The sequence below is a fragment of the Antechinus flavipes genome, chromosome 3 (assembly GCF_016432865.1).
Source record: "Antechinus flavipes isolate AdamAnt ecotype Samford, QLD, Australia chromosome 3, AdamAnt_v2, whole genome shotgun sequence".
Classification (NCBI taxonomy): Eukaryota; Metazoa; Chordata; class Mammalia; order Dasyuromorphia; family Dasyuridae; genus Antechinus; species Antechinus flavipes.
In genome coordinates this window covers 40292878-40437056 of record NC_067400.1, presented here as the reverse complement: position 1 = coordinate 40437056, position 144179 = coordinate 40292878, and positions in this window count along the sequence as shown.

Sequence of the window (144179 nt, the reverse complement as noted above, 5' to 3'; positions counted from 1 at the left end):
TGGATAAGAGTTAGAGATGAGTCTTAACCCACTGGCTACTTCCCCATTATTACTAGAAATGAAAGCTCTTTAAAAACCTCAAAAGGTTTGACACTTCCTTTAGAGACCGTGTATCCTTAAGAAATATAGCCCGTAAACCCCAAGATATCTTGCAGAGTTTCAGTGATCAAAATTTACATTCTTTTGGGTATGGCACCCACTGGTAAGGGTATGATACCTTACTGGACAGAGGCAAGGGAAAGGAAAGAAGAGAGAAAGACACAGAGAGATACAGAGAGAGAGAGAGAGAGAGGTGGGGAAGAGAGAGACAGAGAGATGGAGAAAGAGACAGAGATGGAGAGACAGAGAGATAGAGACAGGAGAGGGAGAGGGAGACAGAGAAACAGAGACAAAGATACAGAGAGATAGACATAGAGAGAGAGAGGAGAAAGAGACACACAGAGACAGAGAGAGAGAAAGAGAAAGAGACACAGAGACAGAGAGAGAGAGAGAGAGAGAGAGAGAGAGGAGAGAGAGAGAGAGAGAGACAGGAGAGGGAGAGGAAGACAGAGAAACAGAGACAAAGAGACAGAGAGATAGACATAGAGAGAGGAGAAAGAGACACACAGAGACAGAGAAAGAGAAAGAGAGAGAGAGAGAGAGAGAGAGAGAGAGAAAGAGACATAGAGACAGAGAGAGAAAGAGGAGGTAGGCAGGCAGAGAAAGAGAGAGGAGACAAGAGAGGGGGAAACAGAGACAGAGACAGACAGAGGGAGACAGAAAGACAGCGAGACAGTGGCACAAACTTAAAGCTACAAATCTTCATGAGATGAAACTAAGTAGGGATAAATATAAAGTCTTAAAACTAGGTTCAAATGATCAGTTTTGAGTGCAAGAATGAGAAAATCAACCAGTGTTTGTTAAATGCTTCCCAGATACTCTAAGTAGATAGTGGACATTCCCTTAGTAGAAATCTTCAAGCATTGTCTGGGCAAATCAGTCTGTTAATCAAGAAGCTTTTACTTAGTGTGTGCTAGACATTGTGATGCTTCTGGGGATACAAAGTAGGACAGTCTCTTTCCTTGGTGAGCTCTGCTGTGGGGCAGGGCTTCCTTTTCAGGAATTCATAGTCACTCAAGAACTTTTTCCTGCAAAAGGTCCTTCTTGATCCTCCTTTCCATTGCCTCAAATTACTTTCCTTCCAACTTTAAAATTCTGTGACTCTTTCCACCAACCAGGAAGGAAGGAAATAGCCGTGATTAAGCACTTACTACATACCAGGTATTTTGCCTAGCAGTTTATAAATATTATCTGATTTTCACAACACCTCCGCGAGGTAAGTGCTATTATTATCTCCAGGGGAGAAAATTAAGGCAGACAAAAGTTAAGTGATTTGCCCAGAGTCACACAACTATTGTGGACTTGAACTCAGGGCTTTCTGATTCCGGGCTCAGCACTCCATCCACTGCACTATCACTGCCCCTGGAAAATGATAACTACCTCCTTTTGTACTCATGTACACTGGTGATTCAGTATGGATGGCTTGGTTCAGTGTGAGCAGCCCAAAGTCCTTTAACTCCCTGGGTCTTAGCTTTCTTATATGTAAACGGAGAGAAGTGGGGTTAGATGGTCTCTGGAGATTTCTTTCAACTTTAGTTCTAGGATTGGATGATTCTGAGCTAATCCTGATAATGCTGGAGAGCTCCTAGCATTGCCTGGCAAAGACAAAGGAATACAAGTCTGGGTGTCAAGAAAAGCTCAGAGACGTCTTCATGAACAAATTCCTTGGGAATAAAGCTTCTTGTAACAAAATCAGCTTGGGGAGAGTGAGAGGGAAGTTCTATAGCTGGGAGAGGGAGGAGGAAGCTAGCATGATCTCAGAACTAGGACTCCTGGGGTGGAGAAGGATCAGAGGAGCCCAACTCTAGTGTATGAGAAGCCAGACTAGCAGTCATAGGACCAGCTGTCCAATGTCTGCATGTGCCCTCAGGCTTGGTCCTTCTTTACCATCTCCATCCAAGAGCATCCTGCCTTACTCCACAGCCAAGATTCTTCTTGGGAGCCTCTCTGAACACCTTCCCCCAATTATTGCACCTTCTTCCTCCTCACGTTGTCATTCATATATTTATTTAAAGGAGATCTTTTTTGGTAGCTCATGCAGGAATTGGGAATGTGTTTTCCTTGACTATGAATATTTGTTTTAAATCTTCCCTCTTTCCAAAGATAGAGGTGGTGGGGGGAGGTGTTATGAATAGAAAGTAGATTTTTTTGCTTATTGAAAAAAAATTTAAAATACATATTGTTCCTGAGGCAAATAGATGGTGCCGTGGAGATTGAAGCAGTCCTGAAGTCAGGAGGACCTGAGTTCAAATGTGACCTCAGACACTTAACATTCCTAACTGTGTGATCCTGGGCAAGTCATTTAACCCCAATTGCATGAGTAAAAACAAACAAACAAAAAACCTTATTGTTCCCCCTAGTAGAATGTAAGTATTTTGAGGGCAGGGATAGTTTTTGTTTGTTTGTTTTGCCTTTGTAGTCCCAGAACTTAGCTGGCTTCAAGATAAGACACAATAGTTTAATAAATATGGGTGGATTCGATTAGACAGGAAGGCTGCACCTGAGCCTCTGTGCTGCATTCTAAATCACTACTAAAGGATCATTATAGGGGAAGGGGCTACCACTGCCAAGCAGGGGAGTGCTGGTAAATGGTTAACAACTGGCTCTCTGGGAGGGAAAGCAATATATGTGACACACTTTCCAGTTTAATCCATGTAAACATTTTTAAACTCGCTTTCTTAAGTTTAAATTAACAAAACAATAAATCAAGTCTTACTTTGTAGCATTTATCAATTTAGAAAATGTAAATGTTCACAATGAAAATTTAACAAGTGACTGCCAACACCCCTGGGGTCACTGTAGTCTTAGAGAGCCATGAGAGTGTAGTTCTCTGAAAAGAAGGAAGCAGATGTTGCCAAGGTCCAAGGAGAGGAAATTATTCAACAGGCATTTACTCAGAGCCTTCTATGTGTCCTACTGGGCCCTTGAGGCACAAAAGTGAAACCGGAACATTCTTTTTTTTCCCCCACACTTTTTTTTCTTTATTAAAGCTTTCTATTTTTCAAAACATGTGCATGGATAATTCTTCAATATCAACTCTTACAAAACTTTTGTGTTCCAATTTTTCCTCTCTTCCTTAATCCCTTCCCCTAGGTGGCAAGTAGTCCAATACATGTTAAACATGGTAGAGATATATGTTAAATCCAATATATGGAGATATAGATATATATATACATATATATATATGTATATATTAATACAATTATCTTACTCTATAAGAAAAATCAAATCAAATCAGAAAAAACCGAGAAAGAAAATAAAATGCAAGCAAACAACAACAACAAAAGTGAAAATATTATGTAGTGACTCACACTCAGTTCCCATAGTCCTCTCTTTTTATCACAAAACCATTGGAACTGATCTGAATCATCTCACTGTTGAAGAGAGCCGTGCCCATCAGAATTGATCATTGTATAATCTTGTTGTTGTTGTTGTTGTTCTTGTGAGTAGGAAAAGAAAAGAAAGAAAAGTAGGTTTGGAGCCAGGTCATGAAAGATTTTAAAATTCAGGCAAAGGACACACACATAGACATGTGCATACACACATATAGATACATAAACACATGTGTATATGTATGTCTCTGTGTGTAACATGGGAACTTCTTGAGCCTGGGAATAAAAAACTTCTCTGTGACTTCTTCATATTTCTTTAGGGTGTTGGGAAGCTTGATTTCCATGTCAGTATCATCTTTATTTTGTGAATGAGAAAACTGAGGTATAGAAAACAGTGAAAGGGTTAAGGTTTCTGAAGATCTAGCCCTTTATTTTGAGTCTTTTTCTCTTGTTAATTCAGCTATTCTATTATTGTGCTTTTAATTAGTATGTTTATTGGTTAATTGGGTACTAAGGTGCCAATTAAAAGAAGAAAAGTCCAGGCCCTTATAGAAAAAAGCTACTGATTCAATTTCCTACAAACTGAAGCCATGTGAGACGAGGGGAATCCCCATCTCTCCTGTTCCCCAGAGCATTTACTCAGGTTTTATGTTCTCATAGGCCCAAGGAAATGGAGATTGAAAGTCAGGGTGAAGTTACCTTGAACAGAGAAGGGAAATACAATAGAGATTAATTCAGCTTCTTTGGCTCCAATTTTCCAAACTGGTGACACTTCTCTAATTCTCTGAGCCCTCATGCAGCTGGCACAGATGCCCAGAACCCATGTTCCTGAGTCCTTTTATCTTCCCCAGGACCTAACCCAGTGCTGGCATTTGAGCAGGCCTTTTGCAAATATTTGTTGAAGGAGTTAGATCAGAGCCAACTCGAGGTCTTATGTCTTATGTCCGTGAGGGAGCTTGCTCTCCACAAGTCCCATAAGAAAATCAATGTGTCTAAACCACTCATTTTTCAGACAAAGTGGTCTATCAAGATTAGATGATTTATTGAAGGTCACACAGGTAGGAAGTATCAAGAAACTGCCCTTGTTTCCCTTCCTATGACCTTCTGTGCAAGGCTCTGGGAGGCACTCTGCTCTCTGGGTTGGAGTGTGAAAGGGAAGAGAGATGCGAAGATGAACTGAGGTAACTCCTGCCTTCAGGGAGCTAACAGCCAAATAACATCATGGAAGAAGGCAGAGATGGTCTTGCTTCCCTCCTTAAGGTTCTGTCCCCATTCAGAATAGTGTGTCCAGTTCTGGGTGCCACGTCAGCAATCAGAGAATACCAGAGGAGGGTAGGCAAGATGGCAGAGGGCCATATGGAGATCGCCAGAAGGAATATGGAGCTAGGAGAAGGATGGTGTTGGAGGCTGGGGGTAGGGAAGGAGAGAACTTAGTCATCTTTAAATATTTGAAAGGCTAAGGATTAGACTTGAATTGCTTGAGCCCAGAATGCAGAACTGCAGCAAGTAGTAGAAATTTTAAAGACAAATTTCAGCTTGACATCAGGAAAATGTTCCCAAAAACCTGAGCTGTTCAAGATGGGTTGCTTTGGAAGACAGTGAGCTCCCCCTCACATCTTCAAGAATAGATTGGGTCACCTCTTCTGGGAACAAGATGAAAGGGATTGTTGTTCTAGGAAGACTTGGATTAGCTAGCTTCCAAGATCCTTTCTGGCTCTAAAATTCAGTGATTCTGAAGTTAGTAAATGTAAACGAATTCAGTGCTGAATCTTGGAAGAATATAGATAACTCTGCCTGTCACTTTTTTTTTTTTAAAGGGCTTATTTAAATGTGGGCATTTTAAAGCAATATTTCAAAGTGTGCCAATTCATTTCATTTTTTTTCCCCAACATCTTTGGGATGGGGGTAGTTGAACATGCAATTGTCTTCATTTTATAAAAGAAGATATTAAAGAATGAAAAGATTCATGTACACCCTCACACCCAGTGAGTCAGTGTGTGCGAATTGGCAACAGACCAGCTTAATTTCTTCCTGGTTCAGGGTCAGCTAATTCAGTCGTACCTTTTGACTATATTAGGAAGAAAATTAGACACATTGATGCTTTTTTCTTTCCCATCTAAAGTAATTTCATGGAGGAGATCGGGGAAAGGAGGGGAAAGTTTAGAACACAAGGTTCCATATCCATGCATATGTTTTGAAAATAAAAAACTTTAATAAAAAATAAAGTAATCCTACTAAGGAAAGAACATTAATTCTGTATATACACAATATGCATTCATATGCACATATATTTCCAACACAATACACATACATACACACACACACACATATACTGCTCCACCTAGGAATTCCCTATATTAACAAAATCGTAAATCTAGTTCCTATCCTTTGATGCATATTATTAAAAATGAAATAACATTTTAAATCAATGAACCTCAGCAACAAATTAAATGCAACAGGATCAAATGTTGTACTATTATCAGACTGACTACTATGTTTTAGCGAAAACCACATTTTAAATGGAGAACATGTCATAAATAATTATAAATTTAAAACAAGTTATTTTATTTGAAATTTTCTAGTTGTAACTAGAATGAATCAAAATTTGGAAGATCCTGACTGTAGCAGGGAAATGCCCGAATTTAGCATTTAATGAGAATAATGAAGATAGACAGCTTGTTTCTTTCCCCCATTGGCCATATCCCAAATGATTTCTAGTGGGGTCCTATTCTTTTCTGTGGTACTCTTCATCAGCAGCCTGCAGTGCATCCCCATAAAAAGCCTTATGTGCTGGGCTTTCTTTCCCCCACCCCCATCCCACAAAATGAATTAATCATTAGTATTAAAAAGTTTATTTGTGGACATAGTTTCTTGTGTGCTCCTGGTGTCCAATTTGTTAAGTAATGGCTCTGGTTATCTGTGTTGTGGTTATATTCTAGGATCCAAAAATGGTTGAGATTTAATCTTGGCCAATTTTCAGATTCAGAGTTTATTAAATGCTTAGTGCATTGGCTTCCAAATTGAGGTATATGGTTCTACTCCAAGGTGTGTGGGATCAATCAAAAGGAAGACGGAAAGATGGTTTGCATTTCATGCTCCCTTTGACAAACAACCATGGGGCTTGATCCCAGAATATCCTCCCCATGTTGTCCCCTCCTTCCATGGTACAAGCTCCAAATCTCCCCTTCCTCAGAGCTCCTCAGAGCAATTATAGTCCACCCTTTCCAGGAATGAAATTGACCCAAGGGAATTTCATCCCTTCTGCCATGTTTTGCTCATGGAAGTGAATAGTGAAATGGCAAAAAGATGATAGAGAAAGAAACATGAAAGGATCAGTATAATTGAGGCACTCTGAAACCCCAAGTTTGTTGCTGACGGCAGTGGACAAAAATGTCCATTTGAAAATCCTGAAATACTGGCTTAGTTTTGCTCAGTAGATGCCTTATCAGAGTTAAAGTGGAGCCATCAGTGAATATTTGGGCTATGTTCCCATTCTGATTGAAGTTTTTGACTTTGAAACACACTCACTCTACCAATGTTTCCAGCGGAGAGTAAAAATATGAAATAGAACTACTGGATTGTGTATATCAAAAGAGCTAACTCCTGGTAAAGCTTTAATAAAGTCACCTAAAAATCAGCTACTCTTGTTCTTATTGATGAATTTTGATCATAGGTTAAGACCTGGAAAGAACCACAGAGGCAAAGCCATAATAAAGACGGAGAGTCTAAGATTTTGCCCCAGAGTGCTAAGGAAATATTCTTTCCCTAAGAATCCCTAGCATTGCTGAGGAGGAAAGTTCTAGTTCAAGTTAATATAATGGTACCTCAATAAACTAAGAATAAGTAAGAAATTGATATTGTAGTTCCTAAAAAATTAATAGCATATATATTTTAAACTAGCTTCTGCCAAGAACTAATCTGCTTCCCCGCACTAAAACCACTATACCTGAGAGCTGCTGCATCCATACATAATATACACTGGTGTAAGGCACTGTCCTCTTTATACAGGGACATTTTATTTTCTAAAAGGGAAAGAAAAAGGATATTGGTGTAGGAAAGGTATCTTGACACAATTCTGAAGACCTGAGAAGGGAAAAAAAAGCCTCTCACTAAATTTATTTAAGGGACCTGAAATCATGTTCATAGATAAAATTATTGAATTATTGACTGAGGTAAAAATGGTTATAAGGAATTGTTATTCATAGGCTAATTTACATGTAATTATGTTCAGAGTTTTGAAAAATGTAGCTAGGAAACTATAAATTCAAAAATTCTTTGTGGTTTATGAGAAAATTCGATAGAATAGTAGACTTAGCTTTTTCAACCTGAGTTAGAGGTTGGTCACTCTTCAGGAGAAGTAATCTGATCTGAAGTATTAGAAGACTATAGCTATAGGAGAAAAACCCATGAGTAATCAGAAGAGGTTGGAAATACAAGACACAGAGGACATCAAGAGAAACTTCATAATCAGAGGTGAAACATCAGATGACAAAAGAGGATGAAGAAGAAGAAGCAGAAGGAGGAGAAGAAGGAGAAGAGAAGAAGGAGGAGAAGAAAAAGGGAGGAGGAGGAGGAGAAAGGAAGAAAAATAACGAATACTGAAAGAAAATAGCAGCTGATTTGATCTGAAATAGCTGACTGAAGACTGTCTTTTTAACTGCTTTGCTGGGAGTTGTGCTGATTGAAAGAGAGCCATGGCTTTGCTGAGAAATGATTGACTAGAGAGAGATTATACTGTATTGGCAACTGTGTATTTGTATTGTTTTTGGCAATATCTATAATTTGAGAGAGTGGAAGAATCTCCTGGGATACTTACAATGATTTTTATGGTCTTCTACAGCAGTAGTTTTAAACTCTTAATTCATGTTTTTCTAAGTCAATATACAGCTTGAAGGGATCAATTTCTAGTTGTTTAATACCACTGTTCTACAGCTTTTAAGAAGGGAAAGGAGAAGGCACTAATGGTTCCTCCTCTAACGTCTATTTTGCTTTTGATAGCTGCCTTCTTTCGTCTGTTCTTCCTTTTATTACTACCCTCCCCCTTTCTCTTTTTGCCTTCCCTTTTTACTTCCTCTTTGGGTAAATAGATTTCTACAACGTGTGTGTGTGTGTGTGTATGTACATAATACACACATAGAATATCTCTCTTTCTCTCATTTTTAATTTGAACCAATTTAGATGTGAATGAAATTCAAGCATTGCCCATTTCCAACCTCCTACCATTTCCCCATTTATTGTAAAAGTTCTTCCTTGCATGTCTCTTTCATGTGAGATAATTTCCCTCATTCTTATTATCCCTTCCCCTTTCTTTAAGATATCTCTCTTTCTTGCCTATCTACTTGAAATTTACATCATTTTAACATAATTGACTGGCTCCTGTACCCTCTTTCTATGTAGAAGTCTTCTAGCTATCTTAATAATCATAAAAAGTTATTAGATTAATGTAGCCTCTTCTCATTTGGAAAGGGATAATTTAACCTTATTGAATCTCTTAATGATTTCTTTTTCCTGTTTACTTTTTAATGCTTCTCCTGAGTCTTGTATTTGAAAATCAAAATTCTATTTAGCTTTGGTTTTTTTCATTAGGAATGCTTGAAAATCCTGTATCTCATCAAATATCTACTTTTACCTTAAATGATTATACTCATATTTGCTGGGTAGATGATTCTTGGTTGTAATCCTAGATCTTTTATCCTCTAGAAACATCATATTCGAAGTCCACTATCTTTTAAGTGGTAGCTGCTGAATCTTGTATGATCCTCACTGTGGCTCCCTGGTATTTGAATGGCTTCTTTCTGGCTGCTTGAAGTATTTTCTTTTTGACCCGGAAACTCTAGAATTTGATTACAATATTCCTGGGATTTTTCATTTTGGGATTTCTTTTAGGTGGTGATTGGCAAAATATTTCAGCTTCTATTTTACCTTTAGTTTTGAGGATATCAGGGCAGTTTTCTTTGATGATTTCTTGAAATACAATGTCTATGCTCTTTTTTTTTTAATCATGATCTTCAAATAATCCAATAAATCTTTAATCATCTCTCCTCAATCTATTTTCCAGGTCAATTATTTTTCTTATAGTATATTCACATTTTCTTCTATTTTTTTCATTCTTTTGACTTTGTTTTGTGGCTTTTTAAATGTCTTATAGAATTGTTAGCTTCTATTTGTCCAATTCTAACTTTTAAGAAATAATTTTCTTTAATAAACTTTTGCATCTCTTTTCCATTTGGCTGTTTTTTTTCATTTTCTTTAGTATTTTTTGTATCTTTTTTAAAAATCAAGATGCCAATTATCTTTTCACAAATGTCTTTCTTTGCTTTTATGTCTTTACCTAATTTTTCCTTAACCATTCTTATTTGATTTTGAAAATAATTGTTTTGAACTCTTTCAGGAATTTTTGTGGGCTTGTGCCCAATTGATTTTTTGGGAAGCTTTGCTTAAACATCTCTTTTGACTTTATTAATTTCTCAGTTTGTTTCCTGATCTTCACTGTTATCTTACTAATTTTTTATGGTCATTTTTTTTGTCATTCGCATCACTCTACTTCACTCCATTGTCACTTTTCCATTCTATTTTTTTGATTTCAAACTTTATTTTAGTGTTGGGCTTTGTTTCCAAAGTAAGAGTGGGGAGAAACTACCTCTCAAGCTTCTGTCATTTTTGAACCTTTTTTTGGTTGTTTCTTTGTTTTTTAATTGTGGGTGGGTTTTGTTTTTTTTTTTTTTTTTGAGCTAATTCTAGAAGTTTAGAAATTTTTGGTGCTTCTAAGGTGACATGGTCTGGAGAAAGGTATAGTAACTAATTTCTTGATCTGTACTCTGGTCCTTATCCAGGAAGGGCCCCTGATTCCTTGGGATTGCAATCTATACTGCTTCTCAGGGTCCTTCTTCCCGTGGGACTGGAAGAGAAGCTGCCTCTCAGGGCTTCCACTCTCTTTTGACCAAAAATATTTCTCCCCACTCTTGAACTATGACCAAAAAATGGGTGTAGGAAATGGGGTTGCCAAACAGTTGCCCTCCCACTCCTTCTTGACCAAGGGCTTCTTTCTGCCCTTGAACTAAGGCCTGGAAGCGGGTGTAGGCAATGAGTTACCAAACAGAGCCTCATCCCATATTTATCACAGGGATCCCCTGCAATCTCTTTCTGACCAGTTACCAGGTGCCCCTCACCACCTCTGGTTTTGGAGTTCCCAAATCTGCTTCTGCTATCACCTTTTCCTACCACTGGTACTTCATCCATGTGACCTCCAGACCAGCTTCTTCCCTGTGTCACAAATCTCTCTTTTTGTCTACCTTTGTCATCTTAGGCTTCAAGAATGTCTCACTTTTGTTACCTCTGCCACACCAGAATTTGATTCGACGTTGCTTGATTTGAGGTTTAAAGTTGTTTACAGGAAATGTTGGGAGAGCTTAGCTGAGTATTTTTATTTTTTTATTCCAACATCTTGCTTCTACTCCCAGAAGTCAGTGTTTTATGTTTAAGGGTTAATGGTATCATGTTGACTGTTTTGAATAAATAAAAAATATATTTTGGGGATTCATGCTCTATAGTGGTGAGTAGTAGGGCTGTATCCTCCTTCACCAGGGTTACCTCTAAAAATGACTAATAGCATCATGACTATTGCTGTGGCTGGCCCCCACTGTGGGAACTTCCCCACCCCCAGACCTGACAACATGATTAATCGTTAGTGTGAGTTATCGAGTCCCCAGAGAGACAAAGGGGATTGAGATGCTACAACCAGGCTACACACTGCTACAACCCACTACTACTCTTGGGGGTAATATTCAATGGAAGGACATGATTTCAAATCACACAGAATAAGAAGATGTGGATGGGCTGCCATATATATGTAATAGTAGAGGAAGTGCCCTAACTAATAACAACTGATACTGAGATATAAAAATATCTGAGGTTTTCTTTATTTAACTTTGTTGAACTTCAGTTCCTCAATTTATAAAGTAAAACCAGTAAACATTTTCAAGCTTAGCATGAGAATTAAATGAGAAAATGTGGATGATTGTAAAGTGCTGTACAGAGCTAAGTAACTACTTCTACTATCATTTCTACTACTACTATTCACTACTACTACCATTACTACCAGCTAACATTTACAAAACTCTTCAAGGTTTGTAAAGTGCTTTATCTACATTACTTAATTTGATCCTCACTAATCTGGGAATAAAAAGACATTATTATTCCCATTATTCAAATGAAAAAGTTGGAGCCGAGAGCGGTTAAGGTTTTTCCAGAGAGACAGAATGTCAGAGATGTGATTTAAATTCAGATTTTCCTTGAGTTCTCTACTTGGACTCCAAGTAGAGACCTCATTCACTGTGCTGTCTAGGTGCTACCCAGTTATTAATGTCACTAAGTATTATCATCATATTCTAATTCTTAACCAAGGCTACTGAACAAAGGCAAAGGGCTAATTTTTTTCTCTATTCCTCTGTTCAGATTTATTCTGGTTGCTTAAAGTACAACTGACTTTTAGGCATAGAGTTTGAAAAATATTTTTGTCATCTTAGTTCTTATAGAGACCTTAAATAAAGCTTATAACTGTGAAAAGTTTGGAGCCTAGCATTGTCAGAGAGAGCATTTTACATATTCTATAAAAATACAAATTTTCAGCATCATGAAATCTCCAAGTTAGAAGGACTCTCATGGAACCTCCCAGGGGTCCTCAAACTTTTAAAATAGGGGGCCAGTTCACTGTCCCTCAGACTTTTGGAGGGCCGGATTATAGTAAAAACAAAAACTTTGTTTTGTGGGCCTTTAAATAAAGAAACTTTATAGCCCTGGGTGAGGGGGATAATCATCCTCAGCTGCCACATCTGGCCCGCAGGCCGTAGTTTGAGGACCCCTGCTAGAACATCCTGTAATTCCCCAGTATTATTTGGCATCTCTGATAAGGAACTCAACTCAACTTCTACTAAAAGACATTGTATGTGTAGGAAATTACTATCTCCTAAGGCAACTCACTGAGATTGGGAATTTTTTCCTTCATATCAAGTTTAAATTTCCCTCTTTGCAACTTCCACCAGTGAATTGCAGCTCTACCCTTCAGGGTTAAGCAGAATAAGCCTAATTTCTCTTTGATCTGTGAATCCTTCAAAAACTTGGGGAAAAAAAAAAAACAGTTCTCATACTTCCTCAAATATTCTCTTCTCCAGACAAATGTATTCGGTCTCTTCAATTGATCTTCATATGAGTATGGCCTGCAGGCCCTTCAACATCTTCCTCTGGATGCTCTCCAGTTTGTCAATGAATGTCCTTTATAAAATGTATGACTGTGATGGCCTTCATCCTTCTGGACAAAGAATATCTTAGGGGTCACTTATAATTTTATTAGTGTTTTTGTGTGCCAAGTTACACAGATTGTTTATTTGCTCATCATGGGCTTCTCCAACCCTAACTTGCCCCCTCTTTCTATCAGATGTGGCTGCTGGTTCGCCCAGAAATGAGATAAACATACCTTCTCTGAATGAGTCATCTCCTCGATGTGGTTTCTTGCTACCCGCCTATTGGCTTCCCACCAGCACTTAGCATCCAAATGAAAAGTGTCAGTAAGTACAGAATGAACCTGGTTTGGGGTGTGCTGTTTTCTCATCTATCTATGATATTTCTAATCTCAATGTTTTTTTAACAGCTGTGTGGTTGTAACTGGGTGTCACCTTGTGAAAGAATGGTTCATAAGATCAGAGATTTAGAGCTAGAAGGGAACTAAACATTTATCTGTTTTACAGATATAGGCCCAGAATGGGTAATTTATTTGACTCGAGTCACACAGGTTGGAAGTGGCAGAGATGGGCTGGTTTCAGTAGTGTGACCTGAGGAATCCTGGGAAATCCTCATGTACCACTGTACTTTTGCTATTGAAACCTGGAATTCCATCATCAGTGATATATCCCTTTGACTTCAGCTTTTCCTTGTCCCTGGATTCTGTTTCAGGTAAATAAAGACGGCAGCCTCTTACACCTTAATATGAATGAATTTGTCAGATCCTTTTCCTGTTAAGGAAAAGATGACTTAGCATTTCTAGAAAATGGGAGGTCTGAATGGAAGGGAGGGGCAATAAATAAATAAAAATAGTTCTGAAGAGACTTCCTGCCTCCAGGAATAAATAAATAAATTTTATTTATTAATAAAGATAAATAAAAAACAGATGTATATGGGAAGATGGTAAGAAGTCCCTTTAATAAAATTGGCCAATTTCACCTTTTTGTTCAGAATTGGTCTTATTATCACAAAATGGACAATTCCTCCTCTGCTGGCTGCCTTCCCTTCTCCATCCTGATCCCAAGGGGCTCCCCCTCCACCTCTACCCTTTCAAGCCATCCAACACTGGTCCCTAGTGGGAACCCTGGCTTGGACTCTTGAAAAAGGGGATGTCACAAGAAGGGTCAGATGCTTGTTGTTTGCTTGCATTTCTTTTTTTACTCATGGTGTCCAAGGTCCATTCTGACCTTAATCACCTTCCAAACAGATGCTCTTCCTGGACCTCCTCATATCTAGCATCCGTGACTCTGTACTCCTTGATCAAGAGATGAGTTTGGTTCAAGGACAGAATCACAGCATTTCAGACTTCAGATGACTTCAAAGCTCCAGAATCCAATCTATTCCTGAATGAGAATCCCTTCTACAGCTTATTTAACTAGAAATTGCTCAACTTTTGTTTAAAGACTTATAGTCATGTAGATATGGTCTTCAGGCCATCTGTACTTATTTTGGATGATTCTCATTGTTATGAGTTTTTTTAAATGACACCAAACTGAATTTGTCTGTTTTCAACTTCTTTCCATTCACTTTAATATTGTCAGATCATAGATTAAGAGTAGGGATGGGCCTTAGAATCGCCTAATTCAATGTTCTCACTCAAGCTCAGAGATATTAAGCTCACAATAGGTAGTAAATATCAGAAATGGGATTTGAACTCAGGTCCTTGGAGATTCCAAATGCTCTTGGTTCTTTCTTCTGGGGCCAAGTAGAATAAATCTAATCCTCTTTCCACGTAGCATCCTTTCAAATATGGGAAAAGAGTTAGCAGGTATTTTCCAAGTCTACCTTTATAGGTTAGTCACCTCAGTTTCTTCAACCAATATTTGAATGAACCAGAAGCTTGGGAGGGATTTACTCTTGCAATACTCAGATATTTTGGCTCTGTAAGTGTACTTTGCAAAGAGAATATCAACACCTTTAGAAATAGCACAGGATTATAGATTAAAAAGCTAGACTAGACCTTAGAGATCATCTTGCTCGATTGCCACAGTTTTTATTTTATACACATGTATGCATATGTCTTTAATAATTCCTTATCTTAAAATACCTATGACCTCTTTGATATGAATATTCTCTCCAGCAATGCACAGGTGGGGAAACAACTTACCTAAAATCACAAGGTTTTAATCAAGCAATACCAGTCAATTTGTTTTTGTTGTTGTTCAGTCAATTTTTAGTTATGTCTGACTCTGTGATCTTGTGTAGGATTTTCTTGGCTAAGATACTGGAGTGGTTTGCCATTTCCTTCTCCAGCTTGTTTTGCAGATGAGGAAACTGATGCAAACAGTATTAAGTGATTTACTGAAGAACTTACAGCTAACAAATGTCTAAGCCTAGATTTGAACTTACGAAGATGAGTCTTCCTGATTCTCAGTTTAGTGCTCTTAAGTGACTAATATATGTTAAGCTTTGTACTATGTATTGGGATAAAACAGTATCTTTGCAGGATCTTTGCCAAGAAAACCACATGAAGAATATTGTTGTGCTGTGATCCATGAGGTCATGAAGAGCTGGCTCAACTCAACAACAACAAAATACTTGTGTCCACCATATGTTTTTCTCTTGCAAGTTGGTTCTTTGGAGATGATGGTATTTTGACACTAATAACCATCTCTCAACATTAGGAGAGAACACTCAACTTACCAAGAAGGGATTTGGTTCCGGGAGACATTTTTGGGACAATTAAATGCACCACACAGTTTCCAAGTGTAATCAATTTAGTCTTCTTTTTTTACTATAATCAGTTCTGGGTTTAGCTAATTGTCCATTTGCATTGCCTACTCTTGATATTTGCACTGATTCACCAACTTTATGGATTGTTGATTGATGATTTAGTAATTGACTGATCATCCAGTTACGTGTCAGAGTCTAGACAAATGGAAGTTTTTTCTCAATAGATTATTAGGCTGAGTAATCATGGATCACATCAAGGAGATAAAATAATGTTCTGGGTAGTGATGCAATTGATACAATATCATTAATAACCAACCAATTAACAAGCATTTATTAAAATTCTGCTATGGATATAAAATTAATCTTGAAGCAAGGAAGACCTGGGTTCAAATCTTGCCACTGATATGGCTGGCTAATCACTTAGTGTTTATTTCTCCAGGAAATCCTCTAAAATTGGAAAGTGCTGACCTGCATTAGGAGAACTTCTCACCCAGCAGTCTTGTTTCTCCTCTATATAACAGGCACTATGGCGGCTTCTGGGAATTCTAAGAAAAAAATGAAAGAGTACTTGTCCTCAAAGATATTCCAACAATTACAAAAAGGGGCATTTGGAAGACTTCATCTTCCATCTTCTATTTGGACCCTGCATAGAATATCCCAGTGGCAAACATCTTTAGTAAGCACATCTCTTCCAGTTTCAGGCGTTCCTTGATGTTATTAATCATTCCCTCATAGATCACAGTTATCTCTCTGTTTGCATTTAATAAGCAGTTTGTATGATTTTAACAGATGCACAAGAAGCTCTATCAGAAGAGAGCTCTTAAGGCTGCTTTTTTGTTTATATGTTTGTATATATGTATGTGTGTATGTAGGTAATCAATAAACAATATGGTAGGATTTTGTGTCCCCCACCACTTTCAATGAATTATATGATTATGGTCTTCTATGGTCTTGTCTGGTCTTTATTTACAAAAGCCTGGCTCTGAAATGGTAATTGAGAAGACATAAATAAGTGCCTATCCATGTGATAATTTTTTCATCTACATAACATTTTTTATGATATTTGTATATGAACAAAATATGTCTTTGATAAAACAGTAAAATTATATATATACTGTGTCCTGTTCCATGACCCCCTGATAATAAATAGTAGGCAAGCATAAAACAAAGCCATGTATGCTCATCAAAGGTATTCACTGCTACCATGGAGAGGATCCAGCCCATAATCCAGCGTAATTTATAGATGATGAGATTCTCTAGATCCTTTTATTTGTGAGTGCTGATTGCATTAAATCCCAGAATACTGGAAAGCCTCCTGGAGATCTGCAATCTCTCAAAGGAGCAGGGTTTAGTTATCCACAGAAAACACAATGGATTAAGAATATCTGTTGCTTATACTTTAACATATTTAACATGTATTGGTCAACCTGCTATCTAGGGAAAGGGGTGGGGGAAGGAGGGGAGAAGTTGAAACAAAAGGATTTGCAATTGTCAATTCTGAAAAATTATCCATGCATATATCTTGTAAATAAAAGTTATAATAAAAAAAGAATATTTGTTGCTCAGATTTTAACATGCACGTGAATGGGAAACTTATAGGACTTGTTCAACATCATGTGTCCATAAGTACAGTAAGTACTGATAGTGGAGTGAGTCTAGAACTAAAAAAGGGAAGAATAAGCTAGGTGGGTTTCAGAAAATTTTGAAGCTCCTTTATATAACTCCAAAGTCTCCATGAATATAAAAACCCACCTTTGTAGTAACCCTTTTTATTTTCAAAACATATGCATGGATAATTTTTCAACATTGACCCTTGCAAAACCTTGTGTTCCAAATTTCCCCCCTTCTCCCCACCCCCTTCCCTAACTAGTAAATAATCCAATATATGTTAAATATGAAACCCATTTTTTCAACACTAACGTTTTACTAGTGTTGTTCTATGATGACAAGAGGTGGAACAATAGCCACTTCTGTAATATCCCACAGCAGGCAATGGTAGTTCATTCAAGGTCTATACATGCAGACTGTAATGTATAACCAATGGCAAACTTGGAATTATAGTAATAAAGGCTGTCATCATGAAATTGTATGACAGAAAAACAAGAGGGTTTGGTCATGTAGCAAGTGCAAGTCTGACAGGGACAGCCAGAGTGCTCCATTATCCCCAAGATATTAGGAGAAAATCAGGATAGTCTCTAGTATATCGAGGAACTTTTTGTGGCAAATTTTGGGATTACTAGAGGTCAGTTCATCTAGGCTAGGCTGCCATGTATGGGTGGAAAACTGCATCAATGGAGGAAACTTCTGAAATAATGAGAAAACAGGTCCAAAACTGATAAGAAAAATTTACCAAAACTAGGTTAAAATTTTTTTTATACATTTATATATGCGTGTGGAGATCTAATTCTGAAAAGAAGAATCTTAAATGCTAGTTAGCCCGCTACTATGACCTAGCATGTTGAGATTAAAAGGGTACTAGGACTTGACAATTGGGTTTGGAGGCTAGTTAGCGAAGAATAATTTGTTAAAATAGGAAGCTACCAGATTGATCACCGAGGCCACTCCTCAAGCTAGATTCTCATTGCTTTATTCTGTCCTTGTGGGTTTGATGTATCTTATTTATCCAACCATGCATCCATGCATCCATCCACCTATCCACCCATCCACCTATCCACCACCATTTAAGTGCTTACTATGGATGCCAGGCATTCTGCCAGGCTCTGGGGATACAAAGAACACAAAAATAAGCTAAGGAGTTTGCATTCTTCAGGAAACACAATCTGTACATAAATAGCATTTCCCCAAAGTCTTAGTGTAGTTTTAAGCTTAATAACCCAAAAGGTTGCTAAAGAGAAATACTTCAATATTAAAATCCAGCAAGATATATAGAAGCAGGATGGGAATGAGGGGCGGGGAGAGATTTAATAGTTTAAAATGGCACTGAGGCTTTGGAGACATCCTGTATAAATATATAAAAAATAATAAATACAATGTTGTTTAAGGAAGCAGGGAATTGGTAGGAGAAGAAGGGGCTTCATGTGGAAAGTAGTGGTTGGGCTGCATCCTGAAAGAAGTAGGGCATCTATGAGGCAGAGATGAGGAGAGTATCTTGGGCATGAAGGCCTGTATAAAGACATCAAGAGAGGAGATATTTCTGTTTCTTCCTTGTGGGGTAGAGATCCAGAATCTCTTCCCTTTTAGCAAAGGTTCTTACTCTTGGTTCCATGAATTTGTTTTGAAAAATCCTTGTATTTTGATAGAATTAGTTTCCTTTGTAATCCTGTGTATCTTTTTTAATGCATTCTTAACCGTCTCTCTATGACACAGAAAAGGTTCAGAATCCTTACATTTTGCAGAGACTTGTGTCCTGAGGTCTAAGATCTCTGGAAGGCTTCTAACCCTCCCCTTCCTAGACCGCAACAGCTGCCTGCCTCAGATACTGACCAATGGTATCACTTAACCCCTCTGAACTTCTGGTTCCTTATAAAATGAGGAGATCAGACTGCATGGCCCCTGATTTTCCAAGCTTTGGGATTCCTAGGTAGGAATTTATAGGTGGGAACAAATGGGAAAAAAAGAACAGGTTTTGTCCAGTTTTGTCCGCAGTCGGCCATTCCCATAGCCCTTCACCTTGGTAGACATGCCAAAAATTCAGATTTGACCTTTTAAATTCTTCAGGTTACGATCCTCTGGAGGCATGTAGATTCATTCTGGCAGCCTGTTAATAACTGATTCCTATCTGAGACTTAAATCAAATGCAGACCTGGCATTATATAAACACACAAGTAACCTTAATCCTAATCCCCTTTCTGCTGTCTGCCTTTCTCCATTTAGTAAGTACAAGAGTGATAAGTGGGGCACTTCCAAATTTAGGGATGTCTGTCTCCCTGTTTTTCCCCTCAGGCCTTTTCTATCTCTTTCTTATCTCCCACCTTCTCCCAAGAGGGTGAGAGCTGCTGATAATGTCATTGCACATTAAATTCAGGGCATTGAATACAAAGAGGCAGACCCTGTTTCCCTCCTGAACAGCAGCCACGAGGAGCCAGGGTGCAGACTCCAGTCGAGGTGGGCCCAAGATAGAAGGCTTGACTCACATCTCTGCTGGTTCTCTGCATTCGAATACGGTTAGCTGGTGGGAGCTTGTAGGGGAAGAGGGAGGGTGACAAGCCAACAAGCTGTTTGTTTTACCTTTTCTTCTGCCAGTCTTGCTTCTGTGTCATTCTGGGGAGGCTATTTTTAAATTCTGGCTCTTCCTGGATGTGAGGGAGATTACTGCTGCCTGAGCAAGACAAGGCTGCAGGTCTCCAGGCTTAATCAGAAACAAATGGCATCTCTGGCTGGCCCACATGGCTTGGACAGCGTCCTGCCTCTGTTGGACTCTGGCCAAGTATTGCTCTAAAGCTCGAGGTACATGGGCAGTAGAATGTTGGATGTGGAGCCAGAGGATGTGAATTTGAATTCTGCTTCAGTTGCTTACTAGCTGTGTGACCCTAAGGAAGGTAGAGAAATTTCTGAGTGAGTTTTCTCATCTATGAGATAGAAGAAATTGGCTTGTATTTCATAAGATTGCATAAGAATCAAATGTCATGTCGTATACATATACACACAGACATAAATATATGTTTTTATATTATAAACATCAGTTAGGTGACACAGTGTGGATAGAGTATCAGCCCTGAAGTTAAAGGACACTCATTTTGGGTTCAAATTTGGCCCTAGATACTTTCTAGTTGTGTGAGTCTGAGCCAGTTACTTAACCCTACTTATCTTGTTTCTTCCTCTGCAAAATGAGCCAGAGAAGGAAATGGCAAGCCACTCCAGTATCTTTGCCAAGAAATCCTCAAAAGGAATAACAGGAAGTTCGATATGACTGAAATGACCAAATGACCAAAATAAACATATATATATACACACACACACACACACACACATACATACACATATAGCTAGCATTTATATAGCACTTTAAGGTATACACAATCACCCTCCAAATGTTCTCTCATTTGATCCTCACAACAATTCTGGGAGGTGGTGCTATTATTATAGCCATTTTATAGATGAGTAAACAAGCGAAAACAATCCAATGAAGAAAAACAACAAATAAAAGGAAGCTGAAGAAGAGAGAGAGATGCGAGTCGTTGTGTGGCTGATATAACACCAAATGATGTTATTTAGGTACCAGATGATGTTAGAGTTTGATCACGTGAAGAGTTCCCAATGGTCACTCTCTCTGGTGAAAGGTAGGTTTATTTAGGAGAAGACATTGAAGACAGAATGAAGAGATACAATAAACACTGGGAAAAACTCATAACAAGGAAAGGGGTTTTAACAATTAATGATAGAAAGAGCAAATTTCCTAGTGGAATTTATAATTAGCCAGGAGAAAGGAAATACCCTGAGAGGATGGGACGTGTCCTTAGCCGGCAGACTAAATCCAAAAGGGATTTAACACCCTAAAAGAGTTAGTTAGCTACAAGGAGAGACACCAAAAGCTGTGGTGGGGGTTGAGGAGAGAGACACCATGAGGTAAAGTGTCATGGAGGACTAACCCAAAGGAGACTTCCACAGAAACTCTGCTGATTTCTATTAGAGCTTTTCCCCTGCCTGCCCCAGGGAATAATTCCAGCCATAGTCCAGTTTCTCTCTGCCAACCCCAACTAGCCATCCAGGATCTCATCACTTGGTGTGGGGCAAGGTGGGAAAAGTCTGATGAACTTGGAAAGAAATGAATACATGATGATCCAGGGAATCCTCTTCAAAATGGACAACTTGGAAGGGTACAGTCAATTGGAGGGAGACGGTCCTGGAGCAAGGAGTGTTTCCAGTGTGTGAAGTCCACTAGTAGTGGGGGAAGGTTTCTATAACACAAGTAGGCAAAGTCAAGAGAGTCAGGATTGCACCTTGAAGAAGTAATAGGCACTTATTTCTAATTGAAGCAATCCAATAAGCTTTTATTAATCACCTATTCTCTGCAAGACACTGTACTAAGAATGGAAACCGTGAGGACAAAATGAACAAAGAGCCTATCCCTGCCCTCTGTGTGTGCTTACCTGGTGGGGATGGGGCAATGTAGAGGTATGTTGGGGATTAGAACATGTACAAGTAGAAAAATATTCATACACTCACTAGAGAAGGAGGAGGGAAAGATGATTTATAACTAAGAGGATCAGAATGGCCATTCCATAAAACAGGAGCTCACTTATTTTTTTTTAGAAATGAATATTTAATATGCAGATATAATTACTTACTTTAAATGCAAATAATTGTAAAATATGTTTAATCAGTTGCATTAATACATAATATTGTGTTTTTTTAAAATAACTTTTTATTGACAGAGGGAGCTCACTTTTGAAGGAAGCTAGAGGTTCTCAAAGGCAGAGGAAGAGTATTCCTGATGTAGGGAGACACATAAGCTGGGAATGACAAGCCATCCAGAATGGGAGCAGGGAAGTAATAATGGGAACTCTAAACCAGCTTAGAATTCTAAACCTGTTTATTCTCTAAAACTGCTAACACAAGCCCATGCTGTTCCTATTATTAGTCATAATCAGGTCAGTTTTCCCAGACTGTTTTGTTAGCATATTTGAGATGAGCTTGCTGAGAACTCAGTTTTCCCATGACTGTCTTATTAGCATCTTTAAGGCAGTCTCAACATTTCATTACATATCCCTGTCACTCTAGATCCCACCTTTATTCCCCTCCCTCTGAGCTATAAAAAAGCATATTGCTTAATTACCCGACTCTGCCTTGCCTAGTTGTGGCTGATTAAGTCCATGAGCTATTTCATGTTAATAAATGGCAAACCTTTGGAATTGATGATGTATATCCATGTCATGATTATTCCATGTTTCTAACCACTATGCTTTCCCAAATCTAGTTCATATTTCTCTTTCATATTATCACTTCATATGGTGTTTTTATTTTCACTTCAGTAATATTCCTAGAAGGTTGGAAAAGACTTGGATTTAAATTCCCAGCATACTGAGTAAATGAAAGAATGAATGAATGCATGAATGAATGTATTAGAGGCAGAAAGAAATTTGAGACAAGTGAGCAGTTTTGGGGTGGGGGAGGAGAATGGTTCATTTGGAAGTGAAAAACTCCTTCTATTAGGCTAAATAAGTGGTAAAAATAGAATTCTAAATCAAGCTTCCAGACTCTCACTATGCATGTGAGACCTAAGTTTGGGTCTTCTAAAAAAGGCTGAAGATTAGGTGTGATCCTGCTCACACAGCTAAGGTTGGGGATGAAGCAAAATTCAATTCAGCAATTCAACAAGCACTTATTAAGTGCTTACCATGTACAAGACACTGCACTAGGGAAGAAACCAAGTCAAAATGAAATAGGTTAAGGACATTCAGGGACAGCTAGTTGGCCCAGTGGATAGAGTACTGGCCCTGGAGTTGGGAGGACCCGAGTTCTTGACTAGCCTCAGACATCTGACTTAATAGCTTAAAAGCCGTGTGATCCTGGGCAAGTCACTTAACCCTCAAAAAAATTAAATTAAATTAATAAGATGGTTAACAAAACAGTTTGAGGAGGAAGTAAGAACTAGCAGCTTTAGGAACTTCTTGCTACAACTCCAGGGAATATTAAGTATAATTGTAACTATAGCAAGTTACATTTATATAACATTTTGAAAGTTATAAAGTGCTTTCCATATGGTATTTCTTTTGATTGTCACAAGGACTTCCCCATTTTTTTTTTTTTTACTTTGGTGAATTATTTTATAGTTGAAGGAGTAAAAATTGATGGAAAAGTATTTCTTAGGTGTTTTCACTAGGCTAAGCACTAGAGATACAAATAGAAAAGTAAGATAGTTCTTGCCCTCAGAGAGCTCACATTCTAATGGGAGAGACTACATCAAGTCAGAGGGAAAAACCTCATGGTTCTTAGGGTACAGCAGTAAAACAGGTAGTAGTACTCTTCTTTAAGGGTCACAAGGACCCTTTGAAATAATAATAGTAGCCAGCATTTATATAATGTTTATTTAAAGTTTATAAACATTATCTATCTCGTTTTATCTTCACAACAACTCTGGGAAGTTGGTGCTTTTATTACCCCTATTTCACAGATGAGAAAACTGATAGACAGAAATTAAGTGGCTTATTCAGAATCACACATCTAGTATTTAATTCTAGATTTGAACTCAGGACTGCTTCGTGTCATAGCTAGCAGCTATGTATCCAATATACCAGCTAGCTGTTATCCTGACATGTATCTAGAAATATAGGTAAGTTTTATGTGTATTCTTATCCCCAAGTTAAGGTTAAATGACTTGCCTAGGGTCACCTGATACAGATGAAAATTCAGATAATTCAATGCTTCATATAATTAGAAATTCAGATAATTCATTAATTCATAGAATTAAAGGCAGGGTACATGTGATAAACAATATTAGCCAATTTAAATAATTTAAATAATAATAATAATTTAAATAATAATAATAACCAATTAAAGCAGGATATAGATAGGTGATAAATAGAACATCTATTTCAACAGGATATGTCTAAGGGCTAAAACTCAGAAAAGGGTGGATAAGAAAGCCTGAGTGACTCCTGGCCAGATTCGTGTGCCCATTCCTCTCTCGTCCGCAAAGAATAAAGATCAAGGACTTTGCTGATCCTGATTCCTGCTGATTCTAAAGTATCCAGGGTACTAACGTGGTCTTCACAGATATGGGCTATAGGGAATTCTTCACAGATAAGCATGCTGTGCCTTTTGCTTTTCCAGGATACTTCTAGTCCTCTTAAAAACAAACTAGAGCTATTTAGTCTCATAGTTAAACTCCATTTCAGTAGACGACTTAAGAAAAGGGACTGATTTTGACCTAATTTGGTACTTTACTCAGTAGGTTCTAGAATTTACCTCAAGTAAAGTTTTATTAGTCTGTCATCCTGAAACAAAGTTTTTTAAAGTAAGTATGTGTTCCATAACCACAATCTCGGTCTCCTTATTGTTGATCACTTCAGTGGTGTTTGACCCTTCTTTATGCCGTTTGCAGTTTTCTAGGTAAATAAATACTACAATAGTTTGCCATTTTCTCTCCAGCTCACTTTACAGCTGAGGAAACTGAGGCAAACAGGGTTAAGCGACTTGCCCAAGTTTACACAGCTAATAAGTGTTTGAGGCTGGAATTGAATTGAGAGAGAGAGGGGTCTTCCTGACTCGGGGCCAGGCACTTTATTCACTTCCTGCTCCTGCATGATGCCAGTCTAGAGTCTATAAAATCAATAGCATAGAGATTACATCTTCTCACAGATCTTAAATAGCTCGTTATAGTCCTTTGGATAAAACATAGAATCCTCTGCCAGGCATCTCAAGCCTTCCACAATGTGGATACCTTTCCACTTTAATCTTCCATAGCACTGGCTTTGGATTCAGGATGATCTAGATTCAAATACTTGCTTTCTACTCACTTATTAGAAGATCACTTAATCTTTCTGTGCCTCAGTTTCCTCCTATGTTGACTGAGGAGGTTGGACTAAATAATCTCTAAGGTTTCCTCTAGCTTTAAATCTAAATTCTTATGATATTAAATTGTTTCCTTTCATGTGGTCTCTGAACCAGTCAAATTAGTCTTTAGTCATTCATCAATTATTCCATCTCTAGCCTCCAGACCTTTCCATAGGTGGTCCTTCATGGTTGGAATATACTAGCTGATTACTTCTGCTTTCTTCAGTACTCAACTGTGAGTGTACATATGTGTACATGAAGGGTTTTCTTAGTCTCTGCATTGGTTAGCATTGTCATTCTCTCACTCTTTGTTACTTTCTCTGTCTCTCTCTGTCTCTTGGTTTCTGGCTCTGTCTTTATTTCTATTTGTCTCTGCTTCTTTCTGTCTTTATTTCTCCATCTGTTTATAGTGTTATTATGTGTGTGTGTATATATACAGATGTGTATATATGGAAAGAGGGAGAGAGACAGAGAGAGACAGAGACAGAGACAGAAACAGAGCCAGAGAGCTAGAAAGCCAGAGAGAGAGAGAGATACACACACAAACACACAGAGAAATACACACACACACAAAGAAAGAGAGAGAGAGAGAGAGAGAGAGAGAGAGAGAAAGAGAGAAACACACATACACACACACACACAGAAATGCACACACACAGAAAGAGAAAGACACAGAGACAGAAACAGAGAAAAACAGAGACAGAGACAGAGATAGACACACACAGAGAGAGACAGACAGAGAGACAGAGACAGAGACAGAGACAGAAACAGAGCCAGAGAGAGAGAGAGAGAGAGATACACACACACACACACACACACACACACACAAAGAGAAAGAAAGACAGACACAGAGACAGAGAGAGACAGAGAAAGACAGAGAGAGAGAGAGACAGAGAGAGAGACAAAGACAGAGACAGAAACAGAGAGACACAGAGAGACAGAAAGAGAAAGATAGAGATGAGACAGAGAGAGACAAAGACAGAGACAGAAACAGAGAGACAGAGAGATTGACTGATTTATGTATTTACATAGGGTACCTCCCCAGGAAAATGCAAGCTTCTTGAGGGTAGGGGTTTTTTCCCCACTTTTTTCTTTGTATCCTTAACATTTAACATAGTATCCTGCACACAGTAGGAGGCTGAATAGGTATTAAATTGAATTGTTTGGTGCCTTGGAATGAGAGCTCCTCAACAGCATTTTTTTTTCTGGTCCTGTGACTCTTCTGGGTTAGCCTCTGTGGAAGCATTGGACCAGATAGACTCTGGGATCTAGTGCCTATTGGTTCACGCAATGTAGGACCCAGATTAGAGAGGAACTTGCCTCTAGTTCATTATATTTACATCGTCCTCCTTAGAAGTACTTGACTTTCCTTCTCCTGACCCCTTTTCCTATTTCCTCAGGTTTATCTTATCTTCGTAACCATAGAAACAACTTTTTAAAAGGTGAGGCTGTCCCAGTTATTTTTCTCTGATTGGCTGGAATGCAAACCCTCCATGACAGCTTTATCAAAGATATGGCAGACATGGCAAAATATTCACTTATGAATGTAGCTTCTGTGTGGGTTTGGGGGGTGGGAAAAAGCAATGGAAGAGAGGAGGGGCTTGGGGTCCATCACAGCTTCCCATGTTTATAGCATCCTCGTCATGCCCATTTCCATCAATGCCTATGGCAGCCTCTTTGGCCCATTTGGGGATGGGACATAATTTGTTATAATAGCCTTAACAAAATCAAGATTTACAAAAGCATTAAAAATTATGCAATCTGGAATTTAGACTGGATCCTTTTTCTCCCCCTCCTCCATCTTTCCCCAGAGGGTCATATTTTGGAACAAAAGAATACTGGCTCTCTCATCACTTGAGTTCATATCCAAAGTCTGGTGTTTTACTATACCTGTGATCTTGGACAAATTATTTGCTTTTCTCTGGGCCTAAACTTCCTTATCTGTAAAACAAAGAGTTTAGACTAGCTGGCCTCCAAGTCCCCTTCTGCTCTAAGCATATGAGCTAAGCCCCTTTCAGCTCTAAACATATAATCCAATTGTTCTCCATTTCAGTGATTGGACAGCAGAGAGGTACATGGGCAAACAATCGGGCCAGGAGAGAAAGAAGGGAGTGGGGGAGGAGTATCCATCAGAGATCCTCAGACTCAAAAAGGAGGATTTGGTGGGAGTGTTGCCAGCAAGGGCATATTCGACACGATTTTTTTTTTATTTGCTTTTAGGAGTCTACTGTCAAATTTTCAGTGTGAAAGTTTACAACTTAGAAATCAGTAAATGCTTGATTTATTTTTTTGTTGATTGTCTAGACTTAAGAAAATAACATGCAGTTTTATGTAAAAGTGTGTCAAATCTACATACATCTATATAAATCCATTCATTCATTTGTATTTACAGACATACATTTATATATTTCCCCCATTGAAATTAGATTGTTAAATTTATAAGCACATTTGGGTTGGGAGAACACATATTCCTTATCAGAATCTGGAGGGCAGTCAATTTCTTCATGTCTTTAGAGCCAAATGGAGATTCTTTAACACTGATCTTAACTTCCTTTCCATCGTTCCTCTCCCTTTCTTATGGCTTGGAAAAAAACACCTAAAGGGTCTAACATTGGTCTTCTAATATCATGTCCAGTTCTTTAATTCTCAGAATTCTAACCTTTCAGTTCTGGGTACAGAGAGAGAATCTGTAACTGAAACTCTTTCTGCAGTCAAAGTGAGATGGATCAGCACGATGACATTCATGGTCAGAGACAGTTGTCATCAATAGTCAAAGCTTCATTTTATTGTTGACATTTAACTAAAAGTCTCGATTTCATGCTTCTTCCTCTTTGATTCTTAGTGTGCAAACACTGAGGAGGTGCTTTCCTGGCAAAATGTTTGCATTGTGTAGACTACAGTTCCCCTTAGATGACCTGTCTTAATTCAATAAAGCTTGATGTCATTTGGAAAATTTTCTAGCCACACATGCTCAGTGTTGCTTTTGGGCCCTCCACAAAATGGGGCACCCATGAAATGCTTTCAGGTAATTCTCATCAAGTTGCTCAAACCAGATTTTTGTATGAGTGTATTAATCCTGGGCCCCTGAAGTCTTTCAGGGCCATTTCTTACCTTCTCTTGTTCAGACTGATTATTCAATAATTGGTCATTAAAATCGTAACCTGTGTCACATTCTCTTAATATCCTGGAGCCACAAATTCAATTCCTAGGGTGGTGGATGGGGGCAAAAACCTTGGAGAAAACATAGAGGAGGGGAAATTCCCTCAGTGCATATGCAGAGTAAGAAAACAGTAGTTTTTCCAATTCCTCTCTGCATACTAAGAGCTTGATGAAGCTCTTCTGTAGTTCTTAAGCTGGTCTCTAGCTCCTTTTTCCTCTATGTGGAATTAATCCTCTGGGTTTTTCTCCGTTGAATTTAGACTATATTTGGCATCTTCCGCTCAGTGGATCTCGTTTCTTGATGTCACACTGCTCTTGTTATAATCCTTGTATCCCAGTATAAAAGTTCCCCAAGGAGCCTGACCTCCTGGAGTTCCCTTATTTTGCTTAGTCTGAGTACTTAAAGCCCTGCTGGAATCATCCACTAAGGAATATCTGGGGCACCCTTTTACAAATGCAATATACATCTTATGATAGAGTAGTAATATATAATTGCCATTTAACTGTCAAGAATTGCCAACCATTCATATACATTTAATTTAATGTGTATTTAATATTTATATTTTATTTAAAATAATTAATTAATGAAATCTATTAGGAGAAGGGAAAGGAATAGAAAAAGCATTATAGGGTCTTTGGGGAGGGCTCACCGAACTCCTTTGTGGGCTGCTCATCCACATTTGGTGTTCAGTCACCATCCAACTCTCACCAGTGGTTCCAAGAAGCTGTAACATTTACAGCAGCAACAGTCCAATAAAATCACCTCAATAATCAGACTAAATCAAGTCAAAACCAAATGAAGGTAACTGACAAGCCTCAAAGCCATTGGCCAGTTAGGGGGATGTCTACTCCAAGCATGTGAAGACTCCTGTAGAATAGATGGATAAGAACATCTTCCAACAGCCACAAAAGCAGATAAAGCTTAGAGCTTAGTCAGACACTGAACACGTCAAAGTCATCCACTGCATCCTGGGCAATCACCAGTCACCCTAAATTTTGTCCTGCCACTAGACTTCAGTGACTCTGGAAGAAAGAGTGGGAGGGATGATTTGATATAACTCTGCCTCATTTAATTACAATTTATGCTTAAGGCAGGACATCACAAGATCACTGCTCTTGTTTGAATGTGAAGGGGGCAGCTGCTTAGTGCAGAGCCCTGAAGTCAGGAGGACCTGAGTTCAAATCTGTCTCAGACACTTAACACTTCCTGCTGTATGATCCTGGGCAAGTCACTTGCCCCCAATTGCCTCAGCCAAAAAAAAAAAAAAAAAAAAAAAAAAAAAAAAAAGGAAAGAAAAGAAAATGAAGGGCAAACAACTATGGGTACAGGACTTATCCCCAAAATTGATCTTTACAACAACCCTGGGAGACAGATGTTGTTATTATCCCTATTTTACAGTTGAGGAAACTAAGACAGACAGATGAAATGAGTTCTCTACACACTCAGTAAGAATCTGAGGCTACTTTTGAACTCAGGTCTTTCACCTCCAGCCCCAACACTGTGTATCATCCCTGGCACATAATAAATAGTTAATATATTCTTATGATTAAATATGAGATATGTTTTATTAAAACATAATTATTATATACACCTCTAGTTGCCCAGAAGGTTTTGCTTTGTGCCTCTATCATTCATTGATAATTCTCCACTTTTAAGTTTTTCTCTATGCCTGTGAGCACACCAGCTTGCTTCTGAAACGAAGAATCACATTGAATTTCCTGCTTACAATCATATAGTAAAACAGACACCAGGGCTTTACTCTTGATTTGCCTTTGAGTGTATTAGATTTATGATCCACCCCTGCATTCATGCAGGGACATGTTCCTTTTCCCTCAACATTAGCTGTAATTAGAAATACAAAGACATTTGTGAGTCAGTGATATATCTAGATGCCATCTCCACCAGGGGTTGGGAAAATTAATTTGTAATCTTTGAACTTATTATGGGGTTGATTTCCTTCCTTCCTTTCCTCCTTTCTTACTTCCTTTCCTTTCTTTTTTTCCTTTCCTCCTTCCCTCCCTCTCTCCCTTCTCTCCTTCTTTCCTCCTTTCCTCCCTCCTTCCCTCCTTCCTTTCTTCCCTCTCTCCTTCTCTCCCTTTCTTCTTTCCTCCCTTCCTCTCTCCCTTCCTTCCTCCCTCCTTTTTTAATTCCTTTCTTCCCTTCTTTCCTCCTTCCCTTCCTCCTTCTCTCCCTCCCTACTTCCATCTCTCCCTCTCTCCCTCCTTCCATCCCTTCTTCTTTTCCTTCTTCCCTCCCTCCCTCCCTTCCTACCTTCCTTCCTTCCTTCCTTCCTTCCTTCCTTCCTTCCTTCCTTCCTTCTTCTTCCTTCCTTCCCTCCCTCCCTCCTTCCTTCCTTCCTTCCTTCCTTCCCTCTCTTTCTTCCTTCTCTCCCTCCCTCCCTTCTTTCCTTCCTTCCTTTCTTCCTTCCTTCCCTCTCTTTCTTCCTTCTCTCCCTTCCTCCCTTCCTTCCTTCCTTCCTTCCTTTCTTCCTTCCTTCCCTCCCTCCCTCCTTTCTTCCTTCCTTCCTTCCTTCCCTCTCTTTCTTCCTTCTCTCCCTCCCTTCCTCCCTTCCTTCCTTCCTTACTTACTTACTTTCTTCCTTCCTTCCCTCCCTCCCTCCCTTCTTTCCTTCCTTCCTTCCTTCCCTCCCTCCCTTCTTTCCTTCCTTCCTTCCTTCCCTCTCTTTCTTCCTTCTCTCCCTCCCTCCCTCCCTCCTCCCTCCCTTCCTTCCTTCCTCCTTCCTTCCTTCCTTCTTCTTCCTTCCTTCCCTCTCTTTCTTCCTTCTCTCCCTTCCTCCCTTCCTTCCTTCCTTCCTTCCTTCTTCTTCCTTCCTTCCCTCCCTCCCTCCCTTCTTTCCTTCCTTCCTTCCTTCCCTCTCTTTCTTCCTTCTCTCCCTCCCTTCCTCCCTTCCTTCCTTCCTTCCTTACTTACTTTCTTCCTTCCTTCCCTCCCTCCCTCCCTTCTTTCCTTCCTTCCTTCCTTCCCTCCCTCCCTTCTTTCCTTCCTTCCTTCCTTCCCTCTCTTTCTTCCTTCTCTCCCTCCCTCCCTACCTCCCTTCCTCCCTTCCTTCCTTCCTTCCTTCCTTCCTTCCTTCCTTCCTTCCTTCTTTATTTCCTCACTTCCTCCTTTCCTCCTTCCTTCCTTTTCTTCCTTTCTTTTAAAAAATATGTATGTTGCTCCCCAAATTATATGTTAAAATATTTTTTTTAACATTTGAAGTTTTCTTTTTTAGTTTTGAATTCCAAATTTATCCTTCCTCTCTCCTTCTCTTCCTCTTTCTCTTTCCTGAGATGAGAAGCAATCAGATATAGGTTATATGTGTGCAATTAAGTAAAACATTTCCATATTTGTCATATTGGGTTATTTTGTACAAGAAGTCTCAAATAAAAGAAAAAGAATTGAAAAAAGAAAGTGAAAAATAGTAGCTCTTAGTCCATATTAAAACAATATAAATTCTTTTTTCTGGAGAGGGATAGTTTGCTTCATGATTAGCCCTTTAAGATTGTCTTGGATCATTGTATTGCTGAGAATAGCTAAGTATTCACAGTTCTTCAATCATCAATCATCAATAATGTCCCTGATTTTCAATCAAATTGGAGGCGGAAAGGAGGATGGCTTAATACTTTTGGGGGTCAATTTTCCCCCATGTGATGAAATGTCCTAAGACTATAGGATTTAGAGCTGAAAGGTTTAAAGAATCTCAGAGTTGGAAGAGGCCTTGGAGGCCATTGAGTCCAACCTGGATCTGAATAAAAATATTCTTTAATACACACTCAGTGAGAGATCATCTAGGCATATTATATAGTTTCCTGGTGTATGACTCATGCTCCTGTGACCCTAACGCTCTGTGGCCACGGGACCTGAAGATAACCAGTAGGGACTGCAATGAAACCTCAACTCATGCTATTTCAAAGATGGGGAAATGGGCAGCTAGGTGGTATGGTGGTTAGAGCACCAGCCCTGAAGTCAGGAGGACCTGAGTTCAAATGTGACTCAGACACTTAACACTTCCTGCTGTGTAATCCTGGGCAAGTCACTTAACCCCAATTGCCCCAGCAAAATAAATAAATGAATGAATAGATAAAGATTGGGAAACTTTAATATATGTAGAGTGCTTTGGAATACAATTGGAGAGTCTTTAACTCAAAGGCATTGGTCCTCCATCTGTTGATCTATGATTCTTGGGGGACCTTTTGTAAAGTTATAACCAGAGGTCTTTGCAAAATAGGTAACACCATTCAGATTTTAATTAACCTCCCACAAAATATATAGTAAAAATAATGAGTATTGTGAATTTCTCTATAGGAATCTCACTAAATGATTAAGTATAATAAGCAAACCTACCTTTTGGAGGTGTAATTATTTTGTCTTGCACATTAGCCATTCTATTAATCAATTAGCAAGCATTTAGTGAGAACCTACTATATGCCAGGCATTATATCAAGAACTAGAAATACAAAACAATGTATTTCTTGCTTTTAATGACCTTATCCTCTACTATGAATTATAACACGTCCATCGGTATAGAAGTACAAGTTGATAAGGGAGGGAGGGGGTATGAAAAGGGGAAAAAAAGAATAAAGTAAAAAAAAGTACATAGCAAAGAACAAAAGAACAACCTATAAGGAAGCAAAGAAAAGATGGACACTCATGAATGTAATTTCTTTTGTTACTATATGTCCTTTTTTGAACTGGAAATTTATTATTATATATTTTGAATCTTCTCTGATATTCTGCTAGGCATATGGCAATATTCCCTTCTGTTTTGTTTTGCTTTGTTTTCCTTTTCTGTCTTACTTTTTATATTCTTTTTTAAATAAGCAGAAAATTTAAAAAGAAGCATTTCTTATAAATTGTTGAATTTGGACAAGAGGAATCCAGTTTGGGTTGGAATGGAGAGTTTATGAGCTGGAAGTGGTATGCAATGAAGTTGGAAGGATGGGTAAGAATTAGATTGAAGAAGGCCTCAAATGTAAATTCATTTAAAAGCGTTACTGAATTTATAGTAGCCTTTTGTCATTATGTATTTTCTCATTTACTGGCTACTATGCATATAGCTACAACCAGGCAAGAAGGCGCAGATTTATTAAAATACTATCATATTTGTTATAATAATTGTATTTATTATAATATTTATTAAAAAGGAGTTCTTGTACTTGAAAAAGATAGGAAGCAGAGGCCTAGAAAGTATAGCCATATCTAGTTTTTTTTAAAAATCCTGATCTTAATAATCACCAAGTTAAATAAATATTGTAGAGCAGAAGGAACGGTTTGTACATGCAACTTTGAATCTTAATTACTTAGAGCTAGCTTTTTCTTTCAAATATATATTAAATTCTCCATGTTATTTTCAAAGCTATCCTGTTTGTGATTTTTCTTTTTCATTTTTTATTTGTTTGGAAACCCTATTTCTCCCCAACCTCCCTATTCGCATCTCTTTAATTTGGCAGGGCCTGGTATCACAAAATACAAACTGTGGTAAGGATGGAATGAAAATTAGGATCATGGAAGGAATACTGAATCTGAGACTTGGTTATGGTTAGCAGACTTTGATTTTTACTTCTTTCCAAATCTGATATTCTTTTTTTTTCTTTTTTTTTATTATAGCTTTTTATTTACAAGGTTATGTATGGGTAATATTTCAGCATTGACCCTTGCAAAACCTTCTGTTCCAACTTTTCCCCTCTTTCCCCCCATTTCCTCCCCTAGATGGTAGGCAGATCCATACATGTTAAATATGTTAAAGTATATGTTAAACACAATATATGTATACATATCCATACAGTTATTTTGCTGCACAAGAAAAATCGGTAAATCTGACTTATTCTTCTTCCTTTACTTGGCAACAGTAATGAAAATATAACCTGTGGCTCTAATTTTTTTATGTTTTTTTCCTAACAAATATTTTATACTCCTTAGAAATATGCTTTAGAATCTTGGGAGTATCATTTATAATCCTGTAAATTACCAAAAGCAAGGAGTACATTTGAGTAGAGGAAGAAAAAGGGATGGGGAAGATGAAAAGCAAATGAAAGAATATATAGAAAAGAGGAATGAAGCAGAAAGGGGAAGGAGCTTTTAGAAACTACTTGCACCTGCTTAGAAATAGAAATTAGTGAAATTAAATCTACTAAAGAAAGGATTGAAACTTCATTCCCCCCTTATTTTCCCAAACTGGAAGCATCAAGTAGAACGTCATTTCTACACAAGAGTTAAGTGTTCTCAGTTCTTCTGTCCTTCCATCTTTATTACTCTCTTTTCCTTCTTGGCTCCTATGCTACATGTTCATCATTAACTGGGAAAATGCATGCGATCTGCCTAAACAGAGTAATCAAGCTTTGATTATCTGCTGAGTCAAAAGGAGATCAAGGCACTCAATGGAGGTGTGACTGCTGTCTCTTTGACTGTGTGGGAGACTGCTTTCCAAAAGTGAATACTGTACAAATTACTTTTTGATTATCCATTCTTCTTTCTGTCATTAACATGGATGATCAGGAGTTGACTATATTGCATCTGTACGCTATTTACTGGCTTTTTAGTAAATAGACACCTTCTCTGATGCCTGGAAAATGAGGGTTTCAATTTGTGCTGCTTGGCCCCAGAGAGCAGAATTAGGAATGTTGGATAGAATTTGTATTGAGGTAAATTTAGGTTTGAGATCATTAAAAAAACCACCCTAATCATTGGAGACGCTTCATAGTAGAATGAGCTGCCTTGGAAAATATTGGATTATCTCCCCCCTTCCCCCCCTTCTGCCCCCCATTGTAGGTTTTTTAACAAAAGATGAAGGGTTATTTGTCAAGTATGTTATAGAGAGGATTCTTTTCCAGATATGAGGTGGATTTGATGGCTACTGGGTTCCCTCCAACTTCGAGATTGATTATTCTATCATTTTAAGTAATAGGGATATTCTGCCAGATTGATTTGTGAAAAACTCACATATATACATCTCTGCAAATTCTATTTTATAGTAAGTGTCCACGGGAGTGGTTTATTCATTCATTGCCAATGGTGAGAGTCTTTGTAAAATTAGAAAAAATTATGCTGCTGGTAACTCTGAGAGGAAGTGACTGTTCTCTCCTAGAATTTGTGGCAGGAAAGAAGAAATCCATTAAAAGTAGGACTTGTATCTTGATTTGAGAAAAGCAAATTTCCCTAGGTTCAGAGGAAAATGCTCTGGACTAAAATCCTATAAGAATAGTCCACGCAATAGGGATGGTTGATATTTAAAAATGAAATTCTGAAGAAACTATTCTGAAGACATAAAAGGAATTGATTTCAAAGAGGAAAAAAAATGGTATTTATCTGAAGATACAATGTGGATGTAGAAGGATCTTACTAATCAAGTTAGATTTTGAAAAAAATGTTTAGAAGATATAAGTTGGGCTAGTTAACAGGAAAAATGTAAAACTGTGTCCTGATCTTATAAAAATAGTTTTCAGATTTTTAATGCTCAAAATGAGCTAGGGCTAGAAAGGGAAGCTATATTCAGAAAAAAAGGGCTTTTTAAAGAGGCACTTTTGAAAAGGAAAAAATGATTAAAGAGAAGGTAAGACTTTTGCAAATCTAGATGTGTCACTCAACTAGCCATGTCAATCAACTCCAGTGATGTCCCATTCTCTCCAGGATTAAATTCTCTATTAGACTTTTAAAATCTTCTATTACTCACCATCTTCCTACTTTGCCAGTTTTCCCAAACTTCTAGGATCTGGTCTCTCTTTCCTGGCCTGGAACCCCCAGACAAGAACTCCACCCTCCTGCAAATGCCTGAAGGTAGCAGTGTCCTTGATCCACTGCTTCTACACTCACTGGGTGTTCTAGTTCCTTTTCACCCTGGGCCAAGTCTCTGCTGCACAGCTGGGTCTGACATTCTTTTTTTTAATTTAAGTTTTTTATTTTCAAAACATAAGCAAGAATAATTTTTTCAATATTGAGCCTTGAAAAACCTTGTGTTCCAATTTCCCCCCTTTTTCCTCTCCCCTTTCCCCTAGATGACAAATAATCCAATATATATGTAAATCCAATATAGACATACATATTTATACAATTATCTTGCTGCACAAGAACAATCAGATCAAAAAGTTAAAAAAAATGAGAAAGAAAATAAAATTCAAATAGACCACAACAAAAAAGTGAAAATGCTATGTTGTAATCTACTCTCAGTTCCCACAATCTTCTCTTTGAGTATAGATGGCTCTCATCATCACAAAATCATTGGAACTGGCCTGAATTATCACATTGTTGAGAAAAGCCATATCTGTCAGAATTGATTATCACATAATCTTGCTGTTGCCCTGCACAGTGTTCTCCTGATTCTGCTCACTTCATTCAGCATCAGTTCATGTAAGTTTCTCCAGGCTCTCTGAAATCCTCCTGCTGATCATTTCTTACAGAACAATAATATTCCATAACATTCACATACCATAACTTGGTCAGCCATTCTCCAAATGATGAGCATCCACTCAGTTTCCAGTTTCTTGCATACGAAAAAGGCTGCCACAAACATTTTTGCACATGTGGGTCCCTTTCCCTTAAGATATCTTTGGGATATAATGGACCTGGCATTCTTGATCAACAGAAGTTCCTGGACTTCTTCTTGGACTCATACCCCTAATTCCCTGATATTTGAGAAGTGAAAGTTTTTGTGGTTGGGACCCAAGCTCCTTCAGAACCTAACCAGCCTCAAAGTTTCCCACTTGCTGCTTCTGCAAAACTAGCTTAAAGATGTTTACACTTCATGCAGGTTAAACCCTAATCTTTGGGTCTTCCTTCAGTCTTTTCAGGTTAACCCAAAAGGACCCCTGATATGACCAAAGTCTTATTTGTTTTTCACTTGTGTATGCTCACTCTAAGGTGCAATTTTGTTTTCTTTGTTTGGGGGAGGAGAATTGTAATTTTCTGATCTACTCTGCCATCTTCCCAGAATTCCCTCCTCCCATCTGATATCTTTTAATGCTCTCTATCTTGTCTCGTTTTAAATTCCTCTATCTAACAGGTAAATTATTCCATGTTCCCCTAATTAGCTTATGGCATTATCTTTATTTTACTTTATTTTATTTATCATTTATTTTCTTTTTAACATTTCCCAGGATTCCAGTTGCCTTAAATATATGTTAAAAGTGGAGACAGGGTGATCTTTATTGTGGCTTGGAGCTTCTTAGTGGATGCTTTGATCAATAGCAGAAGAAAGCTCTAGTGGAAAGGTATAATGTGTACTCTTATCTCTCTCATCCTTTTCTCACTGTGCTCTATCCTTTTTTCCTTTAATTGTTCTTATTAAAGTTATCAGGCATTTTCTTGGAAGGCTTATCTTCATGATCCCAGCTGCTTCTAGACTTCTGAGAAAATAATGAATCTCCATTTGAGAAGCATTTGGAATTTTTGCCTGCCAGAAACTCTGGAGACCTAAATCAAAATCAGAGAATCTTGGAGTTGGAAGAAAGGGTATACTGTACAACAAATTTGACAAGAGGTCATCTAGTCTTCATTTGAAAATTTCCATTGGAAAGAAGTCCACTGCCTTTTGAAGATGGCCATTTTTACTTTTGGCTAGCACTTACTTTTAGGAAATGCTTCCCTTACATGGAACCTGAATGTGCTTCTCTGAAGTTCAATTCAATTGTCCTTTGGAGTTAACCAGAACTTTAATCCCCCTTCCCAGGGTTTTTTTTTTTTAAACATCTTTGAAGGGACCTACCATATTTTCCTAAGTCTTTTACATGAATGTTTGTCTAGTCTCTGCATGAGACTTCCAAGGAAAGAAAATCTCTGAAGGAAGCCCATTCTACTTTTAGAGTATCTGAAATAACTCCAGTTTGTTCAAGTAGTGCTCCTGTGTCTGGTTTCTAATCTTTGTCCATCCTGCTAGTTTTTTCCTCTGGATATAGACTAGTTTGTCTCTGTCTTTCCTAAGATGTGGTGCTCAGAACAGAATACAAAATCCCAAAGGCAGGAGATCAGAAACTTTTACCTGCTTGATTCTGGATGTTGACTCTCAATGCAGCCTAGAAAGACATCACCATTTTTCATTGTCTTGTCATATTATTGACTCTTGGAATTTGCAATCCATTAAAATCCCTTGATTTTTTTCACATAAACTTTTTGTCCAGGCATTCCTTCCCTAGCTTGTTCTTGTGAAGCTGCTATTGTTGAATTGTAAGGGACTAAAGTTGTGATAACCATGTTTAGCACCCAGGGTATTTTAAAATCAGCCGGAGGGAGGGTAAGCAAAAGTCCTTGATCTTTATTCTTGTGGAGATAAAGGGGAATGGCGATATGAAGTGAGAGCAGTCGAGACATGAATCTGGCCAGCAGTGCCTCTGGCTCTCACATCCTACCCACCAAATCTTCTACCCAATCTCCTATACAACACATCAAATTTGCACAGAGAATGGGTGGGGCCATTCTTTCTCCAAGCATATATTAATAGAGTATTGTCCAATTGGTAATTAGCCTTAAGTGCTCGGACCTCAGTGTATCTGCTCAGCTTCAGCCCATTATATCTCCCACTTTCTTTTGTTTTAGAACACAGGTGGTCACACCATCCCTGACCTCTCAGGGAGGTGAGAGTCCCCAAGGGGAGGTGATCACACCCTCCCTAACTTCTCAGGAAAAGAGGTGAAAGCACTAAAAAGGAGATGATCACACCCTCCCTGACATCTCAGGAAGGGAGAAGAAAAGCACCAAAGGGAAGTGGGGATTGTTAGCGGGTTTCTGGGCTGAAGGGTCTTATTAGAAATAGGTATGCATAAACCCATCAGCATGGGAGGTATTACACAAACACATAGCAATAACGCACAGGCTATTAGTGGTGACTCTCCCCATAGCCAGTGCAGGCTCAATGTGGTGTAAAAAACATGAATTGTACATGCAAGTAGTGATATAACAAAGAATATGAATCAACATGGTGTTGTAAAAGATTTCTAGAAGTCCTAGAAGGAGGATATGTAAACAACAGTCACACATACGCCTTCTTCAGCAGCCAAGAGATGGTCCAAAATCAATCTATTGTCCACTGTTTCACGTATCAGGGAATCCAATGATCCCCACAAGTTTTTGAAGTCCTGCAACAGTCTTTTTATGTGTTAGGGAATCCAATGATTCTAGCAGATTTTGAAGTCCTGCAACAGTCTTATCATCTCTCAGCAAATCCAATGATTCCTGAGAGGTATGAAGTCCTGTAACAGTCTTATCATGTCTCAGAGAATCCAATGATTCCTGAGGATTTTCAAGTCCTACAACAGTTTTATCATGTCTCAGAGAATCCAATGATTCCTGAGGATTTTCAAGTCCTACAAACAATCTTATCATGTCTCAGAGAATCCAATGATTCCTGAGGGTTTTGAAATCCAACAATTTTTGATGTCCATGAGTCAAACGCCATAACTGCCATGCTTTCAGTGATGGGCACAGTCAGCAACGGAACCACCCAATGTTTCTTGGGTCTTCTCCTTCATTTCAAGGGTCTGCTCTGTCTCTCTCCAATGGACAAGATGAATACGGCTCATTGGCACCCATCTGATTCCTTCTTAATCTGTGGAGATACAAGCAAACCCTCTCCCCCAAGCAGTTAACCTATCTGGTCCCTTCCATTCATCACTTTCTGGGTCTCTCCACATCACCTGGCGATTATCTAAAGATAGTGAGCTGCTCACACTGGACACTGCCCTTCCGGTGGGTTATAAAACCTGTCTGCTGGAACCAGTACATCTTTGTCAAAAATCAAGTAATTAATAGTATAAAAGAGCTAGGTTTAGAAGTTCTCTAGGGTTATTTGTGGCTCCCCCTTTCTTTTGTTTTTGAAGGAATGTCTTAATGTCTCTGTTTCTCCTCTCCACTATTGCCTGTCCGTGAGGATTAAAGGGTATGCCAGTGGTGTGTAAAATCTTATACTGTGCACAAAAGCGTGCAAAATGTTTAGAAGTATATGCAGATCCATTGTCTGTTTTTATGACTTGTGGCATGCCCATAATGGCAAATGCTTATATAAGGAATTCAGTGACCACTCGGGCTGTCTCTTTTGCTGCTGGTATTGCAAAAGTGAATCCTGAAAAAGTGTCTACCACAACATAGATACTTTTATCTACTTTTACAGATGACCAAAAGATTTATAATGGGTCACATCCCTTTGCCAAATTTCAGTGGGTCTCAAACCATGAGGGTTCTTCCCTGGAGGAAGTATAGGAGCATGGAAAGGAAGACAAGCTGTACAGGCTTTTATTATGCTTCTTGCTTTCTCTCTTGTTATTCCAAAGTGCAAATGTAAAGCTAGAGCAGCCTGATGATATTTAAAATGTGATTCTTAGATTTCTTGAAATAAAGGAGTATTGGCTAGCATAGTTAGTCGGCTATCTGCCTTTGAATTACCATCAAAAAATAGGACCTGGAAGTCCACTATGAGAGTGCACATGCAAGATTTAAATCTTACCTGGATGCTTTATCATTTGCTCTTGAAGTTCCTTAAAGAGTGGCTATATATTAGAGGCTACAAATTTTATTTGGGCTGTGGCAATTCTTTGTATCACACCTACTAAATAGGCCAAATCAGATATTATATTTATATTTCCTGGATAATAAATAAGAACTAGAATGATTGCATACAATTCATTCTGTTGAGTGGACTGAAAAGAAGTTCTGACTACTCTCTTTATAGTTAAGTCACGAGAGTATAGAGCACAAATATTATGTTTGGATGCATCTGTAAAAATAGTTGGTCTTTTAAGAGGAACTTTAGAAACCTTTTCTTCAAGAATCCATCATCAATTATGTAATAGTCTGGTTAACTTTAATGGAGACCTGTGTGTAAAATTTGGAGCCATGGCTAATAAAATTTGCCACTTTGGGATGGTTTCACAGCAGACATTAATTTGTGCATTAGCATAAAAGGTGTATATCTTGTCAGGTCTTATCCCAGATAATTGTACTGCTGGCTTAATAGTCTTTAATAAAATTCTAGCCACAAGCACTGGGTAAGGAGTAAAGCTTTGTTCTGGTTGTGGCCGGAGGTTCACCCACTCTATCACACTGTCTCCTTGATGAAGGACTGCTGTGGGTGTCTCTTGTGTAGCAAAAACTGATATTTTCAAGGGTTTTTGAGTGATTCTTTCAACCACATTGGATAAAACCAGTTCAACTTCTCTCAAAGCTTCTTGAGCTTCTTTTGTAAGCTGCCGTGGTGAATTTAAAGCACTGTCTCCCCTTAAAATGTCATATAATGATTGTAATTGATAGGTAGTCAAGCCTACCACTGGTCGCATCCATTGGATATCTCCTATCAATTTCTGAAAGTCATTTAAGGTGTTTAGCTTTTCTGTTCTTAAAGACAGTTTTTGTACTATAAGCATCTTAGGGTATACTTCATATCCTAAATATTGAAAAGGAGCATGTCTTTGAATTTTTTCTGGAGCTATGTACAATTTGTAGTTTCTTAGTGTTTCTATGGTCTTTTGTAGATATGCTTCTAACATTTGTTCCTTAGATACACATCCCAATATATCATCTGTATAATGTAATAACATTACTTTTGGAAATGCTTTTCTTACTGGAGTATGAGCAGCAGCAACATACATTTGACATACAGTAGGGCTGTTTTTCATTCCCTGTGGCAAAACTGTCCATTCATATCTTTTATAAGTCTCAGCTAAGTTAATGCTGGGCACTGAAAAGGCAAAGCTTTTGGTATCCTCCTTATCCAGAGGGATAGAATAGAAACAATCCTTAATGTCTATAACCCAAAGAGGCTATTCTCTAGGCAATTGAGTAGGAGATGGAAGTCCAGGCTGAAGAGTTCCCATAGTTTCCATCAGTTCATTTACCCTTCTTAAATCAGTCAAAAATCCTCCATTTTCCAGATTTCTTTTTTACAACAAATACTGGGGAATTCCAAGGACTTAGAGAAGGTTGTAAGTGTCCTTGGTCACATTGCTCCTGTACTATATCTAATAAAGCCTGAATTTTATCACTACCTAAGAGTCACTGTTCTATCCACACTGGTGTATCAGTTTTCCATTGGATAGAAAAAGGTAAAAGTGTTGGCAGGCCTTCAACAGCAGCCTTGTCTAAAAAACTGAAGTACTCATTTTTAACCCTAATTGTTGTAAAATGTCTCTTCCCCACAGATTGATGGAAATTTTTTCAGCTATAAAAGGAGTAAAAATTCCTGTTTTGCCTTTGAAAGTTTCATAGAAGCAGCACTAACTTCAACTGCTATTGATTCTCCTACATCAGACATGTAGGTGTCTGCTTTAATCTTTGGCCAGTGACTGGCCAGTTGGCACCTCTAATGACTGTACAATCTGCACCAGTGTCTACCAATCCTTCTAATGGTATGCCATTTATATAGTGAGCATAGGTCGATCAGCTGTCATAGCTGCTGTCCAGTATATTCCTGGATTTTGTTGCTTGGAGTCAGAATCTGGGTGATTATCACCAGATTGCTTATTAGGAGTCTGTATTAGTAAACCTGATCCTACTACTTCTCCTGGTTGATAAGTCACACATTGTCTGCTTGTATTAGTGACTGGGATGTTATCTACACATTCCCCAGTTTCCCACATCAATGTGTGGATGGACACTGTTTTATACGTACAAAAAGGAAGTGAAATGGTGAAGCCTACTGTGCCTGGAGTCAAGGAATCCATAGGCTAGAGAGGAACAGATTTCACTTCTCCAGGGGGTATCTCAGTTGTCTCAGCTGCATACAACTCTATTCTCCCCAGTTGTAATTCCTTTCTCCCATCAGGTTGCTTCCTGGCTGGTTGATTGTGTAATCCCTTTTTCCCATCAGATGGCTTCCTGGCTGATTGGTCATGTCTGGGTACTGGACTTCTAGGCACTCTCTGAGTGCACCACTGGCTGCCATCGTGCCCCAAGTGTTTTTTTGCCTGGGGCCCTGGAACTGGGCCCCTCATCCCATTTCCATGAATCAGTCTACATTCTGAGGCCCAATGGGAAGCCTCTGTTGCATTTTGGACATGGGGTATTGGGTCTTGTTCTCCCACCCTGTTTTCTCATTCTGTCTCTATACCAACGATGAGCTTTCAGATGCACTACTTTACCACATTGAAAGCATTGACGAGTATCCCTGGAAGTCCCTTGCCAAAAGGGACCCTGTCTTTCCATGTTGGTATCTTGAGAAGTCTGCATCATAGCCTAGCTATAAAAGGCATTTATGCCCACTGTGGCATAGCCTCTTATGATCTCCTTTAAAGGAGCATCCTTGTGCAATCCTAGTATAATTCTTCTACAAACCTCATTAGTATTTTCTTTAGCAAGTTGCCTTATCATAATGTCTGTTACTGCATTTTCACCATTAGTTCTTATGATAACAGTCTGCAAACTTCCCACAAAATCAGCAAAGGGTTTATTTGGCCCTTATGTTATTTTTGTGAAGGCCTCACTCTTGTCATTTTTATTGTGGAGAGAATCCCACGCTTTGATCGCAGCAGCAGCAGCAGCAATTTGCTCATATGCTGCTATGGAGTAATTAATCTGTACTGAAATGTCTTCATAAGAACCTATATTTGTTAGTTGGTCATAGGTGATTGGAGTATGAACTCCACTTTGACTATTTTGTTGGGCTTGTATCCTACAGAGCCCTCTATATTCAGAAAGCCACAAGAAGTTTTGTCCAGGTTCTAAGCATACCCTTGCTATAGCTTTCCAGTCACTAGGGGTTAAGACTTCATAAGCCAAATTCTGTAAGATGTTAATCTTAACATAAGCTGATGTAGTCCCACAAAGAGTGCAAGCCTTTTTCAGGTCTTTGAGGATTTCTATATCAAAAGGAGTGTATTTTCTACTTTCTTGATCTGAAGAGCTAAACTGTTGAATCACAGGATAAATTTGTAGTTTTAACTAAGTTACATCTTTCCCTTCCTCAGTGGCTTTCAGTAGTGCCTTTTGCAATGTACTTATAGGAGGGGTTGGTTGCTGGGGGGAGGTGCTGGTGGTGTCACTACCCCTCCCACTACTCCTCTTTCCTCCATCCCAGATGGTGGAATTGATGGAGGAGAGCCAATTATCTGCTCCATGGGCTGGGTTGAAGCTTTCTGGTGGGATGGAAAGTCACCACACCCTTGAGCCTCACTTAAATCTCCATGTCCTGTGGGGATATAGTCATTAATCTGTTCATTGTCTTCCTCTTTTTCCTCAGGCTTTTCTTTTTTCTATAACTTGCAGGATTCTTTAAGACCAACTGTATTATGTTGTGTATATAGAATGCTTCGATGGAAATTGAACCAGGACTTTTTTCATTGTAGTATTCACAGAGTTGTTGTCCTATTAATCTCCCATTGTCTGGAGAGATTTATTCTTCCTCTAAGAACCAAAGGAATGTACATTGTAATGTACCCAGGAGTCTAATGATCTGTTCCCAAGTTATAATTAAGCCTTATCCCTCGATCAACTTAACCATGCTTTCTATAGCGCCCCTTTGGGGTGGTGGTGGTGGTGGTGATGGGGATGGAGGAGAATCTTTTCCTAACATCTGCCCCATTTCAGCCAGAAAAGGTTACTAGTTTAGCCCTTAACAAAGTAAGTTCCCTGTTTATCTATTAAAATATTCACCTAATTTCCTGGTCACTGGAGACTTCTTCAATGAAAGTAGAGTCCTTGGTTCTATGATGGGTGCCAAATGTGATGACTGCATTTAGCACCCAGGGTATTTTAAAATAAGTTGGAGTCAGGATAAGTGAAAGTCCTTGATCTTTATTCTTTGGGGAGGTGAAGGGGAATAGCAACACGAAGTGAGAGCAATCCTGACACAAATCCGGTCAGCAGTGCCTCTGGCTCTCATACCCTACCCACTAAATTTTCTACCCAATCTTCTATACAACACATCAAACTTAAACAGAGAGTGGGTGAGGTCATTCTTTCTCCAAACATATATTAATAGAGTATTGTCCAATTAGTAATTAGCCTTAAGTGCTCGGACCTCAGTGCATCTGCTTAGCTTCAGCCACTACATAAAATAGTAGACCTTTACATTTATTCTTGTTAAAATCCATTGTCTTAAATTTGGACCAATATTCTTTGGATCATGGATCATTGGGCAACTATTTTAAAAATTAATGAAAGAAAAAATTAATGAAAGAAATTAAGATATGGAGAGGCTACAAAACTTTTCCATGATCATACAGCTAGTATTTTGGCTGCACCAAAATTTAAAATCAGGTCCTCTGGCTCAAAATTCATCACTCTTTCCTCTACACTGTTTGTCTCCAAAGGAGGGGCCATTGTATGACTCCAAAGAGCATATAAGCAGCCAGTTAAAAGGTGTAGAGAAAAATTCAACTTTCCTTTCTCTGAAAGAGTCACTGGTGAAGCTGCTCTCTAACACAACTATACTCAGCCTTCATTTTAATACTTTCCATTCCACTATGCCCAAAGGGGCTATGAAACTGTGCATACCCTTTGATCTAGCAGTGTCTCTTCTGGGCCTGTATCCTAAAGAAATCTTAAAGAAGGGAAAGGGACCCACATGTGCAAAAATGTTTGTAGTGGCCCTTTTGGTAGTGGCAAGGAACTGGAAAGTGAGTAGACTCCCTTTAGTTGGGGAATGGCTGAATAAGGTATGGTACATGAATGCAATGAAATATTATGATTTCAGAAAAGTCTGGAAAGACTTACATGAATTGATGCTAAGTGAAGTGAGCAGAAACAAAACAACCTTGTACACAGTAGCAATAAGATGATGTGATACTCAACTGTGATGGAGTTGGCTGTGTTCAACAATAAGGTGATTCAAGGCAATTCCAAAAGATTTGTGGTAGAAAGTGCCATCTGCATTCAGAGAGAGAAATATGGAGACTTAATGTGCATCAAAGCATAGTACTTTTACCTTTTTCTTATTGTTGTTTGCTTGTTTTTTGCTTTTGATCTGATTTTTTTCTTTTCTTTTGCATAGCATGATGAATATGGATATATGTTAGGAAGAATTGCACGTGTTTAACTTATATTGCATTACTTGCTATCTTGGGGAGAAGAAACTGGAGGGAATGAAAAAAATTGGACCACAAGGTTTTGCAAAAGTAAATATTGAAAATTTTTTTTATGTATATGGAAAATAAAAAGCTATTAGAATTAAAAATTATATTTGCCATTCCATCCTCTCTAGCTACTGTATAAATATCACACTTCTCTTCAGCCATGTGTTTTGATCTTTGAAAGCAGATATAACCTCAGGGTACCTTGACATTCATAGCAGCAATTGTGGAGGTACAATTGGGAAAATCCTGATGATATACCTTCCCCCTTTCCTTCTCTCAACACTCCTTCCTACATTTTCCATTACAATATACAGGCCTAAGTTACTTTGTGCTTATAGTAACCTTCTCTGAGAAGGTGGGCTTAGTCCTCAAGACAAAGCTCATACTATGTGCTCCTCCCCTTGTTTTGAATGGGAAAGAAAAAGTTGTCTATTAGTGCCTTATATAATTTATAAATCAACAAATAAATAAATGAACATCTTGGAAGGAAATGTTCATTTTTTTTTAACTAATTTTTTTTTACAATTTTAAAAGTTTGGAGCCCACTAGTCTATACCAACCTGACATCTCCTTAGTATTTTGTTTGATGTGTTTTGTTTGATAGTTTTTTGTTTGTATGATGACTCTAGATATCATTTCTCTGTTTATCAAAAAGATAAAACATTCACTAGGATAAGTTAATTTCTAAACTATTCTGGACTCCTCGTGGCAATTGTTATATAGTTAAGTTTCTTTGAGAAATAATGATAGACAATAACATTATTTTTATACATTTTTTATGTTTCAGGGTCAACAACCATTTAATCTATGGTTATTTATTAAGCATCTACTTTGTATCAGACATTATGGTAAATTTAGGGATACAAAAAAAAAAGTTAAATTACCTCTGCACTTGAGTATCTTAGATTGTGCCCTTCATTTGGGATTGTAATCCTATGCACGGACACCTCATTTTATTCTTTCTTCTAATTTGGTGTTGACTTTGACATGTATTTTAACCAGGTCTTTATTTGATTATACATAGACAGCTAATGCTGAAGTGATTCTCATTTGTTTCTTGCTTATCAGACTCAATCTCACTTTTTTGTGATGTTTGTTGACACTCTCCATGCCATGAATTTCTTCTCAAAAAATCATGAAATACAGAAATCAAGGTTCTAAGTTGTCTATAAATCCTTGACCTCTAATTTCTTGATCTTGGGCCATCTTTTCTGACCTTTATTATTTTTTTGGTCTTACTTAATGTTTAACTTTATGTTGAGGTAAAAGAGTCTCAAGATATCTATCAACCTGTTTTAAAATATATTATTGAATTTACCATAGAATTTCTTTACTTCTTCAGCTTCAGCAAAAACTAGTGGAGTATAAGCTGACACTATCATTAAAGCAGTTTGCTTGTCTATTCTTTATTGTGAATGATGCAAGTTGAGACAGGATCCAAAGCATAAAGTATTTCTACCAACTAAATGTCATCCCAGATTTGCTGTGCAAATCTGATAAACTTGCTTCCTGTGACTTCCTATGACTTCATCCTAAGCATCGATAACAATGTTGGTGCAATAAGAGCCATTTTAATTTTATTTTTAAATAGTATTTTATTTTTTTTCCCAATTACATGCAAACAGTTTTCAACATTCATTTTTATAAAATTTTGAGTTCCATTTTTTTCTCCCTCCCTTTTTTACTTTCTCCCTTCCCAAGACATCAAACAATATGATATAGGTTATAGACATACAATCATTTTAAACATATTTCCATATTAATGATATTGTATAAAAAATCAGAACAAAAGGGGAAAACCATGACAAAGAAAAAGCGAACAAAAAACTGAAAATAATGTGCTTTGATTTATATTCATTTTCTATAAATCTCTCTCTCTGAATGTGGATGGTATTTTCCATTCTAGGTCTATTGGAATTGTCTTGAATCCCCACATTGCTGAGAAGAGCCAAGTCCATTAAAATTGATCGTTATATAATCTTGCTGTTACTCTGTACCATGTTCTGGTTCTATTCACTTCACTCAGTATCAGTTCATGTAAGTATTTCTAAGCTTTTTCTGAAACCAGCCTGCTTGTCATTTCTAATAGAACAATAATATTCCATTACATTCATATACCATAACTTATTCAGCTGCCATTCCCCAATTGATGTGCATATATTCAGTTTCTAATTCCTTGTAAAGGGATCCCTATTTTATTCAGCAACACTAATGGAAATATGGCTACCATTGTCTAGCTGGGTCCTTTCAACTCTAGATCTTTTGTCCCATGGCTCTCTTGATCTCTGTGATCTTGAGACCTCTACTTCACTTTTGAAATGTTATTTTCTAACTGGTCCAGTCAGTAGTAGGCATGTTCCCTTGAGCTGTACTTACCTTTGGTCTTTGATAAAACATCTTTTCTGTTCCCTAGATAACATATCTTTTGGACCTTTGAAGTCAGTCACAAACTGATGTATCAGTCATCCTTGGACAGAGTAGCCATACTAAGGCAAAATAGCTAAGAAGAAAAAAAAATCAGGTGAAGTGTGAGATCCTTGCTTAAATCCCAGCTCTGCCCTTAACTAGCTGTGGGACCCTAGAGAAGTCAGTTAATCTCTCTGAACTTCCATTTCTTTATCTATAAAATGATGAGCCTAGATCTGATGGCCTCTAAGGGCTGAGTCATCTCTAATGGCTGCAGTCTCTGTTAACTTGAAATTCCCAAATTTTTTGAATTTTTTTTTTAACTTTTGAATTGTTATTTTCATACTTTATGAGCTGTGTGACTCGGGTGGTTCATGTAATCTCTCAACTTCAATTTCATCATTTGTAAAATGGTAATAAATGACAGTACCTCCTTGTGGGATTGTTGTGAGCATCAGAAACCATAAAGCACTTTGAAAACCTGAAGTCATTATATGCATATGACTTTTGTTGTTGTTGCTGTTGCTTCCCCACTTCAAGATTTAAACTTTGGGGATTTGGGGCATCATAAATGGTTGAGAGGCTAAAAATGGGGCTGGGTCAGCCTGTGGCTGGGTATTAAAAAATCAATTTTAATATTTCAATTAAATAGCTTTTACTTTATCTCTATTTTTCTTCCTCTTCCTTCCCCCATTGAGAAAGAAAAATACAACTTTGTAACAAATCCTGACGTTGATCACATTCCCAAATACAGGTAATGACCTAACAGCATATGTTTAGGGTGGGGGTGCACTTAGATGGTTTCCTGGGACCCCTTATCCAATATTAACACAGCTCTCTATGATGAATCTCATTTATAGCTAGGCTGTAATATAACTAACAGGCAAAAAGCATACAACATACTCTATTAAAATAATGTAGAAATATTTCAACCTCTGCTTATGATCATTTGGACAAGAGTATTACTCTCAGAATTATATCACTCATGATAAAACATCTATTATAATGATGAAAACATCTATGGTAATGATGAATCTATGAATAATAAAAACTAACTGAGCAGTTACTTATGTGAGCTATAAATACAATCACCTCCCTCAGTATAGGATTTTCAGCTCTGAGCACAATGTCTAGCACATAATAACATTTAATAAATGTTTCTTGAATGACCTGAGCACTATAGCTTTTATTGACAAAATAGCCATTGCAAGACTAATGGAAACTTGTCATTGCCATACACACACACATACACAGCCATTTATATGAGATAGCTCGGCGTTACCTATACAGAATAAAAGGACAAGCTGCAGTGAATCATCAATTAGAATTAATTGGTGACTCAATATACTGCCTAGCAGGTTCTCTGGGATACCACTTTCCACAGGAGGATCCCAATGCTTATTGTCAGGTTGGGACTTGTATCTCTTTAGCAAGGCACAAAATCAAGGAGGGAGGAAAATGACTTGCTATAAGTGAGTGACAAGAATAGGAAGTCAAATCCGGTCTTTTCTGGCTCTTTCCTCTGTGTCCAATTAGCCTACAGAGAGGTTAACAGGTACAACCTGTTTGGAACTCAATGGAAGTCAGACAGGGCAATCTCTGACACACTATTCGACTTGAACTGTCTTGCCATACTGTATTTAAGAAAATTGGACTAATTTGTTTTTTTATCAATGTGATACACTTTAGTTTTATATCATAGTCTTTTGTTAATATATCCAACCCTGCCTAGGCTTCCCTTGTAACAAAGTAAAAAACCAGTTAAGAAAAATCAACCAATATATCCTTTGTTTCATGGAAGCCTATGCAACATTATATAGCAAAGCTCCCCTTCCATTCTTAAAAAAATAGATTTTTTTCAACAGCAACACATAAAGAATTTGTGAAAATAAATACCCAGTGATTTGGAGAATCCTGCTATTTCTTGTGTCATTTTTAATATGTTAGAGCTTGGGCAAGTATTCCAACTTCTCATCCTTCAGTTTATTAATATGTAAAACGGAAGGGGGAGTGGGGAGGGTGGAATTAGAGTAGGTAGACTCTAGTTCTAGATGTATCATCATCATCATCATCATTATTCTATCAGTTCACATTAGATGCAGATCTGGTGTCTTCTGTCTGCTCAACTCAGCCTTGCTGGTATGGGCATATGAATTGTTGACATCCTTCAATTTAACCCTTCACAGTCTAGATATGGCCCTGGAGCCATCCTTTTGTACTTCTCTGTATCATAATATATTAGGGTAACCAGTGCAGGTACACAAGTAGAGCAGTCACCCTGAAATGCCCAGATATCGGGACAGAGGAGAGCAATATTCATTTTCCCAGGAATTGCATTTCTTTCTTCTTCTTCGATGTTTATTTTTAATTTAATAAGGAACACATCGGAAAGTGTAAATAGAAATGGGAATTATCTTGACCAAATTCTCCCAGAGTTCTTTTTTTCCTTTCTGATGAGGTAACAGCTTCAGGGAAAGGGACTAGACTAAAATGTTTGACTCATGCAGAGACAGGGAACTGTTGGGAAATGTTGGGAAATGTCAGCTTTTCTTGGCCAATCAGCTGATGAAACTGTCAGTAAGTGTGTGGCTATTGCTAATTGGCAGTGAGAAAACTGTTGAGAAAATGAGAAAGCTCCATCAGCCTCGTGGGCTGGATGACTCAAGAGGCACGGAGAACAGAGAATGTATGCTCCCCCAGCTCATAAGGAAATTAAATTGGATGGACCTCAGAGCATTTCCTCATACTAGGCTTATTTTCAGGGTCCTGCTAAATTTGACCTGCCAAAATCATTTTTTAAAAATAATATCACCCTGTGTGCTTGGATATTGTTTAACTTCAAAGTCATTTTTTCATTTAAAGGATAATCATAACCATATCAGAGGAAACACTATTCTCTAGAAAATAAAAACAGTAAAAATATGGTGATTTAGTTAAATTCAACAAGCATTTATTAAATGCTTATTATGGTCCAGATACTATTCTACATCCTGGAAAGATGAAGATAAAAAATATAATTGTCCCTCTTCTCAATGTATTTACATGAGGTTGGAGTAGGGAAGGAGCTATAAATAAACACAAAATAAATGCACAGTGATTTATTTGATAGAAAATGATAGACACTAGCATAGGAGAGATTAGGAAAAGTCTCATATATCATGGGGCCTTTGAGTTGGGTTTTGAAGGGTCCAATTGGTTTCAAAAAGCTGATGTGCTTAGAGAGTGTCCAAAGCTTGGAGACAGAAGATGAAATGCAAATTATGGCTTTCTTTTCCAGCCCCAGTACTCTCATGGGGAGTGTTTCCAGTTCTGCTACTATTTCAGTGTAAGCAGTGAGACTAATTTAGTTATAATGTAAAGTATATGTGGAGGAGGATGAAGGAATAAGTCTGGAAGCCAGATTACATAGGGCATAAATGCCAAGCTAAGAATTTGTGTCTTATCTTAAAGAGAATTGGGAGCACTGAAGTCTCTTGCATAGGAGGCTAACATGTTCAGATTTGTGCTGTGGAAATTTTACTATGGCTGCTATGTGTTTCCCCATCTGTTTATTTTATTTTATTTTATTTAATAATAACTTTATATTGACAGAATCCATGCCAGGGTAATTTCCCCATCTATTGGATGGGGAAACAATGATCTAGGCAAAAGGTGATGAAGGCCTTGATGAGAGTGGTGGTGAAATAAGTGAAAAAAACTGTTCAGATGAAGGGACATTTTGTAGTGGAAAGAGTGCTGCTGTATTTGGTTTACAAGCCAAGTTTCCAAAACATTTTTGACAGTTCCTGGCTAGTTACTGAGGATGTCACATAATCTCTCTATTCCCCAATTGACTCTTGTAATGATAATCAGGGGTAATAGTGCCCAAACTAACCATCTTCCCTCAGAGAGCTGTTGTGAAAATCAATGAAGTCATTCATTATTCAATAAACATTTAGGTGTCTATGGTACTGTATGTGGGGGTACTATTCTGGGTGCTTTGAATGCTAAGTAAAAACCAATCTAGTCTCTGCCTTCTAGGAGTTTATACTCTGAGAGCTAAAGCAGATAAAGGGCTTTGTAAATTGTACAGCACCATATGGTGCATGCATAACCACATATTAGTTTTAAAATTTCATTTTGGAAAGTACATTGTACTAAAACTGGCACATAGATGACAAGTCTTTAAAATAGAATCCCAATAAATGGAGGGTAATATATACTACTTTAGATAAGAAATGATGGCCTTGTGTTTTCAATGTAATTGCTTGATGAGGAAAATCAGTTAATTTTTAGAATGTATAAATGAAGCCCTAAAAGAAGTGATCTTTGATGGTGGTAAATTTTACTTTTTAATTAAGGTTAAATTTTGATACATGATGAGATAGACACTTAGTAGTCCCCTGAATTATCAAGAATTATCCTCCTCCTCTTCCTCTTGCTCTTCCTCCTCCTCCTCCTCCTCTTCCTCTTCCTCTTCTTCCTTCTCTTCCTCCTCCTCCTTCTTCTCTTCCTTCTGCTTGTCTCTCTCTGTGTGTCTGTCTCTCTGTCTTTGTTTCTCTGTCTGCCTCTTCTTTGGTAGCTTTCTGTTCTACTTTGTCATTGGGAATGTTTCCAACTCTGACACTATTTTAATGGAAGAATAAGAATCTGGTTCTATGAATGCTAAGTAAAAACCAATCTAATCTCTGCCTTCTAGGAGTTTATACTCTAAGAACTAATGCAGATAAAATGCTTTGTAAATTATAAAAGACCTTTCTGATGAGTGAGCTGTTCCTTGGGTGTAAAGCATTTTGAATGGGATTCAACCCTATTAGGTAAGTAGAAATCCTCGAGAATTCACTTACTAAATTGTATCCTATTTTGATGAATCCAGTAAAACCAGGGATTTTGTTGATCAGTCATTTTTCAGTTACGTCCAATTCTTTGTGACCCTATTTGGGGTTTTCCTGCCAAACATACTGGAGTAGCTTGCCATATTCTTCTCCACCTCATTTTAATGATGAGGAACAGAGATACACAAGGTTAAGTGATTAACCTAGAGTCACACAGCTAGTAAATACCTGAAGTCAGATTTGAACACAGGAAAATAAGTCTTCTTGATTCCAGGTTTGGCACTTTATGCACTATGATATCACCTAGTTGTTCCAATAGACAAATGATAGATATGCTAAATACAATAGATATGCTAAAGACATCTTTACCTCAATCTATTCCAATTAGAATTAATTATCTCCTTCAAAAACAACAAAACCCTGACTTTTTTTCCTTTACATTTCTCTATTTCTATTGAGGGCAATACCATTTCCCTTTCTACTGCAACTACCTCTCCCCTATCCCCATCCTAGTTATAGAATAGTTGTAGGATTTAGGTTCATAATCTTAAAAGTCATTTTTGCCTCTTCCCTTTCCTTATTCAATCAGCTATCAAGTTGTGTCTATCAGACCTTCACAAAATGTCTTAGATCTCTTCTTCCCATTGGTGAAGTTACTCCTTAGTTTAGACTCTTATCACCTCTTATCTGGATCACTGTAGCAGTTTTCTTTTTTTAATTTAGTTTTAATAGTGTTTCATTTTTCCAAATATGTGCAAAGATATTTTTCAGCATTCACCTTTTCAAAATCTTGCGTTCCAAATTTTTCTCCCTCTTTTCCTCCCTTCCCCAGACAGCAAGCAACCTTCTTCTAATTCAATTCTTCTAAATATATTTCCATATTCATCACATTGCACAAGAAAAATAAGATCAAAAGGAAAAAACACAAGAAAGGAAAAAAAAAACAAGTAACCCCCCCCAAACAACAACAAAAGGTGAAAATACTATGCTTTGATCCACATTCAGTCTCCATAGTCCTCTCTTTGGGTGCAGATGGCTCTGTCCATTACATGTCTATTGGGATTACCTTGAATTACCTCATTGTTGAAAAGGGCCATGTTCATCAGAAATGATCATCGTGAAATCTTTTTGTTGCCATGTACAATGATCTCCTGGTTCTGCTCATTTTACTTAGTATCAGTTCATATAAATCTCTCCAGACCTCTCTGAAATCATTCTGCTGATCATTTCTTATAGAACAATAATATTCCATAACATTCCTATACCATCCCTTATTCAGCCATTCCCCAACTGATGGGCATCCATTCAATTTCCAGTTCCTTGCCACTATAAAAAGAGCTGTGTAGCAGTTTTCTCATTGGTCTTGTGCTTCCTTTCTCTCTTCTCCAATCCAGTGCCAAAATCATCTTCCGAAGACAAGTATCTACCATGTCACTCTCCATTTACTGATATGGTTCTTCTTGTCTTTCCAGTGTCATTTTATATCAAGCCCCTTCACCTATATTTTTTTCCCCTCCTCCTCCTTGCCTATTATCTTGTCACTCTAGAGAAAACTCAGTCCTAAGACTTGGTTTTCCTTATTGTTGACTCCTTCATCAGGACCATCATTTTAGGGAGCATGAAACAGAAAGGTTAAACTTCTGGCTTCTCTTCTGTCTCTTTCCTTGCTATCATGTCTTCACATGGTCCAATCCCTCCCCCTTCAGGATTTTTTTTTCCCCCTGAGGTAATCGGGGTTAAGCAACATGCCGAGGGTCACACAGTTAGGAGTCTGAGTTAAGTGTCTGAGACCAGATTTGAACTCAGGTCCTCCTGACTTCAGGGATGGTGCACTATCCACTGTGCCACCTAGCTGTCCTTCCCTTCAGGATTTTCAACTCTTCTTACTTATTGTTTTCCCCTGTAGAATGTAAGTTCCTGGAGGACAGGGGTTATTGTCCAACTTGATTCAGACAAATTACACTGTTGGCTATTCTGCAAACTCTGTTTCCTATTTTTTATCTCTATTCATTCACACACATCATTGCCTCGGTTTAGAATGTGTCCATCCTCATGCCTGCCTCTCAGAGTCCTTATCTTTTCAAGTTTAGCTCACGTGCCATCTCATCTGTGAAGCCTTCCTGGATCCCTCCCAATTGTTAGTACTTTCTCTGTCCTTAAAATTCATTGTACTAAATTTATTTATGTACAAGTTCTTTCTTCTGCCCAGTAGAATGTAAACTCCTTGAGAGCAGCGACTGTTTCACTTTTATCTGTGTCCCTTCAGTGACTTGACTAAAAGTGCATGTTTCTGCTTTATTGCAAGGGACCAGGTTAGCAGGATGGGTAGAGTGCTGGGCTTGAGTCAAGAAGCCTCAGGGTAGAATCCTGTCTCTGAAATTTACCATCTGTGGGACCCTAGGAGCCACTTTCCCTTTCTAAGCTTTAGTTTCCCTATTTGTATGGTGGGGATGATAATGTCCTTTGTGCAGACCTCATAGAGTCATTGTGAATTTCAAATGAAACAATGAAAGTAGAACCCTTCATACACTTTAAAGTGCCTTGTAAGAACCAATTATTTATGATTATTCTAAAAGAACTGGCATGATGTTAGTGAAGTAAGAACGGGGTTTGTTGTCAAAAGTCTTGGGTTTGGTTCCTGGCTCTGACACTGACTTAACTATATCATTCCCAAATGAACTACAAATCATTTTATGTGTCCGGGCCTCTTTAACCTCATCTATAAAACAGAGATATTAATATTTCATACTAATTACTTCATAGGTTTAATATTCCTTCAAGGCTACCTCTCTAGTATGGCACTAGAACTTTCAGGTTGGCTTGTTCAGGTTGGGTCCCTGAAAGGGAGCTGCTACTCTTAGGTTCAACACTGCTTTTGTAGTATTATTCTTTTAAAACTATAGTTCTTGAGTCCCTATCAGAGTGTTTTTCATTAATAGTAAGCCAATAGACATAATTATTTTTCCCCAAAGGCATTTATTAATCTGGCATAGTGAAAAAACAATAGCAACAAAACATTCTCCCCATAAAAGTCTTCCATTAATATGCACAACATTGATGGCAAGAAACGATACAGGCTTGGAGCAATGGTAGTAAAACATACATGTAAGAACATATATGATTGAGGCTACTAATTCCAGGTATTGTTAGGCCCCAAAATTCTTCCTTTCCTGTGCAGTCCTCATAAGACATCTCTTGGTTCAGTTTATCTGTTAAATGAATTATTCAGCTAGCTTTTCAGTGCTTGGTCTTCACAGGGCATAGTGATTCTCAAGAGTCCATAGATGCTTCTCTTCTGTTATCATTGTTTATATTTCTCAAAGCTACTTTAGGCTTTGAGTAACTAACTACTTTTCAGCTAATTTACATATGACTATTATGTGACTGAAGAACATAAGGGAAGGAATTGAGACTGTTTCCTGTTGCCTGAAAGGAGCTAAGCCCAGCTGAGTCCAGGAGAGCAGATGGCTTACAGGAAAGTAGCCAAACAGATCTGAGAGAAAAGCTTAGCATTTGCTTTGTTCCTCCTACTCATATACTTTGGTCCCCCCAATGAGTTGATTGTAGGGAAATAGGCTCTGTCTCTGATGCTGGGAGATGAGTGGATTGGATGAAAAGCTTTGCTACTAGAAGTCAATTGGAGGAAAGGTGTTGTTTCTAGGGAGAAAAAAAGAAGCCTTTGTGGCTCAACAGAGACATATTCCTTGTCCTATGGTTTAAAAGGGGAAAACCCTTCAGAGCACTGCCAAATGTGCAGATTTGAAAAGCTCTGGAGATCCCAGGCTAGGAGGAAATAATTGCTAACATAATGTAACTGCCTTAGGACCTCTGCCAAAGAGCATTTAGAGAGGGGATAGACAGTAAAGAAATGGCTTCATTTTAGCAGGTGACCAAGGAGACCAAGGATATCAAAGCCTATGACGTTCCTTTTTTTAAATGGGTTTCTGTAAGTTTATGCCAACTCTTCCCCTATGATTTCTTTGTCCATTAATGAGAGAATGTGACTCAGGTTTTTGTATACACTATTATTATTATTATTATTGCTTTGTGTTCTGTTTAGTAAATGTTTCATGACTAAGAGTTAATAGTGTCATTGTGTCTGCTTTGTTTAAATAAAAAGCATGGTGGTGGGAAGTTAGGAGCAACAGTTGTGAGGGGGAGATACAGAAATAAGTATCAGAGGTGGAATTTGAGCTGAGCTTTGCCTGACTCCAAATCCAGTGTTCTTTGAACTCCATTGGAGTGGGCCCTAGAATGTCTTTGTTAGTTATTGTGTGGGCAGCTGATTGCAGGGGAATGCTGTTGCCCACTCAGCCAGGTGTAGGAAGTTTAGGATGTGTTGAGTGTTTCAAGGTTTGGAGCCCCAGCAGAAGCTTGTTCGTTCCAATCAATGACTGAAGGGTTATCTCCCTTGGGAAGAGACAACCCTTGTCTTCTAAATATCAGGCAAGCCCCTCACACCAAGGAGTTCATTGATGCTGCTTGGTTGTTTTTCTGATATTAAAGCCCTCTTCCTCAGTGAAACAAGTCCGGGTCTCTTGATAATTCTTGCCTATCAAACCTGCTCTCCTACTGTATATACCATGCTGCCTCATCCTTTCTTTGTGGAGGTGACACTACTGACCTATTCCATCATGAACATCATTAAATTAACCAGTAAGTATCTATTAAGCATCTACAACATATCAATACAAATTCTGCCTCTGATACTTGTTAGCTATGCAACCTTAGACAAATCTTTTTCACAGATTTGTAAAGTGGGAATCGTGATAATACCTACTTCCTTAGGGTTATTATCAGCATAAAATGAGATAATAATTGCAAAATACTTTGTTAAAGCTCGATGTAAACCTAGTTATTATTACTAAGTAGTAATAAGCATTAGGGACAGGATTTTAACTGCATTCCTTTAAATATTATATACCCCTATTCCCAACTTAATTGCTACATTTGACCTTCACCATTGTTTCCCCCATCTTTTTCTCATATACTAGTGGATCAGGAAGGCTTGCATTTAAATCCTATCTCTGATATCTATTATCTGTGTGACCAAATCACTCAATCTCCAATGAACCTCAATTTTTCCAAGTATTAAATAAGGGAGGTGGTCTCGAAAGTGCTAAAATTTCTTCCCACTCTAAATCTAGGGTCTCAGAGCTAGAAGGATCCCCCTTTTTAAAAAATAACTTTTTATTGACAGTACATATGTATGGGTAATTTTTTACAACATTATCCCTTGCACTCACTTCTGTTGCGATTTTTCCCTTCCCTCCTTCCACCCCCCTCCCCTAGATGGCAGGCAGTCTTATACAGATTAAATATGTTACAGTTTATCCTAGATACAATATATGTTTGCAGAACCGAACAGTTCTCTTATTGTACATGAAGAATTAGATTCAGAAGGTAAAAATAACCTGAGAAGAAAAACAAAAATGCAAACAGTTCACACTCATTTCCCAGTGTTCCTTCTCTGGGAACTGATTCTGTCCATCATTGATCAATTGGAACTGAATTGGATCTTTTCATTGTCGAAGATATCCACTTCCATCAGAATACATCCTCATACAGTATTGTTGTTGAAGTGTATAATGATCTCTTGGTTCTGCTCATTTCACTTAGCATCAGTTCCTGTAAGTCTCTCCAAGCCTCTCTGTATTCATCCTGTTGGTCATTTCTTACAGAAAAATAATATTCCATAACATTCATATACGACAACTTACCCAACCATTCTGTAATTGATGGGCATCCACTCAATTTCCAGTTTCTTGCCACCACAAACAGGGCTGCCACAAACATTTTGGCACATACAGGTCCCTTTCCCTTCTTTAGTATCTCTTTGGGATATAAGCCCAGTAGTAACATTGCTGGATCAAAGGGTATGCACAGATTGATAACTTTTTGGGCATAATTCCAGATTGCTCTCCAGAATGGTTGGATTCATTCACAACTCCACCAACAATGTATCAGTGTCCCAGTTTTCCCATATGCCCTCTAACATTTGTCATTATTTTTTCCTGTCATCTTAGCCAATCTGACAGGTGTGTAGTGGTATCTCAGAGTTGTCTTAATTTGCATTTCTCTGATTAATAATGATTTGGAGCATATTTTCATATGTCTATAAATAGTTTCAATTTCTTCGTCTGAGAATTGTCTGTTCATATCCTTTGACCATTTATCAATTGGAGAATGGCTTGATTTCTTATAAAATAGAGTCAATTCTCTATATATTTTGGAAATGAGGCCTTTATCAGAAACTTTAATTGTAAAAAATGTTTTCATAATCAAAAATTTCTATTTTGTGATCAATAATGATCTCTAGTTCGTCTTTGGTCACAAATTCCTTCCTCCTCCACAAGTCTGAGAGGCTTGTGTTCTCATAGGAACAAGTCCTATGTTCCTCTAATTTATTTATAATCTCTTTCTTTATGCCTAAATCATGGACCCATTTTGATCTTATCTTGTTGTACAGTGTTAAGTGTGGGTCCATGCCTAATTAGCTAGAAGGATCCTTACAAATTTCTCTCTTTACTTTCCAAAAATAACCTTATTTATACTTTTATGTTGAAAATACAAATTATTTTTATGCCATGAGCCAGGAAGGGTAAATGAAGACCCAGTTGGATTGTTTCCCTTCTGGATTGGAATGAGAATGAAGGTGATGTTAGCAAAGGATGTTTCTGTAATGCTTTATCTTCAAAAAAAAATTGAGAAAACATTTTTGTTTAAAGTTTTGAGTTCCCAATTCTATCCCTCCCTTATTTTCCCTTTTCCCTTCTCCTTTAGATGGTAAGGAATCAGATATAGGTTATAAATGTGCAGGAAGATTCAAATAAACAAGGGAAAAAGTAAAAAGCATGGTTCAGTCTATATTCAGTCAGTATCAGTTCTTTCTCTGGAGGTAGATAGCATGCTTTATCATTAGTCCTTTGGAATTGTCTTGGATCGTTGTATTGCTGAGAATAGCTCAATTCTTAATCATACAATATTGCTGTAATTGTGTATGATGTTCTCCTGGTTCTGTTCATTTTACTATGCATCAATTTAGGTTAAGTCTTTCCAGATTTATTCTTTTTCTCCATTTCATTCCCCCACTACTCCCAAGCAAGCTATAGTTAAGAAAGAATCTATCTATCTATCTATCTATCTATCTATCTATCTATCTATCTATCTATCTATCTATACACACATACACCCACATATATACAGATCTCCACATACCTCTTTGCTATGTCTGCTGATCCTTTGCTTTAATTCTGCTCCTAACTTGCCTTGCTACTACTTAATTTTCCCACTCTCCCCCCCATGGATTCCTCCTTCTCTCCCCCTTATTTCTTTATAGATTTTATAGGGTGCTATATCCTTCATGACATATATATATATATATATATATATATATATATATATATGTCATGAAGGATATAGCACCCTATAAAATATATATATACACACACACACACACACACACACACACACACACATATATACACATATATGTATATAGTGTTACCTATTTAACAATTCACGATTTGAGTAGGTTTTTAGAACTATGAACTCTCCTTTTCCCTCTCTAGCAGGGGTCCTCAAACTTTTTAACTAGGGGCTCAGTTCACTGTCCCTCAGACCGTTGGAGGGCCAGAATATCGTAAAAACAAAAACTTTGTTTTGTGGGCCTTTAAATAAAGAAACTTCATAGCCCTGGGTGAGGGGGATAAGCGTCCTCAGCTGTCGCATCTGCCCCATGGGCCATAATTTGAGGACCCCTGCACGGTCTAGAGCCTCTGTGTTTTTTCTTCCTCTGTACCTCCTTTGTATAATATGATTGCTATTTTTACCTTAACTCTGCCCCAATCTTTCTTTTGAGCTAGCCTATTGTTGATATCAATCTTAAACATATGCAATACATTTCCCATGTAAATAAAAAACCATAATCAATTTGTTCATGTTGAGTTCCTTGAGAATGATCTTTGATATTGGCTCTTATATGTTAAATTTTCTGTTAAGTTTGAGTTTGGTTGATAGAAAGTCCTGAAAATCTGCAAGTTCATCGAATGTCCATTTTTTACCTCATTCAATATTACAGATAATTTTGCTGGATATGATGTTTTTGATCACAGGCCTAGTTCTTTTGATTGTCGGTAGAGCTTTACCATTTTTAAAGCACTTTAAATTCATGACTTTCTGCTGGATTCTCTGAATGAAAAATAAGAGCCATAATAAGATATTCTACTCCCACCTAGTGGTGAGCATAGGAATGACATCACCTAGGAAAAATTGGAAAGAAATATGAGGGAAAATGCTGTGTTTCCATTCTCAGTGAGCATTATTTTTTTTCCTCCTCATTGCTGTCACTTTCTCTGATATTAATGGCAGAATTCTAGTTGGGTTAAACACTGCGATCAGGCAGAATTAATCTGGGGAGGGGGCGTTGTGGTACTTAAGACTCAAATTCTCATTCATTACTAGCTGATTGTTGGGCCTCAGTCTCCTGCTCTGCAAATGACTTCTAAGATTCTCTCCAGATATTATGTCCATGAATTGAGACAACATATTCTGCTTCCGACCCTTCCTTATTCCTTTGCAAACTGGCTTTGAGAATACCTTCATTATCTATCTCAAGGAGATTTAACTGGGGAAAACTTCCAGTTTTAAATCTATCACTCTCTGGGAGCGAAGTGGAAAGTTTTTTGTCTGTTTTTTAAATTAAAGCTGTTTATTTTCAAAACATATGCATAGATAATTTTCAACATTCACCTTTGCAAAATCTTGTGTTCCAATTTTTTTTCTTCCCTTCCCTCCACCCCCTCCTCAAGATGGCAAGTAATCCAATCTATGTTAAACATGGGCAATTCTTCTGTACAATTATCCTGCTGCACAAGAAAAATCAGATCAAAAAGGAAAAAAAGTGAGAAAGAAATTGCTGTCTTTTTTCTCTCTTAAGGTATTTTAGTTTAAAAATTGAATGTGAACAATAAAATAGTATGTATATATTGGGGGAGCAGAGGGCAAAATGACTGTTTCTTGGGCAGGACTTGGGGCAGGACTGGGGAGTGGAAATAGCATTTGACTGAGAAGAGGGAAGCCTGCTCTTTAGGACAAATTCTGCCAGTAATTTAGTCTTTAACTCTTGGTAAACCATTTAATCTCTCTGGGCCCAGATTGCTCATCTTTAATCAAAGATGATTGTGTCTCTTCTTCAAAATTGTGACATCACATGAGATGATGGATGTTCATAGGATCATAGCTCCAGGACTATGTTCAACTCCATCATTTTACAACGGGGGAAACTGAGGCCCAGTGAGGTAAACTATCCACCAAGATTCCATGGAGAGGAAATGGGGTAAGCTGGATTTGGTCCCAAGGACTCTGAATCCCAACCCACTACTATTATTATGTACCAAACTGCCTCTTTAGAAATATGAAGCACTCAACAAATACAGAATATTCAATTGAACATTTATTAATAGATGGCATTTGTACAAAAAGGATTATATTGTCATTTGAGCTTCACAACAGTCCTGAAAGGTAAGGACTAGTAATCTAAATAGTAAGATATTTCCATTTTACAATGAAGAAAACTGAAGTTCAGAGAAATAAATTAATTCATTCAATGAGCACATATATTAATTGACTACTATGTAATAGGCACTATGCCTGTTTATCCAGTTTACTCTGTAGGTATCTTGTATGTACACAGTTGTATATGCACATGTTGTTTTCCCCATTAGAATGTAAGCTTCTTGATGGCAGGGATTATTTTAGCTTTCTTTTGTATCCCCAATGATTAGGACAGAACCTGGCACATAATAAAAAAAAGTATATTTAATAAATGTTTGTTGATTTAATTTGACTTGATGGGCTAAGTGCTAGAGAGACAAAGACAAAAATTAAAGTTTCTATTATGAAAATGTTTTGCCTAACTATATATGTATAACCTATATCCAATTGACTGCATTTTCAAAGTTGGGGGATATGAGGAGGGAGGAAGGGAGAGAATCTGGAGCTCAAAGTTTTAAAAATGAATATTAAAAATTGTTTTTACATATATCTGGGGAAAAATAAAATACTATCTATAGTTATTTTAAATGAGATTTCTCTTTTTATCTTTTGTTATCTGGATTTGTTGGTAGTATATAGAAACATTGATGACATGGCTTTATATCATGCAACTTTGCTGATATAAACTAACTTTGTTAGTTGTTTCTAGTAGGTTTTTAGCTGATTCTCTTAATCATACCATCATATCATGCAATATACAATAATTTTGTTTCTTCATTACCTTGCAACCTAATTCTTTCAATTTTTTCTTCTTATTGCTAAAGCTAACATTTAAAAAATTTTTTTTTATTCAAGCTTTTTACTTTCAAAACATATACATAATCTTCAACATTCACTCTTGTAAAATCTTGTGTTTCAAATTCTTTTCCCCTCTCTTCCCCTCATCCCTTTCCATAGAAGCAAGTAATATAATATATGTGAAACATGTGCAATTCTTCTACACATATTTCCACAATTATGTTGCACAAGAAAAGTCAGATAAAAAAAAATGAGAAAGAAAACAACATGCAAGCAAGCAACAATAAAAAAAAATTAAAATACTATGTTGTGATCCACACTCAGTCCCCACAGCCCTCTCCCTAGGTGTAGATGACTCTCTCCATCACAAGACCATTAGAAATGGCCAGAATCACCTTGTTGTTGAAAAGAGTCACGTCCATCAGAATTGATCATTGTAAAATCTTGCTATTGCTGTGTTCAATGATCTCCTGGTTCTACTCACCTGAGCTTAGCATGAGTTCATGTAAGTCTCTCCAGGCCTCTCTAAAATCATCCTGCTGGTCATTTCTTATAGAACAACAATATTCCATAACATTCATATACCATAACTTATTCAGCTATTCTCCAACTGATGAGCATCCACTCAGGTTTTAGTTCCTTGCCACTACAAAAAGGGCTGCCACAAACATTTTTGCACATGTGGGTCCTTTTCCCTTCTTTAAGATCTCCCATGAGTGTAATTTTCTAGTCATTTCAATCGTGTCCAACTCTTCATGATCTTACAAGGGGTTTCCTTGATTAAGATACTAGAGTGGTTTGACATTTCCTTTCCCAGCTCTTTTTTACAGTTGAGGAAACTGAGGCAAACATACTCCAGGGCCAGTGTTCTATCTACTGCACCATCTAGCTGCCCCAATCATTGATAGTATTCAGGGTACCATGCTGCATACTGGGGGAAAAGCAAACTTTGGAAAGATAATCTCTGTTCTCATGAAGTTCACAGGCACATGGAAAATAAATGCCTATTAGGAATATATAAACAAATTATCCTGTGAGGTCCAAGAGGAGACAATTCACTCTTAGCTATGGGGGAGCAGAGAAGGTTCCATGAAAAAGAAAACATATAATTCGATAAGCCTATAGAAAGTAAGAGTAAAGGCATGGAAATGGGATAATACAGGACATGTCTTAGGGGAAAAGTTATCCAGTTTGGATGCAGTGTTTTGGGGAAGGAAGCAATCTGAGATGGGACTGGAAAGATTAGGATGGCACCAGGAAGATCAGACAAAGGATGTTAAACTTCATTGGCTAAGCAAAAGGGAATCAATCCTTGAAGATTTTTTTTTTTTTTAATCAGGAAAGACATAATTAACATGGCACAAGGGATAGAGTACTGGAGCTGATATTAGGAAAACTTGAGTTGTAATCCTATCTAACACTAGCTGTGTGATTCTGTGTGATTTAATTTCTCTGTGCCTCAGTTTCCTCATTTGTCAAATAAGGGTGTTGAACTCAATGGCCTGAAACATTCCTTAGTAGTTCTAAATCTATGGTCCAACAAGGATCTGGATCTCTAGAGGCTTCTAAGGGTAACTCTGAGGGGACAGGTTTCTAGCAAGCTTACAAATTCCCATGAGTGCCTTTTTCCAGTCACTTCAATTGCATCTTTATGACCTCATTTGGGATTTCCTTGGCTGAGCTATCTCCTGGAGTGGTTTGCCATTTTCTTTCCCAGCTCTTTTTACATATAAGGAAAAAGCGCTGAATGACATGTCCAAGATCACACAATTCCTAGCTATCTGAACTCAAGGAAATGAGTGTTCTGATTTCAGATCCAGAACTCTATCCATTGAGCCACATTTAGCTGCCCACAAAGTTGCCTATTAGTGTGCTACCTAATGATAATGAGACATTTCATTTTTTTTTTTTTTTGAAGCAAAGGGTATTTACTAAGATAGTCTAGTAAGAATACTTGTTAAAACTGATTCCTGGGGCAGCTAAGTGGTGCGATGGATACAGCACCAACCCAAGTCAGGAGTACCTGAGTTCAAATATGATTTCAGACACTTAACATTTCCTAGCAGTGTGACCCTGGGCAAGTCACTTAACTCCAATTGCCTCAGGGGAAAAAAAAAGCCTCTTAAACTGGGAGTGCATTTTCCCTTAAATACACAAGGTCCCTGGAGCGAGCATGCTCAAACCTAAATTGTATAGATAATTGAGTTATACATACAGAGAACAAATATACTATAAAGGAGTACCTTTTGACTCCTAGTTATTAGAAAGCTTTTCTCCCTTTGCAGAATCCTCATGAAGTTCCTTTTATTTGTAGCTCCTGCTGGATGTGTGGCCCAGTTGGACCTGAGGATCAATGCCTCTGTTGAATCCACGCTGGCACTTCTCGCTCCCAGGAGGAGGTCTCACCTTGTGACCCTGCTTCCTCCCTCAGATACTCATTTCTGCAAACTTGTTTGTCTTCAGGGTGTTCTTGGTGTGGCTCCCTTTGCTCTCAGCTGGATGCCTTGTCTCCCACTGATTCAGTCTTCCTGAAAGCACAGTCATAGAGGAAGGAGAGGAGAAAGAACAAAACATTTTCTCCCTCCGAATTCTCTCTTGGAGCTGGGCAGCAACTCTGGTTCATTTGGCTGAGAAACTTTGAATTGGCTTGTTTTCTTATACACAGATCCAAGGTCTGATTCTTTAACCAATCACACAATATTTTCTGTCTTCATCCAAAGATCAAAGAGTTCATTTCTCTTAACTTGATGAAACATATTTAGTTTATGCTTTGATTGACTCATAAGAACTGGAACTTTTGTGATAACCACAATTGAAGTAGAAAGCTCTCTCTTATACTTATATGATTGTCTTGTAAAAATGACCATTAGCTTGGTCTGATGAGTTCCTTTCCATTGTTTCCCTCATGCAATTCTATGTTGGCCATGTATTCTAGACCATAGAGGCTCACTGTATATGTGTCCATTGGATTTCAGATGGGTAGTAGATTTCATTTTTTTCAGATACCCTGCTATTATTTGATTTAAAACTGGAAGAATTTTGATTTTTTTTTTTTAAAGAAGGGGACCCTCAGGGGACTACTTTAGGCTTTAAAAACCCTGGTTAGTTTCCCAAAGTAAATCTAACCTACTCTTCTCTTCCTGTTCAATTTATAATCAGTCAATTGTTTGATTTCAGTATTTTCCCCAAGATCTATGCTTTGATGGACCAACTCTATTGGTCAGTCAACTCTATGGTTTTAATTAAAAAACCTCTATGGTTTTAATTTTTAAAAATTATTTAAAAATTTTTTAATAAAGTTCTCTCATGTAATCTATCTTAAAATACCTTGTGTGTTAGTGAGATATTAGACCAGGCTCTCCTGGTGACTGAAATAATCCCCGATTGCAAATGAGTTACTGGGGAAGCTAAGGCCACAGATTTCCCTCCATAAATCCAGAGACCTTAATTTGCATAAGCTCATACATAATTTACTCTAATCTACATAACCGTTTACTTGGTAGGTTTAAATGGCTCTAACTTAACGTATGTGTTTAATAATCTGTGTGATTCAGTGACCCTGGTGGATTTTCCAATTCATGAGTCTTGATTTAGAGACCTGGTTGTCATTAAGCTGGAGGAGTTGAGACTTCTGCACATTTACATGATGATGGGACAGCTTTTCTTCTCTGTGCCAAAATGAGGATTTTTCTGCTATTATAGTCTGGACATTTTGTTGTGTTGTTGGTTTATATCCAATTCTTGGTGAGCCTTTTTAGGGTTTTCTTGGTAAAGGTAGTAGAGTGGCTTGCCATTTCTTTCTCCAGTTCATTTTACAGATGAGGAAACTGAGGTAAATAGGGTCAAGTGATTGTTGCACCATTGTCTGAGGCCAGATTTGAACTTGTGAAGATGTCTTCCTAATGTCTAGGCCAGTGTTCTATCTATTGTGCAGGGTCCCTGGTAAATAATAGGTGGATTATTAAATACAAGTTGATTATATTCATTTTATGGGGCAGAAAGAGTCAATGGAACTTCCAAGGCTAGACATAATTTGGGTACTGGAAGAATCTACCCTTGAGTTTGTGTTAAGTTTGAGCTCCTTGGGGAGATCCTGTTGCATAATGGATAGAACCACAGACTAGAATCCAGAAGAACTAGTTTCAAATCCTGCTTTAATCATGTGACATATGGGGTTAATAACTGACATGTCACTTCATTGCTCAGGCTCTTAAGCAATTCCTCAAGTCTTATTTAATAAGTTAAATGCTAGTTTTGATTTGTATTGGTGAAAGAAATTCTCATATCCAAGGCAAATCACAAATCCTAGATGGACTCATTTAAATCACCAGGGTCCTTGAAAGAAAGTAAAATTTCTAGCTGCTTGTCATAGAACCTAAACTTTGGTCTTCTAAATTTGTCCTCCCTGATTTTGAGGTCTCTTGGAGGCCTGGAAGATTTTGTCACAGATTTTGTGGGAAATTCTTGTATTTTGGAAGTCTCACAGGAAGCATCTAATTATAGGCTATTAAAGTTGGAAGCGATCCAAGTCATGTGTCTGTGTCTGATCCTTTCTGCTAGATTGTAAACTCTCAGAGGGTAAGGAAAATCTTTACAGAGCTTTAATTAAGGATAAAGTAAAGCTTTTCTTCAAAGCACTAAAATTTTGAAGATCTTTATTGTACTTCCACAGAGAGAGACATGTGAGCTTAGTAGATCATAGGCCAAAATAATCAATTAAAATGGCAACTTCCTGGGGGCTTTTTCCTCCTGATAATCCTTTTCTTCCAGTAGTCCCATGGGTACCATTCAGGTAGCCAGAGTCAAGATTCTCTCCTCTTGTCAAAGGCTGATATCTGGCATTTTACTTTTGTGGAGCCTCATATCACAAGGTCCAAGATCTCTACAAGCAACCTCTCAATTGCTTGCTCCAGGCATTTGTTTTTATTTGTATTTTATTTTGCCATACTTGCCCATGGTATTAACATGGCTAGTTGTGGTTGGCTTCTCATTTATCTATCTATCTATCTATCTATCCTGAGCAAGGAAAATAGAATGTTGCACAAAACTAAATCCAGGTTAAAATAGATTTAATTTTTTTATTATTATAGCTTTTTATTGACAAAACATATGCATGGATAATTTTTCAACATTCAAAAACTACTGTTCCAACTTTTCCCCTCCCCTAGATGACAGATAGTCCTGTTAAATACATGTAAATATGTTAAAGTATGTGTTAAATACAATATATGTATACATATTTATACAGTTGTCTTGCTATACAAGACAAATTGGATTTAGGAAGAAGGTAAAAATAACCTGGGAAGAAAAACAAAAATGCAAGCAGACAAAAACAGAAAGAGTGGAAATGTTATGTTGTAGTCCACATTTCTCAGTGTTCTTTCACTGGGTGTAGCTGGTTCAGTTCATTACTGCTCTATTGGAACTGAGTTGGTTCATCTCATTGCTGGAGATGGCCACGTCCATCAGAATTGATCATCATATAGTATTGTTGTTGAGGTATATAGTGATCTCCTGGTCCTGATCATTTCACTCAGCATCAGTTCATGGAAATCTCTTCAGGCCTCTCTGAAATCATCCTGCTGGTCATTTGTTACCGAACAGTAATATTCCATAACATTCATGGACCACAACTTATTCAGCCATTCCCCCACTGATGGGCATTTATTCACTTTCCAGTTTCTGGCCACTACAAAGAGGGCTGCCACAAATATAAAATAGACTTAATAATAGACACTTAACTTGTTAGGGGTCATAAATGCCTTCCAGCTGGTCTTCCATTTTCTATGTGAATACTTTCAGCAACGGGGAGTTTATTTTATTTTTAAATAACTTTAATTGTTTAAAAGTTCTTCCCTTTATTGAATTAGAATTTGCCTTCCTACAACTTCACCCACTTGTAATGCTCTCCAAAGCAGCACAAAACAATTCTGTTTTCTCTCTTACATGAAAGCCCTAATAAGATTTTAGAAGATCAAGTATGATGAGCTCAGCTATAGAAACAGAAAGGACTTTAGATACTATCTAGTATAACCTTTTTCATTTTATAGACAAGGAACCTGAAATTCAAAGAAATTCAATAATTTGTCCAAAATCACACAGATGGTAAACCTCAGAGTCAGGGTTTGGTTTATTGGGTCCCTCTATTGCACTGTGCTGCAACTGAGTGCCTCCCAAAACAGGGATATTGGTATTGAAGGATAGATCACTTCTATCACAATTTGACCTAGCTCTAACTCTAACCCTAAATGTGCCTCTGTCTCTAATCCTCTCACTAAATGTGCCTCTGACTCCAACCCTAACCCTAAATATGCCTTGGACCCTGAGGAAGCTGTCTCTCTTCACCCCACTCAGGAAAGGGCCTTGAATAATATTAAAAACCCAAATTTCTGAATCATTTAAAAGTTGTAATTTAATTCTTCCTTTCTTTAATGATCAGCTCAAGTGCTACTGCCTCCTACTTGGCCTTTACTGGTCCTTTCAGGTCTTATTGCTATCACCCTCCTCCCTGTATTATCTTATATTTATCTGTGTATATGTTCTCCTAACCATCAGATCTCCAATACAATACAATTAGTCATGTTTGTGTCTCCAGTACCTAGCACACGGCCTCACACTTTGGAGGGATTGGATGAATATCTTTTGAATGTTGAATGTTGAAATGGCATATATAGGAGTCATGCTTGGACTGAGAGTTTAGAGGTAAGAAAATTAGTTTTAGAAAAATGAAAAGACTTGTCCAAAAGCCCACAGGGAGGGAAAGGGAAGTGGATGAATATTTATTAAGTGCTTACTATATACAAAGTGAGATTTAAACCCAAATCTTGGGCTCTTGTGTTCTTTCTGCTATACTATATACCCTCTCACAGGAAATTTAGTGTTTTTATTTATATTTATTTATAGTGTATTTATTTACATTTATAGGATTTAGTAAATACCCATTACATATCAGACACTATTCTAAGGGTTTTACAATGAATACAATCATTCTGGAAGATAAATATTATTATGCCCATTTTATAGTTGGGGAACTGAGGCAGATAGTAGTTAAGTAACTTGCTTAGAATTACCTAGCTAGGAAGTATAAGTACCTAAGTTCAGATATGAACTCAGATTTTACTGACCCTAGTTGTATCCACGCTGAGTCATAGAAACACTCTTGAAAGAGATTTTTGGTTGAGTCCAATAAGGATGACTCTTTTTTTTCTCTTTTTAAAATAATAGCTTAAAATATTTTTCAAAATATACACAAAGATGGTTTTTAACACTCACCCTTGCAAAACCTTGTGTTTCATATTTTTCTCCCTCCCTCCCCACCTTGCTCCTACAGCAAGTAATCCAATATAAGTTAAACATGTGCAATTCTTCTACACATATTTGCACATTTATCATGGGGCACAAGAAAAATCAGATCAAAAAGGAAAAAAGATGAGATAGAAAAAACAAGCAAGCAAAAGCAAAAAAAGTGAAAATGTTGTTCCCACAGTCCTCCTTCTGGATGTAGATGGCTCTCTCCATTACAAGATTATTGGAATTGTCCTGAATCATCTCATTCTTGAAAAGACCCATGTCCGTCATAGTTGATCAAGGGATGAAACTCTTGAGGAAGATCAAATTCAATCAGTATGGGACTGATTCCATTGGTATAGGCTGATTGCATTAACTTGAGGGTAAATTCTTAGGACGGCAATTTTAAAGTTTTTTGGTCTTAAGACTCCTTCACATTCCCTCCTCCCACCATGTGGGTTAAATCTTTTGATATTTACTATATTAGAAATGAAAATATTCCATATTATTGTTCTCTAAGAAATGATGAACAAGCTGATTTTAGAAAGGCCTGGAAAGATTTACATGAGCGAAACAAGCAGAACCAGGAATACATTATACAGCAAGAATGTGTGATGATCAACTATGGCAGAGTTGGTTCTTTTCAGTGGTTCAGTAATTCAAAGAGGTCCCAATAGATAGAAAATGCCATCTGCATACAGAAAAAGAACTATGGAGATTGAATGTAAATTCTATGTTCACTTCTTTTTTTTCCTCTTCTATAGATTTTTCTGTTTTGTTCTGATTTTTCTCTTCCAACATGATTCATAAAGTAATGTGTATTAAAATAAAATAAATCGGAAAGAAAAGAGAAGAAATTAAAACATTCTAGTATTATTATGCAAACAATTTTGACCTGTGAAAGGGTCTTAAGGATCCTCAGTTGCCCCTGCATGACACTTTGAAAACCACTAGCTTAAACCTGGGTTCAAATCCTGATGTTAACACATGCTATTTGTGCAACTTGGTAAGTTAATAATAACAGTGATAGCTAACATTTGTATATCACTTTAAAGTTTGCAAAATGCTTTAAATATATTATCTCATTTAATCCCTTTCTGAACCTCAGTTTGTATCATTTCTATAATGAGGCAGCTAGGTGGTGCAGTGGATTGAATGTCTAGAGACTCATTTAATTAAATATGGCCTCAGATTCTTTCTAGCTGTGTGATCCTGGGCAAGTCATTTAACCCTATTTACTTCAGTTTTCTAGTCTGTGAAATGAACTGGACAAGGGAATGACAAAACCATTTCAGAATCCTTGCCAAGAAAATCACAAATGGAGTCACAAAGACTCTTTGACAACATGACTATTGAATAACAACAAAATGAGTATGGAGAGTATGGAGTATGTGATGTAGAGTACAGAGAGTTGATTCTGGGTCAGAAAGAATTCAGTTAAACATTTGTATTATATGATAGGCACTGTATTAAGTATTGTACACATATTATCTCATCTCTCATATCTTTTCCAAGATCTTGATACTGTTGAACCTGAAAGTCTTAGTTAAAAAAAAAATAACCTAACAATATGCCTCAAAAATGACATGTTTGGTGAGAAAGCTTGACTAGGGAAGTCACAATATTATTTATTTTATAAGGCACTTGGGGTTACATGACTTGTCCAGAGTAGTGTCTGAAGCTGTATTTGAACTCAGATTCTATTGACTTTAGGGATGATGTCCCAGTCTTTGAACCACTTAGCTACCACAATAATTACATTTTATAAAATGATTTTGAAACTATCAATACTCCTAGAAAAGTGGAAATCTAGAAAGTTACAAATGATGCTAACAAACTAGACATCTGCCTAGAAATTTATGAAAAGAAAGAAAGATTCAAATACATCTAGAAAGATGAAAATCTAGTAAAAAAAAAACCAAACAAACTAGAAATCAAGATGGAAAGGTGAAAATTTATCTGGAAAACTGTAAATTCAACTAGATACTTTTATACTGCATTGATGGGGAATGATAGATAAGGAGGGATAAAAGAAAAAAAAAACCATTGATGTTAATTTAACCACATAGGGCTACCAAGCAAGATTGTGTATTGATGTTAAGTTTTCAGCAAAACATTCAATTTTTATCTTTAAAAGAAATTAAACTGAGAAGTTACAAATATGGCTATAAGCTTCAAAAATTAAAAAGTAATAATAATATGTAACATTTGCATAATACTTTCTAGATGGTAGGTGTAGGTACCCTACCTAAGCTCTTTACAATGATCTCATTTGATCCTCACAACAACCCTGGGAGATCAGTATTATTATCCCTATTTTACAGATAAGGCAACCGAGGCAAACAGTGTTTAAGTGACTTGCCAGTAAATGTCTGAGGCTCAATTTGAACTCGGGTTTTTCTGAACCCAACCTCGGTGTTATATCCACTTAGCTATCTGTCTTTAAAAATAATAAAAATACCTGGTAATCCACAAATAAAAATAGAAAGGTGAAAATTTCACTAGAAATCCAGATAGAAAGGTACAAATATAGCAAACCAAACCAGAACAAAGAAAACAAACCCTAAAGAGAAGGTAGAAGAAACAATATCTCATAGGAGATGAAAATAATTAATTGGGATATGGTTTGATGACTATGTTCAAGCCAATGGACAGGAGTTCATACTTGGTTGATTGCAGGTACCTGGATATAAGAAATTATTTGAAAGATATTTGGTTTAAATGATGATTATTTTCCTTAGTAGAAGTGAGGGTCAAAAAGTTATTAAATTGTGCATACCCTTTGATCCAGCAGTGTTTCTATTGGGCTTATACCCCAAAGAGATACTAAAGAAGGGAAAGGGATCTGTATGTGCCAAAATGTTTGTGGCAGCCCTGTTTGTAGTGGCTAGAAACTGGAAAATGAATGGATGACCTTCAATTGGAGAATGGCTGGGTAAATTGTGGTATATGAATGTTATGGAATATTATTGTTCTGTAAGAAATGACCAGCAGGATGAATACAGAGAGGCTTGGCGAGACTTACATGAACTGATGCTAAGTGAAATGAGCAGAACCAGGAGATCATTATACACTTCGACAACGATATTGTATGAGGACATATTTTGATGGAAGTGGATTTCTTTGACAAAGAGACCTAACTGAGTTTCAATTGATAAATGACGGACAGAAGCAGCTATACCCAAAGAAAGAACACTGAGAAACGAATGTGATCTATCTGCATTTTTGTTTTTTTTCCCGGGTTATTTTTACCTTCTGGATCCAATTCTCCCTGTGCAACAAGACAACTGTTCGGTTCTGCAAACATATATTGTATCTAGGATATACTGCAACATATCTAACATATATAAAACTGCTTGCCATCTAGGAGAGGGGGTGGAGGGAGGGAGGGGAAAAATCAGAACAGAAACGAGTGCAAGGGATAATGTTGTAAAAAAATTACCCTGGCATGGATTCTGTCAATATAAAGTAATTATTAAATAAAAATTAAAAAAAAAAAGAAGTGAGGGTCCCAATTGTCTGTGAAACACTCCCTCTCTCCCTCTACTTTTTAGACTGTCTACTTTTTTCCAAGTGCCATATATATATCTCCTCCCAGCTGCTAGTGCTAAAATGATTTTGCATTTTTTATTGTATTGATTTGTATGGCATACATAATGTTTATCGAATAAAATGTTATATTACTATATGCTATATTATATTATAAATATAACATATCATATCCATATAATATTATATCATATCATGCTATAAGAATATAATTTATATGATAGATATGAAGTTCTCTTCATCAGAATATCTGTAAGCCCTTTGAAAATAGGCCTGTTTCCCCTTTGGTCCATATCTCCAGTGACTGACAGGCACTTAATAACTGCTGGTTGATGAAAACATTATTTGTCACCATCATTTGTTTCCCTTAGAAAATTCATCTTTTTTTTTTTTCTGAAACTATTTTGAAGGTTCCATATGGAAAGAGGCACCATGGTGCAATGGGTGATGAGGTGCCATACAGTTTGAAAGACCCAAATTTAAGTATTGCTTCTGAAACAGACTGGCTGTGTGACAAATCTATCACCAAAGAACTAATGTTTTATTTTTTTCATTTAAGCTTTTCATTAAAAATGAATTTTGTATCACTTACCCAAAAACTTTGGAGATCCAGAATCATTCTCCTTTACTCCTGACTTTCGGGGCTTTTTTTTTTTTTCTTTAACCATTTGGGTACTTTCCTCCAATCAGATGAGATAATATTGGTAAACTGCTTTGCACAATGCCTGGCACATAGTAGGTGCTTAATAAATGCTTCTCTGCATTTAGTTCTGTTTTATATAATGCTGCCTTCTCCCATTAGAATGTAAACTCTAAGAGAGCAGGGGCCAACTTTTTGGCCTGTATTTGTATTCCTAGTGTTAAGCCCAGTGCCCAACATATATTAAGTGCTGAATCAATGCTAGTTGACTTGAGAGATCACCAGATAGGTAAGATTTGATTATTTTCCCATAGGTAATGGAAGAATGTGACTGCATCCTGACTCTTACATTTTTCATATGATGTGATTTGACTTGACACTGTAATTTCATCAAATGTGAAAACTTCTAGAATGGAAATTTCCTTCAATGATTCCACTGTGTATGTGGAATTTGATGAAATGAGAGAGATCTGAGTTGAAATCTAGATACTTATGAGTGATATGACCCTGGGCAAGTAACTTAATATTTCACAGTCTCATCTGTAAAATGATTATAATAATTATAACAATTATTATACATTACTATATATAATAATGCCATATTAATAATTATAATTATCATAATATTGATACAATTAATTATAATATATTAATATTTATTATAATTATAATTATTTTATATTATAATATAATATATAATTATAATTATATTATAATAAATGATTATAATAACATTTATTTAACAGGTTTGCTGCAAGGCTCAAATGAAACATCCCATGTATAGTACTTTCTCATACGTACTGTCTATAGGACCAGGCAATTGCAATCGTCTAAGACTACAAGACAGTTGCTAATAACAGTACTGCTAATAATGACAAATTTATATCACATTTTAGGGTTTGTGCAGTACTTTACATGCGTTACCTCATTCTCTGTAGTGATTTGGTCCATCTTAAGGAAAAAAAAAAACCACAAAGCCATAGAATAGACACAAAACAGACTTTTAAAAAGGTAACCCTAGGATGCTCCAGACTCCATTCACAAACACCCAGAGGGATGGGAGTAGAAAGAAAAGGATTCTGGAGGTCCAACTCGGGATATTTAGGCTTCAGTGGTATGGGTGCCTTAGGGAGACATAGACCAGATTGAGCAGCTCTGATCAATATCGATGGATGGAGGGTGCAGTTCCAAAGTAGAGCACTGAAGGGCGCTCCAAGCACATCTCTGAGCCTCAGCCGTTGCTAGCTTTAATTTCCAGGACCCTTTCAGGTTGCTGGAACATCATGAAGCATATTGGATTAAAAGCACATTTAGGGAGTTCTGGATGAATGAGTGAAAGTCAGTTAAATCATAATTCACAGGGTCAAACACTTGTCAATTGATCCTTTCTAACTGTAGAGATTTCACTGGAGAAAGAAACTAAAGTCAGCCATCAATTTCATTTTAGGTCTGTTTGTCTCCCTTATACAAAAGAGGAATAATTGAGGAGCACAAGATTGATATGTAAAAGTCTATTAGAGTTATAGATTTTTTTCATTGTTTGAATGCTATCTTTTGGTTAATAAAGTGTAAAAATGAGAAAATATAAATATTCTTAATTCAAATATTTAATGGGTCATTTTTCTATAATATAAAATACTCTTTTTTATTTTCTTGGTGAGGCCATTGGGATTAAGTGACTTGCCTGGGTTCACACAGCTAATAAAGGTTACATGTCTAAGTCAGATTTGAATTCAAGTCCTCCTGACTTTAGGGCTGGTACACTGTTCCATCTAGCTGCTTCCAGTATAAAACACTCTTCAAGAGCTGATGTTTTCTTCACTTATCAGACCTTTTTGTTAAAAAAAACAAACAAACCCGGGACAAGTCATAATTATCGTAGAGATCATTTTTTACATTAATATCTCAGCTAGTTTCTATGCTGATTTCATCACTTTTAAAACAAACATTGTCAAAAAGTTTAATTGCATAGATATGTGGCTCCTATGTATATATGTAGCATAATTCTAGATAATATATGTTTAAATTAATTTTTTCTCAGATTGATTGTATTGATTGTATAGGTGTACATTTTTGACACTATGAATGGTCCATTTAGATCACATGAAGTTTGATTTGCAGACATTTCTAAAGACTACAGCAAAAATATGTGATTGTTTCCTCAATAAGCAGCCTGATCATAGTCCTTCTGTTAAAACAAAACAGATTATATATGATTTTGCTTTTGATGGCTTAGATAGAGCTCTGAACCTAGAATCCAGAGGATCTGAGTTCAAATGCAGATTCAGACACTTACTAGCTCTGTGGCTCTGGGCAAATCACTTAGCATCTGTTTGCCTCAGTTTGCTCATCTGTAAAATGGGAACAATAATAGCACTTATCTCCCAGGATTGTTGGGAGGATCAAATGAGATAATACATGTAAAGGTGCTTTAGTTAATTAATTGTTGTTTTGCTTGCTAAGTCCAGCTTAGCAAAATCCCTCCATTAGGGCCAAGCTGAATTGCTGAATTCATCTACAACATATAGTCTTAGAGAACTGCCTGGGTCAGTAAGAGTTACAGTGACTTGGCTAGGGTTACACAGCCATTATGTGTCTATCAGGACTTGAATCCAGGTCTTCCCAGCCATCTCCGTAATATGTCATCTGCTTTCCAGTTATTGCCCTCATCCTTATCTCCCTCTGACCAGAGGATTCTGACCCTGCATCCCCTGGTGCTGATAGGTGAATTTTTGCTTGGCCTCCATATTGATATCACCAAATCCCATTGTGGGTCCATCCATTCTGTACTCCTGCAGCTTTCTATCACCTTCCTTGGATTGTCTTTCCTCATTAGAATATAAGCTTCTTGAGGACAAACCTATCTTGCTTGTTTTTATTTGTTTCCCTAGTCCTTAGCCTCGTGTCTAGCACATCAGGAGTGCTTAATACATTTTTAAAATCTAAATATCTTTCTATCTAATTTTCCTGATTCCAAGCTGGCCCAATATCCACTGTACCACACTGCCTCTTTCTCTTTAATATTTACACTTCAAATTGGTTTAGTCCTTATAGTTTTCAAAGGGCTTTCCTCATGGTCTTCTCATAATAATTCTATTAAGATAGGTAGGACAAATATTAGAAGGAAGGAATAAATATTTATTAAGTACCTACTGTATGCCAGACACTGTGCTAAGCACTTTTGTTGCTATTTGTCCTGTCCAATCCTCTGTGATACCATTTGAGGATTTTTGTGACACAGATAATATAGTTCTTTGCTATTTCCTTCTCCAGCTCATTTTACAGACCAGGAAACTGAAACAAACACAGTTAAGTGACTTGCCCAGGGTCACATAGGTAGTAAGTGTTTGGGGCTGAAATTGAGATCAGGTCTTCCTGACTCTATGCCCAGCACTCTAATCACTGAACCACCTAGCTACCTTTAAACACTTTACAAATATTATTTCATTGCTCTTTCAAACAACCCTGGGAAAGAAGTGCTATTATTCCTATTTTGCAGTCAAGGAAACTGAGGCAGACAGAAATGATTTACCCATGGTCATATAATTAGAAAATACCTACTGCTATATTTGAATTCAAGTCTTCCTGCCTTCAGGTCCATTGTCCCATCTACTGCAGTGCCTATGTACTCAGTTTTATAGGTGAAGAAACTGAAATACATAGTTTAAGTGATTTGACTGTGCTCATTTAAGTCAGGACCCCAAATTATTATTTACAGTAATAGTATGTACTATATTTTATGTTTTGGTTTATTCTATTCTGATTAAGTAAGAGCTCAGCTTTAAGCTGGAAGGTCTTCAATCTTTAGGAAGGACGTAGACAAGAGGCTTCACAAGAGGCTAACTGATAATCACCAGGGATCACACTGGTGGGGGCACATGACAACTCTCAGCAAAAAAGGATTACTCCTAGACCTGAGGGGAGTAGGCAACTTCCCTCTGGAAGCACAACTTGCCCAGTTCAGTGAGGGTTAGAAGAGTGAATCCAGAAGGATTGTTGCAGTGGAGTGGGATCATTGATTTTGACCTGGCCGGCACCTTTGAGATCATCAAATCCAGTCTTCTAACCTTATAATGAGAAAACTGAGACCTGAAGAGTCAATAGGTTTACTTATAGACACAAATGAGGCTGTGCTTTGAAAACATAGCCAATTCAACAAATATTTATTAAATGCCCACTGTGTGTCAATCATGATGCTAGGCACTTGGGGAAGCAAATTTTTAGGAAAGGAAACATCTGCTCTTAAAGAGATTATATATTCTTTTGAAAATCATTAAATGATATTTTGTTTTTCAAAATACATGCAAAGATAGTTTTCAACATTCACCTTTGCAAAATCTTGTGTTCCAAGTTTTTCTCCCTCTCTTCCTCCTCTCCCTTCTCCCCAAGACAACAATCTGATATAGGTTAAACATGTACAATTCTTCTAAACATATTTTTCAAATTTGTCCTGCTGTTCAAGAAAAATCAGATTAAAAGGGAAGAAAAACACAAGAAAGGGAAAAAAAAAACCAAGCAAGCAAACAATAACAACAAAAATAGCAACAATAAAAGGTGAAAATCCTATGCTTTTATCTATATTCAGTCTCCATAATTTTCTCTCTGGCTGTGGATGGCTCTGTCCACCCCAATTCTATTAGAATTGCTTTGAACCATCTAATTATTGAAAAGAACCAATTGGATCACAGTTGATCATCACATAATCTTGTTGTTTCTGTGTACAATGTTCTCTTGGTTCTGCTCAATTCACTTAGCAACAATTCAAATAAATCTTTCCAGGCTTTTCCGAAACCAAATTGCTGATCATTTCTTATAGAACAATGATATTTCATAACATTCCTATACCATAACTTACTCAGCCATTCCCCAAAGGATGAGCATCCACTCAGTTTCCAAGGAGCTTACATTGTAAAGAGAGAAAACAAAGTAAATTCAGAATATATACAAAGTAACATCAATCCCCTTTCTGTGCAGTCTCTGGGAGTTCTGGGAGCTTACAGCCAAGTTCTGGGAGCTTAGGAGACTTTGTATTTGTATTGTCAGTGGCTTAGCACAATCCTTGGCACAGAGTAAGTGCTTAAGAAATGCTTTGTTTGTTTTTGGGAAGGGGTAGAGAGAGCACCTGGAAGATTAGGCAATGCATTGGCTAATATGGAAATATGTTTTACATGATTGCACATATGTCACCTATATCAAATTACCTAATGTTTTAGGGAAGAGAGAGGAAAGAGTGAAGAGAGAGGAAGAAAATTTGGAACTCAAATAAAAAAAATTAATGTTAAAATTATATTTACATACAATTGGAAGAAATAAAGTAGTGTTTAAAAAGTTTTAAAAAAAGATTAGATAGTGTATGATGGTGGGCAGCTAAATTGAGCTGTAAAGCTAACTAAGGATTATAAAGGGCTGAGTTGAGAAGGCCAGTCATTCCAGGCCCAGGAACAGACTGGGATGGAGAATATGGAGCATAATATTGTGGGGAAGCAGCAAGAAGTCCAGTTTGGATAATACCAGACTCAATCTCCTTATACTCTCATCTTGTAACAAATCTATTTTTTTACCCAGAGAATTTGCAAAGAGTATTTTTTCCTCTTCCCAAATTGTATTGATCCCCAAGTTTACCAATAAGACATGGGGCTAACAAAGAGGGGCTCACCTCTTATCATTCTTTGAGGGTTTATGATGTTCTTATGAAGTTAAAATATGTATGATACAGGAGTCCTGATTTATATTTCATAGTCCCCTTAAATGAAACCATCAAAGGGGCCATCCTCACCTTCCAGACAAATGAAAAAGGACTTTGAAGATCAAAGGGTCAGCAATCTCAGTGTAAATGAAGCCTTGTGTGTTCCCTGACCCCTTTTAGATCAGGCTGCTGTAGCTTCTGAGACCTGCTGCACTTCTGGGCTATCAGAGCTCCCTAGGAGGTGTAAACACATTACCACAGGTAAGGACATTGACCAGAGGGGTATTCCAGGCTTGCCTAGAAGAACTGGAAGGTCTAATTGGTTTGTGACTGTACAGTAGATTTAAAAGGAGCCATTCAAAACCCGAAGGGAGCAACAGGCCATATTATCTGGCAGGCAGATTCTGATGATTTGAGTGTTCCTAAGGTGAAAGCAAAAGGTATTTAACAACCTGAAAGGTTCTGTGCTACAGATGGGGGTAGGTCTAGTTGCTGGGGCTCCAGCTGGTAGCTTGTTGTTGTTGGGGTTGGGAGGAGGGGGAGAGATAAACATTTTTTTTAAAATTCTGTTTAAGCTTATTCTGGGGCTACTGAGAGCCCGGAATGCTTTTGAAATGTTTTCTCACCTCTCTGGTGCCCTGATTAGACAGGTAAGTTCGGCCCATGATTGAACCCTGTCATGTATTGCTAAAAGAAAATGTCAGCGATTGGATTTTAAGCCTCAGAGAGCCAGAGCAATATTTATGGAAGAAGGCAGTTAGGGAGATGAATGAACGTCCAGCCATAAGAGAATCTACTCAAAGAGGTTTCTCAGATCTCAGTCTCAGCCTCCTAGAGTGGTTGGGAGGATCAAATGGGATAAAATTTGTAAAGCATCTAGCGCAGCATCTGGCATATAGTAGGCACTTAATAAATGCTTGATTGTCCCCCTACGAAGAACTTTTGTTTAATAGATGCAATCGGAGTGGATTTTCTGGAGAATCTGCCATTTTGACATTGTAGTGACCTTTTCCCTCACTCTGTTCCATTATTCCAGAATTGGACTAGTTTTTATGTAAAACTCTTGAAAATTCAGAGAACATTTATTAATTACCCATGATATGTCAGGCTCAGTGTCTTGGGGGACAGACAGACAAAACCCAAACTATCTCTTCTCTCAGAAAACATACTCCTGAGGGAATGGAACATGTATACAAATAAATAAATGCAATTGTAAAGGAGGGGAAAGGATTCATATGTGCAAAAAATGTTTGTAGCAGCTCTGTTTGTGGTGTCAAGGAATTGAAAAATGAGTAGATGCCCATCAGTTGAGGAATGGTTGAATAAGCTGTGGTACATGAAGGTAATGGAATATTATTGTTCTATAAAAAATTATGAACAAGCTGATTGTAGAAAAATCTGGAAAGATTTACATGAACTGATGCTGAGTGAAACAAGCAGAACCAAGAATACATTGTACACAAAAACAGCAAGAATGTGTGATGATCAACTAGGAAAGACTTGGTTCTTCTCATTGGTTCTGTGATCCAAAGCAATCCCAATAGACTTTGGACAGAAAATGCCATCTGCATCCAGAAAAAGAACTATGGAAAATTGAATGTAAATCAACACATGCTATGTGCACTTCTTTTTTTTTTTTTTTTCCTCTCTCTCCTATGGTTTTTCCTTTTGTTCTGATTTCTCTCTATTAACATGATTCATAAAGCAATGCATATTAAAATAAATAAATTAATTAAAAATGTAAAGGAAACAGAAAGACAATTTGAGATAGAGAGAATATTAATAATTGGGAAGAAGAGGAGCTGGAAAAGCCCCATGTAAAAGGTGACACAGGAATGTGATTTAAAGTCAACTAGAAATTCTCAGATATAATAGTGAAGAGGGAGGCTCTCTTCTAGATGTGATGGAGAATATTATTATTATTTTTGCTGAGGCAATTAGGGTTAAGTGACTTGCCCAGGGTCACACAGCTAGAAAGTGTTAAATGTCTGAGACCAGATTTGAACTTAGGTCATCCTGACTTTAGAGCTGGTGCTCTATCCACTGTGCCACCTAGCTGCCTTTGTGATGGAGATTTTAAAAGTTATTTTCTGGATAACATTTTTCTGTTAAATACTGTGGCAAATATTTAGCTATACTTTTGGAAAGAGCCCCAAGTTCACAGTCAGAAGACCTGGATTCAGATTTTGCCTGAGTTGCTTAACTATGTGACTTTGGACAAGTTTTTACCACTCTTAGACTTAATTTCTTCATTTGTAAAAGGAGACAGGATTAGGTTATTTGTAAAGAATCTTCCTGTTGGGATCTATCACTTTTCTGAAACGACTTAAGCAAAGCCTTATCTTCAGATCAATCAAGAAAGTCTGATTTCTATTACTTTCAGTAGGAGCATCTTTCTCCTAGGCCTATTATGTTTCAAATGATTATTAGGATGCAGATGGAAGAAAGTTGAGCTCAAAGCCCACATGCAGCTTCATTGCTGAAATGTGAATAAAGTCATCTCGGAGAGCCAATAGAGGTGTGGTCAGTTACAAGAGTTGAGAATCCTATTGGTCAAGGATAGTGCTCCCTTGCCCAAGTGGAAAGACACATCCCTTGTTTCTGTTAATAGACAACAATATACTGTTTGTGGGGAGGGGAAATGTACTTTGTAATGGAGTTTCTTTAGAGATTTATTGGCAAATGCCTGTTGTTGTAATGGAGTTTCTTTGGAGATTTATTGGCAAATGCCTGTTGTATCAAAACAAAATTATTTCCTTACTTTTTAGGTTTCTTTGGGGGCGATAGAACAATTAATTTAGAGTGAACCATCATAATAAAAAAGTGCCTTTTTCATGAATTCTTTTCTAGGCTTTGTACAAAATATATTAGATAGCTATTAAGAATATTCTCTAGAAACTAATAGATTCAAAGTTTTTGGCATTTAACATTTGTGGTATTTTTATGAGTAATTTTCCTCTTGTTTGTAATGTGCACATATCTTTTCCTTCTTTCCCATAAAGCATAATTTTCTTTTTTAGTCTTGCTAAATAGTGTGTTGGATTCTGAAGATATGAAGATTGTTTTTGTCTTTCTTTTTGGTTTGCTGAACACTTTAACACAGTGCCTGTCAAATAGTAGGTCTTAACAAATATTAATTGACTGACTGACAAAAAAAATTATAGTCCTTGTCCTTAATGAGCTTGGATTCTCCTGCTGGGAAACATTATGTATACATCTATTATATACATATATACATATATGTATGCATATATACATTAATAAAAGTAATTTCAAGAGGGAGAGAATGCCAAGAAAGGCCTCTTGAAATAGGAGGTAGAACCTTCAGAGGAGAAGATTCTATGAGGTAGGTCACTCCTGCAAAAACCTAGAGGAGGGAAACAGAACTTAGCATCTGTCAATGTCAGGTGGCAGATCCAGTTTGACTGCAATGGAGAATGTGTGGGGAAAAAAATGATTTTCTTTAGTATGTAGAAATTGATAAATGCAGAAAATGACCTGCACAAAATAAAACATATCCTGATTCTCATTCTAAATCTGAGAAATCTGACAGCTGCAGTGACTGCCTAAGTCTGAAAAGATCTGCCAGTATTCACTGATTGCACTTCCAAGTAGAGGTGACTCTTCTGATGGCTAATTTGCTTGGATTTTTCTTTCACTCACTCTATTACTTAGAAATTTATCTTTAAGAGGTTATCTGTATATATCTTATTCCAAATCTGAAGCCATAGTCCTCTTTGGTATCCCAACTGGTTGCTGTCAAAACCAAAGTGGTTGGAGTGGGAGTAGGAGTCAGAAATAATAGACAGATGATGGACTTCCTGTGAGTCTCAGAAAGTGAGAGCTGAAGACTGAAATTTCTTTTTGCAATACTGGAGAGTATGTTGGAGAATCCAAAATGGCCACTGGAAATTACTCCAGGACAAAACCATTTAAAAAAATCGACATCTTTTGTTCTCATATTACCTTAATTTCCCAAGATATTCCTCCCTCTTCCAAAGAGTCACCTTTCATAACAACAACAAAAAAAAGAATAAATAAGTTCAACAAACTAATTTATACACTAACCAAGTCTTGCAGGAGATAGGGTGCCAACCATTCATATTTTCCAACCTCTACAAAGAAGGGATATTTTCATCTCTCTTCTTTGAGGGTTTTGCTACAAAATTTAAATAATATCTTTCTAGTCTAATTGTATAAGACAAGTTATTCTAATTTGCTAGCTGTTCCTTGTTTGTACATTTTAGACTATGTCCTATCTCCTGACCTTTAGCCTAATGTCTGAAATGCACTCTATCCTTTCTTTCTCAAAGCACAGCTCAGAGGTTATCTGATATATGAAGCCCTTCCCTGATCTATCATACTAGCAGACATTGCTTCTTCTGGAAATTACATTGCATTTATTTACTTGTGTCCATGTTGCATCTGCCTAGAGAACAGAAGTTTCTTGAAGGCAGATTGTGTTTAATGTTTATTTTTGTACGTTGGATTTTAGCACAATACCTCACAGTGACCTAATAAATGGTTATGAATTGAAATCAAAGTGGGAAAAGTTGAGATGATCCTAGTTCCTGTGTCTTTGGGGTGGTGGTGAGGAGCTCAATTTAAGAAGGGAGAACTGAAAAATACAATCACATCTCCCTTGGAAGAAGGACATATCTTGTTTTAATCTTTAAAGCATTGACTTGGAGTTTTGCTTCCTAACAATCAGAGTCATCCCAAAATGGATCCTCAGGGAGGTTATGTGTCCCTTTCACTAGAGGTCCTTAATTTGATTTTTCTCTTGTTTCTTGCAAAAATTTCTCTTTGATCTGGGGCTTCTGAAATTTGGCAATAATATTCCTATGTGTTATTCATAAAGGATTTTGTGGAAGTTGTGACCAGTGGATTTTTTTCTCTATTTCTACTTTCCCCTCATGTTGTATCATGCCAGGACAATTTTCTTGGATTATTACTTGTATTATTGTGTTAAGGTTCTTTTTTTAGTCATAACTTTCAGGCAATCCAATTATTCCTATATCTTCTCTTCTTGATCTGTTCTCCAGAACTGTCATTTTTCTTATAAGATATTTCACATTCTGTTCTATTTTTCATTGTTTAGAATCTATTTTGTTATTTCTTGGTCTATCATGCTTCACTGACTTCCTCTTTGCCCAATTCTAATTTTCAAAGAGTTATTTTCATCTTTGAGACTCTGTATCTCTTTTTCTAATTGTTTTTTTTTTCAGAATCTTCTTGTTTTTCTTGGATGATTTTTATTTTATTTTATTTTAGTTTAGTTTTCCATCAAGTCTCTTATTTGATTTTAAATTTTTTTTTTGAGTTTTTCTATAAATTCTCTTTGCACAGGAAGCCATTTTACACTTCTTTTTTGGCTTGAAGAAGCTCTTTTTACTTCAGTGTGCTCCTCTGAAGATGAATCCTGGTCTTCTTCGTTACCATGATAAGTTTCTATGGTGGGTTCTTTTTTTCTGGCTCAACTAGAGGTCCTTAAACAAAAGCTGAATGCCTACACTGGGTTGCTTAAGGGACTCTTGTTAGTAAAGATAATGACAAAAATTTTTTAAGGTTTGAAAAGTGCTTTACACATTAGAGAGGTGCTTTTATTACTCCCCTTTTAAGATGAGTAAACTGAGCATACAGTGGTTTAGTGGCTTGCTCACTATCACACAGTAAGTATCTGAGGTAAGATCTAAGTTCAGGTCTTTTTGGCCCTAGTCTAGTACTGTGCTACCTGCTCTGATATTGTGCCTACAGTTATAGTTTGGGCTAAATGGCCTTGAAGGTCCCTCTAACTTGGAGAGTCTATTTCTGGAATTCATTTTAGTGCAATTTCTTCTTATTTTTTATTTTTTTAAATAATAGCTTTTTATTTTCTATATATATATATGCATATATATATATGCAAAGATAGTTTTCAACATTCATCCTTGCAAAACCTTGTGTTTCAAATTTTTCCATCCCTTTCCCTAGACAGCAAATCAAACATATGCAAATCTTTTACAATATTTCCACAATTATGCTGCACAAGAAAAATCAGATCAAAAAGAAAAAAATGATAAAGAAAAGAAAAAGCAAGCAAACAAAAACAAAAAGGTGAAAATGCCATGTTGTGATCTACATTCAGTACCTACATCCCTCTTTCTGGATGCAGAAGACTCATTCCATAACAAGTCTGTTGGAATTGGCCTAAATCATTTCATTGTTGAAAAAAACCACATCCATTAGAGTTGATCACCACATAATTTTATTGTTACTGTGTTTTGGTTCTACTCCACTTAGCATCAGTTCCATACAAGTCTCTTTAGGTCTTTCTGAAATCTTCTTGCTGATCATTTCTTATAGAACAATAATATTCTATAATGTTTGTAACTGGTGTCAAGTTGATACACATCCACCCAGTTTTTAATTCCCTTCCACTACAAAAAGGACTGCTATAAACATTTTAGTGCAAGTTCTTATAAACAAGAGTTCATGCTTCAAAAGTTAGTGTAACCCAGAGAGAGGACAGTGAGAACTGAGTGTGGGTCACAACATAGCATTTTCACTTCTTCTGTTGTTTGCTTGAATTTTATTTTCTTTCTCATTTTTCTTTTTGATTTGATTTTCCTTTTGCAGCAAGATAATTACATAAATACATACGCCTATATTGGATTTATGTATATTTTTTTACCATGTTTAACATATATTGGATTACTTGCCATCTAGCGGAGGGGTGGGAGGAAGAGGGAAACTGGAACAACAGGGTATTGCAAGGGTCAGTGGTGAAAGATTATCCTTGCATATGCTTTGAAAATAAAAAGCTTCAATAAAAAAATTAATAAAAAAGGGAAAAAACCAAAAGTTAGTATAAGCATTAATGGGAATGGACACCCTAGACTTGATTCTGGTAATTAAGTAGAAACAAAAAATATATAGAAATGGGACCACTATTCTCTCCACCATGCCAAACTGCCTCTCATCAAGATAAGGGGTTTAAAAATAGCTGCCCAGTTATAGAGGTATAGATCTAGGGTTGTTTTAAAGGAATCTAGGGTAGAAAAAGGAAGGAAACTTTTTAAGCACAGAGGATAACCAGAGATGGACTAAAGAAGCATAACGAAATTGAAAATGGAGAAAGAAACCAAACTGAAGAACTTGTAATGCCATATATTTGATCCTGAAGAAATATGGAATCACTTGGTTGGGAGGTGGTGGGGGTCATATAATCACACTTTGCTTTAGGAAAATCAGTCTGAGACGATTTCCTCTTCTATGAAATGGAGATGATAATAGCTAGTGCTTATATATTGCTTTAGGCTTTGTAAATGATTTTACATGTCATCTCATTGATAATAAGTAACACTTGGATAGAGTCAACGTATTATGGAGTTGACCACAAAGGAGGGAAGACTGGGTTTAAGTAAGGCTTCCTTCCTAGCAATTTAGGCTCCAGAACTAAAACTCTGTGCCCGGTCCAGATTCCATTCCCTGCTTTCCTTTTGGGTAACTGGTTTGCTTTCCTAATCTCACCTTAAATTGTTTGGATTTCTGCGTTGTCTTCCATCTCCCAGGATTAGGTCCAAGAATGAATAAATTAGAACTGTATTACATTGGCCATAGCCATTCCTAAAATTTGTTGTTCATTTTAATCCTATCTGGCTCTTCTTGATCTCCTTTGGGATTTTCTTGGTAAAGTCATTAGAGTGGTTTGTCCTTTTCTTCTCCAGCTCATTTTACAGTTGAGGAAACTGAGGCAGAGAGGGTTAAGTGACTCGCTCAGTGTCACACAATCTCTATAATACTGAGTCTAGATTTGAATGCATGAGGCTGAGTGTTCGTGTTTTCAAGCTCAAACACTATTTACTACATTCTAGAGGAGTTGTGATCTGTGTTAATCAATATACAGATTAAATACTTGATTATTAAACTAATGATTTGGTTACATTCCATATATTAGATATTGATAGTCACCCTTGGACCTTATCAGTGATCCAGCATGGAATCTGACAGGTAAAAGTGAAAACCTCTAGTGTTGTGCAGGAGAAACACAGGGTTTAGAGAAAAGATTTACTGAAGATCTCACAGTGAGTGAAAAGCAGAGTCTCTTCAAATTTACTTGCTTGTAGGAGTTAGGAGTCCACCCAACAGTCAAAAGTACTGGATTCAAATTCTACCTCCAGTACATCCTGCTGAGTAATTACAGGTAAATCATTTCATCTCTGAAAGGTTCAGTTTCTTTACCTGCAAAAAGGAGAGAATAGCATTTATAATACCTTCCTCACCCTTTATTGTAAGGCTGGAAAAAAATAATGTGTAAAAAGTATTTTGTGGCTATTTAGGTAAATGGGACAGCTAGATAGTGTAATGAATAGATCGCTGCATTCAGAGTTGGAAAGATCTAAATTCAGATCCAGTCTGACATACTCACCCAACCCTGGGCAAGTCATTTAGGTCCTATTTGCCTCAGTTTCTTATCTGTAAAATGGGGACACATTACAGAAGGAAATGGCAAACCATTTCAGTATCTTTGCCAAGAGAACTCTCTGGACAATGTCTATGAGGTCGAGTAGAGTTGGAAATGACTGACCAACAACAGCAAGGGCAAATGTCATCTTTTATTATTAAGTCAACAACTGTTTATTCAGACTTCAATGTTTTTGGTACATATCAAGTCTCTTGGGATGGTAAGCCCCTTGAGGGTAGGGAAATATCTTCTAGTTTCAATTGGCACCTCAAATACTCATGGAGTAGTTTAAATCTCTTAAACCTCTGTTCCTTCTCATTTATTTAGATAGACAGAATTCACATTTTCACTCGTATCCTAGAGATACATGCAAGGAGCCACATTGTCTTTGGCTTCATCTAACTGGCAATTAACTGTCTAATTAATTAATCATCTGATAATTATAATGACCTTCTTTTGTCTGATATCGGATCCCAGAAAGGTTCAAAAGAAATTTGACACATCATGTTGTGTCATGTTCCATTGTGATAGACTCCTGCTGCGTTATCACATTATGTCACATCTGGTCTCCTTAATGATATTGGTCCGTTCGACTTGACATGATGAAAAAATCAGGGGATGGGGAGGCAGGGGGGAAGTGTGGACCTTCTAGTGCCATCGGTCAGGGATTGCTGCCATCTATAGATGTCCATGTTGGCCCATTTCAGATTGTCTCTAACCATTAGAAACCCAGGGATTACCACTAACTAAAGTCTTGTGAGAGCTACCTGTGTCTCCTTTCTTTCCTATTGAGTCTATGGATAACAGGGCTTTGGAGCACCCATGAATCTGTGTTTGTTAGGAAGCTTGCACACTCTTTGTGTTGCTTGGAGAGTTTGCCAAATCTGAAATACGTGAATACTACAATTTTAATCAAAGCCAAACTGAGCTGAATTAACCCAAAGCAACCTTCTTTAAAAGTCTTTGAAGTGTTTTTTTTTCTGTTTTTGATTCTGGGAGTCACCCTGGTTTACTGGTAAGAATACTGGACCTGGAGTCTGAAAATTCAACATTTCACCCATCCCAGATCTGCTGCTAGCTGGCTCTGTGATCTTGGGCAAATAACTGTAAAATGGAAGGGATGAACTAAATGATGCTCTTTCATGCTTCTTCCAACTCTGATATTCTATAATTTAATTCTTATCTTTGAGCAGTAAGTACCTGACTGATTCAGTTTAACAGACCCTTAATAAGTGCCCATCATGTGCCATGCATTGTGCTGGGAGCCGGGGATACAAGAACAAAAAATATAAAGATATTCCGAATCCTCAAAAATCTTATATTTTTTTCTTGTTTGTTCTCCAGTTTTTGTCCATTTTTATAATACTGCAATTTTTCAATGATCCCCATAGTGATAGTGTAATTCTGTGGCCTTTCAGATTAATGTCAGTTTAGGGGGAATAATCAATTATTATTTATAATTCATTTATGATAAATTATTTATTTTGTGCCGTATGCCTGTGACTTAGCAGGCACCTACATTAACCTTGACTAATAGGATCATAAGATTATAGGTCTCGAGTTGGAAGATAACTCAGGGGTCATCTAGTTCAACCTCCTCATCTTACAGGTGGGGAAACTGAGGTCTAAGGAGGTTAAATGACATTTCATTTTAAGTGAAATGCAAAGCATCGATGAAACAGACATTCCAGTTCAGCATCCCAAGGGCCTAGAATAAAAACATCGGATCTTTTATAAGCTATAGTAGATGACATAGGTCCCCTCTCAAGGGGGATATTGGTTTTCTGTATATAATTAATAACAAGAGAACTGTATCCTGACTTTAAGGTCTGCAGGAGCATCCTGGAACAAAAAGGGCCATAAATTAACATTAATTATGCATTAAAGTTCCAATTAACCTGGCTGACACTGATATACTTTAACAAGGTGCATTTAGATAAAAGAAGCAACTCTCTAATTACTTGGAACAGGACCTCCTGACCCATTTTGCTCTTTTATCCCAATGCCAACCTAATGAGGAAGGAAGTGAGAGGGAAGAAACTGTGCAGGAGGCGAGACTCCAGCACCATGAGATATCCCCAGGGAGAGGCCTCTGTCTTCTTAAAACTCTCCATGATGAATATTTTATCATGCTTGAATCCCCTTTTAACGCATGCAGGATGAAGGCTAGTTTCTTTTGTTATGATGAAAATAATGGGATTTGTCCAATTTCCCTGCACAAGATCCTGGATACCCCGAGTACGTCTTGTAAGCCTCTAAAGGAGACAAACTGTCTTCTTTTGGGTCAGTCCTTCCATCCCCTAGATGGGCTGGCCTATTGTCCTCAAGAGACAAGACAGAAGCTCTAGGTGGGATACATTATTTCCCCTAAGTCAGCCCCCAACCTGCTTCCACACCTCCTGGTCTCCTCCAGTGGGTCCAGTAATAAATGCTTGTTGATGCACAGGTCCCCAATCTCCTGTCCATTCTCTAACTCTACCCTTTCCTCTTGCCCACATAGAGTTCTCCTTGCCTGGTTCCCATGGAGTCCTGCCCCTCCCCGGTCCCCTGATTAATGGCTGTACACTGTACATACAGTGTGTGGAATGGAACCTTTTTATTAACTCAGCTTGTCTTATGACCAAAAAAAGAGCATGAATCGGGAAAGAGAAAGCGATGAGGAAAAGAGAGTGGGCAGGGAGAGAAAAAGGGTGGGGATAGAGGGAAAGAAAGGGAGAGAAAAGAGAAGGGGCTAGGAGAGGGAAGGGGAGACAGACAGACAGACAGCAGAGACAGAGAAGGAGAGAGACAGACAGACAGAGAAACAGATAGAGAGAGACAGAAAAGCAGAGAGACAGAGACTGAGACAGATATAGGAAGAGACAGAGGTTAGTGGTAAAGTTTGGTCTTAAAAGTGAGGAAATCTGGATTTGAATGAATTTATTCCCAAAATATAATTGCACTTTGTTATTGGTAGCGAGGGCTCAGGGCTAAGGACTTTGCCAGTTGCTCATAGGAATGAAGTGAGTTAGCTGGGAGGTCTTTTTGCAAGCTCAAGCCAAGCAGCTGGAAGGATGGCTGCTTCTAGGTGCAGTCAGGCATTGATTCTCCAGCTTCATCATGATGTATCATGTTTGTCTGAACCATGGCGCTTTCTATGCCCTTATGGCCTAAGATCCGGGGTTCTGACCTTGGCTCGGAAACTTGACCCACCATCTGTGTTCTGAAGCTCACTTCTTGCTTGTTGGAGAGTTTCTAGATCTTCTTATTTCCAGCTCTGGTCTTGTAACCTGATCTGAAGGCTGGATTGCTTCCTGGGTTTAACAGTTCAGTTTAAGTGTTCTTGACCTTGGCTTGTGCTCTCCCCTCCAATTAATACAACTGAGACCATTCAGTAGCAAAACCCAAGGCCCTTCTGTCACACTTGATTGGAAAAATCTTAAATGTCTCCCTCTTGCCCCTCGGAAAAAGCGAAGACACTCTACCAGGAGCTTACAGCCCTTCCAGGCTACTCACTCAGCCTAATTTTATGCTATTTTGCTTTAAGAAGAATAAGCTAATCCAGCTGGTCGGGGGCTGTTCATACCATATCCTGGAATTGTTTACCACTGGACTTTTGGCCACACTGTCCATTCCTCTGTCCTAGAATTTTCCCCTTTCTCAAATCCTGAGCTCCCTACGGCTTACTTGGGCAGCCTCCTACACAATCCCCATGCTTTGTTTCCTTTTGAACTTACTTTGTATTTGCTTGTGTTTGGTATTTTCTCTCTTCAGGCAAGTCTCTTAACCCCGTTTGTCTCAGTTTCCTCACCTGTAAGATGAACTGGAAATGGAGATGGCAAACTACTTCAGTATCTCAGCCAAGAAACCCCCAGTGGGGACCGGAAGAGGCAGACATAACTGAAGCAGCCCAAACAAACCCAAAAGAATGTTAGCTTCCTGAGAGCCAGGACTTTGTCTTTTTTTGTGTTTATAATGCTCAGCAAAGTATGGCAGATCCTTAAAAATATGGGTTGATTTGTGTGAATTGGAATAACAGATATCAAGTGAAGAACCTCAGAATTAAAAGTGTCTCCAGAGAGCATTTAACCTAACTCTTCTCTAAATAGCATTATCCCTTCCAATAAAACTAACATTGACAATAATTTGCGTCCATTATATCGCTGTCTCCTGACTTACCTCTGCAACATATCCACTGAATGGTCATCCAGGCTTTGCTTTAGGGCTGGAAATGGGAGGAACTTCCTCTCTCCTCTCTTCCTCTCTCCTCCCCACCTTTCCTTTCTCCTTCCCTCCCTACCTCTCCCTCTTCCATCCCCCTCTTCCTCTCCCTCTCTACTTTTCCTCTTCCCAGTTTATCAGTGTTCGTTCTAATGTCACAAATGTTATTTCCCAAAGTGAGCAGGATAGTTGGATGTGGCCAAATCACCTCACTTCTCTGGAACCCCATTTCCTCAGCTGTGGAATGGGATGATGTTTGAGATGCTAAGGTTCTTTGTTGGTTTCCCAGCCAGATCCTCATGGCTCTAACTATTTCCACCCCACCGGAAACCTGTTCTCCATCCCTGGGTCTCCTGGGGTTCCAACCTTCACAAGGAATAGTTCCTGCCTGTCACCTCACCATGGCCCCTCACTGGGACTCCCTCCCTCCCTCCCCCCCTTTCCAGCAACCCTATATTGTCCTTCATTTTTGAAGAGGGCCGTGATTCATGCAATTGAATTGCATTGAAGCGAGGGAGGGCTGTGCAAGGTGCACCTCACTTCCCCCTCCAGAGCCATTATAGATCAGGACGACTGGATGAAATGGGAGACCTTGGCTTTTTATGCTAAGGCCTTCATCAGGTCTGTCTGGCTGAGGCTGCACCCATTCAGTGATTAAGGCTAGACAGCAATTGAGACAAAGGACTTAGAACAGTGTCTGGCACATGTGTATTCAATGAGTCTCTCTGTCTCTGCCTCTTTTTCTTGGAGGAGGGAGAGGTAGAAAGGAAAGGCGGGGGAGCAAGGAAGGGAGGAGACAGAGAGGAAGTTCCTCCTATTTCCAGCCCTCTCTGTGTCTCTCTTTTTCTTTCCCATCTCCTCTTTCCCTCACCTTTGCCCATCCCATATCTTCCTTTTCTCTCCTTTTGTTTTCTCTCTTTCAAACACACACACACGCGCACACACACACACACACACACACATTCATTCCATGTTCTGTAGACTTCTTCATCTATAGGTCTCTAGCTCTCAGCCATTTCTGTGTCTAGCATGTTCTAGGGCTAGAAAACTTGGGAGGTGGAGGGAATGTGTGAAATATAGAAACTAAATCAATAAATGACAAATGTAAAAGATAATTATTTTATTAAGTTTAAATGCCTTTGAACAAACTGCATAATTTATGTAAATGAACACACACATATACATAGAGCAATGAATATGGAAACGATTATGGAAATTACTCTGTAGAGATAAAGACTTCCTCCAGTAAATACTTTTTTGCTTCCAATATAGCTCTTTTGTGCCTTGTCATAGTGCAAGAGACAAAGCTTCTAGAGAAATAGGAAAAAAAAATCCAGTCAGAGCCCTGGGTGCCTGCCCACCCTGGAAAAGATCTGTAAATAAATCCCAGGAGGACACTGGAGAAAAACAGGCTTGAGATTCCACCTCCTTTTTTCTTTCATCCTTTCAATATTTCCTATCGGTGATTCTTATCTAATGGGAGCATTAGCATATTTCTAGGTGAGGCCATTTTGCTGTGGAGGGCAAGCAGGACCTGTTTCCCCTCTTTGCTCAGGAAAGCCTGGCCCACCTACGTGGTGTCCAATTAGGAGGACTTGGCCCAACCCAGAGCTGAAGATGAGACTCCATTCCCATCAAAGGCTCCCATGGGAACTGGCGCAGGGCATTTTACCCTACCTTGTAAGCCCCCAGCTGACCCTGCCTTCCTCAAAAGGGCCTTTTCTTTCTTTTTTCCTTTTTAAAAATACTTCTTCCAGAAGAAAAGAAGGTGGGGGGAAGAGTGCAGGTGCCCCGCTTTGACCCTCAGCTCGGTGATAAGGCCGAGGGCCTTCCTGGATCAGAGTTATGTTGTCACTATGAGGCTTTGGTTGCCAAGACAAAGTTTATAAATAGATTTGCCCACTCACTAAGTCCTGTCCCTCTTTAGAAAAGACCTGGTTGGAGCCAGAGAGGATTACAGCATCATAGAAACACGGCCTCTCGCTCCTGACCAGAGCTTTCTCATGCTGTCCTTACCCCTGAAGGCCTCCCACCATTCTCTCTCTATCACTGGGCCCAAGCTTTTAACCTTGGGGGTCGGTAGCTGGTGGGTGGGGTAAAGGGAAATGTATAAACCCAGCCCACCACTAAACTGATGCCATGAGGCTTCTGCCAAAAAGGATTCTGACACCATCCTCCTCACCATTTTCTCCTGATGATAAATAAGAAATAGTTGGGGTCTATTGAATTATTCCTCCATGTGCTATGAATTCCTGGTCATAGATTGGAGCTGAGCTGAACCTTTCCTTACTGTGGGAACCTGTGAGAATGAATCTCTTTGAGTTAATTAGCTAGAAAATGAAAATGATGATGGTTATTGAATTATCAGTCAGTTGAGAAGCATTTATTAAACACCTTCTAAGACAGTGTGGTAGAATGGGTAGAGTCTTAGAATGGAAATCAGGAAGTCTTGGAAGTTTCCTCACTTGTAAAACAGAGTGGGTGGGGGGTCAGATGAGAAAACTGAGGTCCAAGGATATTATCTAGGTAGCAAATATCAATGGTGGGATTTGAACCCAGTTCCAGCGCTGAGCTCTTCAAAACTGAGCCATCCTGGTCTGGTAGGTGAAGGTCAGGAAGCAATTTTCACATTTCAAGGGGTCAAGGATAGAAATTTTGTTAACTTCCCTTTTCTCCCCATCCCACTCTTTTGAGCTGCCTTTCCTTTGCAAATAACTGCCTACAGTGTGTGTATGTGTGTTGCCCATGTAGGTTCTAGGTATCCACACGGCTCTCAGGGAGACATGAATGGATATTTCTTGAGTCTCCTCTGTCTACCTTTCTCCAAAGGAGACTTTGCCAAAAAGAGAACAGGAGGTTGGGGCCACCTGGCCATTTTTCTCTTCTCCTGTACTAGACAAGAATGATATTTATCTACCCCCTAAATATTGCTGATGTGGGGTGCTGAATGCAGACTTCAGAAGGGGCTTCTTGATTTCAATCCCATGACTCCATGGTGGAACAGGTCCAAATCACCATTTTCTCTGTCCCAGGAGCCAGTTGTATCGACCAGATGTTTCTCTTCCCCTAACCAGCTTCCCCCCAGCCTTCTCTATGGACTTCCAGTTATTATGCAAAACAACTCATTATTCCTGAGGTTGTGCCCTCCCTGAGACCCACTTCTTGGTGGTTTTTCAATCTTGGTTGCTCTACTCCTTTTGGGTACTCCCTTTGCTCCTGCGTAGTGCCAGAATTGCAATTCCTTTGCTCAATTCAAGACCCTAGTTTTTGCTACTTTTCCTTTAAAGGAAGGAGTGTCCCCAAACTATATATCCAGAATTTGACTCCTTTCTCCCCAAATACCAGTTACACAAAGACCACTCATAGGGAAAGACAAATAAGAAACACAAACAAACCCATATATCTAAGCTGAGGGCAAGAAGTTGGAGAAGGCATGAAGATGAGAATATACCACATAGTGCATAGAATGAGCAAGCTCTCCCACTGGGGGCAAGATAGCTCAGCTCATAGATCTCATCCACAGGGAAATTTCCCAAAGTAATAATTGGGGATAGGGAAATCATGGAAGTGGCTGCTCTTCTACATGTTGACTTCTTCCCAGAGTCTTTCTTTCCTTCAAGGGACTCTCCTTGAAGAGAATCTAAAATCTCATGTCTTCTCTCTAGAAATTAAAAGACCCAGAATGTCTTTGAAATTCCTGCCAACTCTATCCCTCACAAAGAAATGGAATATGAAGTGAAGAGTCTTCTGGAGCTGGGTTTGAGACCCTGTTTTTAAGCTACCTGTGGCCCATGATATGGAACAGATTTTCAGTCCCTTCCCTTCCATATGGCATTCCTCTAGTTAACAAAGATTGCAAAACAATAACAGGGGATGTTAATAGAAGATTTTTGCAGCAATAATTTGATCCTTCAGTATACTTTCAAATAACTATGGTTATTATAAACATTTTACAAATGAAGGAACTGATACTGTAAAGTTAAATGATTTGTCCACTATTACATAGGTACTCAATTTCAGAGAGTGAATTTAATTCATGTCTTCCTGAATCCTATTTCAAAACTGCTTGATACTATACAGAGATGCCTTTCTATAAAATGAAAACATGGGTCTTTTTTCTGAATTGGATGACAAGATACCTTAATTTCAGTTAACTATTGCATTTGGATTGTAGAAGCAGAATATTTTTATAGTATCCATTTTCCATTACTTCCATTACTTATTTTACTTTCTTTAAAATAGTTTTAGATTTGTTGATATATTAAAATAGATTCATATTGCCTTGCTTAAACCAAGAATTCAGTAAATGTTTGTTAAATGAATGAATATTAAATTTTAAAGTTTATTTTTAATGTACATCATTTTATAAATTATGTTGAGAAAGAAAAATCAGAGCAAATGGAAAACCATGGGAGAGATAAAAATATAGAAAAAAGAAGTGAACATAGCATGTGTTGATTTACATTCAGTCTCCTTAGTTCTTTCTCTGGTTGCAGATAGCATTTTCTGTCCCCAAACTGTTGGGATCCTTTAGATCACTGAACTATTGAGAAGAATCAAGTCTTTCCAGATTGCTCTCCAGCATGGTTGGATCATTTCACAACTCCACCAACCATGTATTAGTGTCCCTGTTTTCGTACATCTCCTCCAACATTTATCATTATTATTTCCTGTCATCTTAGCCAATCTGAGAGGTATGAGGTAGTTCCTCAGAGTTGTTTTAATTTGCATTTCTCTAATCAATAGTGATAGAGACCATTTTTCATATAACTATAAATGGCTTTAATTTGAGTGAATATTAATTTGAAGATATTATGTCCTCATAGTTTGAGGAAGCAGTTACATATCTCTTACAGTTAATATGGATAAGTTTATAGAAAGTTGGCTTTAACTCAAGAAAAAGAAAATCATTTCTCCAATTCCCCACTTCCACTCCTCTCAGGTAAGAATAGTTTAATTAACTAGGTCAACCAGGAATGATAAAAATTATGAAATCAAAATGCTTTCATTGGTCAATTGAGCATTTTGTGATAATTTGGTTTACTCTGAATGTAGCCATTTCCTCTGGGTAATCTTTAACATTAGCCCAACATTGGACATTACCTACAGCATACATATTAAATGTAGTGTAAAGTCAGGAACTGTGAGCATATTTAATAAGTGGGATGTAGATTGCTCACATTTCACCCTCATGTACAAAACCTATTATCACTGGATTTTAAATTGTAACCTGGGGTCAAATCCTGATGGTTTTGCTACTGGCAAGTGTAATTTCCAAAGTGGAAATAACAAAGTCCCTTTAATTATCATCAAATTACATTCACTGAGCACCTGCTAAGTGCATGGCTTTATAAAAAGTTCTGTGGCACTGTATAAAGCATCTTTTTTTTTTTTTAAAAAAAGGAAGCAAATTTTGGGTTGGCAAAAATAGAGTTTAAGTCTGAAAATGTGGCCCATGGTGACATTTTTCTCTTTGTGAATTTATAAAGATTTTACTTTTGTTGAGTACATTTCTTTGGGATTGACTGGTTTTTTTTTAAACCAACTATCCAGCTTTTAAGGACTAGTACTATTTTTTCCTTTTTCTGGGAGTACATTAACAAACAAAGAAAATATAGTTCTGCGACTTCGCATTTTAACAAAAATATGGAAACTAAAACTAAAAATCCTTCTCTATGTCTTATGATGTTTTGATGGCAAGTCTTTCAAAGTCTGTCAAAGTGGGACCCAAGTGACATTATGTCCTGCCCATTTGTAAAGTTTTGAGTCTAGTGTTTGCTGTCAGAAGACCCACATGGCTGCTTTCAGAGGCACTCAGCATCCAAGAGGCTATAGAATTGAAGCATTTTGACCATGGCAAACCATGTTAGTGCATATTACAGATACTAGGCTGTGGTGAGGTTTGATCAGAGCCTATAAGAAAGTTCTCACCCTCATTCAGTCCTCATCTAAAAACATACCCTTGAAGAAACATCACCTTAATGCTAATGTTTCCCTCTGTGATTCTCTCCAACTATATTTTACATGGCTTGTTTGGACACAGTTGTTTTCATGTTGCTTTGCACATTAGGCTGAACTCTTTTGAGGGCAGAGATTGTTTTTTGCTCTCCCCCCACTCAGTGCTCAGCACAGTACCTGGCACACAGTATACTGTGAAATAATTCTGCCACATTTCAGGTTTTTATTTGGGAAGGTACCAATTTTTGTTTTAAGGGAAAACTAATTCCAATTATATTTATAGCCAAGCAGCAGGGTGGTATAGGAGATAGAGTACAAAACTTGGAGCCATGAAGACTGGAATTTAAATCTTGTTCTTAAGTCATTTAATATTTGTGTGCCTCAGTTTCCTCATCTGTAACGTGATATTAAGAATAGCATCTACCTTATAATGTTATTGTGAAGGTCAAATGAGATAATATAATAAATGAGATAAGGCAAACCTTAAAACAGTATATTAGTACCTTTTCTTCTCCTCCTTTGCCCTCTCCTAATCTTCTTGTTCTTGATCTTGTTCTTGTTTTTCTCCTCTTCCAAATCCTCCTCTAATTCCTTCTCTGATTTCTCCTTTTCCTCTTCCTCCTCCTCCTTTTTCTTTCCATGCCATCAAGTATAACCAGAGATGTGATGGAACCAGTGAGTTAAATTTTCATTTATACCTCAGAAATTGGTGAATTACAAATCAGGACTTGATTTATTTTTGTTGATTTCCAGATTTAAGAAAGAAAAAAAGTTAATAATGTTGATTAAACTTAAAAGTATATTGTGTCACACATATATACATATATGTATACACACACATATATGCATGTATTAAAATGTAGCAGGGAGACCTGGTTAAGCATTTTTTCAGCAGAACCCTGGGTATACTCAGAACAGAGAAGTAAGAGTCTTGATCCTGAAAGACATTGCAAGGTGTTTTTGCCGGGCCAACACATTTAACAAAGTACTGCTTTTTTCCACCTTTGAATAAGTGGTGTTCCATGTCTGAATTATACTCCCTCTTTTCCAGTATCATGTTTAATTGCCTAGTTCCCTTCTTAGTGTAGCTAGGAAGCTTACTGCTTCCTAGACAAGTCCTTTTTTAAATCCTCCCATTGCCGAGTCTCTCTTGAAATTATATATGTACTTTGAAAATTCTTAAATGTGTATATATTCTACTCCCCCCTATATAATTATCTTATTTTTAATTCTTTCTTTGAATGTTCAGTACCAAGGACAGTGCCTAGAATATAATAGGTGCTTAATAAATGCTTATAGAATTGAATTGAAGGAGGGCATCAGGGACACCTGGTATCATACCATTACATACTTATCCATACCTAGGGATATTGAGATAGCTGCATTTAGAATTGTGCCTGAATTATATGTAATTTCCTCTGTAAATATTACTGGCTGAGGGCTATATACTGACATAATTTCAGTACAAAGCACGTTTCTTTGCCAATGTCCCTTATAGGTGGGAAGAGGAGGGTAATCCTTAGTTTATATGGCCAGTTTGACTCCTTCCCATCAAAACACAAAAGATCTTCACAAATAGTGAATAACAAGTAAGCCCATTTCCCAAGGAAATAGCAGGAAGAAAGTGAAGAAGTTATACAGGTAAGAATAAACCAGAAAATATGCTAAGGAATGAGGTATCCCATTCGCAGAAAGAAGGCTCAAAAGAGAGAAGACCCAGTCTCACTTAAGGGGAAATTCCTCCAAGTCTCTAGGGAGTCAAGCTGCACTTGGTCCTCAGGGAGCCTGTGAGGAGTCAGCTTCCCCTACATATCTGCAGCTTCCAAAATCTTTCTTTCTTTCCTCGCGTGCTTAAGAGTTGGTGCTGGAGAAAGTCTAGGATGATTATTTCTCATGTTATCAAATGAAATGATATTTGTAAAGTGCTTACTTAGCAGAGTGCCTGTCACATTAATAAATATGTGTTCCCTTCTACTCTGCTTTTCTCTTGAAGAAAAAAATAAATATTTCCTCACCTTTTCACAAGTTCTGGCATAAACTCCCTTCTCATATAGTTACAATGTAACTAACAGCTATGGTGCTCCTCTGTCCAATTAGGAGGATGCCCTCAGATTTGACTGAAAATGGAGATTATATAAGTCCTGTTTTAAAAATGAGAACAGTGGAGAGAATGGATTCAAGACCTGGATTTAAATCTGGGATTTACCACTCACTACTTGTATGAATTTAGGGAAATCTCAACTTATCAGGAGAAATGAGGGGGTCTGACTGGAAGGTCTTTTACAGTCTTTAAATTATGATTCTCTGAAATTGAGGCAAGGAAGGGAAACCTGGAAGGTGAGCTCCTTGAGGGAAGGAATGGAACCATTTTTGCCTTTATATTCCCAGCATCTAGCAAGAGATGCCTGTTGATTGATTGGTGGCTATATGGCTATATGTGGCAGAGCCATTTGACTTCTTGTGTCTCTAGTTTGAGGGGAAAGTACATCTTGCCTCTTTTACCTGTCTAGCATCCCAAGAAGTTATTTTTCTCCTCTCTGTGGCTAACATTTCCCCAGCTGTCTCTGAGTCTCTGGTGGTAGTTGTTGGCTGAGTGGAACCTTGGGGTGAGCTTAGGTTAGGACCTGGAGCAGGGGAACATTTCCTAATGACAGCAAAGATGAGAATTTCATCTGACTTGGAATCATTTTATCCTGAAAGTACCAAAATCTGCTCCTTTTGCATCTCTAATTTATTTTCTGCCATATTGCACCTAAGCCCTTTTCACAGTCTAGAGAACTGATAATATGGTCTGAGTCTGGGCTTTCTGCTTAGGACTTGAGAGAAAGCCTTCATCCGCAGAGCCCCACACAAAAGCTAATATTCTTCTGTTTTGTTTGCTGGCATAGCCTCGCAATCCCGTCGGCCCTCAGCCATACTTGAAAAGTAAAAGAAAACATTTCCCTTTATGATACTAGGATTTTAGCTAAGACTTTGACACCATGGAAACTAGGCACTCAGATAGGATCCTGTTCCAGCTAAATATATCCCTGGCTTTCAATCACTCTTCCTATCTCATCAAAACAGTTCTTTAAACTTCTTCCATCTTGTTAACTTTCCCCCCACTTTTTTTTGACCAGCAAGTTCCCATCTTTATTTTTGTCAGTGACTCTGAGCAGCAGCTCAGTGACCTGGGTGAAGGGGTAAGTTCCTATTCATCTTGCCCCTGGTGTATTGGGGAGGGAATAAAAAGAAAGCAAGTTCCAGAAATTAGATTCTTTCTTTCTTTCTTTCTTTCTTTCTTTCTTTCTTTCTTTCTTTCTTTCTTTCTTTCTTTCTTTCTTTCTTTCTTTCTTTCTTCTTTCTTCTTTCTTTCTTCTTTCTCTTTCTTTCTTTCTTTCTTTCTTTCTTTCTCTCTCTCTCTCTTTCTTTCTTTCCTTCTTTCTCTCCTTCTTTCCTTCTTTCTCTTTCTTTCTTTCCTTTTTTCCTTCTTTCTCTTTCCTTCCTTCCTTCCTTCCTTCCTTCCTTCCTTCCTTCCTTCCTTCCTTCCTTCCTTCCTTCCTTCCTTCCTCCTTCCTTCCTTCCTTCCTTCCTTCCTTCCTTCCTTCCTTCCTTCCTTTTTTTCTCTCTCTCCCTCTTTCTTTCTTTTTTCCTTCCTTCTTTCCTTTTTGTTTCTCTTTCTTCTTTCTTTCTGCTGTTCTATCCACTGGGCCATCTAACTATCCCCCAAAATTAGAGTTTTGACCACTGTCAACTTTCCCATTTTTGTAGACAATCTACACCTTTGGAGTCCAAGCTTTAGTCAGCATTCTCCTCACTGGAGCCAAGACTGTCTTTCTCCATTTTCCTTTAGGAAACAAAACCAGCCTTTAATAATAATAGCTTATATAATGATTTAAGGTTTGTAAAGCTCTTTTCACATTGTCTTAATTGATCCTCACAACAGAAGTGGGAGGTATAGTCTATTTTTACAGATTTTACATTTTACAGATGAGGAAACTATACAGAGAGGGTGGTTTGTCCAGAATCCCAACAGCTGTCTGAGATAGAATTTGGTCTCAGATCTTCTTGTTTTCAAGTCCAGTATTCTATCATCTGCACCAATTAGCTGCTTATATTATTCATGGAGATTGGAAATATTATTTTTAAATGTCTGCATTTTCTTTGTTTCTATTTTATTCTAAGCTGTGTATTAGAATCATTCTTCCATCCCTTACCACTTCTTGCTATTCCCAGTTATCACTAGTTTACTACTAGTTCACATTTACATATTATGTCTTTCTTTTTATCTCTAGTGCTTAGCACAGTGCCTGGCACATAGCAGGTGCTTAATAAATGCTTAATGATAGTGATGTCTTAAAGTAATTTATACACATTATCTCATTTAGCAGATGAGAGTAAAATGAAGCTCTAACACATTAGATGATTGCCCAAGGTCACAAAGTTAATGCCATAAAAATGTTAGTGATTATTATTATTATTATCATTTATTATTATTACATAGCTTATTCTTCCATGGATACTTAAGAAAATGGCAAGTGATGAGATTGGAAAGTGATAGATCTAATCACAGAAACTGTATTTAAAATCCAACTTTGCCACTTATGAAATTTCTCAAGGCCTTTCATTTCCTAGGCCTTGATTTCCCCTTCTATAATATTCAGATATGTGATCTGTGCTTGATGACTGAAGATTTAAGCATATAAAGTCATATGGACTGGGTCCAATTTTGGAATAATATCTTTGGCTATTGCTTGTACCCAAGCCTTCCCCTAGGAACATGAAAATAATAGTTCCCACTCAGAGTTTCCAATGGCAACATCAATATTTGACTTGTGATTCTCTCAAGGCTATTAGCTCCCCTGAAAGTACTCAAACCAACCAAACATAGATCACAGAAAAAGTTTTATTCAACCCAACAAATATGCAAAGGACTCAACTCAAAGCCTGGAGCTCTTCCCTTCCTTCTTCAGTGTGCCTCTGCCTCCCCCAGGAACCTAAACATAGAATTTCAAATAAACAAATTTATTTCCCTCAGCACTAAGGATTCTCAGACTCTGTTGCCATTTTCTCCCCAAACAAAATTTAATGGAAACACTGACACTCTACATCTTCCAGAAAGCTTCTGATAGGATTTAGAACTGGAAAGGACCTCTGAGCTCCTTAAGCTTCCTCTCTGCCCCATTTTCCAGATGAGGGAACCCAAGGCCCACGAGGTGAGTTGATTTATTTAATGACAGACCTGAAGTTTAAGCCCAGGTTTTGTCACTCCTAATCTATCTAGATTTATAGTTCTACCCTTAATGTTCCTTCCTGCCAGGAGAAAGAAATTAGGTTTGCCAGGTAGTCAAGAAACTGACCCTTTTGACGAGTTCCAAGCCTATTTCAGGCACCTATTTAGTCAATCCAGACCTACAGCTTGACCCTGGGGCTGGAGGCCTCCAGAGGAAGGAAAGAATTTAGGATTTCAGATGAATTAAGCAACTCATCCCCACAGAGAGCTCTGACTGCCGGGCAGGACCCAGCCTTCAGCTCTCTGATGTGAGTGGGGTGTCTCCAGAATAAAGCTTTAGATTTTTAGCTCAACTAGACCTCACGTTAAAATGAAAAACAAAACAAAACAAAACAACAAACCGAAAAACTTCTCCCAGAATAAATCTGTCAGCCTCTGACGAGTTTCCCTTCCCTCCTGTCTCATCTCCTGCTTTTTGTGTCTGCTATTTTCCTACCCCAGCTAGTTAAGCTTAAAGGTTAATGAAGTAGGAAAGGCATCCAGGAAGGGCTGGAGCCAACGTCGGGGTGCATTTGAACCTGTCTGTTCTGCCAGTGACCCATGGAGGAGGCTCTGTGTCAGAGCCCTGTTGAGCTGACCACTGCTGACAGACAAATACCTGGGCTGGGGGGGGCCTCCTTAAGAGATCGGACCCCACTCCCCCCACCTTTGAGAGCCTCTAGCAATTCCTGGGATGGGGGTGGGGAGAGCCCACTGTTTACCCACCGTCATCCCTTACAGCTGTGCAGCCACATATATAACAGCATCGTCCTCCAAGAAAATAACACACACGTGGAACGAGGGCGTAAATTACTTCATGGTGATAAGGCATTTTTATAACTATTTGGGCATATTTTTTTATAGATGATAATTAAGTGATTAATAATATCATAGTCATCAGAAGAGATAGTATGTTTTCAAAATTATGCAACAATAGATGGCCCGGGATATGGCTTTAGCTGCAATAGCTAATAATTATATCCTTAGAGAGGCTTGATGAGAAATGTTTTCAACTGCAAACATTAAGTGCAGAACAGAGAATTCTTTAGCACGCAATGGTTACCTTCAGTGCTTTTTTTTTTTTTTTTTTTACCATTTTGGCAGGTTTTATCTCATCACCATGGTCTATGACGCTGCACTCTAGGAGGTCATCAGTGCACCCTGCAGGCCAGAATTTTTCCTACTTTCTCCTCATCCTCGCAGAAGGGTGGGTGTCCACTTTGAATTCAATGCAATAATTATTCTATATCTATGTGTATGTATATGTATACACGTATAGAACTATATATGTAGAGATATATAGATCTATATGAATAAAGATATATTGTAGTTATATATATATAACATATATTATATATAAATACGTGTGTATGTGTATTATGAAGTAGAAAGGGTTAATAGTTTAGGTGGGGGAGGGAATGGGATCAAAGACATCTTGTAGGAGATGGCACTTAAACCATGCTTGGCAGAATGCCAGGGTTTCTATATGCTAGATAAAGAGAGAAATTATAAGAACATAGATTTTGAGCTTTTAGGAACTTTATTTTTTTAATTTAATTTTTTTTGGCAAGGCAGTTAAGGCTATATGGCTTGCCCAGAGTCACATAGCTAGTAAGTGTCAGAGATTCTATACACTAGAAGAAGGGAAGAATTATAAGAATATAGATTTTGAGCTTTTAGGAATTTTATTTTAAGTTTTTTTTTTTTTTTTTTTTTTTTGGTGAGGCAATTAAAGTTATGTGACTTGTCCAGGGACACATAGCTAATAAGTGTCAGGGATTCACTAGAGAAAGAGAGGAATTATAAGAATATAGACTTTGAGCTTTTAGGAACTTTATTTTTTTAATTTAAGTTTTTTGGGGGAGGCAATTAAAGTTATGGGACTTGCCCAGGATCACACAGCTAGTAAGTGTTTTAAGAGTCTGAAGTTAGATTTGAATTTGGCTCCTCCTAATTCCAGAGATTGGGCTCCATCCACATGGGGCTGACCCTTAGAAGGGACTTTAGAGAACATCTAATCCATCATTTACAAAAGCAGCCAGTGTCTAGTAAAGGAAGCCAGGATAGGTCTTGACATATTCTGGTGACCTTCCCACCTGAGCCAGATGAGATTTCCACATGGGCCGGTCAAGTCTTCTCACTATAGCCTACTGTCACGCAGAGGTCCTCAAACTTTTTAAATAGGGGGCTCAGACTGATGAAGGGCTGGACTATAGTAAAAACAAAAACTTTGTTTTGTGGGCCTTTAAATAAAGAAACTTCATAACCCTGGGTGAGGGGGATAATTGTCCTCAGCTGCTGCATCTGGCCCGCGGCTGTAGTTTGAGGACCCCTGGCCTAGAGTTTTGTAAACAGAAAAATATAAAAGATAAAAAAACTCCATCAGTGGCAATAATGGGTGGAAGGGCAGATCTTCCAGGTACACCTACTGTGATTTTTTACCCTCCCAACCTGGGATTCTCAAAGATGACCCAAAGCTGGATCATGGTGCCTTTGGGAGTAGTTAGAAAGGTAAAGAATTTAAACTAAGGTTATGAACTGCCCAGGAAGGCACGAGCTCTTACCATCAAACTATGGGCATTGGGGGAATAGATCATAAAGGAAATTGAATTTCTGTGGACCTTGGATCCCTATTTCCATGTGGTACTTCCCAAGTCTTCCCAAGTGTCAAGAGTGTTCTGCTGCCAGAGATCATTTAGGTAGAAAGTCCAATGTAGAAGTTCAACTTCTGCCTAAAATACTGGAAAGGGCTAGAGGGCATTAGCTACATGGGCAGTAAGCATTCTTGCCTTGACCACACAGTAGGACTAGGGGACTCATCCTGCCTTGTCACCTCTCCCTCCAGGTCCCTGATCTACTCAATATTGGGGTGAAGCTTGGGGCAGAACTGAGGGGCCGAGGACTGGGGAGTCAATCCCCCAAACACATCAACCCCGGGACATAACCAGCCAGGCCCTGACTTCCCTGCTTCCAGCAGGATGAGGGACTATGCCCTGTGGACTTGTGTCCACTCTCCCTTTCTTTGTCTCCCCTGTCCTCAAAAACATACTCTGCCTTTTGCTCAGGGATTGATAATCCAGACAGCATCCTCACTGCTGCTATGGAGACCGTTACAGTCTCCTGGCCTACGCTCCCTTGGAATGGCTCTGAGTCATAGCCTCCCTTCCTTGGCTGGCTCCCTCATCTTAGTCAACCCTATTCTTCCTGTGTCTTCATCCTCTTCCTCCCTACCCTTCTAAGGTGCCCTTTCGAACCCTCTTAAACTGACCTTTATATTAGACTTATACTCCCAGGCAGGAAATTACTTTGCATATATCTTGCATTTAATTACAACTACATTTTTTTTGTATTTAATTTAATTGAACCCATGAAATTATACAGGAAGGCATAAGCTCTTAACATCAAGGTCTGAGGTATCACTGAAACAGAAAGATAAAGGAAATTGAGTTTCTTTGGAGCCAGACTCCCCATTTTTATCCAGCCTACTCTATTTCCTCACAATAGAATGAAAGTTTCTTGAAATCAGGAAGAGTTTCATTTTTGTTCTGTACCTTCAAGGCCTACCACATGGTACTCGTTGGTCCTTCAATCTTGAAGAGGACCAGGATGTCAGAAAGAGAACGTCATGACTTGCAAATAAATTAGATTTAACTGAGGGAGGGCTGTGCGAAATCACCTGCGTCACTTCCCCCTCCAGAACCATCTGGGTCCAGTGGCCAGATATGGATCAAGGCGACTGGAGATGGCCCTGGAGAAAACGGGAGACCTTGGACTTTTTAAGCTGAGGTCTTTAACAGGTCTCATTTTGAGGCAATGGCTATTCAGGCACGGAGCTGGTGGAAGGGATTTCTTCACCAGGTTTCCAAAAAATTAAAACCCCCAAACCCAGACTAAAAAGCCATCCTCCAGCTCTATCATTTTCTCCCCAAACAAAGAGAAGCTTGTCTATCCAGTGTAGTTGTGAATAATTCAGAACATTCCTGTTCTTTTTGTTGTCTTTCTGTTTTTGCATGAGCTCTCCTCTCTGTTTGAAGTGGGCTCCCCTTTTTCATCTCCTGGACTTGTAGAAATCCTGGCTTTTTTTCAAGGCTCATCTCTCCTCCTGATCTCCCTCTTCCCCAAATACTAAAATCTGTGGTCCTTTTACACAGCTTTGTATTTTTTATTTGTATACATACATATGCATATATACAGTTATACACACATCTGTAAGTATACATGTATATATGTATGAATATACATATATGTAAATGTTTGCATGTATACAATGTTTGTATTTATGTGCACATATGTACACATGTGTGTATACATCTATATGTGTATATGTATGTATATAAATCTACCTTCAGACTCTTACAAGCTGTGTGATCCTGAGCAACTCACTTTACTCTGCCTCAGTTTCCTCAGCTGTAAAATGATCTGGACAAGGTTATGGCAAACCACTCTAGTTGTTTTGCCAAGGAAACCCCAAATAGGGTTACAAAAGTCAGACATTACTGAAAACAACTGAACATGTATGTATATATACATATACCCATATACTATAATGTACCCGAGCCACTGAAACCTGATGGGAAAAGATGAATTAAGTTTTCAGTGTGAGCATTTATATCTTGAAAATTGACAAAAGCTGCAATTATTGTTTTTTTTTTGATTATTTAAACTTAAGAAAATGATAATAGAGATTAAACTTATAGGTACATTCTGTGTACATTTTTTTTCTGGAAAAGTAATTGTTAAATATTTACCAGCACAGCCCTATCTTGTCTCTTTGTTCTCCTTCTCTCTGTCTCTATCTCTTGCTCTGTCTTTCTCTTTCTCTTTCTGTCTCTCTCTGTTTTTGGTCTTTGTCTGTCTCTGTCTCTTTTTCCCTTCCTCCCTCTTTCTCCCTTTCTCTTTCTCTGTTTCTCTCTGTTTCTGCGTCTCTGTCTGTCTGTGTCTGTCTCTGCTCTGTCTGTCTGTCTTTCTTTGTCTCTCTCCCTCCTCTCTCTCCCTTTCCCTCTTTCTCTCTGTCGCTCTTCTCTTTCTGTCTCTCTCTCCCCATAACAATGAAGACCCATTGAAGGTAGGGAGCTGCCTTTGTGTTCCTTTTATGTCCCAGACACTCCAGTAACACTTGCATGAGGCTAGCATAAATAAAAGCCTGTTTCATTGAGTTGTTGAACCGAATTTCTCTGCTCCTCAGTGGGGAGGTACCCACCAGAATTTCCCCCAGCAAAGTGAGAGGCAGACCAGGTTCTGTCCCACTTGCCAAACTGAGGCCTCCAGAAGACTGTAATTATAGAATCCTCCCTCTCCTTGGTAATCAAGCCTAGTGAAGATGGAAAACATAACAACGCCAAAGAAAATACTTTTGGAAAGGAACGCCTGCAAAAATGCTAAAGATGCTCAACTGTTCTTAGCTGCTTCTTCCTGTTTCATCCCAGACTCTTTATGGTTGAGGGCCCCTAGCCTAATGACAAGCGCCCGGTGCAGAGCAGACAGGAGTGCTCCTGGGATCCTGGAGGTCATCCTGTGACAGAGCCTGCAAAGGAATCCTCATTCCTTTGCCTTTTTTCCTCGGGCTGCTGCACCCCACTGGCAAATCCTGTTGCACAGAGATCACAGATAACCCAAATGTAATCTCGACATGTGGACATCATTTGCTTGACATGCCATCCAGAGTGCACCGGCCCCTCCCAAAACAAATAAGACATTTGACATGCAGGATGGAGACTTCTTTCTCCTGAATAAATATACAAAGCACGCGCTCTCTCTCTGTGTGTCTATGTGTCTGTCTGTCTGTTTCTCTTTCTTTCTGTCTCTCTCTCTCTCTCTCTCTCTCTGTCTCTGTCTCTCTGTGTCTTTCTCTGTCTCTCTCTGTCTCTGTCTCTTTCTCTCTCTGTCTCTCTCTCTGTCTCTCTCTCTGTCTGTCTTTCTCTCTCTGTGTGTCTCTGTCTTTCTCTCTGTTTCTCTCTCTCTCTCTCTCTCTCTCTCTCTCTCTCTCTCTCTCTCTCTCTCTCTCTCTCTCTCTCTCTCTCTCCTCTCTGTCTCTATTTCTTTCTCTCTGTCTCTCTCTCCAATTCTCTCTCTCACTTCACCTTTATATAGCACTTTAAAATCTATAAGATGCTTCATAAATATAATTTCATTCAGTCTTCACTATCTTCCCATTTTTATCTTTCTCATTTTTACAGATGAGGTAACTGAGCAGAGAAAAATTAAGTGATTTGTACAAAGTCATAAACTAGTAAATGCTTGAGGGAAAATTGTGAATTTCCAAGTGAAGAGTTCCTAGCTCTTCCACCACCTAGCTACCTCCTTATGGCTATTGCATGTACTTATGTGTGTGTGCACTTATAGCGTAATGGCCAAAATACTAGGCTGAAAGAATGGAGAACCTGATCAAATACAATATCTGACACTGAGGTCATCTAACCTCTCTGAGTTCCAGGTTCTTCATTGATAAGACAGTGAGGTGACCCAGAAGAGAGAATGCTGAGTCTGGAATCAGGAAAACTCGAGTAGAATAGTGATGATCAGCCCATCATCTAGCCAGATTCCCAGAGTCTCAGAGTTATAAGGGACCTCAGACAAGAAGAAGTCACAATCCTTGCCCAGCTAACTCCAACCTATTTTCTAAGCTTATTACTATATTTTAGACTTCCTCACACATCCTATACTCTAGCCAGACTAACCTGTTTCTTGGTCGCCATTCATGAAGGTCCATCCTGCACCTCCATGCCCTTATACAGAATGTGCCTGTCATTAAGATATACTTCTTTTCCTTCCTCTTTCTCTTCCTGAAATTAGGGTTAAATGACTTGGCAGGGTCACACAGTCATTAAGTATTAAATGTCTAAGACTGGATTTGAATTCAGGTCCTCTTGATTTGAAAGTCAGTATTGTATCTACAGTGTCATCTAGATTCCCCTTTCTTCTCTGTCTCTATGTTTCTGTCTCTGCCTCTCTTCTCTTCTCTTCTCTTCTCTTCTCTTCTCTTCTCTTCTCTTCTCTTCTCTTCTCTTCTCTTCTCTTCTCTTCTCTTCTCTTCTCTTCTCTTCTCTTCTCTTCTCTTCTCTTCTCTTTCTCTCTCTCTCTCCTCTCTCTCTTTTTCTTTCTCTTCTCTCTCTCTTTCTCTCTCTCCTCTCTCTCTCTTTCTTATCTATCTCTCTCCTCTCTCTCTTTTTCTTTCTCTTCTCTCTCTCCTCTCTCTCTCTTTCTTATCTCTCTCCTCTCTCTCTTTTTCTTTCTCTTCTCTCTCTCTTTCTCTCTCTGTCTCTGTCTCTGTCTCTTCTCTTTCTCTCTCTCTCTTTCTCTTCTCTCTCTCCTCTCTCTTTCTCTCTCTCTCTCCTCTCTCTTTCTCTCTTTCTCTTCTCTCTCTCTCTTTCTCCCTCTCTCTCCTCTCTGTCTCTCTCTGTCTCTCTGTCTCTCTTTCTCTCTCTCTGTCTCTCTCTCTCTCTCTCTCTGTCTCTTTTTGTCTCTCTCTCTCTCTGTCTCTGTCTCTCTGTCTCTGTCTCTGTCTCTGTCTCTTTCTCTCTCTCTCTGTCTCTCTGTCTCTCTCTCTCTCTCTCTCTCTCTCTCTCTCTCTCTCTCTCTCTGTCACTCTCTCTCTCTTTCTGTCACTCTCTCTCCTGCCTCTTAGAATCCTTAGCTTCCTCTTCCTCCCTTGATCTCCCCAGTAGTTAGTGCCCTTCCCCGGAAGCTATTTGTACTTTGTATATATTTTGTATTGAGAGGCAGCATGGGCTGGTAGATAGCCAGGAAGCCTGGTACTCCAAAACCTGACTCTGGCACAGATTTGTAAAAACAGGCACTTCTCAGTTCTCTGGACCGTCAGTTAGAGAGAACCTCTTGTCCTGGACGGGCAGAGGGAGTTTTCTGACCTGGAGCTCACTAGTACATGCAATCACAGCTCAATCTCCTCTCCTTCTCCTGAGTACCAGGAAGATTGAGAGAGAGAGGGATGTGGGAGGCAGATCAAAGATTCTGCCCAAAGATTGGTTCCCGAGTCTGCTCTCGGTTGTGATATCCTGTTCAAGAGTGAAGAGGGTAAACTCTATTATGTCATAAACTCAGATGTAGTTAAAATAGTAGAATTAGAGTCTGTTGAATCCAGGTCCTACATTTTATAAATCAGAAATTTAATCTCCCCAAAGTCACTGAACCAACTAGTGGCAATATAGGTAAGAATCCCAGGCTCCCAATCCCCAGCCTAGTATTCTTTTCATGATATTGTGCTAATACTTGTAACTGCAAGATGTTCTTTATTTACAATAACTCACTTACATATGTTTGCAAAGCACTTTACCCATTTTTAATCACATCATTCTTATGAAGTAGGTGCCAAAAGTAGCATCATCATTCCCATTGGACAGATGAGGAGACTGAGGCACAGATTGATTAAATAACTTGCCCAGGGTTTCTCAGCTGATCAGGGATATAAATTCCAGTCCTAAACCCAACATTCGATTCCACAACCCTGCAATTTGTCAAGCATTCGTCCCGCTATCAGCAAGAAGTACATTCTCCGGCATGTTGCATCCCAGAGCCTCACGGGACGCAAAAGTGGAAGGAATTTGGGTCAATTTGGGCCACTCCAAAATGGCTTATTCCCCCTTCTTGGAGGCTCCTGTACAAAGGCAACTCTGGTTCCTCAAGGGTCTGGAGCTGGTAGGAGCAGAGAGATATTATAAAAACAAGTGTTCTAGAATAATTCCGCAGGGCTCATTTGCCATCTGAAGCCCTGGCACACAGTAAGGGGGCTGCAGCGGAGCTGAATGCCTCTGTCAGGCGTTGCTTATTAAGCAGTGCACCCCTGCGTAGTAATAGGCCAGTTAATTAGCTGCAGGTGTCTTTTCCCCTTGGGAGCAGGGGTTTCACCTGGCCTAATTCCAGTGCAGGTATTTACCTTCCGCTGAGGCTAATTTCCTCTGTAATTTCAACCGAGAGGCTCGCTTCCCTCCTTGTTCCCAGGAAGGGTCGTGCTGAGGTGAACACAGAAGACGGGGTTACCTGCCTGACACCTTGAGCTTTGGGTTTTCCCACATGGTAACTGAGCAGACAAGCAGGGAATGCAAGAGGAGCTCGGCTCCGAGTCCCTCAAATGTGGCCCCCCAGAAGATGCTGGGAAGTGTCTGACGCCAAAGGTTAAAGGAAGTGCCCGTTAGAAATATCATTGTCTGAACTCCCCAGAATCCCAAAGATCTGGGACTTGGAGGCATGTTCCTGAGCTGAGAATTCCTTCCATCAAACTATCCTGAGCCCATCAGTGACTAAGTTGTTACAGGTTCCTTGATGAAGTTCACCTTCTTCATTTTATGGAACAGGCAATTTTATCCCATTTTATCCTACAGTTGCATAGACAATATGGCAAGATTTGAATCCAAGTCCTCTGACATCAAAGCTAGTGACTTTTCTCTTTCACTCATTGCCTCTTTTCAATCTAAAGGAGATGTTCAAGGCACTAAAAGACTGAACGATTTGCTTTCAGTTACATAGCAGCAGGATTTGAAAGCGGATCTTGCTGCCTCTATTATTTGACAGGGACCAGTGATTAAGCAGAATGCCACAGAAGTCACTGGATAAAAGATAGTGGGGAGAATCTAAGGTCATTTAAATGTAATTCAATTTAACAAGCACTTATTAAACACTTGCTGTGTACTAGGTGCCGAGGACATAAAGACAAAAAAGGAATAGTCTTGGAGACAATATTTACATACATCAATAGGCACAAAATTAACACGAAAATAAATTCGAGGTAGTTAGAGGGGGAAGTAACTGAACGGCTTAACCTCATGAGCTGCAGGAATTTCTGAAAAATACTGCATAATGGAGCAGTAAAGTAGATGCCCTTCTACTTATGCTAGCAAATCCCCATATCATTTGGATAATTATCTTAATTATAAGATCCTCGATTTAGAGCTCAGTGGCAATTTACCTTTGAGGCAATTGCATCCAACTGTCTCATTTTACAGTTGGCCCATATTGGGAAATGCCTTGCCCAAGGTGACACAGGCAACAAATAATAGAGCTTGGATTGGAATCGGCATCCTTTGACTCCTAGACCATTGGGGTCTCTTTGTATAGTACCAGGCTTTTCTTATTTCCTTTGAACACCAGCCTGAGTGTCCAGACAGCTTAAAAGAGACTCATTTTTCAAAGCGTCTTACAAAAGTAAGCCTTGTCATTGAAGAGAGTTGACTCCATGGGTTAATGATTGGCACCTTCGTCAATTGGAAAATTCCATTTAACCGTGAGATTAGCAAACAGCAGGATGATTATTTTATCTCTGAGCTAATCATAAATAGCCTCTTAGGATGATTCTTTATGCAGGGAATCTCTGTTTATGCGCAACATGAATGACCACCGGTGGGTATTGTTCCCTAGGAAATTGGCACAGAGACTGGAAGGGGATGTTGATTCTGGTCATTAACTCCATCCTTCTCCATTCCTCTTTTCCAGTCTACTGACTGACGCGGGGATTTTTACCTGCTCTATTTTTGACCTGAGCCACTTTCCCCCCTTTAGCAACCTGGAGTCCATCTTGCCCCACTCCCCTTCCCCATCCTATCCCACTTCTGCACATTTGCCAAAGTGATGCTGAAGACCCACTGGAATAGTGGAATCATGAAGATGTGATCTGCTGTGGAATATCGCTTGGGAAAATCTGCCTATTCCTTTTAAACATCCTCATCAAGGAAGCTATTTTATATGAGTATGTTATTTTCATAAAATATTTACATATAGATAACAAAAGTAGATAAACGATGGATAGTTATTGATATTCTTTTGGTTACTTTTTTTTTTTTTGGGTAAGCAATAATTACAAGGTTCAAGGTAGCTAGGTGCTGCCATAGTGCACAGAATGCTGGGTCTGGAGTCCAAAAGACTCCTCTTTTCTGAGTTCAAATCTGACCTTAGACACTGACTATTGGCGTGACTTGGAATAAGTCACTTAATCCTGTTTGCCTCAGTTTCCTCATCTGTAAAGTGAACTCAAGAAGGAAATGACAAACCACTCTAGTGTCTTGGCCAAGGAAACCCCAAATGGAGTCAAGAAGAGTTGGACATGACTAAAGTGACTGAGCAACATTTAATGAGGTATAATAATTTTTCCATGCCTTTGTATGATTTTTCTATTTGTAGGTTCTTCAATTTAGATCTGAGGCTTCTTCATTTTGTAGAGCAGGCAATTATATCCCAGAGAGGTGAAGACTTATCCCATAGTTGCATAGACAATGAGGCAAGATTTCAACCCTATTTATCTCAGTTTCCTCATCTGTAAAATGAACTCAAGAAGGAAATGACAAACCACTCTAGTGTCTTGGCCAAGGAAACCCCAAATGGGGTCAAGAAGAGTTGGACATGACTAAAGTGACTGAGCAACTTTTCATGATTTGTATGATTTTTCTATTTGTAGGTTCCTCAATTATCTGAGACTTCTTCATTTTGTCAAATAGACAATTATATCTCAGAGAGGTGAAGACTTATCCCATAGTTGCATAGGCAATGAGGCAAGATTTCAATCTATGTCCTCTGATGTCAAAGCCAGTGCTTTTTCTCTTTCATTAATTACCATTATAATTCATCACACAATTCTAGGTGCTTAAAAAGTCTTTTTAAAAATTCACTCATTCATTTGTTCATTCATTTATTCCTTTGGATAACTTAAGAATCAATTCTCAATACCTTTAAAATTGTATTTCCTCCACTGTAGACCTTCTCTTTCAAAGGATCATAGGATTAGAGATGGAAAAGACCTTGGGAACTCATTTGCCTTAACGCCCCCATTTTATAGGTGACAATACTGAGGCCCATTAAATTACTTGTCAAGGTCAAACGAGAAGGAAGGTGATAAGACCAAAATTCAAGCCCAGGATCCCTGGTGCCACATCTAGAGCTTATTCCAGCAGACCTCCCTTCCCCTTACATCCACTCTGTCTGGGTCTTTGTTGCATTTAAAAAAGAAATGCTACCGAATCAGTCTGAGACACAAACAGAAAAAAAAAAAACAAAGACTTGAGCTAACACTGACTCCTCTCGAGTCATCAAGCCCCCAGAAGCTGTTTCATCAGTAGATAAGCGAAGCCTCAGATGAACCAGACAGACTGCAACGTGCCTCCTCTTGTTTTCCAAGGCAAAGCTTAAAAAAAGGAATGATGTGATTAAAGAACATTAGGTTTGGAGAGGACTGTCCTTTCCCTTAACCTTCTTCTGCTGCTGCCATCTTTCACTCAGTCTTTCACCTGGAGGTTGGTTTCAGAGTCTGTTTCCTATAGAAAAGCCAGCCTGCGTGCTCGGTTCATTTGTTAAGCTGACAGGGGATGCCAGGAGTTCATGCTGTTTCTATTGATTCTTTCAGCCCTGGAACTCCGGCACCCATGCTCGGTCCCTTGGCGACCGGGCAGAAGATGACAAGGAGCGGGAGCAGGTGGTTGGCCGTGGCCGTCCCCGGGATGAGTGCTGATGGGTGACTCGGGCTCTCTGGCTGCCCATGGCAATGAGGTGGCAGAACCCTGGTGGGCTGCCTTGGGCTTCAGGGGGCCAAGGTTCTAGGCATGGCTTGGGCCCTGAAAAGGGAAAAGTCACAGCATATCTCCTCATCAGCAAAGGATAGAGATTGTGGTCTACCTGACCCCCTTGGTCTCCTAGGGAACATGGAGCGTGTGTCTGGGTGGGTGCACCTGCGTGCTCTCTCCCTCCCCACCCCATCCCACAAATTTGTCATCCCTGACTCCCGGAGGCTGACTCCTGAGCCAGGAGGGCTTTGCTTTCTGCAGCCCCCAATACAGAACATACCAAGGGGGCCAGGGATGGTTTTTGGTACGTGACGGGATAACTCATTGCACAGTTCCTTTAAATAGCAGGATACAGTCAGAAGAAAAAACACAGATAGAGAAATTCAACATGGCTGTTGGAGTGGGGGCCAGAAAGGCTTGGATTCAAATGTTGCCTTTGACACTGACTTAGCTGGATGATCCAAAGCAGCAACTTTATCAGTTTCCACTTCCTTCTTTGTAAAATAAAGGGGCTGGGTTGGATCCATAGGATTTTAATTTAGAACTCCGTTGTACCTTATGGGTTAGCTAATCTAAGCCCTTCTTTTTCCTGATAAGGGAAGGCCTCACAGCTGGAGATAGGATCCCAAATTACCTTGCTAGAAGAGGGTCTCTCTCCTAATCTCTATGAGAGATTAGGATTTCTACTGATCCTAAACTAGGATCACTCACTGTTGATCCTAGGATTTAAATTCAAAAATTCAATTTGCATGCGATCTTGACTCAAGTAATCTCTAAGTTGTAATGGCTGGGAGTCCCAATGACCAGAAGTTAGTAAAGCCATGAGCACAGCACCCTCTTCCCAAATGAGACCATCTCTGGGAACTTTACAGTCCCAGAGGGGCCAAAGAGATCAGCTTCTCAGACCATACATTAGGAACTACAAGAGACAGCTAGCTCAGTCTCCCCACTTTAGAGATAAGAAAACTGAGTGCCAAAGAAGTGAAGGGACTTCTTCCTGATCAGAGAAGTTATAATTATTGTATGAAACGGGACTCGTCTACAGAAAACTGATTCAATGACTATTTAGTGGCTACTATGTAGGAGGCACTGGGCCATGTGCTAGGGACAGAAAGTTAACAGATTTATTATCTGACATTCTCTATCTCTCATGTGGGGGGAATACAAATACATGGATAGGGAGTAAAGGAGGTAGAGGAAGAGGTCTAAAGACCTTGAGGAAGAAGAAAATATTTTCTGGTAGAGTCGAGTAGGAGATGATTAGGGAGGACTTCATGGAGGAGATGGTCCCTGAGCTGAGTCTCAAAGGGAAGAAGAGGAGGGAGAGCAAGGAGCAGGGACACCTTTCTAGGATCTCCAGAGGCAGGAGATGGTATATCAAGTTTGGGGGAAATAGTAGCCTAGTCTGATTAGACTGTAGTGTGCAATAAGAAATGTGAAAGAAAATGGACTTGAACCAGATTTTATAGGGTTAAAATAGGCTCAGGATAAGGGGCAATAGGGAGCCACTGAGAGTTTTGCACCAGGGGAATAATGTGATTAAACGTGAGCACTGAGAAGGTGAGTCCCCCACTGGGGATGGAGATCCTGCAGCCCCAGAGACTGGGTTGTAAGATTGCAGGGAATTCAAAGCCCTCATTTTTAAGATTTGTGGGAACTGAGGTTCAGAGAAGGCCTTAGAATGCCTTGTTGAGGGTTGCAGGTGGTTGGGATTTGTACCGAGGCTTTCTGATTCAAGATCTGTTCTATTCCGTGCATCACACTGTGACCCTGGGCATTGCTGGGAGAGAACATACACGCTGTGATGGTGAGGTCACAAACCTAAGGAAACGTGGGACCACGTGGCTGCTTTCTCTCATACTGGAAAATAGGTCCAAGGCCCCTTTCCATCACTCTATTCTTCTGCTTTGTGAGTGTGTGTGTGTGTGTGTGTGTGTGTACACACAAATAAAACACCCTTCGTAGCTTGTTTGGAAATGTGAGAAGAGCAGCACATTCTCAGTCCTTGTCCAGATAATCTCCCTGCTGGAAGGGAGAATGGGGGCAAGGATAAAGTCTGGGACCTGGAATTAGGAAGACCGGTTCAAGTCCTTCCTCGCTATGTGATCCCTGCCCTGTGGGATATAGTGAATCCTTCCGACATGAGCTAATTAAAGGCAATCCTCCTGACATCCAGCTTCAATCAGCTGACAAGTCGTTCTCTGTGCCAGCCTTGTGCCAGGCGCTGGTGATACACAGGCAAAAATGGAACTCCCTGCCCTCAGGGAACTTACAATCCATCAGGGAAAACAACATATTCACATTTAACTGTATATGCAAAACAGCTCATTTTTAATTTAGTTTATTTTTTTTCAGCAGGAGAGATACTAGAGTTTGGTAGCTGATGATCGAGTCTTTCATCCCTTCCTTTTATCCATTTCAAACATACTTGGTACAATGTAGTTTCCATTTCCTCCACTAGCTCAGCCAACCCCTTCTGGATTTGCTTCCAATTTGTCAATGTCCTTCCTAAAATACGGACCTCCCTACTGAACCAGGGATTCCCGAGGTGGCTAAGTAGGGATGAATGGGGGCAGGGGTACTATCCACTGTCTGTCACTACCTGGAACTGTTGATATAAGGATAATGAACAAATACTTGCAAAACATTTGAAGGGTTTTTTTTTTTTTTCATTCATTGGATTTTTCTGACCCCTTTCACCCCAAAGCCATCATCTTATCTCCAGACTAGGGATACATTTGCTAAAGAAAAACAAGGTATTATTGCTCTGACCTCTCACCCTTTCAAGCTTTTGTCCGCTATCTCTACTCCCTTTCTTTGTTAACCTTTTAGAAAAAGGGAAATATGTCATGTTCGCTTTCTCACTGCCCACTCACTCTTCAACCCCTCATGTTTTAGTTTCTGTCCCCCCTTCTACTGAAACTGTTCTCTCAAAGGTCATCAAGGTAACCGCTTCATTGCCAAATTCAATGGCCTTTCCCCAGTATTTGTATTTCAACTTCTGGTGCTCCTGTCCATCCTATTCATTCAATCGTTCCATCAACAAACATTTTTAAGCACCTACTGTATACTGAGTATTGTGCCATGTGCTGGAGACCCCAAGAAAAAAAAGTTCTCTGAGCCCTGTGGAGCTTCCATTGTACAGATAAAGTATATACAGAATGAATGTAAAGAGAATAAATGTAAAAAAAATACAAGGCAGTTTAGTATTGTTTTTGTTGTTTAGTCTTTTTTTTCCCGTTGTGACGGATTCATTATGATCCCTTTTGGGGTTTTCTATTTGCCATTTCCTTCTCCAGCTCATTTGACAATGAATAAACTGAGGCAAACAATTAAATGTCTTGCTCAGCTAGTCACTTTCAAGTGTCTGAGGTCAAATTTGAACTCATTACTATGAATTTTCCTGTCCCTATGCTTTGTGCTCTGTCTACTGCACACCTAACTGCCCATAGTTAAATGTAAGGGCAGTAAAACTCTTAAATATACGTTGTTGTTGTGTTTGACTCTTCATGACTCCCTTTGGAGTTTTCTTTGGGAAAGATTCAGGAGTGGGTCACCATTTCCTTCTCCAGCTCATTTTACAGATGAGGAAACTGAATCAAACAAGATGAGGGGACTTGCCCAGGGTCACAGAGTACTAAGTGTACTAAATACAATTAAGAGGCTGGTTTTGAATTCAGATCCTCCTGACTCTAAGTTTGACATGTTGTCTGCTGCCCCACTTAGCTGCTCATAAATAAATATGTTAGCTAAGCTTAGAGATTTGGTGAGGTGGAGGTGAGGAGAACATGGATTCCAAATGTGTGGGTTAGCTAGTGCAAAGATATGGATGGGGAATGGAGCACTGTGAATGATGTACAGTAGCGAGGATCATTACTGGAACCACATTGACTTAGCAGATCTCACATTTAAATGATTTTTATTGCATTTTTCTTGATTTTGTTAAATATTTGTCAATTAATGTTGTTCTGGTTGCATTCTTGTAACTGACTGGTCTTAAGTTTGGAACCTATGGTGGGCGGAATCTGGAAATGGGGAAAGGGATAGGCAAAGTAAAATATACAATGAGACAAGACCAGACCATCTTCTAAAGGACTTTATTCTGTTTTTTTAAATTTAATTTTAAAATTATGATCATCGAAAACTGAGTGTTTATTTTTGTTCCCTCCCCCTTCCCCCAAATTGAAGAAAGCCTTCCCCCACAACATCCTTGTAATAAAGAGATGGGCTCAGAGAAACTTAGCAAGATTTGTTAGACCTGATGCAGTGTGAGATGAGCAGAAGCAGGAGAACAATTTATGTAGTAACAGCAACATTGTGAAGAAGGGCTTTATTCTTGGTAGTTTCTTTCTTTTTTTCCCCCAACCTTTTTCCTCGGTCCTTTACTTACTCAGCTATCATCATAGTCAGGTCCCTCATCACCTCTAGACTATTATAATAACCTTTGATTCGTTCTCCTTACTTTCAGTCTCTTCCCATTTCTAACTTACCCTCTATATAGCTGCTAAAATAATCCAGTGCTTAGCATAATGAATGTTTATCCATTCATTCATTCATGTGACATAGATACATTTGTTGTCTCTAAGATGAAGTCCAAATTCATCCTCCCATTTAAATCCCTTTACAATTTATCCCCAATCTACTTTTTCTACCTTATTTCATTCCTGCATTCTAACCAAACTGGACCACCATCTCTTCTTCTACTCTCCCCATGGTGAGAAGGCATTCTCTCTAGTTACGTATTTTCAGTTGCTTTCTAGATATTTGCTTTTGAACATTTTACCAGCACCTCAAATTAGCATGTCCCCATCCATCCCCCGACCTTTGAAATTTTTTTCCTTTAAGGCTCACTCAAGGGCTACCTCTTCCATGAAGCCATGTTGGATTCTTCTCCCCCTCCCAGATGAAAAGAATCTCTTCCAATGAATTTTCTAATAGCTTGTTTGTCTATGTCTCTCCTTGGGTCTTTGTATGTTCTATCTTGTATTTTATTTACCTGCATTTTATTGTATTTATTTTATTTTATTTATTTATGTTGTAACTACCCATTTACTGTGAAGCAACCCACAAAGTGGCTGATGTGTTAGATTTGGAGTCGGGAAGAGCTGGATTCAAATCCACCTTCGAGACTTGCTAGCTGTCTGACCCTGGAAAAACCCTTTTCTCCCTTCACTCTTCTTAAGAGGGATAGTATGATCTAATGAATTGAGAACTGCACTTTGAATCAGGAACACTTGCGTCCAAGCACTGCTGGCAAATCACTCAACCTGTCTGAGAATCAGTTTGTTCATGTGTGTAATTGGAATTATAATACTCACAGGATTACCACATGGCTCAATTTAGCATGTTTTTCAATCTTCAAAATGCTATGTTTACTATTATTAGATTGTGACACTTTCCAAATGGACTTTGTCATTATTTTGCCTTACTCTGTAAATGATCCTCTTGGTAATTTGACATAGCCCTATATCTAAAAATGAATTTCAGTAGTATAGTCGTTCTTATTATGTTGGAATGGCCCATCCACGAGTCAGTCAACAAGCCTTTAAGAGCTTACTATGTGTCAAGTAATGGAATAAATAATGTGGATACAAAGAAAGGCACTGGATACTTTAAGTGGTTCTTTATTTTTTTAACGGTAAATTTTGTAACTGATTCTGTACAGGTAGTGAGTCAATCTATCTACTGACTCACGGATAATTTATGCATTTTGTAGTTATTTTAAAGAAGGATTCTCTTTTTCTTATTCTCCTCCCCATTTCATTATTCTTTCATGGAAATCAGACTGACTTTTGTGGCCTTTTTCTATATGTATCCTGCCACTTACTGGAGCCATCCCTTTGCCTGTTTCTTTGTTGATTCTGTAGGATTTTCTGAGTCTGCCTTCCCATAGGGATAGTTCTCTCAGTAGAGATTGTGCCGTTGCCATCCATTGCCCATTTGCTAGTTGGAACCACTTACCAAAAGTTTGTAGAATCATTGGTCAGAAGAAAGATCTACCTTGTGCTCCTCTTGCTGCTTCCACAACCCTGCTTTGAGGTTAGGGAGGAAGGAAAGGTTCTCACCTTTTTTTTTTCAATAATCCCTGTTGTCACTGGCCTGAGGATGAGGAGACCATGATGAGCTGGAAAGACTTCTGGTCAGTCTGAGAGTCTAGATACAGGCAGGCCTTCTAGCAGTGGCAGAAATATTCATGGGAGCCTCATTTGCATCAATTCAAACATAAAGTAAAAGATTCAGGTTTTTTAATGTCTCAAAATGAAAAAGAAAAATCTTTATGAAGTTGCAATGTGTTTAAATCTATGATCTTTCCCTTTCTTCTTATAAGAAAAGAAACATTTATATTTTCTCTCTGATTTTCTAATGCACTAGACATAAACCTAATTCCTTTGGGATGAAGAAGATTTTTTGGCTATTATCCAATGCATCGGTTGTCCAGGTCTGCAAATGGAGTTGTGATGATCTTTGTGTGATACTAAAGTTTTACCTGGACATACAAGGTCACAGAAATAAATGAGAGAAACTTGGAAAATTTTACTTAGCAGATCTGTAGATAGAGAAAAATTTCATGATCAAATGAGTGATGGAGTGAATCACAGAAGATAAAATGGATAATCTGATTATGTAAGATGTTTTTTTACACAAACAAATCTAATGAAGCTAAGATTAAAAGGGAAATTGGGGGGGGGATCTTTGTAAGGTATTTCTCCCCTCCAAGATGAATAAGGAATTAATTCTAATTTGTAAGAATAACAACCTTTCCCCAACTGATAAATAGTCTAAGGATATGAACAAACAGTTCTTAAGAGAAGAAAACAAAGTTCCTTATAGTCACATAAAAAAAAATTCTCTGGTGATAGACTCAGAGTACAGATTGAAACATATAATACACATAGGATTATATAAACCTCCATCCATATTTATATATACATATATTATATATATGTATATATGTGGTCAAAGTAAGATTTTGCTTTGCTTGGTTATGTATGTTTGTAACAGGGTTTTGTTTTCTTACTCTCAATGTGGATGGGGGAGGAGGTGGGAGGGAGAGAATGTGAAACGGAAAATAAAATAAAATTGAATTTTAAGGAAAAGAACAAAAACACTCAATGCTATTTAGAGAAATGCAAATTAAAGCATTTCTGAGGTCCCATTTCATACTCATCAGATTGGCAAAAATGACCAAAAAAGGAAAATTACAAATTGAAGGAACTGTCCAGGCCCTCTGATATAATGGTGGGGAACTGTGGATGGAAGGGCACAGCAATGTTGAAAAGTGATGTAGTGCACAAAGCTGTAAACTAAAAGGATGCCCATCAATTGAAAGATGGTTGAATAGATTTAGTATATGATTGTGATGGAATATTATTGTGCTGTAAGAAATAAGCAGAGAGATCATTTCAAAGCAACATAGAAAGACTTTGATAGATTGATGCAGGCTGAAGAAAGGGGGAACAGTTTATATTATAACATCAATAATATAAAAATGAATGATTTTGAACTGATAATAAAACAAGCAGAATCAAAATTTATACACTAACTAAAATACGTTAAATACAAACAAGTTTGAAAACTATAAGAACTGAGCCCTACAGTGATTATTCATGATTTCAGAGGAATAATATAAAATGTGCCATTCACCTTCTGATAGAGACCTAATAGATTTCAGTGCAGAAAGGGACATACATTTTTGTACACAGTCTGTGAGGGAATTTGTTTTGCTTGACTATGAATATAATAGGAAATTTGTTTTTCTTTTCTTTTTCTGTGGGTTTGGGGTGGAAAAGAGATGAAGCAGATTTGTTAATTTTTTTTTTAATAGAGAGGTTGGGGATGGAAGAGATATTAAATATTGCATCTTCTTTCAGATGATTATATAATTACTTTTTCTTAATGTTTTACTTTTGTATCAAACTACTCATAGAATAGGGGTAATCTTTTTTATTATAGTTTTTTATTTGCAAAATATATGCATGCATAGTTTTTCAACACTGATCCTTGCAAAACCTTCAGTTCCAAGGTTCCCCCTCCTTTCCCCCCTCCCCTAGATGGCAGATAGTCCAATACATGTTAAATATGTTAAAGTACATGTCAAATACAATATACGTATACATATTTATATAGTTATCTTGCTGCTCAAGAAAGATCGGATCTAGAAAGAAAGAAAAAAACTTGAGAAGGAAAATAAAAATGCAAGCAGACAATAACATAAAGAGTGGAAATACTATGTTGTGGTCCACATTCAGTTCCCACAATTCTCTCTCTGGGTATAGTTGATTCTCTTCATTACTGAACAATTGGAACTGGTTTGGATCCTCTCATTGTTGAAGAGAGCCATGTCCATCAGAATTTATCATTATATAGTATTGTTGTTGAAGTGTAAATTTTGCTTATTTCACTCAGCATCAGTTCATATAAGTCTCTCTAGGATTCTCTAAAATCATCCTGTTGGTCATTTCTTACAGAACAATAATATTCCATAACTTTCATATACCACAATTTATTCAGCCATTCTCCCACTGATGGGCATCCACTCAGTTTCCAGTTTCTGGCCACTACAAAGAGGGCTGCCACAAACATTTTTGCACATGTAGGTCCCTTTTCCTTCTTTAAGAGCTCTTTGGGATATAAGTCCAGTAGTAACACTGCTGGATCAAAAGGAATGTCACAATTTGATAACTTTTTGGGTATAGTTCCAAATTGCTCTCCAGAGTGGTTGGATCTGTTTATAACTCCACCAATAATGTATCAGTGTCTCAATTTTCAATAGGGGCAATCTTTAAATGTAATAATGTAAAAACAAAACATATCAATAAATTAAATTTTTTTGAAGTTGAATTTTTTCAGAATAACCTTCAAGCATACTCATGTGAAAGAACCTCCATCTTCAAAGGTATTATTTAACCTTATAATAAAACAAAAGCAAGAAAGATTGGCTTTTTCAAGATAATTATATAAATATGTATGCATATATTGGATTTAACATATGTTTCTACCAGGTTTAACATGTATTGGACTATTTGCCACCTAGGGAAGGATAGAGAAGGGGAGGGGAAAATTGGAACACAAGGTTTTGCAAGGGTTAATGTTGAAAAATTATCCATGCATATGTTTTGAAAATAAAAAAGCTTTTATAAAACAAAAAAGAAAGATTGGCTTTTTAGAGGACCTTTCTTCCTAAGGGCTGAAGATCTGGTATCTTATAGATAAGGTCACACTCTGCCTGTGAGTTAGGGATGGGCAGAGGGTGAGTCATGAAGGGGTTAAGTCACTTGTCTAAGAGCACTCAACAAACAAGCCATCAGGACTGGGTTGTAGGATGACTAACTCTCACTCTTGGAGTATCTTAGAAGAAATTTGGGAGTTTCACAATAAGGGAGGAATAAATATGAAGAGAAGCAATTTATAGCTAGAAGGGACCTAAAAAGCCATGGAACCGAGCTTCTTATTTGACAGATGATGAAACTGAAGAGTTAAATGATTTGCCTATAGTTACCTAGCCAATTAGTATCTAAGGTACAATTTAAACTACAGCCCAATGTTATTGACTAAAGTCACTTAGCCATCTCAAATGCTAGCTACCATTTCCCTTAAGATGTTAGTTTAATATAGAATCTCCTTTCCCTTCCTTTCCCTTCCCTTTCCCTTCTTTTCTTCTCCTTCCTTTCCCTTCTCTCCCCTATATCTTTTTCTCTCTGTCATTTATCTGTCCATCTGTCTCCCTGTCCATCTGTAGCTGTCTCTCTGCGTCTCTGTCTCTATCTCTCCCCTCCTTCTCTCCCACCTATTTGTTCCCGTGTATGTCTTAATCTGCTGCCTTTTTGTTTTCTTTCTGCTTAAGTGAAAAACAAGAATGCTGAGATTTTTCCAGGACACACCTGTGCTCTGGTTGCATAGCAGCTGAGCTTGAGGGAAGCCTAATTTTGCCACACAGACTGGGAGGCTGAAAACTTGATGGGCTTCCAACCAAATTGAATAAAGGAAAGAAGAAAAAAAGCCCCCAGAAAAACAAAACCTGAAGCTTGAGGAGGTGGAGGGGCGTGGGGGCACCAGGAGAGAGAATGCTTTCCACTTAGTGTTTAGCAGAAGTTGCTTTAATGGCCCCAGATGCCAAAAAATGTAATTTGAAAACAAAATGGCAGAGGGGATAGAATTTAAACAAATATGACCATGTGCTTGTGTTCACACACAGACACAAATACGTGCATCACATGTTTGAAAGGCTGCTTGTTTCTACATGTTCTTTGCCAGATAGCACTTTTTCCTCATCACGACTGAACCGAACCAAGGACTGAAGCAGTAAATCCAGTTAACCCAGGGGTTGCATTGCTAGTGAATGTTCCTAAGTAAATGATCTTCTTGCATGTAATTAATCTCACTCCCAGGTGCTGGATATTTCCTCCTTTTCTTCCATATCCAGTCAAGGCTCTTCCCCTCCCACCCTGGAGGAAGTACAGAGGATGGAGTTTCTACTGCCACGTTTGGTACCTTTGGTCAACAATGGCCCAAGGATGGGTCTCAAAATAATTCCATACTTCAATGAGGAATTCAAGTTTGCCTTGACCATGTAGGAGGGAAAGACTGAGTTAAGAATGTTAATGGCCAGAGGTATTGAACATGGACTGTGGGCTGCAGGTAACCCACATTCTCAAGTACTGCCTGAACCAGAATAAAACACAATATGGAAAGATTTCACAGTAAAATATAGATGATATTATATTTTAAAATGAAGTCAATATTGGACACTGTGGGGATCCTTATTCAAGAGTTAGTGGTTCTTTTTTCAATTTCAGTTTGACCTGGGCCATACTATGACATCTATTTGCTTGGACAGCCAAAGAACAAATGTATTTTGAGCATTCATAGCTGATGGACGGTGAGCTTGGTCCAGGATTATATAGAAAGAGGAGAAGAGGCTGGAATGCCTTTGAGTAATTATCTGGTATTTTTAATGACCCCAAGCTTCTCTAGGAAGCTCTTTCTCATATCAGTGTTTTTCCAGTTGTGAAATACAAAATATGTTCATAAGGAAAAGCTACTTTACATTTTACAGGGGAGGAAACTGAGGTCCCAAGAGGCTCTGTGTTGCTTTCTAGCTATGTGACTTAAAGCATTTGTTGTTGTTTGGTTATTTCTGTCACATCTGAATTTTTAATGACCCCATTTGGGATTTTCTTGGCAAAGATAACTGACGTGGGTTACCATTTTCTTGTTTAGCTTATTTTACAGATAAGGAAACTGAGGCAAACATCATGAAGTGACTTGACATACAGCTAGTAAGTGTCTAAGGCCAGATTTGAGTTCACAAAGTTGAATCTTTCTGTTTCCAAGCCCAGTACTCTATCCACAGTACCATCCAGGATCCTAAAGAACTGATTGCAATGATCATGGAGAACAGGAAGGTACTGCAGAACTGGGAAAAAAGTGGCAAATCTCCCAATTATCCCAATAAAAGAAGGATGGATGCAAACTATAAGTAAGAGAGTTGGATTCTGATTCTGGACAAAATTCTGGAATTTATTATTATGGCTAATGAACATCTCAAAAAGGAAGCAGTGATCATAGAACGCCAACATGACTTTATTAAAAATAGGTTATACCTGATGTACTTCATTTCTTTTTTTGGCAGGGTTACTAGACTAGAGCTCACAAAATGATATAGATAGATTTGATAACATCTCTCAAGCTATTTTCCCCTTTTGTTTTTTCATTTTCATGTTTATTTTTTTAACGTTCATTTAAAAATTTTGAGTTTCAAATTCTCTCCCTCCTTCTATCCCTCCCAAGAAGTAGAATATCCATTGTACACTCTAATATTATTCTTATGAAGAAATGAGGAGGTCTGGACTATGTAATGATATGATTAAATTATCAGTGGTTGAATAGCTACAAGTAAAAAGAAGTTATTAACAATTTGATACCAATTTGGAAAGTGCTCTCCAGTACAAGGCTTTAGGCTTCTGTGTTTGGCCTTTGGGTTAGCTAACAATTTTTATCAATTACAAGGGATAATATGCTTTTCAAATGTGCAGATGACACAGTGCTAGCAGGAATGGCTATCCTGATAGATAAGTCAGACTCCAATAAGCTCTTGACATTGATGTATATCCAATAAGATGAAAAATAATAAGGATAAATGTAAAGTTTTTACACTTGAGTTCAAAAATTCAATCTCCTAAATACAAGATATTGAACGTGTTGTTAGGTAGCATTTTGTCTAAAACTCTGGGCTCTTAGTATACTACAGGCTCTCAATGATATCAGTGTGATATGAAACGAAAAACATTGATTAAGCTTTTATTATATATCAAATACCTATACAAAACACTGGTTTTTTAAATAGACTTTGCGGCATTTCCTGCTCCCAAAGAGCTCACACTCTAGTTGGGGGAGATAATCTATAAAGGAAAGTACATGTTTATAGTCAATTCAAAGCAGGTAGAAAGGCCAGGTAATACTTAAGTTATGGTAAAGAGAATTGCAGAGCAGATGTCAAGGCCTTAAGGACTTTGGGAAGCAATAGTAGGACAGTCAAGAAGTTAGTGGGTCCAGCTTGTGTGAGAATGTGGGGGCCAGCAATCAGTTGAGAGTCGGAAACTTGTACCTGATAGGAAGTGGGTAATGGGATAAGGAGGGTTGGAGCAGGGAAAGGAAAAGTCAGTGGTTCCTTTCAGTGGTAGTAAGTGAAGCTGGTCATTCTTAGGGCCATCCATTGGCTAATGCACTCTTGAACTACATTGAGACAGGTATGGCATTTGAGACTAGGGAAGTAATAATCTCACTTTCATTTTCCTTGTTGAACTTCATCTGGAGTCATATTCAATTCTAGATACTGTGTTTTAGGAATAACACAGATAAATTTGAAATAATCCAGAGAAAGGGAATCAGGATGAAGAAGATGAGATCATAACTGCTGAGGATCAGTTGAAGAAACTGGAGATGTTCACTCTGAAAAAGAGAGGATTTAAAAGAGAAATGGAATCTGTTTTCGAGGGTTTTGCATTGTCAATTGCAAGAGGAATCAGACTTATTCTGCTTGGCTCCAGAGGAAGAACTAAGGACGATATTGTTGTTGTTGCTGTTGGTTTTTTTTTTTTTTTCAGTATTTTCAGTCATATCCAACTTTTCTGACTCCTTTTTGGATTTTCTTGGCACAGATACTGGAGTGGTTCACCATTTCCTTCTCCAGCTCATTTTATAGATGAGGAAACTGAGGCAAACTGGGTGAAATGGTTTGCTCAGTGTTACACCACTACTAAGTATCCATGGCTAGATTTGAATTCAGGAAGTTGACTCCCAGCCCAGGACTCTGTTGCAAAACTTCTAGACTAGAGCCAAAATAGGAATGGACTACTTCCCCCTTGTTGGAGGACTTTGAGGGAAGACTAGACGTGGGGTATGTTTGAGAGAAGCTTCTTATTGGAGAAGCAGTGAATTGAATTTTGGAGTTGAGGTCAAGGACAGTGAATTCAAATTCTGACTCTTGATATTTACTACATCCATACCCTTAGTCCAGTCACTCAATACCTTTCTTAAAAAAATAAAATAAAATAAAAAAGGAGAGATGGGGCAGCCAGAAGGTGCAGGAGATAGAGTGCCAGACCTGAGTTTGAGTCTGATCTCAGACACTTAACACTTCCTAGCTGTGTGAGCCTGGGCAAGTCACTTAACCCCAACTGCCTCAGCAAAAACAAAACAAAACAAAAAGAGGTAATAATGATGGTCAAAGAATCATGAAGATGAAAGGAGATCAAATATGTAAAGTGCTTTGTAAATCTCAGATTGTGGAGGCATCTCCGAGGCAAAGTGGATAGGATTCTTAGATTCTGAGTGAGGAAGGCATGATTTTGAACCCTCTCTCGGTCTCAGTTTCCTTATCTGTAAAATTAAGATCACGGCACCTACCTCATAGGGTTGTTGTGAGAATTAGATGAGATTATATATTTAAGGTGCTTTGTAAACCTTAAAAGGCTCTCTGGATGTTGCCTATTATTATGACTATGATTTATTATTGTTCCAGCACTGATTACGGTAGATAGCTTCTGAAGTCCCTTATTCTCGGAAATAACTTTTGCCCTCTGCAAAAACCAAGGGCTTATTTAAATTTTCGACGCCATTTAAACGCGTCTGTGTTATTGTCCACCATTTTTTCTGGTTGTAGAATGGCTATCAAATTAGCCAATGTCAGCTCTCGGTCCACAGCGCAAGCCCTGAATTTTAGATTTTAATTCCTGAAAACTCAGCCTGGACTGCGTTATCAACCCAGGAAGAAGCCGGAATCAGGAGCGACGCCCTGCCTGGAGTAGCCTGTGCCAGCCTGCAAAGGGTCAACGGAGGGGCCGGTGCCCGAGGGACATCCCCAAAGGCCGCGGCTGGTGATGTGACGGAATGGCGGGCTCGGGACTGTGGGAAGCAAGGCTGCTTCTTCACCCCTGGTCCCTTGGCCAGCCCTACTGGTGGGCACCGGAGACGCGCCGGCTCCTTTGCTTTTATTTGGGACTTAAGTTTAGATCTTATCGTGTAAAAATATCCCCGCTAATGCCTAGTGAGATGTAGCACGCTTCCTGGGATGTTTTTTTGTTTTTTTGCTTTTGTATCATAAGCCAGAGTGGGGAGGGGGAGTGGGAAAGAAAAGACCGGCTCCCTCCCTCTTTGTAACTAAAAACCTCCCAGTGGGATTTGTTTAGTGTGCAGGAGTCATTAGTAATTTTGAGTGATTACTAATTTCCTCCCTCAGGTGGTTCTTCTGCATTCCTGTAGAGATCGTGTACACAACAAGGCTGCCAAAGGAGAAGCAGAGAGGCAGACGGAAAATAGCAGGCTTTGGAAAACAGGGAGAGAGAGAGAGAGACAGAGAGAGACAGAGAGAGAGACAGAGAGAGACAGAGAGAGAGAGAGAAGAGAGAGAGAAAGAGAGAGAGAGAGAGAGAGAGAGAGAGAGAGAGAAGAGAGAGAGAGAGAGAGAGAGAGAGAGATGGAAAGAGAGAGACACACACAGAGAGAGACAGAGACAGAGAGAGAGACAGAGAAAGAGAGAGAAGGAGAGGAAGAGAGAGAGAGAGAGAGAGAGAGACAGAGAGAGAGACAGAGAGAGACAGAGACAGAGACACAGAGAGAGAGAGACACACAGAGAGAGAGACAGAGAGACAGAGAGAGATGGAGAGAGAAAGAGAGAGAAGGAGAGGAAGAGAGAGAGACACACACAGAGAGAGAGAGAGACAGAGAGAGAGAGAGACAGAGACAGAGACACAGAGACAGAGAGACAGAGAGAGAGACAGAGAGAGAGAGAGATGGAGAGAGAGATGGAAAGAGAGAAACACACACAGAGAGACAGAGACAGAGAGAGAGACAGAGAGAGAGAGAGACAGAGAGAGACAAAGAGACAGAGACACAGAGAGAGAGAGACAGAGACAGAGAGAGACAGAGAGAGAGAGAGACACACACACACAGAGAGATACAGAGAGAGACAGAGAGAGAGACAGAGAGAGTGAGGAAGGGAGGGAGGGAAGGAGAGAGAGAGGAAGGGAAGGAGTAGGGAGAGAGAGGAGAGGAAAGGAGGGGGGAGGGGAAGGGGAGGGAGGAAAAGGGAGACAGAGACAGACACAGAGACAGAGAGAGAAATGGAGAGAGGGAGGGAGTGTGTGCATATGTGTGCATTCACAATGGAGCATCTTAAACAACGGCATTAATCAGGCTGACAATCAAACAGTCTCCAGTGTGAATGGGGCACTCCTTGGACATAATTCTTTCTTGGGTTTCTCAGCTAAGGACCCACATCATATAATCATCTTCCAAAACACTGACACCCCTGCAGGCTGGGTCACTGTAACCTTTCTCCTTGCTAGGTTCTGGGAATAAGCAAGGCCTGAGGATTTCAGCAGGACCCGGCCTGAACAGAGGTTCCTCCGTACAATTTCTCAGTGTGGTGTATGGGCAGTGCCGAGGATGGTCTGGTCTCTGCCGGGCAGAACATTAAGCATATAATTGTGGTCCAAGCCCACAAAGAGCCCTTTCTCCCATCCACCTCCCCCAAATTGAACCTGCCACAGGAAGGTACCTGCCCATTCCCCCCCAAGCCACTCCCCAAGTATTTAAACTGATTAACACAAAAAGTCGGCAACCTGTGTGGGCTCCTTGCATGACTCATTCACAATTTCATCAACATACACCCAACAACATGGGTACATACATGTCCATCTGCCAGGGGCCCCATTCAGGATTATAGATGTTAGAGCTGGAAGGATTTTCTGAGGGTCACAGGATGCCAGCTGGTGTATCACCTTGGGCCTGGTCAGGAAGACCTGAATTCAGAGCAGGACTCGGACACTTGCTAGCCGTGTGACCCTGGGCAAGCCACTCAACCCTGTTCCTCATCTGTAAAAGATGTTCCTCATCCTGAAGAAGGAAATGGCGAACCACTTCAGTTTCTTCGCCAAATGATAGAACCCCAAATGGAGTCAGGAAAAGTCTGACGTGACCAGAAAGCAACAAAGATACATATAGAGATAAATCTCCATATACAGAGTGGGTACATATACAGATAGGGTACACGTGCAGAACAGGATTTGAGATGAATCTTGAAGGAAGATGAGAAAATAAAAGGCACAAGGAATTAAATTCCAGGCATAGGGGACAACCGGTTCAAATGCATGGAGAGGGAGATGACGCTTGTGTTTGAGGTACTGTAGGTTGGACAATGTCATTGGGTTCAATAGTTTTGAGGTGAGAGTGAGATATGAGAAGGCTGGAAAGGTAGAGAATGGGCCATTTATAAACTTTAAGTGCCAAACCAAGGATATTCCATTTGATTCTGGAGCTTTTTGAGCAGAGGCAGGTCATGGTGGTTATACATAAAGAGAACTATACACAGAACATTAGGAAGACTGTATCTTAGTTGGGGGAATAGGAGAGGATTTAGTCATTGTTTCTAGTGCCCTTAGATGGAGGTCCTAGCTGGGCTGCTGAAGCATTTGAGATGTGTCATCCCCAGGGGACGCTGCAGAACCATAAGAAATGGTAGGTTGTATCAACAGGTTTAGACCAGAAGTTGGAGAGCCAAGGAAATGAAAGGGGATCCAGGATCAAGAGCAGGCTGGTCACAGGCAGTATTCTGAATCTGCAAGTCAAGACAGAATCAATATCAGCAGCCAGGTGAGTAAACAGGAGTCAAAGGCCATATACAACTGGCAATGGAATTGAGGCACTTGGTCAAAAACTACCCAATTAGCCAAGATTACAGGTACCAGAAAAGTGGAGATGGAGAGCGGAGCAACTCAATTCAGACTGAAGCTTCCCATTGTTTGATGGGGAACCAACTGCTGTGAAAAAAAGATCATTGTATTGGGAAAGTGGAGCAGCCATGGCCGGTGGTTATGTCTGCAAATTCCCTGTTCATTTAAGGCAGTATCAAAATATTCCCATGATCCAAGTGATTAATGTTTTGGCTTCTGTGTTTGATGGAGTGTGTCAAGGGTGGATCATAGAATGTTTGGAGAATGGGGTGGGAGTGAAGAGCTAACACCGTGGTGGAGTGATTGAGTGTATTCCCAGCACCTAGGACACTTCCTGGCACACAGGTACCAGATGCTTAATGAATGTGGTCTGCCGGCTTGTTGGAGTGATTGAGACAGAGAAGGTGGAGGGAATGAGAGGCGAGGGAGAATGCACCATCGCTGTGGGAGTAGCAGTTTGAATATGATGCTTGGTTGGTGGGAGGTATCCTTGGTAAGATGTCAAGGAGTCAACGGATGGATCCGTAGGAGGTTGAGGATGTGTTTGGACATAAATCTTTGCCAATAATTGGTGAATCCCTGTGTAACTTTCTAGAAATACAGGGGTGGATTTTGGGGTGCATCTTTATCAATCTATGGATGAGTACTGGGATAAAACTTTGGTGGTTGGAGGGTATGTTCAGATGTGGCTCCTGGGCAGACTATGGGTGAATACAGATATAGGTGTTTATACACCTTGACTGAACTCTAGCATGGTTCTTCTGCAGTTTGTAGTATGTGTAAGTGTGAATTCTTGTCAATCTGGGAATGCATTCAAGAGTGATTCCCTTGATATTTTCTGGATGTATTCAGGTGGGAATCGAAATTTGGGGACTGAATCCAAGAATGGATTCCTGATAGTTTGTGTTCAGATGTGAATACCTGGAAGGGCTTTTTTTTTGGGGGGGGGGGTGAGTTCAAGTGCAAACTGCTGGCAGTTTATGGGTATGTTTGGGTGTGACTCCCTGACAGGTTTCAGGATGAATCCAAGTGTAGATCCTCTGCAGACTGAGAATGTGTTCAGGTGTGGATCCTTGGCAGTTTGGAGGTGAATTCAGGTGTGGATTCCTATAAGCTTGAGAGTAAGTCCAGATGTGCATGGATGGCAGTTTGAGGGTGTTTCCAGGTGTGTATTCCTTATAGTCAGAGGCTTGGTTTAAGGGTGGATTCTTGGCGGCTTGTGGGTGAGTCTTGGTGTGGATAGATCCCTGAGTATTTGAAAGTGTGTTTTTCATGAGGCTTTGACAGTTTGTGGGTGAGTGCAGATGTGGCTCCCTAGCAGATTGTGACTGAATCTGGATGTGCAAGTCCCTAGAAAGTTGAAGGCTCAGTCCCAGGTGTGGCTCCTTGGCAGTTTGTGGCTGAGTCTAGGTGTGGGTCTTTGGCAGTTTGTGGGAGAGTCCAGTGGTAGACACCTGGAGGGTTGGGATTTTCCTTAATGTATATTGTCCTTGTAAATTCCTTTTCCTGTGGAGAAGTTTAGTGCTAAAAGGGCAGAAAAGTATTTTTGTATAAAGAAAAAGATTTAAATCTCAAAAAGTAAGATATAGCTGAAATGAATAGGAAAAAGAATTTCAGCATAATCCAAATTGCTAAAAATGTGGAAATTAAAAAAAAATGAAGACAAATCGCCTTGTCAGAAATATAGTAGGATGCTTCATTTCTATGTAAATAGTTTGTTTTGAAGGAGCAAAGAATTAACTTTTATTTATTAAAAAGCTGGGAAAATGTGAAAAAAACCTCACAGTTTTGAATGGAAAACGAAGAGTTAGATCCTGTTGAAAATTTAGAGCTTCAGGGCATTATGGTCCTTCAGCTCCTTGGCGTATAATGTTATATGATCAAGGTAAACCAGACTAAAAAAAGGATATGGAATTATTTGGAGGCAGAGGCATGATTAAATAAAATCTGTAGATTTCTTAGGAGTAATTTGATGAATGGTCTGGATGATGGAGACGTGTAGGAGGCAGAAGATGGGAGACTGAGGCTGAGGTCAGCGGAAGAAACAGTTGCTTTTACAATAAGTAGAGACCAGTTGTAGAAGCAGTCAGCCAACAGAGGACTTCTCAGCTGCAGAATAACGGGTTAGTTGAAGAGAAGCGCAACCTCATTGGACCACAGCTTTTGCTCCAGCTAATACTCTTCAGCGCCCCCTAGAGCTTAAGAGCTTCTTGCTCTTCGTTACCCCGCTCTAGAGAAACAGGCTTATGCTGATCATCGCAGAGATTTAAAAGGATTGCACAAAATCCTGCTAGGCGAGGAGCTCTTTAGGATAGAGAGCCGTCCCGAGCTGTTTGCTGTGAGTTCTATTCTGACCAGACAGTGAGCATCCTGTTGAGTGGAGGGCTAATTAACGGGGACTGTTATGGAGCCAACTGATGAGCTTTGCAGTTCCTTGGAAATTGATATTCAAAATTAAAAGGGGCAGCCAATTTCAGCATGATTGTCAGACTATCAAATGCATAAATAAATAATAAATAAAACTATACAATGTCAAATATAAAAATACCGTGTGTGTTTATTTCTACATGAATTTGCCCAGCAAAGAGAGCAGCGGGGAGCAGCAGAGAAGGAATTTGGGGGTAATGCAAATGTTCCTGAAGGAATCAATTTTATCAAAATCTCCAGACTAGAATTGTGAGTTGTCCATCACACAGTTTTCCTCTCTCATGTGCTTGTCAGACTTAGTTAAGTATGTACCCATTTTCCATTGGTGGGAGATATGGTCCAGGTTATGTGTAGATTGGGGTGTATTTTATGGTTTTATTATAGGAGTACTTGTGATGTTTTGATTATTATTCCTTTTGCCCTTATTGCTAAGCAAATGGTTATGGGGAAGATCTAAAACTGTTGTTATTGAGAGTTGCTGGTTTGTATAAAGATGAATAGGGGACTCAAAAAATTAAATAGGAAAAAGTTTATCTCCAACAAGATTGCCTGTAGGACACTTGGAAAATTTGAATGTAACCACTTGGTGGTGGTCTGTTTTTGGAAGCCTAGAACTTCAGTGTGAGCGAAGGTTGGAATGAGTGAACCACCCTAGAGAGTATTCACACACTTAGTTAAGAGACCTTGATGCAGGATATGAATTGGAAATACCCCACTGCCCCACTGCCATGCAGCACATCATTATAACATGATGAATTTAGGTTTATTTAGTAAGGACAGACAGTAAGGATTAGGTCATAGGTTCCTCTACTGAGGATGGATGTGAGCAATCCCTCAGATTGGGGAGAGAGAGAGAGACAGAGAGAGAGAAAGAGAGAGAGAGACAGAGAGAGAGAGAGAGAGAGAGAGAGAGAGAGAGAGAGAGAGAGAGAGAGAGAGAGAGAGAGAGAGAGAGAGAGAGACAGACAGAGACAGAGAGAGAGACAGAGACAGGGAGAGAGACAGAGAGAGAGAGAGACAGACAAAGACAGGGAGAGAGACACAGAGAGAGACAGAGAGAGAGAGAAAGAGAGAGAGAGAGAGAAAGAGTTCTAATAGAATTATAGGGGTAACAGTTTTGAGTCTTTTGTAGTTGCCATAGAGGAAAGCAGAGTATTCAAGAGACAGTACACTGTATAAGGAAAGGAAGGTAAATGAATGTGAAATCTGAAAAGGCATTTCAATCAGATCACATGTGAAGGGGGCTGTGATCCTCCATATTTCCTATTGGGGCAGCAACCAATTTAAGTATATGACCAGCTTAAAATCTGAAAGAAGGAGCTGTTCTGTTCAGTTCAATTGATTTCAATTCTATAAGCCAAGAATAGACTCAAAAGATGATGAGCTTCATTTTTTTTCAGTCATGTCTAATTCTTCATGACCCCAGTTAGCATTATCTTGGCATTGGTTTGTCATTTTCTTCTCCAGCTTATTTCACAGATGAGGAAACTGAGGCAAATAGGATTAGTTAAGTGACTTGCCTAGGGTCACATAGCAAGTAAGTATCTGAGGCCAGATTTGAACTCACAGAGTCATTTTTTAATTCAAATTCTAGCCCTCCATCCAGAGTAGCCACTTAGCTGCCCTAAGAGATAAACTCCACACTCATTATGCATTTCTTTTGATTCTATTTTGAGTCTATAAATGAAGGCTGTATACAATTAAACTATGCTTTGTGATAGACTCTTTTAGCCATGCTAAATAAGAGTCCATTGAAAATCAACACAAAAAGAAGAGGGAGGAGTTATTCCCACTGGGTAGGGACTCAAACCATGAGTTTAATCACTCAAATCTATAGGTTCTCACTTCAAGATGAATGAGATGAATACTATCACCTACAACAGGGACAGTGCTGGGAAGTAGAATTGGCAGCTCTCTGAAATCCAGAGAGGGATGGGTGCTTCTCCTGAGTACTCCTGGTGTTGGACAGAAGGCACCGCTGCTTGAGTGAGCATGGAACTGTCCAAGATTTGGACTTTATCGCTGAAAAGAACCAGGTCAGTGGACAATATCACCCCTGATGGATTAAATTTAATGATTTTTTATTTTGTGACAAGGAAGGGTTTTTTAGAGAGTGTATGGATATTGGGAAACGCCTGTGATGTTAAATTATACAAATAAAAAAACTCAACCTTTTTAAAAAGGGTGGCTTGGAAAGGAGAAAGACTGGGAGAGGATCTAAGTGGGGTACTATAAAAGTAGTTTAAAGTGAGGAGAACTGAGGACTTAAATTAAGGTGAAGTTGGTTGAAATGAAAAAGAGAGAATGAATGTAAGAGATAGTATGTATATAACTTGATAAAGTGTGGCAATTGACTGGACCTAGGGCATAAAAATACTTCTGGGACCACCTTCCCTAATCCAGAGCTCTTACTATCCCTTCAGCACTCCCCATTTTAGTGCTCCACCCAAATATACCCTCTGTTCTCTTCCTAGCCTTTCCCCTCCTCTTCCTCTTTCCATCCATATACTGACATGTTTCCAGTCTAAACATCCTTTTGTGACCCAATGAAAATGTAACTTTCTACTCATATCAGTAATAAATTATTCTGAAGATAGGTTGGAATCAAAGGATACTTTGCTAAACTCCTAGGCGACAATCCACAGTAGATCACTTATTGGCTGGCTTGGGTGAAGTCCTCATCCCTCTTTCCTAGACTGTGGTAACAGCCTCCTAATTGGTCTCTCTGATTCTCTCCTTCTCCTTACTCCAGCCTCTCTTCCACATGATTTCCATATTGATATGTCTAAAGCATGGATCTGACCACATCAGTAATCTGTTCATCAAGCTTCAGTGACTCCTAATTGTCTCTTGGACCAAAAAACGTGGCACTTACACTCCTCTACTATCTGACAGTAGTCTAGCTTTCCAAGCTGACTACCTATTACTCCCTTTCATGCACTCTATGTTTAAGCTGCACTGACCTGCTCACTTTTTCTCCTATTGAGCATTCTAGCTTCCATAGAAAAAGCACAGGCTGCCCCTCTCCCCTATCCAGAATGCTTTTCCTCCTCCTCACCCCCTAGGACCCTTTATCTTTCTCTATGGCTTAGCCCAAATCCTGCTTTTAAGAAGTCTTTCCTGATTTCTCCCTCCTTCCTGTGAAACTGCTATGCATTTATTTTTGTCTATATGGAATTTACTTATCTGTGAACATATTGCAGAAGAGCTCATGTTCCTTGAGAGCAGGGATTGTTTTTAATTTTGTCTTTATTCCCAGTAACCTAGAATTGTGTCTACCACAACTTTTGGCTGAGGAGACAAAGAAAGATCAAGATCTATGGTTTCATTGATAGAGATCTTCCTCCAACAGTGCAAATCAGCACCTGCAACTTAAAAGTCTTAGACTTGCCAGGGACATTGAGAGATTAAATGCTTTACCCAGCTTCACAAGCTCATCATGGACCAGAGGTAGGTCCTGAACCCATGTCCTTCTGAGTCTAGTTCTCTACCCATCATGTTATGCTGCCTTGCATATAGAAAATATCTGAAGGAAATCCTGTTGTTTCAGTAGCTCCATTGGGTCCCCTAGGAGTTCCATTGGAGATCATGAATGGCTTTTTTATGAAGGCTACAAAAATGTTATTGAAAAGGTATCACTCTAACACCCAAAAAGACATAAGAAAGAGGAGATCATGAATGGACTTTTTATGAAGACTACAAAAAAGGTTGATTGAAAAGGTATCACTCCAACACCAAAAAGATGCAAGAAAGAGGAAAGGGAGACATGTTCAGATATATTTAGAGAAGCTATCTTTGCAGGGGCAAAGATCTAGAAATGAATGGAGTGTCTATCAATTGGAGAATGATTGAACAAATTATAGTCTGGGAATGTTATGGGATATTATAGTAGTGCAAATAATAATGGAAAGGGATGGCTCCAAAGAAACTTGAGAAGACTTGTATAAACTGATTCAGAGTGAACTTAATTAATTAATTGATCATATCTGCCATTTCTTCCAAGAAAATCTATATTTAAACATATATATTTTAATATATCTTTTTACTTCTCCTTCCTTCCTCCTTATGTCTGTGTTCTGCTTTTGTTATCCATCAGAGAGGAGTGAGTTTAGTTTATATATTTTGATATATTTTTTACTTCTCCTTCCTTCTTCCTTATATCTCTGTTCTGCTTTTGTTATCCAGCAGAGAGGAGTGAGTTTAGTTTATATATTTTAATATATCTTTTTACTTCTCCTTCCTTTCTCCTTATGTCTATGTTCTGCTTTTGTTATCTAGCAGAGAGGAGTGAGTTTAGTTTATATATTTTAATATATCTTTTTACTTCTCCTTCCTTCTTCCTTATATCTATGTTCTGCTTTTGTTATCCAGCAGAGAGGAGTGAGTTTAGTTTTAGGATTCCAGGTTATTACTAGATAGGTAAGAATGGAAGATTGGTGTTAGTGGTAGGGAGGAAAATTATTTTTGAAGGGATGGAATCTAATAATGGCATATTTTCTTTTCAATTCCACCCCCCCCATATTAACACATTTATTTTCATCCCTCCCATCCCCTATCCAACTGAGAAAGAACAACAACCCTTGCAACAAAGCTGTAAAGGCAAACAAAATGAATTTCCATTTTAAAAAAATGGGTGCCTCATTCTGCACTATGAGTTTATCATCTTTCTCTCATAGATAATATGCTTTATGACTGGTCTTCTGGTATCCTCTTGGTCACTGCACTGATCACAACTTTTAAGTTTGGCTCTTTTCAACAATGACAAGATACAGACCAAATCCAATAGTGTCTATCAATTGGAGAATGATTGAACAAATTATAGTCTGGGAATGTTATGGGATATTATAGTAGTGCAAATAATAATGGAAAGGGATGGCTCCAAAGAAACTTGAGAAGACTTGTATAAACTGATTCAGAGTGAACTTAATTAATTAATTGATTATATCTGCCATTTCTTCCAAGAAAATCTATATTTAAACATATATATTTTAATATATCTTTTTACTTCTCCTTCCTTCCTCCTTATTTCTGTGTTCTGCTTTTGTTATCCATCAGAGAGGAGTGAGTTTAGTTTATATATTTTGATATATTTTTTACTTCTCCTTCCTTCTTCCTTATATCTCTGTTCTGCTTTTGTTATCCAGCAGAGAGGAGTGAGTTTAGTTTATATATTTTAATATATCTTTTTATATTGTTGTGATGGAGAGAACCATCTGCATCCAGAGAGAGGTCTAGGGGGATGGAGTATAGATCACAATATAGTATTTTCACCTTTTTTGTTGTTATTTGCTTGTTTTTTTCTTTCTCATTTTTTCCCTTTTGATCTGATTTTTCTTGTGCAGCATGATAAATATAGAAATATGTTTAGAAAAATTGCATGTTTAATCTATATTGGATTGTTTGCTATCTAGGGGAGAGGGGAGATAGGAAGGAAAGGGAGAAAAATTTGGAATACAAGGTTTTGCAAAAGTGAATATTGAAAACTATCTTTGCATGTATTAAAAAAACCCCAAAAGCTATTATTATTATTATTTGCTGAGGCAATTGGGATTAAGTGACTTGCCCAGGGTCACACAGCCAGGACGTGTTAAGTGTCTGAGGCCAGATTTGAACTCAAGTCCTCCTGACTTCAGGGCTGATGCTCTATTCACTGCACCATCTAGCTGCCCCCAAAGCTATTATTATTATTAAAAAACTTTTAAGTCTTTTGGAGTTTTTTGTCCTGACAGATTATTATGTGAATTCTTCTGGTTCTGTTCACTTCACTCTGAATCAGTTCATACAAGTCTTCCTAGGTTTCTTTGGAGTCACTTCCTTCTATCCTTACTTACAATACAATAATGTTCTGTCACATTCACAGACCACAATTTGTTCAGTCATATTCCAACTGATGGACACTCCATTAATTTCTAGATCTTTGCATCTGCAAAGACAGTTATTCTAAATATATTTTCACATATAGCTCCCTTTTCTCTTTCTTTCATCTTTTTTGGGTGTTAGAATGAAACCTTTTCAATCAATATTTTTGTAGCCTTCATAAAAAGGCAATTCAGTACCTCCAGTGGAACTCCTATGGGACCCAATGGAGCTACTGAGACAACAGAATTTTCTTCATGCTCTCTTCTTCCAGCCTTCATGCTAGCCCTCTTATCTGACAGGCCATTTCCTACTTGCGTGGCTTAGCACAGACTTCCCTCACCCAGACAAGGGAAATGGTGACATTCCTACCTTTCCCCCAAATTCATCAATTTAATTAAATGATTTAAAAAAATAAAAAAAAGAAAGAATAATCAGAAAAACAAGAGATAAAAACTGCACATAGCATTTATTAAGCACTTACTATGTGCCAGGAATTATTCTAAATATTAGGAATACAAATATAAGCAAAAGGAAAGAGTCCCTGACCTCAAGGATTTTACATTCTAACAAGAGAAGATGATATATAACAGAGAACTGAAAAATGGTTGGTGGGGAAGAGGTTGAGAAATATCTGGGTGAGTGAGGGACTGAACCAGGTTAGAAATGAGCACTGCAACATAGGTACCTCCTCAATTGGAAGTTCTGGGTAGGAACTCACCTTATGGAATAAAACCAAGCAATATGCTGAAAAAAATCTGACATTATGTATGTACAATGTTCCATGCCTATGAGAACTGGGAAAGGGGCCTTTTTAGCTCTTTTGTTTGGAGCCAAAATTGTTCTTTATAATTTTCCAACATTCTTCTTTCATCATTGTGGGTTTTTTGACCCCTTCCTTTTTTTATAGAGGGAGAAACTGAGACCCAGAGGGGTAAAGTGAGTTGCCCAGTGTTGCACAGCTAAGTCTCAGTCAATCAACATTTATTAAATGACTACTGTTTGTCAGGCACATCATAATGTATTTTATCAATTAAGAAAGAAGGCAAGCATTCATTAAGTGCCCACTATGTGTGAGGCACAGTGCTAAGCTCTAAGTGTTTGAGGTCAGATCTGAATTTAGATCCTCCTGATTTTGGGCCCAGTACTCCATGTCCCTGACAAAGTGTGTTAGGTATCCAAAGTTCATGTGATGGCATAGAATTTAGAGCTGTATGGGATTGCCTCATTGTATAGCCCAACCAATCCATTAATTAAGAAGCACTGATTAAACACTTTCTGTACTTTAGTGCTAAGGCTGGTAAGACAAAGAAAGGTTAAAAACAGTTCCTGTTCATCAAGAAGTCACATTCTAAAGATGGAGACATGTTAAAAATACAAATATGAATATAAAATATAAAAAAGATGAACAAATAAAATTTTATACAAAATGAATGGGAGGTAATCCTTCTGACTCCAGGATGGGTGCGCTATCTGCTACACTACCTAACTGCATCAGAATCATGGGTTTAGAGGAAGGACATTGAGCCCCCTATTTAACAGATTAGGAAACTGAGGCACAGAGCTGTTTTTGACTTGCCCAGAGCCACACAGCTGGCAAATGTCTGAGGCAGAATTTGAACTCAGATTTTCTTAGTTCTAAATTAGGT